Genomic DNA, 138067 nt, shown 5'->3' with positions numbered 1-138067 from the left:
AGAAATATTTTCAATCTCTCTGCTCCTGGAACAAAGATTTGTCATCCTAGGGCTCTTGAAGATGAGGAAACACCAAAGTTGGAGTCATATGTAAAGGGATTCGCCACAATAGACAATCTGGCTCTTGTAAATGTTGAGGGGTGAGCCCACTGTTTATTCTTGTTATTGTTGCCGGTCATTTTATTTGGTATCATTGTCCGCATTTGGCGTGTAACTTTTACTTATTTGTTCTTTTGCATTATTAGAACTGGGATGGCTGGTGTTCCCGGTACTGCGAGTGCTATATTTGGTGCAGTGAAGGATGTTGGGGCTAACGTAATTATGATATCTCAGGTATTTTCATCTTCTATTTTACTGTACTTTTCTTTTCTTTAAATGATATGTCATATCAAATACCTGTATGATGATTGAGGGAATTTGGTGTGGTGTAGGCTAGCAGCGAGCATTCTGTTTGCTTTGCTGTGCCTGAAAAGGAAGTAAAAGCAGTTGCTGAGGCTCTGACGGCTAGATTTAGTCAGGCTCTGGGTGCTGGACGTCTCTCTCAGGTGATTACAGTAACAATGCTATCATATTGAGTCAATTCAGGCATTTGCTTATTGAATGGTTTTGGCTGCTTTTCTGAGCGTGTAAGTACTTATACTATACAGCAAAATGTTGAGGCAGCGACTTGCTTGAATGCGCCGCATTTTGCATATAACTTTGTACTGCAGTAAATATGAAATTCATCTTATCACTTCCTCCTTAAAAGGAATCAAATTTCCAATGAAGCCATCTTTGAAATTGATTTTTACATCTGAGGCAGAGGTGGATTAGAAAATTTTCCATGGTCAACTTGTGTGCATTGAATCAAGTTCTTTTGGGGGTCCTACCTGCGTTGTTTTGATAAAATAAATTTGTCAAGCAATAACTGTAAAGCTTTTAGTGCTTGGTGTCATAAATGTCATCAAATTTAGGTAACACTTTACTGGCCATCTGATTTTCATCAATCATTTTGCAGGTTGCCGTGATTCCAAACTGTAGTATATTGGCAGCAGTTGGCCAGAAAATGGCTAGCACACCTGGCGTCAGTGCCACTCTTTTTAATGCACTAGCAAAGGTCAGGGGAAATACATGTCCTTTTCTGTTTTTATTGCGGCAATATTTAAGTTTTGTTAGCTTTTAAGGGTTACAAGTCATATTAATTCAATTACAGGCCAACATTAATGTTCGTGCAATAGCTCAAGGTTGTTCTGAGTATAATATCACCGTAGTCGTCAAGCGGGAGGATTGTATTAGAGCTTTAAGAGCTGTCCACTCAAGGTTTTATCTTTCACGGACCACAATTGCTATGGGTATAATTGGTCCTGGATTGATTGGTAGCACATTGCTCGAGCAGCTAAGAGATCAGGTGTGCCATCTAAATGAATTCATTTGTTTATTTTTGCTATTGGAGATCCAATAAGGTTTCTTTCTTGGTTGCTTTTTCCTTTTGTGTCATCGTCACTCTCATCTGCACTTATTATCTCGACCTTTCCTTTTATTCTGTCTTGAAGCTAAACAAATTGCAAAAACTGTTTGGCAGGCGGCAGTTCTGAAGGAAGAATTTAACATTGATTTGCGTGTTATGGGAATCACTGGCTCGAGGAGAATGCTTCTTAGTGATGTGTAAGTTGCTAGAATTGCTTCAATTCGAAAGAAATCATGTTCTGATGTCTTTTTTTTTTTAATCCAACAAAAAAATTATTTCCTCCTTTTTTCGTTCTCATATGACTGTTTCAGCCTACATTCTCTGCTTGCAGGGGCTTAGACTTATCCAATTGGAGAGAACTCTTATCTGAGAAAGGAGAAGCGGGTGACTTGGACAAGTTTGTTCAACATGTGCGGGGGAATGACTTCATTCCTAATACTGTCCTGGTAGATTGTACAGCAGACTCCACTGTTGCCAGTCATTACTATGATTGGTTGCGGAAGGGAATTCATGTGATTACTCCCAACAAAAGAGCAAATTCTGGTCCACTTGACCAAGTAAGATTCTTGAAATTATAAAGAAAAATTCATTTTTGGGACTATTTATTCAGCCTGGAGGGTTTTTCTCCTGTTTTTATCTTCACACCGAGTCACTGTAATAAGAATTTGTTATGGTAATTCTGCCATGACCAGTACTTGAAGTTGAGAGCTCTACAACGGCAATCCTATACGCATTACTTCTATGAGGCTACTGTTGGAGCTGGTCTCCCAATTATTAGTACCTTGCGAGGTCTCCTTGAGACTGGGGACAAGATTCTTAAGATTGAAGGCATATTCAGGTAATCTTCTCATCTCAAAGAACTGTTTCTCTCTTCCTTTTCTGTCCCCTCACCCTGCATATTGGAACTGAAAGCAAGAGCAACAAAATATCAAATATGTATAGTAAGCGCACTGATGTTTTTGCTAACAATGAGTCCAAATTTTATGTTTGATACTGTAGTGGCACGCTAAGCTATATATTCAACAACTTTGTCGGGAAGAGGCCTTTTAGCGAGGTGGTTGCAGAGGCAAAGGAGGCGGGATACACAGAGCCAGATCCTAGAGATGACTTGTCTGGAACTGATGTTGCCAGGAAGGTATTGATATAATTAAACAAAGCTCTATTCTTATCTGAACTATTATAGTCCTAATGGAATACAAGTACTGCATGAGTATTACATGTATAACTTATTCATGGTATCGCATTCTCTTCATCGGTGAGTGATAAATAAATGGCAAAGGGTGTTATTGCTGGTAAGAGCTTTTGGATTATGAAATAATTTGCAAGGAAATCATCTTTTTGCCTTTCCAGTTAGAGCTGCATGATGAGCTGTTAGTTAAGACATGAAAGGGTGCTGAAATTGGTGTGGTATCCTCCTCCTCTTTTTTTTTTTTTTTAAATTTTTAACATTTTAAATAAGTAGTGTATTCGTTTTGGGTTCCATGTGAGAAAAATATCAACTTGACCTCCAATTCCCGAGTTTTCAGTTAGATCTATCGACCACTCTTTGAATCTGCATCGATTTACAATCGTAGGCTGTAGCTAATTGAGCAGTATCTGTGGCGTTATGTTATTTTAGGTGATTATACTTGCCAGAGAATGTGGTTTGAAGCTGGAACTCGCCAACATCCCTGTCGAGAGCCTTGTTCCCGAGCGACTTAGAGTAAGTATAAGTTATTGGACATTGCTGATATATACATATATATAACGTTTATTATCATATGATCTTTTCTCCCCTGATTCATATGGGTTTGCCGATACTGATACTTTTTTTCTGTAGACATGCGCATCTGCTGAGGAGTTCATGCAGAAGCTACCCCAGTTTGACAAAGAAATGACTGCTAAACTACAGGAAGCTGAGGATGCGGGCCAAGTAAGAATCGATTTATTTGACATCTATCTATCTACACATAGAAAAAGCCGAATGATTTTAAGCTTGAGAATCAAATGTATCCTGGTTCACGTGAACTGCAAGATTTCCAAAAGAATCTTCAATACCTTTCTTCAATGATCTGCTGACAATAAATATTGTTGTACGCGGTGCAGGTATTGAGATATGTTGGGGTGGTTGATGTGGCGAATCGCAGAGGAGTCGTGGAGATGCAGAAGTACAGTAAAGATCACCCTTTCGCACAGCTCTCGGGCTCCGATAATATAATCGCTTTCACCACCAAGAGGTACAAGGAGCAGCCCTTAATAGTACGTGGGCCCGGTGCCGGTGCCCAAGTCACTGCTGGCGGGATATTCAGCGACATACTGCGGCTCGCCTCTTACCTTGGAGCCCCATCATAATTTTCGGTACCAGTACTTAAAAGTAGAAATATGGACTAATTGTGTGCGAGACTGAAACAACAGTCTTTCTGTCCTTGGATTCTGCAGGCTCTCGGGGAATTAGTTAGTTACGTTTCAATTAACTGTCTTCATGTCATGTCGTCTCTCTTTCACTTTCCTTGTCCCTATGGAACAGTTGGACTAGGGAAGAGGAAGCGGATTTTGCCATTTTGGAGGATGATGTAGAGTTGGGAGTCCATTCGAGATGAACCCAAGTGTAGCTTGAAGTTTCTCTTCATTCTGTAATTTGTCGTGGAATAAAATGATGGTCTGTTTGTTTCATGGGCATGATTGTCTTGGTTTGCTGGTTTTGTGAAGATGTACCTTGGTTTTGCCCGAATGAGAATGCCATAAACCCTATCATGGGTAGAAATTCGAACGGTTTTTATGTAAGTGTGTGAATTTGCGGTGACATTATGCTATGTTTGGGGGGAAAAAGCAGTCTTTGTAAAACCGCGGGAAAGGGAAAGCAATGAAGTAATCGAGGGAAGGGGGATGTACCATTGCACTACTATCTACCTCGGGCTCGAAATCTCCTGAGCTATTACAAGTGCAAATGGAACATCAGCAATTAATCGAAGGTAACATTCTGTCAGGTCAGATAGACCGGTTCTCGAGTTCCAGTTCCTGCAGTCTACATTCAGCCTCCATTACCCCGAGCCAAGCCCTTCCACCGTCCCAACCAGTCCTCCTGACAAGATAAGCAATCCAATCTAATCCCAGTGCAGGTAACGTCCTCGTATGTTTGGCAGCTTCAACGTTTTGCCACACTGAATAATACGGCTGGCAGCTTAGCCTTCCCCTCGGAGGAAGTCTTGTTTTACAGTTACCAGTCCAGATCTGAACGAGAGATCCTATGCAATCGTTGCGAGCCACCTATAGGCGATATCGAGGAGCTTGTTACTGTCATACAGGATGGCTACGTCGAAGGCAAAGGTGAGCTGTGAGAGGTGGCATCGTGAGTCATTCGGGATGGCATTGCTGCAATGATATTCCACAGTTCTCGGATTCGGTCGGGAGGCAGCTTCTTCGATATCATTAAACTTCGAGACCGGAAGTGCCATTGTTGGGAGGATTATACCTTCAATTCTCGTTCTTTTAAGTTCATCGAAAAAAGACGCATCGATATATCTGGGCTTTCATGGGCCGGTAATATTCGCGGGAAAATACAACCGGCGAGCTCCCACCGTATAAAATATCTTCTGGCCAAAACCGGCGTTCAGAACCTCAGTCAGAGCCCCCGTCAATGGCTTCCATTTCTGTCGCATCCTCCGTATCTCTTCCCCGCCTCTCTCATCCGCCTCTCCGGCCGGAATTCGACTGGAGCTCTCTTCCGCGCCCATCAAATTTCTCCCCTTTCTCTGGCAATGGACGGCCGCGTCTTGGGAACCCCAGAAGATTTCGAGCGAAATCTGCTGGACCTGATCAGCAACTGCCCAAACGGCGTTCTGAGAGCGCGGACGGTCCCTCTCCCTCCACCAGCTTCTTGTCCGTCCTCTGTCCTCTGCTCAGGCTCTTCTCCGTGCGTCCTTTTTCTGCTTCAAAGCTCGCTGCTTTTGCTCTTGCGCCTGTTTCACCGTTCGCGCTGTAGGAATTGTTGAAGCTGCGGATCTGTTGCTGCTGTTAAGGACACTTATATACTTCCTTTCCAGTAATCAGATTGTGCCTTCATCATGTTTTGCAGGGCGGGGATCCTTCTCGGGACCGGAATGAAGCTCTTGAGGTGTGACCCCTCTTGATATCTCCACTGCATAAGTTTGAATGAACATATTCTCTGTCTTGCTTAAGCCTGTGCTCCATTGCCATCTCCATGGTTCGGGTTGTGAAGCAAATATAGTATCATTGTTCGATGGCTGGTTTTGCCAAGTCTCCAAGAGAGGGTTTATCCTGCTTCACTGATGAGTGTTATTTGTCTATTCGTATGCATTGGTTCGATCATTGTTCTGTATTGTTAGGGAACTGAAGTACTTGATATTCATAATTGTTTCGTTGATAACTTGATCTGTCCAAGGAGGCTGTCTCATCTTCTGTTAATCTTCCCAAAAAAGTTACATACCTGACCTTGTGCAAATGTTTCCATCAAATGATAATTGATAGTAGGTGGCAACCTCTTCCTTGTCTACCTTGGCAAGACTGCCATGGGGATCACGATCAGTTTTAGCTTCTGAGCAAAACCAAGAAGCCACCATCTCTGGCCCTCTGATGCATTTGCAGATCTTTGAATTCGGTGAGCCTCTAATATGTATGATCTCGACCGTATTAAATGATCAAATATCTCATGATTTGTAATCTTGTTTTTCAACAGAGGCATGTCCCTTCTGTAGGAGGGTTCGTGAAGCTATGACAGAGCTAGATCTTTCTGTTGAGGTCAGCAAGAGATACACTGACTTGTTTTTATCATTTATGTACTTGTTGAATGGGATCTAAAAGGATGAAAATAGCTTGAGTCGAGACTCCACATAAAGAATTTCCTATATGAATTTTGTATTGACTAACACTTCAAATGATTTGAAATTACCCACACTCATACTTTCATACTTGTAGTCCTCGCTATTCGATTTGAGCTTACATAATTGTACTCACAGTAGGACCAATAATATTGTTAAATATATGGAAGTTAATAGATTAGGGACTTAAATGTAAATAGTCTTTACTTTCTATTCTTTGTGTAATTAACTCAGTGAAGTATATAAATAGAGGTGTGTGGCTGATTCGACAAACGATTCTCTCTCTCAATCTCTATGTTCTCAAATATTTTTCCAATTATGCAATAAAACATATACTAACTGATATGCTGTGCATATCAGTGCTTTCCAGTATAGAAAATATTTGATGGAATTAAAAATTCATATTTTGCTCTACCGAAAAAAAAATTCCATATTTTTCTGGGGGGGCATCTTGCATACTGATGCACTCCTGTGAAAGTGCAGATCTATCCTTGCCCAAAAGGCTCAGCAAGGCACAGAGCAATGGTTAGAGAGCTTGGTGGCAAAGAGCAGTTCGTACTCTTTCTTGTTATACTGCACAATTATTTCCTTCAAAAATATCCCTCCATTTTGCCAAGTTTCTCTAAAAGTACACGATATCTTTTGCAGGTTTCCATTCATGATTGACCCAAACGCTGGTATTTCAATGTACGAAAGCGGTAAGCAGTATATCTTGTTTCAGAATGGCTTACACCTTCTTGATTGCTGTAATGTCCATACAAATAATTTTATCCTTTGTCTAGAAAATATCATTAGCATGACAGTTGAGGGTGCCAACTTTTTTTCTTGTTTTTCCACCAAAAAAATGTTTCGTAATAATCAAGCACCACACTAGTAATTCTTTTTACCTTGTGAACCCATCAACTATATGTTCAGCGAGAACTTCAAGATTTTAATATTTATTTGAAATACTATGATATTGGGTTTCTGGTGCTTGATGGGTGCATCAGCAATCCCAAGTTGAGAATACATGATCTTTTTGCTTGTACAAAACCAGATTATATGATATTTGCTTCTTATATTGTTTGTGCAGGTGACATTGTCAAGTACCTGTTTGAGAAATATGGTAAAGGGAGAAGCCCCTCAAGTGGACTTTTGGAGAGGTATTGTAATCTCTGGGGGGCTACTAGTTAATATGAAGTATTTTTGGTATATAAATGAGATTTTAGAGGCAGTCAATAGAATGTCTCATTGACACACACACACACACACATATATTTACATATTAATATATTTTCAGTCTCTGTCATGTGGATACTCTACATCATTCAATTATGATTAAATTATCGCAGTAATAACATGTTCAAGAGGGTTGATACTGAATTTACTGGTGGAACAAGGATTTCCAGTCTAACTGGAAACCAACTGTGTTCATATATGTTACTGAAACATCTATTCCATAAATGGTTCAGCACATTGGTCACAGGATGGATGCCAACAGTTCTTCGGGCTGGAAGAGGGATGGCGTTATGGGAAAAGGCAAAACAAGATCCCCCACCAGAAAAGCTGGAGTTATTTTCATATGAAAACAATCCGGTAAGATGAGTTTACTGCAGAAGTCTTTTTACTACTGATCTTTAAGGAGGGAAATTCTATTTTGTTACCATGGGTCATTCATGAGATGGAACTTATGCCTACGATTGTCACAGAAAATGCCATTCTATTCCTGTGTTTTTCCATGAAGTTTTGCTTGTCGCAGTTCATATGTGTCGGTTTTGAGATGTTTTCCTTCCTGCAGTATATCATAAGATACTACCTAGTTTCCTTAGCCTCAAGTTGATCAAATGTTTTCCAATTCTCACTTTCTCTTGGTAGCTTGTTTCAGTATGCTCGAATTGTTCGTGAAGCACTCTGCGAGTTGGAGATTCCTTATATACTGCAGAATGTTGGAGAAGGGTCTCCACGGGAAAAGTTGCTTGTTGATATGTCAGGATCCAAAGAGGTTTGGCTTTTACTTACTATTGTCGCACCTTCCATCCCTTCTCGCGTCAGAATTGCCCACTAAAGCTTATTCCAAGAACTGTCGGATTTCACAACATCAAAAAATGAACTAAAATTTTTGTATATGTTACAGGTTCCGTTCATTGTTGATCCGAATACTGGAACTCGTACCGGTGACTACAAGAAGATACTCTCTTACTTGTTCCAGACATACGCTGTCCCCACCTCATAATAAATGGTTCGGGTGCATCGACCCTTGTCGACATCATTCCTTGAAAGACCAAGTTTTCAGAGTCATGCAGATAAGGTTCAATGGCTTGTTGAAATTCTTTACTTACCTCCGGAATTACTGACGAATATATACTTGATGACTGATGCGAAGTGACCTGCCCGTGCAGATTTAATAGGTCTCAAAGCATGCCAAAGGGCGAGGCACAGCCAGTTTTCTTGGCAATGAATAGATTCTCCTGAAGAGGCAAATATGTCATGCGGCTCCACTACCATTTGAAGAAATTCAGGTACCATATTATAAGGCGAAACATTAAAGTGGAACTTGACATGACTAATGATATTTTGAATATTTGACAAATCGATGAAGACTGCCTTGCTTTTTCTCTTCTCATCAACAATTTAAGGCTGTCTTCTTATGTTATCGGAACTTTCTCATGTCATGTGATCTTACGGAGCTCAAATTTTCTATTTGATTAATGACAAATTATATATTTGTGCGGGACCGTGCTCATGCTGATTGGTTCTCTTCTGAATTTTTGGGGTTTTTTATCCACGTGGCACTCATGCATGAATCTCTTTGTTTGACCGAAAAAGGTATTTACAGAGAGTAAAAGCCAATGTATAGATAATGCAGTAAACTATACAAGCAACGGAATATATAGATGACTGAGGTGGCCCTCTTCGTACCATATTTGTATGTGTATATATATATGGCTTATTACTTTGGCATGAATTGAACATTGAGTGAATATATTTACTATGCCAGCTTAATGTGGAAAAACCAAACTTGAACAAATTTAATATGCATAATGATTTACCGATACATACATATACATATATATATATATATATATAATTTTATTTCTTTAGAAAGAAAGTGAGGCGTGAGCCGCATGTTTACGGAGTCAAAAGGACCCTTATTCAAGTATAAGGATGTGTTCCATTACTCTGAAATTCACTGAAAGTATATCGTGTTCAAGATGAAACATATAGCCTTACAGGATTAGTAGATACCTGTAATTTCATTAAGGAAAAGAATAAAAAGAAAGAAAAGAAACCCTTCTTTCTGTGCGTTGAATTTGTTTTTCTGTTATTATTAAATCATGCCATAACCACTCCATTTCTTTGCTATTTCAAATTTTCAAGTTCTAGAACTTTAAAAAAATAAAAAAAAAAAATGATAGAGCCATCCTATCATTGAACCAGCCCAAGTTAAATAACATCAACTCCTCCAACTCCATCAAACGTCCCACGTTATATCTATAAAATATGACGATCATAATAATTAACAAATATGAACAGAGGGATTTCAACAACGACAGATCCACCAACCTTCTCACCAAAAACCACAGTAGCTTCTCTGTCAATGTCAATCCCCCTAGCCTTTGCTTCCTTCCTAAGAGCAACAAATTCAATCAACCCATAAGCTCCTCCCCTACTCATTTTGCTGTCTGAATCTCATTGGTCAAAATGTTTGGGTGGGCCTCACCCAATCCCCATGAGTTGGATGATGTAGAGATGTGATGCTGGACCTCACCTCTGTTACTGTAGTCCCGATCCCACCTGAAAATCTCCCTTCTCCCACTCATCAGCAAACTCAATTGCCCGTCTCCTTATTAGTCTCTGTTTTAGGAGAACAGGGGAAAACAGTTCTGTTTCTCTCTTATGCTGAGAAAAACAGAACCTCGAAGAAGAAGAAGAAGAAGAAGAACACATCCTCTCCTCCTCCTCCTCCTCCTCGTCCTCATCCGAAGTACTTAAGCAACACAAGAAATTACCAATACATATCATCTGCCCGAATTTTGAATCGGGAAAAAGAATGGGTCCTAGGACTCAATTCCCGGTGAACACAAAGGTGATCCTCCTCAGCTGCCTCTTCCTCTTCCTCCTCCTCCTCATCATCCGGACTAGCTTCCCTTCCAATTCCCAGCAAGTCTCGGTCCCTTCCCTCGTCTCAAACGCGTCGAGCAATGGCCCATCGGAGTCATCCTCCGATGGACAGAACCTTGCTTGCCCCACTCTTACTGCGGAGCCCACCTGCACCAAGACCCCGCCGTCCCTCGCCAATGCCCTGGTCCACTACGTGACCACGAACATCACTCCGCAGCAGACGTTCCCGGAGATCTCGGTCTCCCTCAGGGTCCTCCAGAGGAAGAGCCCCTGCAACTTTCTCGTATTTGGTCTCGGCCGCGACAGCCTAATGTGGGCTGCCCTCAACCACGGTGGCCGTACTGTGTTCCTTGAGGAGGACCGGGCCTGGATTGAGCAGATCACTGAGAAGCACCCGCACCTGGAGGCCTTCCACGTGGCCTACGACACCAGGGTCCACCAGGCCGACAAGCTGCTGAAGGCCGCTGATAGAGAGGACTGCAGGACCGTCACTGACCCGAGGTTCTCCAAGTGCGAACTCGCCCACAAGGGGTTCCCGAATGAGGTGTACGACGTGGAGTGGGACCTGATCATGGTGGATGCTCCCACGGGGTACCATGACGAAGCCCCCGGGAGGATGACTGCGATATACACGGCGGGGCTGATGGCGAGGAACCGGGAGACCGGGGAGACGGACGTGTTTGTTCACGATGTGGACAGGGTTGTGGAGGATAAGTTCTCTAAGGGTCTGCTCTGCGAGGGCTACCTGACGGAGCAGGAAGGGAGGATAAGGCACTTCACCGTCCCGAGCCACCGGGCTCGCCTCGGCAGGCCCTTCTGTCCTCCCTAAACCAACGGGATGGGGGATGCAGAGGTTTCTGTCCATTAATTCAGATTGTCATTCTCTTCCAGGATGATACTTTGTTTTTTTCTTCAGCATGACTGAGTACTCGGTTTATGAGGTTAAGGAAGCAAACGAAAAAAAAAAAAAAGGAGAGAGAAGAAAATGTTCTTGGTTTATTTTTCTCATGATGTCATTATTATTTTCCTCCTTGTCGTTTACGAGGTTTCGACTAGTAAAGGAATAGAGAGAGAAAATAAAAAGGGTACGCAGAATTCTAACTATTTGGAAAGTCTTGATTTCAGAAGATAGCTTGTATTATTGCATTATATATCTTTCTCATGTGATTAGAACTTTAGCCCCGAACGAGGCATATTGGAAGGAATTTCAGATTGAGGTTTTAATAATTGTCAGAGAGGCTAAGTCAATGATGTGTTGGGAAGAATGTGAGTTAAAGTGAGATTGAAGTCCTTATTAAAAAAAAAAGAAGAACAAATAGATAGAGACTTTAAAATCATTGTGTCCACCTGCTTAAGTAGTGGGTGCAATGTTGTTACATATTTTAATGTAACCATTTCATGTCGACTTATATTATTTGTTATCATTGTTATTATTATACATTTTGATCCTTCATTTGAACCTAATCGGCTCCATCTAGGACGTCCCCCTTTTAGACCTCTTAGCTTTCGCTTTTTTATTTTTAATAATAATGGCATTTCAGCTGGAATTTGTATTATATTTTTTTTTTCGGTGTGTACCCTGGTATTCAAAACCCAATAAGATCTGACTAACTCAGATGGGAGATCGAACATTAAAGGTTATTTTTCCTCCCAATAAGTGCACTTTCCGGGATTCGAACTTGTGTTCTCCTCCTTACGAGGGTGAACTGCGTATCACTCAACCAATACTTTTGTTGGTGAATTTATATTATATTTTTTACAAGACGCAATTGTTAGGTATAGTTGACAATAAAAGACAAGTGATCTCTTGGCACGGGGTAACCAAGACATGATAGAATGAATTATTCGGATCTTAATGTTGGCTAAGTAAACCTCCTGCATCGAGATGGACTACCCCATCTCATATCATATCTTTTCTAATTTCTCGTGCAAAAGAATGCGTGAATCTCAAATCATTCTTGATGTCAAAAATGGTTTTTGGCAATTTCTTTTCCTTTTTCTTTTGGAAATGAATTAGTAAGAAAGTTTTATTTCCTTTAGCAAGGGGAAGTTTTTTTTTTCTTCGACATACTTTTTGACTCCATGGAGAAAAACAAGGAAAGTGAGGTAATATTCTCCGGCCAAAAGACAAGGTCCAAATAAAGGTCTCCAATCCCGTGATCGTGGGACGAGATTGAGACCAAACTAATGATAGCATGCCTTTGATTGAGCCACTAATTGGCACATTAACGCAACCGAGAGTCTTAAATAACGAATACTGAATAAGTCTTTATTAGATACGTTCATGGATCGAACGGTCGGACCAGCAAAGGGTTCGTGGTCGACCTAAGTTTTCAATGCATAGCCAGATACCGTCGTTCGAACTCTTCTCCCTGGACCTGAACATCTTCATACTTTTGTTAGACCATACGGTTCAATTTGATTCCGAATCTCGATTCATTAAACAAGGAATTCGATTCACAAAAACACGGTCAAATCAAAAGGGATGGCTTTGAAACCTTGCTAAACTAGTAAGGGTTTAACTGTAAATATCCACAAATTGTGGGATCGCTTTGAAAAGTTCGCATCAGGATAGTGGGCCGATCCTGAAAGCCCAAGCCCAATAGCCCATGTCCAAACACCCGCGCGTTCGCCGAAGGAATAGGGAAATCCTAGCAACCAAACAGGCAGGGAAATGGCCGCCCGCGGACGATAGTCTATCTATCAGATAGATAACGAAGGATCAGAGAAGAAGAAGACGGCGAAACAAGTGAAGCAGGCAAGGGATGACGAAGCCGAAGAAGGAGCTACTGTCGTCGGCGCCGTGGCGGGGAGAAGATGACCAGTCGGAGAAATTCCGGGACGCGAAGCTCAAGGTGACGAGCCAGCCGGGTCAGACCCCTACTATGCACGTCCCTGGGAAGAAGACCAATAAATCCTCCTCCGACGACGATGAAGACGAGTACGCCCTCGACCCTGAGCTCCGGTACAGCTTCCAGCGCAACTACAAGGTTCGTAACCTTCTCCAACTCTCCCCGCAATTCTCCAATTCCGAGCGTTCTCGCTAACACTCGTGCTTCACCTCGAATTCCTCATTTGTCTAATCATTAACTGCTGAGCGAAGTGTATGCACACCTTTGTCTGGTTTTTCCGGTGTTAGGATATCGAGTGGTGGGGCTTGGAAGGGAATTCATGTGGTGCTCCATTAATTTCTGGAACCGCTTCCATGTCCTGTATCATTCGCGGTGCCTGTTGAAGTAGTACTGTTCCATAATTGGGGTGATGCAGTGGTTTGTTGCCATGTGTTCGATGGAATATTGGTTTGACAATGTCGGCCTGCCTAACTCTGTCGATAAGTTGGAATGCATAGCTAGTGAAAGTAATGCACCAAAGCTACAGTTTTTTAGGGAAAGCAAACATGTAGTGAACAAAGGAATTGGTGCTGTGATTCGTATTCTGATCGATCCGCATTACTCTGGTTGTTATTGATCTGAGAATGGTTAACTTTCGTAACATTTTGCCGGGTGCACTCTCTATTGCTGGTTCCGGAGTTGAAGGTATATTTTTTTGATGTAAAAAATATTTATCCACCTCTTAAGAGAGTACTTTTACTATTAGGAATGTCGTAGGAATAGTTGCTCGGGTTTATTGATCTTGTTAATAATCGAGAGCATCCCTTGGCTTTCAGATCAGGGCATTGTCGTTCCACTTTGAGCGCTTTGCTGTCGAAAGAACTTGCTTGATACTGCTGCTCAGCTGTTCAGGCTGTTTAATTTGACTTGTATCACTTGTACATCGGCCCGGGAATAGTGGGGAAATGTCTGCTGAAGCAGGGGATTTCAATCGAAATTTTTCTGCAAAAGCTGTGGTTTAATTTATTTCAATGTATTTACTCGTTTGCTTAATGCACCTGCAGTTTCTTCAACGGGTATTTAGCATTGACACCATTGTGAAACCTCTCCCGCCTGCAATGGCCTACAACGTGTCGCGAAACCTGAGCTTCTTCACTCGCATCTTTACACAGTTCTTCGGTGAGTATTTGTTCCTGAAATTTCTTATTAGTGTGGAAGGTAATCTTACTGGCATTTTGTCCTTGGAAATCGCTGTCGTGTGTGTATTTAACGACAGAACCTTGCACCTCTTAACAAACTGATCTGCTTTCTTTGCTGACAGATCCTGAAGGCATTGCCAATGCACAGAAATCACTTGGATTAGGTCAGGAAGAGAAAGCCCGTCGTGTGCGTTGAACTCTCAGCATATGTGGCAGAAAATCAAGTAGTTTAAATTTTCCATTTTCATGAGAATCATATCAATTTGTTTTTGAGATACCTCATCTGAGTACTTTGAGTTTACTTTGATCTTAATGTGTGTCTTTTGGTGCCATTGCTGCTGGATATCGAAAAGGATGAGATTTTCTGGACCTTCTGCTCCTGAAGCATATCCTTGAGTGGAGTACCCGAAACGACTGTCTCGAGACAGATGAAATTCAGGATCCTCAAAACTAATTGAAACAACAAATACAGATCCTAATAACTGACTAAAATGTGTTAACGTCGCATCCATTAACTATCTGAAAGCGCCTATGCTTTTATCATCATTTTGCGATGATTTAGTAGGCCTAATTGGCTTCAAGTTCAAAGAAAGACCAAGGACAATTAAGTGGCATATCCATGATCGTTCCGATGAGGATATTTACCGAGTTTGTCGAGTCCAATCTCACTACTCTGATAGGCAAACTCCCACAAATTCAGGGTGCAACCAAAACTATAAACAAAAACAAATTTGAGGTTTTTCTACACAGCTTTGATGTACAATGTCACAGATATCAATTGACGTGAAATAACTAAAGCATCTCTATCACACAACTTGCTAGAAGTATAATGTTCTATTCTCTAGAGCACCCTGTAAGTGAAAAAAGGGAAAAATGGAAACATCAAATGCTTTGTTCATTCAGGTGGTGAGCCTCCTCGCCAATACCCGCAATCGGTAATTCCACATTCGGATAGGAACTTCTGATAATCCATTTCAAGTTTCCTGTACCCACCAGAAATATCCTCAAAAGAAACCTCGGTCTGGTTATCTTCTGCAGAGTTCTGAAGGAAAATGTTTGAAAGACCAGTCAGACAACTTCATCTCTTTTCCATGCAAATATATACACTACAGCAAACCGTAGAAGCATAGGTAGGGCTTACATTGAAGTCTGTTGCTGACTCAATGTCCACAGTATCAGGTTCCTTAGGTTCGAGAAGTGCAGATTTCCATCTCATACTCCTAGAAGGGCCATCATGGTGTTGTTCTGGTTCGTGGGCATCATGGTGATTTTTCAAGGAGGGTCCAGTGGTTTTAGTGCAAAAGACGCCAATTACGCATCTGATGCAAAATGCTATAAGAGGGACCAGAACTAGAAAATAACCAGTGGCTTTAGCCTGATAAAATGAAATGATAAGCATGAATAGGTCACTAAACTGGCATCGCAAAGCTCCCGAAACAATAATAATTTGGTGCTACTCTACAGAAAAATAACTGCACAAATGAAATGGTTTTTTCCTTCACACAATTTTTATTTTTTTTGGGTGGTGTTTCTTGAACTTACATGTGGTAACTTTTGGGGGATCAGCAAGGTGAAGTTCTGCTGCTGCAATGAAAGTCCATTTATGGTATTCATTGCCCGCTTATGTATTTGCTGTGGATTGAGAGTGAAGTTGAGCAAACTACTTCTCTCTGTCTGACATGGATCAGCGCAGGAGTAAGTTGTAGTACAAATAATGGATGATGACAATATGCAGAGAGCAATGTTAGCTTGACAGAGGAAATCAAGAACATTCAAAACCAATCATTCAATTATGAAAAACCATGAGCCAAGCAACATTTCTGCTCTCTCTCTCTCTCTCCCTCTTTCTCTCCCATGAGGCATGCAGTTTTTGAGCGTCAAATGGAAAAATTCATTTTGACTGAACAACGACATTTCATATTCAAAGTGGCAGAATTCAGAGATGAGACCAAAATAATCCATAAAATAAGCAATATGCAAAGGTGAAAGTTGAACAGGTTTTGCCTACAGGTTATTGATATAGAAAGATGGAGAAAGAAGACTAGCAAATCATAAGGACAAACAAGAGCTTCCCATATAAATATTGTGCTGGAAAATGAAGAATCACTGATTATTCTCCTGATTGAGGGAACAACAGAAACTGCATCCTGGTAACTACTGACCTTCTGGGTGTAACGATGGTGAGCGGGAATTCTTAGGTGCTGTCCCTCATAAACAACATCGAGATCAACTATATCTCTATTAATAGTTGCTATCATATAGATAGGTACTCCATATTGCTTTGATATGGAAGATAATGTTTCACCCCTGCCAAACGAATGTAACAGCTTAGTTGGTATTACCCTTGAAAATAAAAAAAACATTGATCTCCTCTGAAATAATCAAGGAATCCAAACTAAAGCCAGATATTACTAACTCTGCAGATATTTCTATCTACATCTTCAAGAAAAAAAACAAGGCATACTTTATTTGGCTCAACTACCGACAACATTCAGAAGCTTCGTGTACAAACATACCGATGAACATTCATATATCAATCAATCGTTTCTTTCAATGAAAACAAGCCATTGATAGGAGCAGAGTTTACTCTTTGACCACATGAACTAGGGCATCTCTGCTCAACTCTCCAGCCTTCAGCATTTCTTTCACATGGAAACTCCATCTCTATCATCAAAGGAAGGAGAAAGAGATATTCTTAAGAAACGCCACAACAGAATCGACACCCCATTCGGTCATTCACGAGCAACTGATGCTGAAACGCAAATAGAAAGACCCGCGCTTTGTAAAAACATACCCCAGCAAGATTTCTTATCTGCTTCTTGACGGATCTCTGGTTCCTGAACAGAGACTTCAGAGAGAACCTGGCAAAGGGAAAACGAAGAATCAGACCCATCTCAGTAATGGGTATTGACCCAACTCAATCCTGGAACACTGCAGAGAGAGAATATTGGAAGGAAAACCTCTGAGGACGAGATGGGCATGGAAGATATGAAGGGTAGAGAGAGAAGGGATGTCCGAGGTTGTGATTCTGAGCAGCTCCCATCTCATCTCATGCTCGCTCTGTAGCTCTTTTCAGCTCAAGAACGCCATGAACTCCGTCTGTTTCTTTTCGTTTCTGTGGATAGTCCAATTCTTGGAAGGCGCCCATGAGAGTGCCCGAACGAAGACCCTCTTTGTCTTTTGCCTTGCCATGACTGGACTTCACTGTCACAGGGCGTCTTCAGACTCCAATCCTGATTCAAGAAACCGGACCAATAATTGCATCTTATGGGAGATTTTTATCAGCATTGGTTGGCTTAGATTTCTTGGTTCCATCCGCTAATTCAGCATCAAATTTACTAACAAGATTCACTTTTGTCTGGGACATGTTTTCAAGAACATGCTCTGTCACTCCTCCACACTAGTGTGAATTGTCTGTTTTGCCATTCAATGCCATAACAGACAATGGGGATTTACCGGTCTTGTCTTCTATGGCTTCTGCACACTCTTTCCAGCAGAGGAGCAAATGGAAGGGATCAAAACCTTCAAATTGAATTTGCCCAGAGAATCACAAGAAGTTTGTCTCATCACCGCCACTTTCTGTACCATGCAAACCACATGATCCCCAACTGCAAAAGGGGCAACTATTGGTTCTTCCACTCATCTCACTCTCACAATCATCTGATGATAAGAGATGATGGATGCCTCTTCTTTGAGGCTGCATTTATTGCCTATACATCCCGAGTACACTATAAATAGCTGAGCATTTGGTTGCCGGGTACAACAATAAATAGGCCAGGAATACATAAAGAAGGGCAAGCACAAGCAGTTCAATCAGGAGACGAAATGGCGGTTGTTTTCCGGTTGTCTGTCCTGCTGCAGCTGCTGCTGTGCTTCACTGCTAGAGGTTGCTCGCAGCCGCAGCAGCCTCAGGTTCCTTGTTTCTTCATATTCGGGGATTCCTTGGTGGACAACGGGAACAACAATAGGATGCTGACTCTCGCCCGGGCGAACTACAGGCCTTATGGGATCGACTTCCCATTGGGAGCAACCGGCCGGTTCACCAATGGTCGGACCTACGTCGATGCTCTTGGTAAAATATTAAAACTCATAATCTATCAGTCTATAATTGCAAAATGCGCGTTTATTGACTAAACCTGTTTTGCAGCTCAACTTCTGGGCTTTCCGAATTATATCCCACCCTATGCAAGAACGAGGGGTTCAGCATTATTGCGGGGGGTCAATTTCGCATCGGGAGCTTCTGGGATCCGAGACGAAACTGGAAACAATCTGGTACTTTGCCCTCCCATCTGAGCTTATCTGTGTATCCGCCACATAGTTCCAGAACCTACACAGGACAAGTCGAGTTATGAATATGTTAAACTGCGGTCTTATGAATCAGTCATTCTGATCATACTAGCCGTGTTGTGCAATCTCATCTGAAATGCAGGGAGGCCACACATCGATGAACCAGCAGGTGGAAAACTTCGGGGATGTGGTGCTTCAAATGAGGAGGTACTTTCGAGGAGACAATGCAACACTACACAGCTACTTGAGCAGGTGCATATTCTACGCTGGACTGGGAAGCAACGACTATCTCAACAACTACTTCATGCCTAACTTCTACACCACAAGCTCGGATTTCACGGCCAAAGCTTACGCTGCTGCCCTCCTGAAGGATTACACACGCCAGCTCACTGTAGATCTGCTGTTCTTTTTACTCTCTATATACTAGTCATCATCTTACAAAATGATCCTAATTTGACCTCGTTATATATGCAGCAAATGTACAACTACGGTGCACGAAAGGTGATTGTTTCAGCAGTCGGCCCTATCGGATGCATACCTTATCAGCTTGCACGGTACAACGGCAACAGTAGCCGGTGCAATGAAAAGATAAACGATGCAGTTGTCCTCTTCAATACCGAGCTTAGGAAGTTGGTTAGCTCTTTTAATAAAGGTCGGATACTGCCTGAAGCTAAGTTTGTCTATTTAGACTCATACACAAGCTCCAAAGATCTCTACCAGAACGGAGCATCTTATGGTATATTGCCTTCTCATTGCTGTGTACTTAAAAATTTAGCCATTACTTGCATCGAAATTTACGTATATGACTAAATACAGGGTTTGAAGTGATAGACAAGGGATGCTGCGGAGTGGGAAGGAACAACGGGCAGATAACTTGTCTTCCTCTTCAACAGCCTTGCGAAGATCGCACTAAGTACCTGTTCTGGGATGCCTTTCATCCTACCGAGGCAGCCAATATAATGTTTGCGAAGACTTCCTACAGTTCCAAAACGTACACTTATCCCATCAATATCCAACAGCTGGCCTCCTTATAATGTAGCGCTTGCTCGATTGATTCGAATGTTTCATTCGTTTGGTTGCCCAGCTCCAGCTCCTTGTAACTTCGATGGCCTGCCTTCGGATTTTTCCCTTTCTCTAGACCGGTGAAACAGTAATTGCCACTTGCTTGTTCTGAATAAAGTAACATAACGGTTCAAGAAATTAATATCTTCTTCTATCTTTCTATTCAAAACCGATGTTTGCTCTAGCCAAAAGAAGAATCTGATGTTTGTTTCTTCATACCCAAGTCAACTCATGCACGTTCTTACAATGCTTAATTCGTCGTTTTGAACTCTTTAATTCAGTCCAGTTAGCCGATCAACAAACATATATTCAGCCAAAAACTAACCGGAAGAGACAGACGAGTATCATGAGAACAAAACTAACCAAAATGAAGCTTCATATGTTAAACAGAGTCCGATTTTAATGGAAATCACGACAATGGGACACCGACAATCAGAGATTCACTAAAGTATTGTAATTGTAGCATGCAAAGACTTAGAGATTGGCGAGCTGTTCGATGTTCATGGGATAAACAACGCTGGTATCTCCATTGAAAGCCTTCCTCCCCATAAGAATGTTCACGGCTTCAGTCGGGTGGAATGCATCCCAGAACACGTACTGATCCCTGTTCGGGCATGGTGTTTGGAATGGCAGGCAAGTGATCTGCCCTCTGTTCCTCCCAATGCCACAGCAACCTCTATTCGCCACACTGAATCCTGCATTTAATCTCAACGGCAGATCACTTGGCGAAGATAAATAAAAAGGAAAATATGGAAGTTGTTGTCAAGGCTTGTCTTTGTAACACGCGTTAAGCATGTTATGTACGTACCATAAGATCTGGCATTCACGAGAAGATCCTCAAACATATGGGCAATGTCTATGTATATGATTCGAGCACCAGGAAGATTGGTGTTCAGGTTGCTCATCATCATCTTAACATTAGCGTTAAAGGGCTGGACAAGCCGGTTCACTTCGTCCGAGCACCGGCCATTGGTGCTCTGCGCCAAGATGCTAGGAATGCAGCCCATCAGCCCTATTCCTGCGAGCACGAACTTCCTCGCCCCGAGGTTGTACAAAGTCTGCATTATTGACATACGAGACAGTTAGTTGGTGTCAAACCCAGCGAAGCTATATGTAATATGTGGCTAGCCCATATTCGGAACTCCAGCTCGGCGGTACTCATTGGACGGTGATGATCAATCTTACAGTGAGCTGTCGTGTGTACTGCTGCACTAAGAGGTCGGCAAACTGCTGGCCATTGTACTGATTCCGGGTATTGTAGTTAGGCATGAGGTAGTTATTCAGGTAGTCATTGCTCCCCATTCCCACGAAGAATATGCACCTCGCAATTGAATTGGCCATGTCGTCTGCCCTGAGATTACCGGTGATTTGATCCAACGTGTTCTGGAAGTTCCTTATCTGCTCATTGAACGGAATGCGTCCCACCTGACGATCACCAGGCAGTTGAAGGACCAAAGGTCAGTAATATTAATTTCCTTAGCAAATATCAAGCAAACGCAGTCAATCGTCTAAGCCCATGGACTCCTTTGAAACCCAGGAGAAAAAAAAAAGAAAAAAAGAAGACAATCTTGTTGGGACTGCAATGCGCACCACATCCTATATTCCTAGATTTTTGTCCATAAGCCATTGAATGCCTCTTTGCTATTTCTTGGGAGTGCAAGAGGGTTGAATTCAATTCTGTCAATAAGAGTAGAATGGAGGTGATTCCCTCCCACCCACCCACACCCCCCCTCCCTTTCCTTTTTTCTCTCTTTCTCTTCGGTATTTATGATTGCATCAGAAACCACATGATGGTTGCTCAATAAGTTAGTGCCACAATCACTATGAATGGAGGTAACATTAAGTGTAATTTCCTTCCTATGTAACAATGAGGTCTGATCTCGGATTTATTAACTAAAAGATGAGGAACCGCTACCTTTATATATATAGAAACAAGAAAGAGGACGTGTATTTTTCTCCATTCTTATTGTACCATAAATTATTGAAGTAATTGTAGCTAAAAAAATCTTGGAAAACTTGTTTAGGAACCAATTATAACCCTGTTTGGCCCTCAAATATTAGCAACTTTCTCTTCAATGAGGACATCCATATCCTTTTTGCTAGAACAGGAAAGGGGGGAAACATAATTAACATGGACAGCTAATAGTTTTAAAAGATTGAAAAAAATAAATAAAAAGGAAGGAACAAAATATAAATGAAACTAGGAAAGGTCTCACGAAGTTTCGGCCGGTGATGTCGAGGATTCCAGCAGCAGCGGAAGCGTAGTTCGCTCCATGAAGCACTTGCTCCCTCGAAGCTTCCGAATAGGCCGGGATCAAGGGAAGTCCAAGCAGCTCCGCTGCAGGCGTCAGATTGATCATGGACAGTCAATATATATTTGCATTCTGACCACCACGACACAGCTACATTATAAAACTCCTTGACAAAGAGAGATGTTCTTTTCCCGAAATACTAGCAAGTCGGTCGAGTGGCTAAAGAGGAAAGCGTTGCATGCATAAAACTTTAATGTTTTCTCTTTTCTTTTTTCGATTATAAAGAAGGCGGATTTATGCTGAAGTACGTGTACCTATTTCATCAACCATGGTGTAGCCATTGGAGAAGCGGCCGGTGGGGCCGCCGTTGAAGTCGATGCCGTAGGGGAAGTAGTTGGCCTTGGCAAGGGAAGGGAGGTCGTTGTTGTTCCCGTTGTCGATGAGGGAGTCCCCGAACACGAACATGGCAGGAACCAATTCCCTCCGGCTCCTCTGAGCCCCAGCGACTCCTCCGCCGCCGAGAGAAGGCCCGATTGTAATGTTCACCACTTGCCCTGCCGCTTCACCAGTCAAGGCTGCAACCACCAATACCACCAGCAGCGCGAAGGAGGCCGCCATTGGAGAGTACTGAGCGAGAGTTATGAGAAGTGGTGGTGGGGGAGAATGGAGAGAAGGGCTTGAGGGAATTGATAGCTCATGAGACTGAGAGGTGTGAGTGAATATAATGAAGAGGGTAAATTAGAGTAATATGTTGAAGGAAAGGGGATGGAGGAGAAGGGGACGGTTGTTAGGAGGTAAGTAAATGCAGTCATCTGCTCTGTGCCTTCAGTGCAGTAAATACTCACTGCCATAGTGACTGGCAGGGTTGCATGCCCCATGTTGATGGATCTTTGTTTGCTTGCTGGGATAGAATTTTTTTACTGCATGCATTTACTTCTGCTCTCTACTCGGCCATTAGAAAAGAAGTGCCCGTATAACTAACATGCGTTGGTTCAAGTAGGAATATGAATGTGAATTCCCACCAACGTGACAGTCTTCTATTTTTTGAATTCCAAAACTGGCCTTCCTCTTCCACACACTTCTCAGCCACCTCCGCTGCCGCCACCCTTCCTCAGCCAACTCCCGCTGCCCTCTAGGGGCAACCTGGAAGGCATAGAGAAGCCGGAGAGGGCTTGTTTCGAGACCTCTTTGTGCTTTTGAGACCTCTTTGTGCTTTTGTGGCTACGGCAAAGGTTCATGGGCAACGGCTATGGATGTTGCTGCCACTTCTTCTGAGTTCACTGGGCTAGGGGTTTTTTTTGGAAGAAGAAAGATGGGAGAAATATTAAGGGAGGGTTATTTTAGGAATTTCATCTAATTTTTTTAATTTATTGTAAAAATAAATATTTTTAAAAATATATTATTTGTAATGTTGCTCAAACGTACCAAACACGGCAATGTACACATTCCCAGTAATTTAAAATGTGGAAATCTATGTGCTGATAATAGGGATCATATTACTAGTAAAGGATCGAATATCAAATAAGGTCTTAGATTTGAATCTACTTGTGAATAGAAAAAAATTCACGACGGATAGAGTTAATAATTAGTATGCCAATTGAGTAGTCGGTGCATGTAGGACTTTTGAATACCAAATGGTTGCATACTGGAGAGGAAAAAAAACAGTGCAGGTCCATGATATATATATATCTTTTAAGCTAACTGTTGGTTGGTATATAGATGGATGCATATATGGAGTACTTCCTTTCCTCTCTTGGTGGTCTTATGGGTTAGAACGTGGCTTGAAAGGCTGTGAGCGACGATGTATCAGTTATGCTCGGACCATCCTATGAAGGAATAACTAGTGATCTAGTGGGGAATTTCAAGATGCATTGATGGGTCATGTTCTCCAAATTCTAGTGCGCTATAACTTGCGTTGTATTAGATAAGTTTGCTATAGTAAAGATCTGGTTAGAATAATGATACTCACTGTGGCTTATGAAGATCTGGTTGAACACAGATATATTAGTAGCATGCAGCAGCCCAAACTGTGCGTTGACCTTTTCGTAGAGTGCCTGCTCTACGAGTTGACCCTTTGGTAGTAAAAAGGTCAAAGTACCCATGAACTAGCTACATGGCCGTCAACAGGAATTAGGAAACGATGGGCATGGGCATTGCGTGTCGTGTGTTCATAGACAATCTCTCTCTCTCTCTCTCTCTCTGTAATATATATATAAATTTGACAACGCAACAATAAATATGGTCATAAAAGTAAAAATTCTAATATCGTAGGGTTCAAAAGGTAAATCTATATCTAAGCATTTTTTATTAATTTGTGTAATTGTTAATCAATTTCCATTTAATTATTATAGGAAAGTACTAATGTCTATCCATCTATATATATAAAGTTGTATTCTTTATAATAAATGGAGTTAGAAAAGTAATTTTGTACATAATATAAGGTCATAAAGGTAAATGTCTAAAAATAAATAATTATAAATGTATACATAATTAAGAATAAATTAGTAAATGCATATAAATCATTAAGTATTTTAATAATTTTATTATATAAGCACATTCTTGTTTTAAAATATATAATCTCAAAATTTATTTATAAAAATAAAATTTCTTAAAATAAATATTTATAAAAATCTTTTTGACATAATTCGAAACTAAAAGAAAAATCTACTATATGCAATAAGTATATTTAAATCTTGAACACTTTTGAAATAGTAATAGATAAATCTATTTAAAAATTATTAAAAATAGATTATTTGCACTTCTCTTTTTTTTTTAAACAAAATACATGGAGGTCATCTATTATAATTTTTTAGAATTTCATATTTAAGAAAATTTAATATGTGATCTAAGTAATATCATTTTCTTCATCCATATTTCGTATTATAATTCATTTTTAATTATTCTGAATTTGTTATTATATGCATTAATATTTGAATGGTTTAAATTTAAGAATACATATAATTTAATGAAAATTTCAATTGTAACATCCAAATTTCAAAAAAACCATCTGAGAATCACTCTAAACAATAATCAGTGCATCGCATGGGCAAAAAAGCTAGTAATTATAATTTATATGTCTTCAAAACGAGTAATTCTACTTCTCCTAAAAGTATATAGGTAAATTATACCATACAACATGCAAATTATGATATCTCGTGAAAAAAAAAGTAAAAAAATCATATTGCACGATATAATTTACCCGATATATATATATATAAACAATGCCACTAAAATACTATACATATATATATTATTGAAAAGGTAAATTACAAAAAAAAACCCAAGTTTTGTAAAATGTCTCAATTTTGTCCTAATTTTGTTTTGTAACAAAAAAAACCATAAGTTTTCTAAAATGTCTCAAAAATGACCTCCGTTATAACTTCCGTCAATTTTTGCTGCTGATGGTGGGTCCCTTTAACAGTCCATGTAGGTCACACGTAGGCTAGTGGGTCCCTTTAATAGTCCATGTAGGTCACACGTAGGCAAAAAGTGACGGAAGTTATAACGGAGGTTATTTTTGAGACATTTTAGAAAACTTATGGTTTTTTTTGTTACAAAACAAAATTTAGGACAAAACTGAGACATTTTACAAAACTTGGGTTTTTTTTTTGTAATTTTCCCTTATTGAAATTACATCAATTTGTGTAAATAGTATATATACATTGTGAGAAATTATTTTTTCAATAATAGGGAAGGCCACGGTGTAGTATATCATAATAACAAAGACTAAGTAAACAGACATAGAAGTCCCACTGGCGATGATTAAACTCGAAATCTCATGGTTTTAGGTCGGCGACTATAGGGTGTGTTTGTTTTCAGAAAAAGCTAGTAATTATAATTTATATGTCTTCAAAACGAGTAATTCTACTTCTCCTAAAAGTATATAGGTAAATTGTACCATACAACATGCAAATTATGATATCTCGTGAAAAAAAAGTAAAAAAATCATATTGCACGATATAATTTACCCTATATATATATATATATATAAACAATGCCACTAAAATACTATACATATATATATTATTGAAATTACATCAATTTGTGTAAATAGTATATATACATTGTGAGAAATTATTTTTTCAATAATAGGGAAGGCCACGGTGTAGTATATCATAATAGCAAAGACTAAGTAAACAGATATAGAAGTCCCACTGGCGATGATTAAACTCGAAATCTCATGGTTTTAGGTCGGCGACTATAGGGTGTGTTTGTTTTCAGAAAAATATTCAACTCAATTCCACTTATCTTCAATTCAACATCACAATCATTACTTTTTTTAAAAAAAAAAATTAACCATTTAATTCAATTTTTAATAGGGTAAATTACAAAAAAAAATCCAAGTTTTGTAAAATGTCTCAATTTTGTCCTAAATTTTGTTTTGTAACAAAAAAACCATAAGTTTTTTAAAATGTTTCAAAAATGACCTTCGTTATAACTTCCGTCAATTTTTGCTGCTGATGGTGGGTCCCTTTAACAGTCCACGTAGGTCACACGTAGGCTAGTGGGTCCCTTTAACAGTCCACGTAGGTCACACGTAGGCAAAAATTGACGGAAGTTATAACGGAGGTCATTTTTGAGACATTTTAGAAAACTTATGGTTTTTTTTGTTACAAAACAAAATTTAGGACAAAACTGAGACATTTTACAAAATTTTGATTTTTTTTTGTAATTTGCCCTTTTTAATATTAAATTCTCTCAACTATTTATTACTTTTTCACAATTCAACAACACAATCATTATTTAATCATTATTTTCTCTCAATTATTTATTACTTTTTCACATTTTTTCTCATAATTCAACAATACAATCATTACAAACCAATTAAAACCAAAACTCAACTCAACTCAACTCTCAATCCAAACGCATTCTCATTGCCTCACAACATTAAGCCCCTTCTTCTACATTGTGAGATATTATATTGTTCGGAGGATAAATGAGTAAACTTTCTATATATTTGCCATAATTTCCTTTTTGTTAAATTTGGACAATACATGCATCAAATTTTCTCCCAGCCAAGGCGGGGCCTAATTTCTGTTACATATATGTTGTAGTAAAATTGTGAAAACCGATTCCAGGAGAAAGTATTTTATTTGGCCTTTATTATCTATATATGCTATGTGACGGGACGAACTGATAAGAAGATGTCTAATTGCACACGAGATCACGCGCCAATTAATCATGTCTCTGTTTGTCTCTTATTCCGCTATATGTTACGATAGAGTCATCGAATATCCTACTTCTTCGAGATGGAAGATCAGTCAAGAAGCGATCATAATGTATACGCGTATATGTATAAATATTTTATGAATTTCGACTTCCCAATGAGAAGTTTTGTGCTCCATAACTACCACACAATTTTCTTCAGTAATGAATAAATGTATTTCCTTCATATATCCAAATTTTATTTTTGGGGTGGCACAGAGAAAATGAGCCAATTGGCAATGCATGCATGAGACAGGTTGGCTGATCAGCCTATGGCCGCTCGGCAGTATAGTAAGTGCATTCACACTATATACGTGCATATGCACAGGGGACAGTTGAGAATTATGCAATTTGCAATCTCATTTATTACCTTGCCCCTCATAAATAATTAAATATTTTCCATATATATGTATTTTTGTATCAAAAAATTTGGGGAAAAAACAAAGCGGATTGGTGCATGATTAAACGCTTAATTTCTCTTAAATAAGGTTTTGGATTTCGAGTTTTGTGAATGGAAAAAAAATATTACTGAGAAAACTTTACTCTTTAATGGACCGATCCGATTCAAACTGATTAATCGGAGCCAATTAAATTTCTAGATATAAGGATCTACGTTGAATAAAAAAGTTTTGGGGGAAAAGAAGAGTGTTTAATTGCCTATGATGAGAGTACATGTAAATCATCTGGAGCTTTTCAAGGGCATTTATGTCTAAGCAATCAAGAATTTAGCAGTTCCAGCTGGAAATACTCGGAATAGAATCTCAAAATTAGTTAGGTCAAAATAATCATATCTTGTTAATACAAGTTAATGACAATTCTTGAGTTGTCCGCTTGGTATTACTTAGTCTTAACCAATTATGATTGTCAAAAGAGAAAAGATGGCGAATCTGAATGCCTAAATGAAAATATATTGACTTTATGAATAACTTCTTTATTCATGATCTGTGAAAATCTTCTCGATTCTTTGGACTTGTAACCTGTAGGAGCGACGAGTTTTGGAGAAGTCAGTAACTCATCCTTCTGGCTCATTACGTACTTAATTATCATTGTCCCGATATATTGAAGCTATATAATTAACAACTGCATTAACATTGTAAGCAGCAAATTCCCATAATATGACAACTGACAAGTATATAACAAGCTGGAACATAGAAATAATAGATAATAACAGTAAATGCGTGCATGCATTTACAGAATTTCAGTAACTTTATTCAAACCTCTTATAGCTAATAGCCATACTGCTATTGGAAGCACACACACAAACACCATCACCATGAAAACATCAAATTTGTCTCGCTACAAAGACAATTATAACAAACGACAACATTACTTATAATAATTATCAGCACACTCCTTGTAATGGAGCTCTAAAACCCACTATATATATATATATATAGAACATCATATCATATATATATATATATAGGGAAAAATAATTTCCTAATACTGAAATAATTCGTTCTGTATAGCAGTCAGCGGGTAAGTATAGTTAGTATAGTTAGTGGTCATTGGCGGAAAGTTAGTAGCCGCAGCATTCTCCTCTATCTGCGTCAAAAAAAAAACCAAAAATAAATAAATAAATAAACAAAAATATTAATATTTTGAACTAATGCAATTTTATTTTATTTATTATAATTAGGAAATAACATTTTTTTTTTGTTCCTTTTTACCTTATCCTGGAGGTACTTGTTTGCCGCTTTCAGTATCCCCTCCTTCAAATTCAAACACATAAATTTTTCAGATAAGTTCGTTCTCTCTGTTTTTTTTTTCTTTTCCCTTTTAATGCATGAAAAGAGCTCGTTTAATTAGAAAATTTCAATAGAAATGTCAGGGAAAAGGAAGGTAAACCTTGTTCCTCAACAGCTGGATTTCTTGAAACATGATATCCATCTGTATACGAAAAAAAAAAATATATATATATATATATATATAGATTGTCAGAATAAATAAGAAAATGGAAAAATCAATGTATATAAAAATATATAAGAGATGTTTACCCAATATATATACATATAAGAGATAATTCACCCAAATATATATATATATGAGGAGATAAATCATTAATATAGATAGATACAATCATTAATTGAGACGAGATATAATTTCATAGTACCTTAGTTGAGCGAATATGGTAGATCCAAATTTCAAGATGTTTCTCAAGAACATCTAGTTCATCAAGTGACATGGCCCCAGCCCCTGCCCCAAACATGTACCTGCATATGCGTGTATAATTGAACACGTTAATTAATCTTGCTATATTTATATACATGTATTTATACATTTTATCGGCAAGTTGGAACTAATACGTCCTACGACGAATCTTTCTGTTCACTTGAATTTTATTTATAAAGAGTGAATACTTGTTTTACCTGAGGCCCTTTTGGAGTACTTCGATCTCTTGCTTCAGTAGATTAATTTCATCTTTTGCATCCTGATTAAAACGCAAAAAAAAACCAGATAATGAAGAAATAAAACAAATTCATATTAGATTTCTTTTTCATTTCCTTATATTAGGTCATAAGCCTCTTATTGTAACCGAAAAAAAAAATTCATATTCATCAATACATGTTAACGCTCATCAAAGCCTGCTAATTCACGAATTAACTAGATGGTGATAAATCTACTTTGGTGCTTCTTACGACTTAATATGTCACAAAGCTCTGACTTGACAAAACACTTTTTAGGTGATGTCATTTCACCGCTGACACGAGAAGTGATTAGTTATAAATAAAGGTTTATCAATTGATAAAATTCTTTGTATTTCCTAGCAAAAGAAGATATTTCTCCAAATACCAAAGAAGTGTCTCTGAAAAATCACTCAGCTAACCAAATCACACGAAATCTTCTTCTTGTGGGCAAATTAGTAACAGATGGCTGCATTTTGTTTTTAATAAAGAGATCCATGGACTTAATATAGTGAAATAGAAATATTTTAAAAAAGGTATTGACGAGAATCGAATTTGAAACTTCTTAATACCTAGTCCACGATGTATTCCATTGTATACACTCCCTTTCTCAGATAGTTGTATTTATTATGTGCGTGTATATGTGTATGGACGTGCATGCCAAATCATACTCAGGTGATTCCATGCTTAGCATATAAATATATACAAAGACATACATATAGTGTGCAAAAAATGGAAGCATGCAAATGCATGCATATCATCATGGAGGACACGTATGGAATATATATGATTGCACGCCAATATTATGTCATTCTCCACATGGTCTATAATTTATACTAAAGAATATATTTATGGCAGTGGCTACAAGGGCTATGATATGATAATAGTGAAATTCCAGCTGCTTATTAAAAGAAAAACAACATACAAGAACATAAATGGAGAATCTAATGAACGGACCTAATAAGCCCATTACGTGTAATTTCCCATTGTATATATGTTCATCGGGTACGTGTCCTCATAAGCAGGAAATTAGTAATAATCTAATAATTATTAGTGGCAGATGGGGAATTTCGCAACTTGTCTAGTGGTCCGAGCTAAATTATAACAGTGTTCATTAAAAAATGATTAAATAAATTAATATTCGAGCAAATTAAATTAAGGCAACGAGAAAAATATGTAGGGGAGTACCGACGATGGAGCCCTCTGTTGGGAGGCAACATGGTCACTGGATGACGACTGAGCCGCCCCTTGGCCGGACAATGATGAATTCATGTACCGGTCGATGAGCCCCTGCATAGTCCTATCAACACACAAAAACCCTAATTAATCAATTAATTTCGACATATCATAACATTCCATCTCCCAAAGAAAGAGAAAATTAGGAGAAAATGAGACAGAACAGACTAAGTCCCATAAAATTTCGATCAATGATCATATAAACAAAACCCACCGTTCGGTTGCAAGAATAATATCTAAAATTGATATATGAGAGATCTGGCTCAAAACAGATAGTTGTATTGTTGAGTTGTCTATCCGATCCACGAATATCTACGAGAGTATATATGGGACCATGTTGAGAGGGAGAGACAGAGAGTGGCCGGACCCTTTGGTGGCGAGTTCATAGACTTTGCCGTGAGCAGAGAAGATGAGGACCCCGATGTCGGCATCGCAGAGCACAGAAAGCTCCTTGGCCTTCTTGAGGAGCCCAGCTCGGCGCTTGCAGAAGGTGACCTGGCGGTGCACCGGGTTCTCGATCTTCTTCATCTGAACCTTCCCACGAGCCATACTTGATCACGGTCGACGACTTACCAAATTAGTCCTTAATAATAGGTTTCTATGGTTGAAGGGGGAAGTGCTTTGAGTGTGCACACAACCTCCCACTAGTTTGAACTAGCTTCGAGGTTGCTGCAGAGAATGGCTTGGGTGCCTGAGAAGGGTTTTGGTCGAAAGACAAAGGTTGCCTTGTCTCATGAGATGGGACTAAGCCTTATATATGCACACAACTAGCCAGCTCCCCTCCTTCCTCCAATTAAGTTCCAAAATTAATACGAATGGATTCCCCAACCACAAGAATAAATGTTTGGCGCCTTATATAATATTGCCCCACTTTACACCTCCTTCCCATCTAGTATAAGTTTTCACTTTAATCAAGAAATAAAAAGAAAAAAATTAATATACATACACATATGTTAAAAAGTTTTCACTTTAGTGTATTGATGTACCTATCAATATTAATATATCCAATCTCCTTCCCTTCCCTCCCTCCCTCCCCGACTGTATACATTCTTTTCACTATAAGTTTGTGGGTGATTCGGTCGTACTGCTTCCGCGCCTCCCCACACACACGCGCAATCAGACAAATCCTCGCCATTGGCGACTCACACCATGCTCGCAGTCTAACTTCACAAGCCATTCATATATATGCAGTTTACCGATCGTCTGAGTGCCAATGATTTTAAATTAAATTCATATGAGACCATACATGAGTGTCGGCATATATACCCTGCATAAACGTGATGATTATTCTGAATCACACAGGGACAAGATCATGTCATGTCTTGATTAATACAAATTGAAACCCAAGTTAGATTATTTGATATATATGGGCATCTCTTAAGCCAATATTTGCTTTGATTGAGACCTAAGTTAGATACACGGGCACCTCTTAATCTGATAACCTAAGATTGCCAAAAGGTTAGGCGTTTGACTTTGACTTTGATTTGGCACGAGGCAATTGGTCAGTAACTAGCCGATAGGAAAATGTATAAAGCAGCCAATCCTAATGTCCCTGACCATCTCATCTCTAGTTATACTTGTTCTCCTGATCTTCCATGAACAAAAGGTTGGATTCTCCCCCACCACCCACAACACATAAATACTTAGTATCATCTATATCAAACCCCTTTCTTGGAAGAGACCCGCTGATATTATTGTATAATAATCACAAGATATCCTTAATTTAATAATGATTTGTCCATCTAGATCTACTCGTTCTTATTATAAATGGGCTACAAGTGAATTTCGCAACCCAACATGCACACCAAAAAGTCCATATATCAATAATTTGTCAACCGTATCAGATCACGTGGGTAGTCGTCCGACAGTATTAATATACATTATATGTGTGGGACATATCATGTCCTAGTCAGCATCCAACTTATTGTCTTTTCATGTGCGGCCCATCTCCTCATCAACCAATGAGCTGCCCCTTTTAAGTTTGCTTTTTCGCCCCCGATAACCTTTTTTCTTTGTCCCATGGCCTTCACGCCCCGCACCTCTCCCACTATTTCCTCGTTCTTTTCTCATATATATATATATATATATATATATATTATAATATGCCAGGGACTAGAAAATCGATCATATTTATCGGGTCGAGTCCACCTCCATATTCTCCGTTTTTATAATATTTTTCCACTCAAGAAATCCATATATGGATATATTTTATGTTATCTAACAATATTCTATTGATATTTTCGTGAGATGTTATATTATCTCTAATGATATATTTGATATATAGATTTATATGTTATTGGTAATCAAATATATTGTATAGATTATAATATCTCAATACCGATATCTCGAGACTCCTATAAATACCCTCTCCAGATATGGCTAAATCCTTAAACTCAATTCTTTATTCTTTCTCGTACACACTCTCATTTAAATATTAGAGAGGGAAATCGAGATTTTCTCTCAATTCTCCCCTTTTGTGGGTTGTTCGTGCAGTGTTTGTAGAAGCTTGAGGCTTGTGACTTGCACGTGTTCAAGACCCGATTTTTCACTACCCCAACATAATATAATATGTAACTACGTATACTTATATATATAGTTTATTTTTGGGCGGTTTATTTTTGAGAAAAAAATGTGGGAGATCTCACAAGAGACCGAGTATTAAAGGTTAATTCATCTTCCAATAAGTACGCTTTTTGAAACTCGAATTTATATTTTCCTCCTTACAGGAGTTAAAACTACTTATCACTCAACCAGTATTTGTAAGCAGGAATTATGGTTTCTTCAACAAGAAGTTATAGTTTATTTTTAGTTTTGTATGGTTCCTTCAAGTTTGCAGGAATTATGTTTTTGAAATTCTACATGCCAATGGGCATTATTTAATTATTTATTTATTCTATCAATAGTGATTGATTCAACGATTATTTCCATTAAACAAGGTCTTGGATTCGAGTATTGTGATTAGAGAAAATCCATACTGGAAGAGCTTTACATCATTAGTGGGTCGACCCGACTCAAACTGGGTTAGTATTTGGGGCACTTTGATTACTCTCACAAGAGATCGAGCATTAAAAGTTATTCTCTCATCCAACAAGTGCGTTTCACGGGAATGAATTTGTGTTCACCTCCTTACGGGATTTAAAATTGTTTACCACTCAACCAACACTGATAAGCTGGAATCATTGTTTCTACATCAAGGAGTTATAGTTTTGTTTCGCTTAGATTGCACGCTATACTTTTTGGCTGAGGCGTGGCGGTGTTAAGTTTTCCATGCATGCTAGGGCACTGTTCCAAGAGTATGAAGGGCGAAACCACCAGCTGTCCTCACCATGCTGGAGCGTAGAGTGCCACGGCCTCCGAGGTTCACAGGTCTAGTCGGCAGCTGGATTTTCGAGATAGTGATGGTGATGTCGGGTATTGATGATGATGAGCTCCAAACGATATCGCGACCACAAGGGTAAGGTCGCTTTGATCCTCCCAAGCGTGCGCGTGATTAAGTGGCCCGATACCTATCAATATTAGCTAGACAACAATTTTTTTTATTAATTTTAATAGGATTTGCCAATGTGGCACTTGGTGATTGGCTAAGTTGGGCCCAAAGAATTTTACAATGAAAAATTGTCCTAAAAACTTACAAAAATGAAAAAATGTAAAAAGAAATCAAAATCCTAAGGAGGCAATCCCAGGGATGAAGAGTGAAGGAGCTGGCGTTGGGGGTCTTGCCAACTGTTACTACTCCTTGATTGCCACTCCTTGGTTGAAGTCGCTGGCAGCAACAAGAGACGCCAATGAGGGAGGTGGGTGCATGCCAATGATGCTTCTGCCGTTAGCCCCTTCTTCCTCCGTTTCTCAAATATTTTTTTAAATTTTGGCATTGAGGCCACTACTACCCTTGTAGGGTTGTCAACGACCTCGATTGGAAGATGTGGCAATCAATAAGGTCCATCGCCGACCACCTCCCCTCCTCTTCCCGCTTAGGGTTTTGAACTTAGGTTTTATTTATTTTTTTGAATTTCAGAATATATTTCAGTAAAGAAATCTTTTGGGGTCATTTCACCAATTGCCGTAAGTCACGTGACACCATGAGATACACAATAACAAATCCAATAGGGAAACTGGCGATTCTATTCATGTGTGCGGGATCATTATCAGTAATAAAATTAGTATATAATAAAGAGGATAAATTTATTTACTATTATGGTTTCAATATTTTTATTAATTCTTTTATTTATCTTTCTAGTTTCTTCATTTTTCCAACTTTAAGAAATTGTGAGGAGGATGGAAATGCATCTTACCTCTAAATTCATGCTCCCATAAAAAAGGATATAGTGCAGTGACGTACGCCCTCGTCTGACAACTAAAAGGTTACAAGTTTAATACTCAGTGAAACTATTTGTGCCTCTTTATCAACTATTAAAATTTCTATTTTAATGTATTAGGCTCATTGACCTCCTTTACAATCGAAAAGAAAAAATTCATCCTCCATACATGATAATTCTGTGTGAACATCAATCCACCCTTCAGACCTAATTTAGTCCATTTCGCTGCCGGGGCAAGCGCGGATAGACCACAATCTGCAATCACCACAATATCCATGCACCCGCTTTTGATTGGTGTTGGTAATAATTAAAGAATGTGATACTCATGATTCATACTAAAAGAAATGTTACAAAAGCTGTGAAACTATACTAAGTTGCACCTTTTAGCCTAAAACATGATGGATCGGCGTACTGTGTAAACTTAATATGAAAAAGTGAGAGGAGGACAACCCATTCAACTCTAGCGGACACAATTTTATTCTTTTTTCTTTGATGAAATCAGTAACCTCCACGTAAGATGTCTTTGTTCACATAATCTATACAAATATATTAATTCATTAAGTCTAAATTGCTTGATATAGATTGATAAGGCTAAATATGTACATATAATCAATTATATACAGAGATTAAGGTTAAATATATATATATATATGTGTATATAGATTATATATATATATGTGTGTATATAGATTATGTATATATATAGATTAAGGCTAAATATGTATATATCTTAATCAATATATATAGAGATTAAGGCTAAATATATACATTAGTCTATATATATATAGATTATGACATTCATGTATTAATCGACATATAGATTGAGGCTATATATAATGTTTGATTAGATATATTTATTCAACATTGCTGCTGTATTTCTTCTCCTAATCAGTAATCTCCACGTGATTTTCACCCCAAAAAAAATGGAGATTGAGCATAACTACCTCTTTGGTATTGGCGATCATTATGAGTCAAAGGCATGAAGAAAATAGTGGAACTTTTCCATAATTTATGCGTGCATTAATGAGAAGATAAAATTAGAAAATCATTAGTTAGAAAAGAAAATTAGATAATTCAAAGTGGTTTTTATCTAAAATGGCCCATGATTTGTCCGTTTTGTCAAATCTATCCTATGTTTTTTTTTTTGTAAAATCTATCACATGGTTTACTTTTTGCATCAAATCTATTCCGGCGTTATCTTTTTCGTTAACATCTAACGACCGTGCTGACGTGGCACGTGGAGAGATAGTAGGCCACACTTACCACGTAGGCATCACGTCAGCACGGCCGTTAGATGTCGACGGAAAAGATAACTTCGGGATAGATTTGATACAAAAAGTAAATCATGTGATAGATTTGACAAAAAAACATATGATAGATTTAACAAAACGGACAAACCATGGACCATTTTAGGTAAATACCCCAATTTATTAATGCAGAAGGTTGGGTAACCACGAGCTAAGGAATAGCTCAAATGTGAAAGTTTCTAATTCAACGAATCAATCAGAGTGTGTTTGGATTCGCAACAATTTTCAACTCAACTCAACTCAACTCCACTTATCTTCAATTCAACATCACAATCATTAATTTTTTAAATATTTTTAACCATTCAATTCAATTTTTAATATTAAATTCTCTCAACTATTCATTACTTTTTCACAATTCAACAACACAATCATTACTTAATCATTATTTTCTCTCAATTATTTATTATTTTTTCACATTTTTTCTCATAATTCAACAATACAATCATTACAAACCAATTAAAATCAAAACTCAACTCAATTAATATATATTTTTAATTAAAACGAAAAAAATCGTGTCAATATTGATAAAATATATAAAATATAGATTTTTTCTTTCACCAAAAAAGAAAATTGAATTTCTTTTCTTTTCGATTAAGGGAAGTCAATGAGTTTATTATAGGAATATATAGGAAATCAAATGAAATAGATGAGCACATAAGTCTCGCTGATCAGTATTGAACTCAAGACTTCTTAATTTTGAGTTGACGTCACGTGTCACAACGTCAAGACTTTAAAAGGAATTTCTTTTACCCTAAACCCATAAGAAGGCATATATATATATATATATATATATATATAGAGCACCGATCTCTTCTCCTGCTCACATCTTAACTTTGAAGGAAGAATCCTATCAACTTAGTAGAAGTATTAGAAAAACAGTAAAGCAAATCCTGTCTTTGATCTCAGATCGTTGTAGAGCTACATCAAGAAGCTTACATTTTCGACACGTTCCACTTGTCTATGTGTAGGTCGCCACGTGGACGCATGAAATTTTCCTATGTGGTATAAAGGACTTTATTCCATAAAACTGTTGGGCGAAAATATTTAAAAAATAGAAATTGAAAATACTATTAGATGTGAAGTGGGTGGGAGGGTTCCTTGGGGCCCAAAAGAGAGAGACATCATTATTATAGTGAGAAATTCCACCCCAAGAGAATATTATTATAGAGAGATTTAGTTTTATTATATATCGTTTTTCTTTGGCTTAGTGGCTCTCCCCTTAGTGTAATTAGTGGTGCTCCATAATTTTTTTTTTATCGTTTGTGCGGTTTATCGGAAGAAGCACCATTGATTATCAATCTCATGATGACTAAGGTTTATAAATTTACAATAAATTTGTGAAATTGATTCCTCAAGTTAATTCACAGCTAATAACACATTAACTTCAAGTATCTATCCTTTTTTCTTGTGATTAAGCATCGAATTGACTAAGAAAAAACCAAGTGTTTTGACTCACATATAAAATTATCAACCTAATATGATTGGCCTGATAGTTAAAGGGTGTGACGATCAAAGAAAAATTTTAGGTTCAAATAACGCCATGAACGTCATGCAGAAGAATCTCTCTATTAGGTCACCTGCATGGTCGGTGGCCGGACTTACCTGTCCCGTGGACTTGGTGTTCACGTGGATCATAAAATTAGTCGGACGAAGTTTGAACACAATCGTCATCAATATATATATATATATATATATGTATGTATATATATCATCACTTCAGAGTTCCTTTTGAAGGTTTAGATCCGCATGCTTTTGAGCAAGAATATTGCTTTTAAAACCTAAAGTTAAAGCTTGGGCACGTAAATATGTATTCAGTTCAGTTCACTGAAGCCGTATAGGTATATAAGACTGTATTTTAATGTCCCATAATATCCGCCAAACTAGGAAGTAACGATGTCAATATGTCAAACACCAACTTACATGTGCTTCTTATGATATATACGCACTTGTGTCATGCATAATTTTACCGAACTGGACTGATTCATCAATAGCAAATAGTGATGCACGTAGCGGTCGTGTCATGTCTTGAAGATGAGAAACTAATCCAAAGGAAAACAAAGCATAATATGAATCTCGGATAAAGTTTTGGGAGATCGGGGGTGGAGATGCAGAAAGAATTGCAGATCTAGAAGAGAGGGGGCCAGGGAATCTTAATCTTTTTTTATAACATATTATTTATTTATGATGGAATTATTGAATTTTAGGTGAGGAAAGCCTCCATCAGTACTATTTAACTTTCGAAATAGTTAAGCCGACATGTGTTTATGTAATGCATATATGCTGCTTCCAGGCCTCATTCTCATTTAGGAACAGTTTAAGGTTTGACTTTGACCCAAAACCAACCAATCAAAGTGGGTCTCTATGATCTGTGTTTTGATTCGATGCCCCATTAGCTTTGCTGCTTTTTGTGAAAAAGTGAACTAGTTTCAATCATCATATTCATTATTTTCAGTACACCAACTTCTCTATTTTATCATATATTTGTCAAAAATATGGGGAGCAATTTGTCGAATCCCTTTTGGTTGGCAGTACGTTCTTTGTGATGGTGCAGTGACGGCGGAGCTCCGACGAGTGGAAGGAAGTTGAGGGAAGAGAGAGAAGTTACTTTTTGAAGTAGAAAAGTATTAGTTAATTTTTCATACGAGAAAGGCCCATAATATTTATAAAAGTTTCTTTCAAGAATTTTTTCCATATATGTCAGGTTTGGGGACAGTATAAACAGTAACCAATATGTGACATGCTACTGATAAACAAATAAATAAATATCAAATGAGACCAAAACGTTTGAAACCTTCTTTTGTTTGAGGCTAAAACGTTTATTTTTTTTTTATAATAAGGCAGTAGCATTTATTAAAATGTTTAAATAAGGCCTTTCATATTTGGGTTCAACTGATTGCGGGCACTCCAAATTTATTTGGTTCCTGTCTAATTTTTAATCGGCTTTCCTTGAAAATATACGGAAGTTTTCACGGACATTCATTTGTCAACTTTACAGTTCAGTTTCGTCAAATATCAATATTCTCCTAAAGAAGGAATTTTAATAGCTAATTGGCTTCCTAAATCTGGAATCGGTAAAGCTCAAGAATTTATAATTTAGATGTAGTTTTCATCTCTTATTTCTCTTTTGTGTTCTATTATGCTTTTCTTCATTTTCATGTGATGTTTCTCTACTACCTCCTCTGTATGCATCTTGTTGCATACTCTTTGATCTCCATGCGATTACTTTTTCTATTATTAATAGGACTCAATTGAATTATTAAAAGGAAGGCCCTTCATATTATTTTAAAGAAGAAGCAAACTTACGAAGGAAGAAAATGAGGGGGTAGGCCTGCTACCACCATCCCTGTCCAAGGTCGCCGGTGACCTCCAAGGTCTTCGACGATTTTAGAGTGGGAATCGTGATCCTGCTACAGCCTGTACCCTAACAGCTCTCGCATCTGGATAGGATGGGGTGGGTCATATACTGTGGCATCCACCATTCTTGTCCGAGGTCGTCGGTAGCTTGGGGGCTCACTGGCAATAGCCCCTACTCCTTACATTGAGATCCTCGAGGAGCAAACCTATGGGATCTCGATTTGTTGGGGTGGAGGCCTTTGTTGATGGCTACCATTCCGTCCAAAAGTCATCGATGGCGTAGGAGGTTGCTAGCTATGGGTGACAATATATGTCATGTCGCGTTTAACGGGTCGTCTCTAAACGGATTCGTGCTAGAAAGTTTTAAACCCGAACACGACACATTTAATAAACATGTTAAGATTTCCACACACGAATACGACACGTTTAATTATGAGTTGACACGGACACGATGCGTCTAACTCGTTTAACTAAGCGTATCTAAATATGTATATATACTTACTCACACGATATGACATTATTACCTTTATGTACATACTATACATACAAGATATGACATTATAAACTTTAATTACACATAACTACACGATTGACAAAATAAAAGCACCATAAACTGGTGATTTATATAAAAAAAAATTTAGATGATTTTAGTGTACTTTCTTCTATAAAATTGATACAATAGTGAAATAAATTTATTAACACGATAACATATAATATAAACTGGTCTAACCGTATCTAAACAGATTACAAGGATTGAACCTATTTAAACACGATTATTTATCGTGTCTAAAGAGATTTGACCTATTTAAACACAAAACATATTTAGCCTTAACTCAAACCCGCTTAACTCCTGTCAAATACTACCGGCCCTACTAGCGACCTCGGAGGAGGGTGGTGGTCGCCGCATGCGGTAGCCACACCCCCTCCATCCAACAGTCCCATGTTCTTTAAACTAAAAACAGAAACTTGGGTTGTTTTAATTTTTATAATTTCATAAATTATATTTTAATGCCTGAAATTTAATAATATGTAAAAAAAGAAAAACTCAAAATGCCTTAGTCAAACATTTTGACAAATGTTATCAGTGTTTTTTTAAGCAAAGATAAACGTTTGGCCTTAAAAGAAAAGGTGCCAAACGTTTTGGTCTCATTAACATTTTTATTTGTTTAGTTTGTTAAATACGAGTTACATATAGAACTTTCTTCGCTTTACATTTTGACTTGAGTTCCGGTCCACCATGCTTAATTCTCCTGGTCCATTAGTCTTATTTTAATTCTTGCTGTGACGATAACTTGATGTTTTGAAACTTCAGTTTCGAACCCATTTGTGAATTACCGAAAGAAAATTATCATCGCAAAGATCGTAAGACAGTTTTACGCCAGCAAAAGAAGTGTGAATTATAGAAATTTTTTTTTATATATAATGGACTCTAGAGGGAGATGTATAATAATTAGTCGTACATATATTGAATCATTCTAATTGTATATGTGTGTGTGTGAGTATTTGCTGGTCGCACTTCAGATATTTGAGAAATCAACGTATGTATACGGCTAATCCTTTTATAGATTTATTAATAAACTTATATATTCTTCTAATTAATTATTTTATCTATGTATTGCATTTTATTGATATACTAGGTATTATGCCCGCGTTTCGTCGCGGATCCAAAAACTGCAATTGAAACGTTTGTTACATACATGTAATTTAATAACTGCTTCTTATAATTGATAAAGAAAATTTTAATAAAATGGGGTCTCGAGTGTCCAGGATTCATGAAGAATAAACTACTCATTATAAAATAATTATCAATATTAATTATTTATATTTGATCTTATCATTATAAGTTAAAATATATTTTAAAAAATCAAATATAGAAAACGACCGACTAAATATAATATATATGGTGGTATCATTTTTGGTGCAACAGTCCACATTTTGTGGCTGGTCTATTTTTCGTTTTTTAGCTATAAAGATTTTATAAATTAGATGATCCCACAATATTTTATACGAAATCTAAACATCTATAAAATATTTCAACAATCTCAATTTTTTTGTGTACTCCAATACAAAGATGCAAAGTTATATATATATATATATATATATATGAGTGTATGCAATCTTTAAATGTGTTATATATATATATATATAGACTCGTTCAAATTTATAAACATTATATTTCATTGAAACTAAACTTAAATTTATGACTTTTTATCTATTGAAATTTTGTAATGTTTATCAATCCAATTTTTTTATTTTATTCTTTTTTATAAGAATTTATAATGAGGGATAAATTTTATTGCGGCACATGTTCAATATGAAATTTTAGTTGACAAATGGTGGAACTCATTACTCTTATATGTCCATGTTTTCCTCCTTAATTTTTCAATGTGAGTTTTAGCTTAATTCAACTTAGACATATTTATTCATGTTATCATTTATGATATCACTATTTTTTTTTTATATTTTGGAGTGTGTTTTATATGTGTTAAATAGATTGACTGTATGAGTATAAGCTTATAGTTTCATTCTTAAAAAGAGTGGTATGCATAAGATTTGAAATTTTACAAATAATATTAAGTAAAGGAGAATATGATATAGTTTAGGAAATAAAATGTTCACATTTTATTAATCTAAGAAAAATAAATAAAAAAATAAAATTAGTATTCATCATAGGGTGTTATACGAAAAAAATGGAGAAAAAGCATTGTAACACAAAAGACTATGTGTATAGTTTTTATAATTCCTTACTGAAGACAAGACTGTGAATGAAAATGAGTAATACAAATTGAAAGGAAAAAAATCATTGCCATTTCTAAAATAAATAAAATATGGGATATGCGTATAATTTTTTGAAAAAGATAAAATATATATAAAGGATAAAGTAAAGTCCACGGTGTCTATAGTGATCTGAAAAAAATTTGCAAAAGTTTGTACACGATATGGAAAAAAAAAACTTGACGTTATATTTACTTGAGAATGCTAGATATTTGTTTTCAAGGATGAAATTATTTGTATACATAGTAATAATAAAAGGAAAAAAAGGAAAAAAACTTGTATGCAAAAGAAATAAATCTAGAACAACAGTTAATAAAAAAAATTATGATTAACTGGTCCGATCATAACGATAAGGTCATTTAAACCAGGGTCAACGATGTTACTTGGTACCTTGCCCGGTTTAAAAACACTTGACGAAAGGAGAAAATTAAATAAAATATGAAATTTTAAAAATGGAAAAAAAAACCAAAACTTTCTTGTCCTAACCTAAAATTTGAAAAAAGGTAACTATATGTATCCTAATTCATCTAGTAGTTACGACGATATACATTTCTTTATTTTTCTACATAAAAATTGAGACAAATTACTTTTTTGGAAATAACTAGTCCGATTATATTGACATGATCATTTGGTCTTACAGGTTGACCAAGTAACTTGCTACCCCATTCGAGTCAAATTTTAAAAAAATTGAACAAAAGGAAAAATTTAGAAAATAACTAAAATCAACAAAAAGTGAAAATTAAAAAAGAAAAAAAAAACTGGGAGTGGGAAAAATTCCCCACTCGCCTGCCTGGCCCCATAATGGGGGTTCAGCTTTGTTAATCTTTGTTAATGTTAATTTGTTATACTTTTATGATACTTTTGAATTATAGGATTTATACATTTAATTATATATACTGGGAAAAATGAAAAGATAAAAACATTGGACAAAATGAAGAACTTAGATAAATATTTAAAACTTTAAAATAAAAGTGGAAATTAAAAAAGAAAAAAAGAAATTGGGACTAGGGAAAATGATTCCCACTCGCCACTGGTTCCATAATGCTTGAACTAGCTTTCAAATCTTTATTAATTTTCTTATACTTTTATTATACTTTTTGAATTGCAAGATTTATACATTTAATTATATATACTAGACAAAAGGAGAAATTTAGAAAATTAAAAATTAAAAACACTGGATATAATGAAAATTTTAGATAAAAATTAAGCTTTTTTTAAAAAAGTGAAAATTGAAAAAAAAAAACTGGGCCTGGGGTAAAATTCCCCACTCGCCCACTAGTCCCATAATTGGTGGGAGTAGGTTTCATATCTTTGTTAATTTTCTTATATTTTTATGATAATTTTTGGATTACATGATTTATACATTTAATTAAAACACTGCAAAAAAAATTAGAAAAGAAATTAAAATTTAAAAACTGTGAAAATTGGAAAAAAAAACTTGGGAGTGAGGAAAAATTCGCCACTCGTCCGCTAGTCCCATAATGGTGGGACCAACTTTCATATCTTTGTTATTTTCTTTTACTTTTATGGTACTCTTTGAATCACAAGATTTATATATGAGACTACTTTCTTGAGGAAATTCTCTTTATATCTTAACATTGTAGTGGAGAGGAAGAAACTCTACTTCTAAGATATCTTCGATATACAAAAGTTTATGTCTTCGTCAATTAAAATATACCTAAAATCTGTAATTAAGAATCATCAATTAATGCAAATAACCAAGGCTCCGGCTTCTGTTGTAGCTAAATAGACTATAACAACCAATACTTAAGCTTAATATTATATAATAACTTTGACGAATATCGTGAGATTCATATTATCTAAGTTTTATTTTCCCTTACTTTCATATAAGTTTTTTAATTGTATTGCTACTTGATGTTATAATTGTCAAATTACAGGTACATATTGAAGTTATTGGGCTATGCGAGGAAGCGAGAAAGCAAAACAAGTGAAGAGAAAAGAGGAAAAGAGCTTGCGGATCTTGGTTTTATCTTCTTGTGTCATTCTTGTGCAATTTGTAGTTTTTGTTTTTTTTTTGTTTTAATTACAAATTAAAGAAGATCATGTATTTAGTGTAAGAAAATAGAAATCTAAATAAAAGAACATATGTTGTCCAAGTAGTGAAAATCACAGATGAAACTTTTTATTTTTAGGTGAGAGCATGCATGTCATAGCACGATGCATCTATAACATTCATTTTCAATTCATGTTTACGTTTTACACGCTTTTGTTTTGTGCGTGTATATATATGTATCTATGTATGATTGCAGAAGCATATATCCAATACAATACGATATGGCATGCTCACATGTTAATGTATAGTTCGTACTAACAATATCTGTGCGAGACATTTGGACATGAAAATTAATGTTGGAGCCATGTTCAACACGTGTGTGCAATACAATATTTAAAGAAATTAGACACGATATGCATAATTAAGAGCTTAATTATATTCTCCGAGAGGTCCCAAGATAAGAGTTTTTGACCTATGAAAAGAAGAATCTCAACTTTTCGCGCGTTGGAATTTCAGTCAAACTATTTTCCCAGCTCGATTCTATTAAGCTAGGCCGCTTTCTCGTCCCATCCTATAGATTATTTTTTTCATTTTCCCTTCTTTTTTTTTATACAGCTCATAGATATAAAAAGGAAAATAAAGGGTCAGCACTACGACCGAGATCACTGGCGATCCTCAGAAATCATCGACGACATTTTCGGGTGTGATGGGGAACAACCAGGCCCTTGCTGCTTTTTCTTTAGAAATTTTTATTTATATTTTTTCCTCAAATGTATAACGTGATATCTCTTCACAAGTGCAGTAAGAATTTAATAATAAAATTGATATGAATTTGTTTGATATTTTAAAAAAATCAGATGATTTTATTTATTAAATTTTAAATATTTTAATTGTTTTTGCAAAATAAGTACACAGCATAATTTTACAAAATACAATTTATCTTTTTTTAATAGCGATCATTTATTTATTTTTAAATTTTTTATTTGTCTATGTCTTGTTTAGGTCGATTATTTGTCTTCGTTTATGGAGTAACTTCTTGGTTTTTGAAATGAATTACGAAAAAACTATAGTTCTATTTTACAAAATTCTTAATTTGAGCAAATAAGGATTCGAGCTTTACTTTAGAGCATACTCTATTTCTGGAAAACATATATTAACATATTTTGTATACGGTACGGTCTCTTCAATGCCTATTCTTAAAAAAAAAAATTAAAACAAATTGACACTACAATGTAAATAATTTATATATACTAAAGGAAACTTTTTATTATCAAATCATAAAAGTTAGGAGAAAGAAGTTTATACCAATAAATTTATAGACCGTTTGTTTAAGCTTACAGTTTACAAATGGATTGTATTGTATTGTACTTATACTATTGGTATAAGTTGGACCGATACCAACAGGTTTACCTTATATTATCGGAGAAATACAATGAAAATCCTATAAATTTGGACTTACGTGAATTTCAATCCTATAAGTTTCATTATTATTTTTTAGTCTTATAACGCTTGCTTTGTAAGATACTTTTTTTAGTCTTATAACGCTTGCTTTACACTATCAACTTTGTCCTACATGCCTATTAATTATCCACGTTGTAATTTTTTATTAGCAGAAAGTTTAAAATATTGAAATAAAATTAAAAATAAAAATAAAAAAGGAGGACACTCAGATACAGGGGAGCTTACAAACCTTTAATTGTGTGTCTATAAACCTTTAATTGATTAGCAATTAATCAGATAAAGGGGAGCTTGCAAACCTTTCCTTTCTTCCTCTCCGATCTCATGATCTGATGATGATCCGTTTCATTACTTTCAAGTACGTACGATCGACTTCTAACTTTTCTTAATTCCCATTTGCTTTTTCCTTTTCTATATCTTATGGGGATACAACTCAGTCTGACAATTCGTCGACATATATAATATTATAGCTAGGTTACTTATCAAAAAAATATTATAGCTAGGTTTGCAAACGTATATTGTGTAGTAGATCCAAGTTCCGATCCATCAAAGAAAAGTACATCCAAGTTCCGAGGTTGCATTTGTCTCACACCTTTGGAACGAAAAAGGGCTGCAATTTGGGTTCAGCTTTTACTTTTCACTATGCCTTTTGAAACCCTTGCTCCAGCATTATATACATAGGCTTCACATGCTACTAATTAACCTAAGAAAAGAAAATATATATATATATATATATATATATATATATATACATCTTAAAATGATATATGGATGTTTTAAAAAAGGTTTTGGTAGAAAATATGCAATCGCTCGCTTGCAATTGTCAGGCGTCTTTTAGGTCAGAAACGTTAGAAAGTGGGTTGTCGATCGATAGATTAAGCATTTGCTATCTATGTACGTTGTATTACAATCGATCACATAAGCAAATAAAATTTTTCAATCTAATTTCACGTATGATTTCGAATGAGATCGGCATCAACAATTTCATATGGGAGTGAACTATTATCCTTCAAAGAAAATAAATAAATATATATATATATATATATATATGATGAGAAAATCTAAGATTATCAAACGGCAACAATACATTTTTGGTCCTATAAATTTGACTTTCAGTCAATCTTGATCTTCTAACTTTTAAAAGTATCGAAACAGTCCTCTAAGTTTGCTCCGTAAGGCATTTTTGATCCTTTCCACGACCAAACAGCAACGGATACTAACGTGGATACCACACCAACATAGTTAAATAAGCCACCTAGCAATTTCTTATTGGCTAAAATTTAAAATTTAAAAGAAAATAATAAAAAAAGAATAGAATAATAAAAATTAAATTAAAAACAAGGGAAAAAAAAGAAAGAGACCTAGCCCCTTGTCGAGGCTGGGGTGCACGTCGCCAGGGGCGAAATCACGCCTGAGATCAACCTTGGATCTTAGCCGTGATTTCGAGGGTGGGGGCCTTGCCGACGCCCCCACCCCCAAGATGAGGTGGCTAGCTACCTTAGAGTTCGTCGACAACCTCATCTAGGGGAAGTGGGGGCGTTGGCGGGGCTTTCCCCCTGGCAACCCCCACCCCAGCCTCGATAAAGGGTTGGGTCTTTTTTTATTTTTTTTTATTTTATATTTTTAAGATTAAATATTTTATTAATTTTTCATTATTTTATTTTTATATTTTGATTTTTCTCTTAAATTTAAAATTCAAGCCATTAAGAAATTGCTGCGTGGCCTTTATTTAATGACGTTAGTGTTCACGTTAGCATCCGTTACCATCCAGTCACCGAATGGACCAAAATTGTCTTACAGAGCAAATGTATATGACTCATTCGGTACTTTTAAAACTTATAGAACCAAAAGTGACTGAAGACCAAACTTAAAAGATTAAAAATGTCTTTTTCCCATCATCAAAAGGTTAACATAATAGCGCATGCTTTCGTCTAATAATCAAGAGATTCCAAATTCGATACTCGTTATAGAACTACTCGTACCCCTTTATTAGCTATTAATATTTCTATTTGTACTATATTCATGGATCTCCTTTGTAATCGAAAAAAAATCTATGATTAGATGAGAAAGAGAACGCAGTACAATAATATATTATTCGCCTGATAAGCTAGAAGTTTCAAGTTCAATTATCAAGGTAAGACGATTGATATCGCTTCATTAGGTTTTCTATAAGAAGATTTATAATGTGTTTGGTATTAGAGTTGAGTTGAGTTGAGTTGAGTTGAGTTTTGATTTTAAATGGTTTGTAATGATTGTGTTATTAAATTATGAGAAAAAGTGTGAAAAAGTAATGAATAGTTGAGAGAATTTAGTATTAAAAATTGAATTGAATGGTTAAAAAAAATTTAAAAAAATTAAAAGTAATAATTGTGTTGTTAAATTGAAGATAAGTGGAGTTGAGTTGAGTTAAAAAAAATTTAAATCCAAACACACATTTAATGAAGCATGTAGGAAGTTCTATTGCTTAGAATTAAAATCAAAATCTCTTAAATTTTTTTGGTGAACCAAAATCTCTTAATTTCAAATCAAAAGTGAATCTCATTGCTCTAAACAATATTTTTCATAATTCATAAACGATGTTCAAACTTCAAAGGCACCCTTTTCTTTTCGAAAAGATCTATATATATGAAGGGGAACTCGGGACCTTCTCTCTTCCATTTCCATATATAGACTGATGGAATAAATTGGTCAGCTTCCCCTTTCGGTAAATTTGAAATTCCATGAAAGAGTTGAGACCATTTTTGGTAACATATAGGTATAGCTACGGTAGCTAGCCCAGAAGAGAAGACCTTTTCTATGTCAGAAACATTGGAAAGTAGGTTCTTAATCGATGAATCTAGCCTTTGCTATCTATGGACATTGAATTATAATCGATATCATATGAGTACATAAAATTTCCAATACAATTCCATGTGAGAAACTGAATGAGATCAAGATTAACAATTTCTTTTTCTTGTTTTATAATGAGGGATGTCAAGACTTCGCCCCACAAATTCCCATAGTCCACGTGATTATCCTTCTAGCTCCTGGATAGGTGAGTCAGGTCACAGGCCATGCAGGATGCCCAATATAGAGTATTTTTCTACTTAATTTCAAAAGTGACTTGAAATAGGCATTTCACTAAAAAAGTCACTCTCCTTAACCGTCAAACAAGCCCAAACAACAACAATTTCATATGGAAGTGGACTATTATCCTTCAAAGGGCGCAAAAGAAGAAAGGACAATATATAATGAGAAGATCTTAGATTTCATGAGAAAAGAGGTGTCGTGTAATAATGACACTAGCCTGATGATGTAGCAGTTTCAGATTCGATTATCATGATGAGCCTATTCATACTGCTTTATTATATTTTTAATTTTCTTGTACTAAGCTCATTTGTTTCCCAGTAACCAAAAGGAGGAGAAGGATCTATCATTAAGTGTCCGGGAGGATATATCTCATTTCATTATTCACACACATTTGATAACCCCATGGCTTCACACATTTGATAACCCCGTGGCTTGTATTCATTGAGTTGAGATAACATTAGAGTCTTCTGATCTTGAAGCGGTCAATAAGAAGAAAATTTTAAATGGTCTTACCTCATAGTGATGTGATGAGGAAGAATCAATAGAATTGCCTCAATTAAGAAAATTTATCAAAATTAATTGAGTGATTAGCACTTATTATTGAATTTATTACAATTTAATTGGTATTTCCTCACGTCACTTAGTAAGGTAGGCTCACCGAAGAACCTCTCGTAAATAACGGTCGTTTATTCTTGTAAAATCTGCAGGGGCGGTTATTATTGGACCTATAGTTTTTTTCGGTAGATTATTGGACCTATAGTTATCAATAAATATGATTGACCTCTTATAAAAAAAAACTGATTAACCCAATTCAAAGTTTCTGGTCATATATAAAGGGAGGTCCATGTTTTATGTCCAAGGTTTTAGCATGTAGGGTATATGGAAAGGGGAAATAAAATGGTACGGAAAACTCCATTCTTATTAATGGAATCCAGAGTTCATTAGTTTTAATTCAAAAATGAATTCAGAACCCCTTCATTCTAAGTTGAAAGAAAATCACGTTATAAGAAATAACAAACGCTTTTTTTAAAAAATAAAAGGGCGCCCCTTTCCTTTGAGAAAATCTATATATATATCTATGTGAAGGGGGATTTGGGGCGTCTCTCTTTAATTTCCATATATAGACCGATGGCTTAAATAGGTTAGCTTTCCCATTTATTATGTGAACTTGAATTTCCGCGAAAGAGTTGAGACCATATTTGGTTATAGGTAGCTACGTAGCTATTCCCAGAAGAGTAGACGACCTACGAAGAAGATTGATGGTCCACATCCATGCATGCATTATCGCATGAAATTAACTATCAACTTGTCATCCACCGAAAACTATCAACTTTGTCAACTTGCAATTCATCGAAAAAACTTATTGTCAACTTGCATGGACAATTTGTCCATTATCCATTTTCATAAAATTTTTACTGAATTTATAAATTATTAAGCTGATCCTCCAATCCAAAAACTCAAACTGATAAATTTTAATATCTAATTTCTAATAAATTCAGAACTAGACTTCCATTTCCGTAGTCGATACTTGTAACCAAGAGATGAATTTCTTCTTTCACCTCAGGGCAAGAGGGGGTGGGAGGGCGGGTTTGGGGCAGACAATTGATGATGAATGAGGCGCAATTTGGCTATTTTGAAATTGGACTTGACGTTCTGTGAGCTATATGGACTCGTAACTAGCTCTGATCACCCATTACCAAGAATTTAGCATACCACCATAGTTCATCACAAGCGGATCTATCATTCAATTGATATATGCACGTAATATACAAAATAATATAGAATGTGATATCATAGCTCTTGCTCAACTGATATATGCACGTAATATAAAGTATATCGAAAATGTGTTGCCACCTTAGAGAGATTAGTCGTTTGCTATACCAATCGCGAGTATCGTACGGTTTTCTGCTTTTAGAAGACCTGCTTAAATTTCAAGAAATAATTTGTCACTTCAAGTCTCAAAGCATAGTCCGAAGGGGGTAGGGGTTCCTCACCGGTCACTCACCCCCGATCAAGGTTGCTGGTGTGGTCTAAACCAGCCGAAGACCTTGATTGCGAGGCGCCCCCGGAGTGTGGGTGGCTATGGATCCATCCCCTGATTGAGGTCTAAGCAGGTCTGTTACCTCGATCAGGGGGTGGGTAGCCGGTAAGGGTACCTAGACCTCCCTCCATTTTGAGAGATACCAACAAAGCTGGTCAATGACTTCGATCAGGGGTGGGTGGCCAACGAGGGCGTCCCATTCCCCTTCTCCGATCCCATGCAGATTTTTCTTTTTTAATTTTATTTTATTATTTTATTTAATTGGTTTTCGGTCCACAAATAGCTACATGTGCAAGGGTCCCGCTAAAAATGCCGTCACATTAGCTTTTCATTCATTTTTTGACGGAATATAAATAGCATATCACACCATGAAAATTTTTTATTCTTTCATGCTGTATGACAAAATTGAATTGATTTATATTACAATTGTAATTTTCCCTTTTATTATACTAGGTCGATAGCTTGCACTTTGCGGTGGGAATTATTAAATATATACTTGATATCCTTGAGAGTAGAATTTAAAATGTTTTGATGGTAAAAGGATGAAAAGAAAATAAAAAATTAAAAAAAAAACAAGAAGCAAAGAAAAAGAAATTGAGGGTACAATGACTTGGGGGCATGGGGGATTCGAACCCTGGATATTATGCTTGTAAAAGCTAATAAATGCTTACCGCATATTTTTCTTGTCTTTTGATCCATGAATAATGAAAAAAAAAATAGGATTACATAAAAAGGTCAAAAATAATCACCTAGGATGTCCAGGGGATTCAAGCTCGGGCAACTGGTGGGAAATGACAAGGCTCTTACCAATCAAGCTACATTTTAAGTTGTGATCTTTCTTTCAAATAGAAATATATTTGTCATATTAGAACAAAAGGGAAAAAAAAAGGGCAAAAAAAAAACAGGTGACCTATGTATTAAAAAGTTCCTCACTCGCCCCATGGTCCAAATAGGGACCTGTAATCATTTCTTTATTTATATATATATATATAATTGTATATAAACAGTTCATTAATTAAAAATAAAAGAGACTTAATCAAATCAAGCTAAAAGAAAATTATATAATCATTTCATTACTCGATGATCTAATAATCAGATCTTTCAAATGATCACTTCATCTAATGTTAAATCGTCCATTCAGATAAGAGAAAGAGAGGAAAAATAAAAGGAAATGGATGGTCCTTCTTTCTCTCAATTTCCCTCCTATTTAGATAAGTTGAAATGCTCGCACTGAAATGATCGCTCGTAATTAATGGAGATTATTCTGTGATTGATATTCTTGCTTTGGCCATTGCTTCTCACCAAGAGCAATTGGATCAGCTCAAGCAGTGGATTCATGATTATTTTATGTCGATTTTGCAGTTTTTTATGCCAACTTCGCGTTCAATTTGCATGTAGAAATTATAATAAGTACATAAAGTGATTATAGAATTTCCGGCTCCTAATAACTTTCTCAAATACACGTCATTTGTTCTTCGACGGGTGCTCTTAACCCTCACCCTTTGTCCCCCTTAGAGAGGATTAAAAATTAAAAAATATTCAATTATTCCTATGATCTCTCAAATCAATCAAAACCAAACATGAAACATATATACGGCCTCATGGATAAGGGGCACATTTAAATTATGAGTACATAATATCTTATCGAGAATGGGAGAGGAAGATGATGTTGTTCTGAGCCTCATTTTTCATAATCACGCAAAGCCATGTCACGCTTTCATTCAATTAGATTCCACACTATAGATTAGAATTAAATATCCTTAATTAAGACAGAATTTGCTTCACTCAAATGAAGATGGAGATATCATATTAATTAAATTTATTTATATTATATTAATTAAGAGACGTCAAATCATGCAAAATATATACTCATTTAATCAGGCCGTGGTTATCCCTGAAAGAATCATCGGAACCCCAATTAAAAGCATCAATTTGAGTTGTTTCCATAGTTATTATCTTTCCCTTTTTCCGATTATTAGAGAGATTTAGACCGAGTAAAGGATAGAGAAATTCAGCAAGTACGAAAAATTTCACTGGCACGAGCAGAACCGGAACTTCTTGATATCGAGTGAGGATACATGCCGGTACACTTACACCCCGCCATCAAATTAATCTTCTTTCTCAATTATTATCTTCTTAACCCGAATTAATAACAAGTAACTTAAAAGAATATTTAAAGCAGAGAAAAATAGAATAACTAATCTGCCCACGGCCAATCAAATCCTAGAGATTCCCTGGAGGGGGACATACGCTTTATTCCAAAATTTTAATTAGTACATTACATTAAGCCGATGTTCCAACACAAAGTCCCCTGATGTCAAAAAAGGAGACTCCAATGGTTTTGCTGTTCGTTATGCTTTTCATATCAATTGACATGACTCTATGACTCTGCCCATGTCTATCCTCGAAGAGCTTTGTCCGGATGTGACGGGCAAATTTGTCCCGGTCTCTCGAGGAAAACGTCCCTTATTCTGGTATAAATATATTTATCGTATAATCAATTTTTCAGTGTTGTGATCTAGCGGAACTTGCAGAGGATTAGCAATTTATAAGCTTGATTTGATGGAGGGTCTTTTGGACATTCCACACACCCGAAGGATGCCGCTTCACTTGAACATTATATATTTACAAAAGATTCATAAAATGGTGTGCTATGAGGAATATTATCTATTAAGACGGAATTTCTTGCTTAATTAACAGAAATATATATATATATATAGGGTCATCACGTTCACAAGTTATGCCTGTAGAACTCCCAGTTATGAACATAATTGCTGATGAGAAACTCCCGTATTTTAACATTACAAGAAGCTAACTGCAGAACGTTTAAATCAATCAGACAATCTTTATTGCCAATATCGCACATCCCAAAGTCGTCACAAGTAGCAAGAAATCATACAAGTTTGACACATAGGAACCGTTTGATGGTTCTTGCCCAAAACCAGAACATTACAATCTCACCCTAAATACCTGCTCTCAAACAAACAATCGGCATACTCCATGCTTAGCTTCCCCTATGATTTTCCTAGATTGCACGGTGCCAACACTTTGCATTATGATAGCAGGCTTACCCAGCAGAGAAGTATAAATCATCGATCAGTGATCTGTGGAAACCTAAGCAGCGGTTTCAAGAAATGGGTAATCCGTATAACCGACCACAGGATCAGAGATGTAGAATGTATTTCGGTTATACTTGTTTAGAGGAGCATCCAGCTCGAATCTACGAGGCAGATCGGGATTGGCCAAGAATAACCGACCAAATGCAACTAGATCGGCTCGGTTCTCAGCCACAGCTTTGTTCCCATCCTCCCTATCGTAGCCCCCTGCAACAATGAAAGTGCCCATGAAGGCATTCCTCACTGGGACCAGGCTGTGCGGGCAGTCACACTTCTCACCGACTGTCTTCATCCTTGGCTCCACCATGTGGCAATAGAGAATCCCGTATTTGTTCAAAGCTTCAGCCATGTAAAGCCCCAGAGCTTTGGGGTTCGAGTCTCCTGATTCCATGTAATCCGCGAACGGAGAGAGCCGTATCCCAACCCTGTCTGGTCCGATCTCATCAGAAATGGCTTTGACGATCTCGAGGGCAAACCTGCATCGGTTCTCCAGAGAACCACCATACTGGTCGGTCCGGTCATTCACTTGGTCTTTCATGAACTGGTCTATTAAGTAGCCATGAGCCCCGTGAATCTCAACTCCATCAAAGCCTACAATGTCAAAGCCCAAAAATTTTTCCATGATTCAGCACATTCATCAGCAAATGGAAATGCTTTTCAGGCCCTGTAAGAATAATCTGCACTGTTCAGGACCTGTCAAAAATCTTCTCTTTGTTTCAGCCAGTTAGCCAAAAAAATAGTCCATCAGGCCCAAACAAGTTGAACCAATAGGCAGCAAGTTTTATTTTTTTAACTCCCGGGAAAAAAAAGGGGGTAGAATATTGATGAGTTCTTTCTTTGTACAAATAACACCCACAGAAAATTTCTCTTTTTTGGCTAAGCATTTCAAAACTGGTTTAAAGTAGTCGGTTCCGTATTATTAAGTCAATACTTTGATTACATTTATAAGACATATCTTACTGAACAATCATAGCAGAAGAGATTGTATTGATCAATTTCCATTTCTATAACAAGCTGAGTCCTGAGAAGGTAGAAAATTGGTATAGGCAGCATATTGACTGCTCAATATCGGTAATGCAGCAGCACAATTTCATGTATGCAGTGCCCTATAGAAAGAACAAATATTTGCTCTTGTTTCTAATATTCATTCTATTCCACTGAAGTGTGGACAACAATGAGACTATTCAAACTCATTCATGTCCAGACTGAGTGGATAACTGGAATGGTTGTTGAACTTCAAAAATGGGAAAGCACTCATCATGAAGTATTGAGAACCTTACCAGCTTCCATAGCATTCCTAGCAGCAAGTCTGAAATGGTTGACAATCTCGGGGATTTCATCTGTCCTTAAACGGCGTGGAGGTGAGCATTCAGCAACAGCGACACCATTAGCTCTAAGTTGAGGAGTCAATGGCTTCTCAGTGGAAGAGATCGGAGCCTGCCCATTTGGCTGGAAACCTACAATCAGAAATAGCAAGCGTAAGTAAAGAATCTCAATGGGTGCAAAGCACTGAACTGTTCGAGGCTCCTCAAGTTTAGTTAGCATTTGCTACTCATTCAGCTAACCTGAATTTGAAACCCTGCCCACATGCACAATCTGACAAAAGAAGATACCGCCTTTAGCATGAACGGCATCAACAATGGGTTTCCAGGCCTCAACTTGCTCTTTTGTCCAGACACCAGGCGTGTCAGGATACCTTTAAAATCAAGCCAATAAAAGAGTCAGGTCAAGAAACTATAAGCTCCACCTTGCGAAAAAGCTACTGAAGGAACCTGCATGCTGTATAGTTAATAGGAGAAGCAGTCGATGAAGTACAGTGAAAGAAGAAAAATACCCCTGAGCGGTATCAGACACCCCTGTGGCTTCAGAAATTAGAAGGCCCCCTTTTGAGGTCCTCTGCGAGTAATATAATATTGCATGCGGCTGAGGCACATTGTGGTAAGATCTTTGTCTAGTCAGCGGTGCCAAAACAACTCTGAGAAATTAGAAGGAACGAGAACCATTCAGTACAATGCAGCCATAATATTATGCTTGCCAACACCCAGATAGAAACTGATACGATCAAGAAGAATCTTATTGAAAATGGGCAAGGTTAGCTACCAATGTAGATGACAAACAAATATAGGAAGTTTGACACCAGTTGTATGCCGAGTTTCACCAGACAGATTAAATAGAATTCCATGATAATCTCAAATATACAAGAAATCAAATTGACGCTAGACTATAATTAAGCTATAATCTGATAGAAAAGACATGACACGCCATGGTCTCCTAGAGGAATGACATGTGTGCAACTGCCTTCGAGTAAAAGACTGTAGGAGAGTAGCATCTTCTGAATTATTCTTAACCTCTGGGGTCATTTCTTAACCTCTGGTTTATTTCTCACTTTATCAACTGATACACCCGCTAAGCGCCTTCGACACCCTGATGACAGGCTATATAACAGATAGCAATACAATTTCAAAAGAAGTGTGAGCTCAAGGGATCATAGCGGAACTTTCACACCAGGCATGTTTCCTAGGAGACATGTTTGGCACTCCAAGTGACCCAAGACTGTGATTTGAAATACTCCGAAGTTTCAAGTCTGCAGCCTCGTAGATATTTACCATTCAGTTCGGACCATGCACATTGCGGCATTCGGGATTGTCCCCTGTTGGGTCCACAGTCAATGCATATTCGGCACCGAACTATCCAAATCAATAACGACAAAATCGGGAAAAGCAAAATGACCATTTTTTTCTTGCATCTGTTACAACGATCACCTTTTCCATTCACTGGGAAGGATAAATAAGCATTAACTGGGCAGCTCAATATCAAAGAAACGAAGCTAGTGATGGCAATAAACAGCATTCCAAGCTCTTCACAGATGCGAGCTTCTAATTCATAAATGAACACAGAATCTGAGAGTATCTACTAAAACCCAGAAACCCAGAAGGAGGAAAGGTGGTGGAATGAAGTACCTATGGGAAAGATGGAATCTTCCCATCTTGTAGGGTGTGATGAGAGGGATGGAAGAGGCTTCGGCCGACATGTTAGCGTTTTTGCGGGAGAGGTTTCAACTTCACTGCTTCTATTCCAGATTTGGAGAGACAAGGAAATGATGGAGGAGGAAGATGCCCAACAATGGGAATATTTATAGGACATCGATGCCACTGCCGGATGGACCATAAAGGAGACAAACATGAAGGTTCCATTTTTGCATCAGTGGCGGCCGAGACAGAGGATGGAGGAGTTGTCGTGGAGGCCTGGAGGGTGGAGAGAAAGTGAGAAGCAACGCAACGGGGCGGATTCGCTGACCCCGACCATCTTTCTTTGACTTTTTTTATTTTATCTTTTCCAAACATTTAAAATATTTCATTTTCCTTAAAGCGGCGGATTACGCATGCAAAGACGTTTGTTCACTGTCAGCATCCGACCACCGACGTCATCAATTTCCCAATTTTGGCCCAAATTATGTAGTGGCCCCCTCCGGAGGAAATGGACAATTAGGTCTTGAAAGATGGGAAGCTTATTCGATCCCGTCCAACACAGTTCGAGAATCCAAATAGACATAGTCGACTGCAAAAATATAATACAGTTCGCTGCACTTTAAAATTCTTGGCTCCAGTTGATTGTGTTACATTTTATAGTCGACCGTATTTATTTGAATACTTCTCCGGACGGTCCCACCCAAAACTGAATAATTTCGTTGAAGTTTTACAATTTGGGCTCTCGCTGGCGGCTTATAGAGGAGGATTGTTGACATTATAGAGTAGGATTCTTCATTTTATTATTTTTTCCCTGCCTCATCTTCCACCAACGTGTTCCGATTTGTCTTCCTCATCTGGACCATAAGAGAGGTTGAGGTCCTTCCCCATAAACATCCATTAAGTTGGACAGGTCCCTAGCCGAAAACAGCTTCGTATTGGAGAGGGACCCATTTGAGTATATAGTCTTTTGAGCGGACGGGGCAAATCGGTCGAGGAAGCTCCCCTCCAACCACTGACCCCACAGACTCGGTCGCCAAAGGCCCCATTGGTCTCCAGCAACCAAGCCAGTGGGACTCGGAGAGGTGGCCGGCGGGAGCCCCCCATTCCTAGCTTCATCTTTTGTTTTAAGTTTTAATTTTTTTTTTATATATGAGATAGAGGGAAATTGAGGTCAAATGTAAATGTATGAAATTAGGGGTTCAGCTGATGAATATGCATGAAAACAAATAAAGGCGTAATTGATGCAAAAATCTTTCGAATTAACACCGCCAACGCCTAATATTAATGGAGGGACCTAATTGATATTTCAAAGACCCAATTGATGTAGTTAAGGACCTAATTAATATAAAAGAACCAAATTAATGTATAAAAAGAACTACATAATGTATACGGGATTTAATTGATGTATAAGGAAATTAACCGACGCGAATTTCTTCTATCGGGTATCTAGGAGATTTAAAAAGAAAAAGAAAAGAGGCAAGGACTCTTGATGATGCAAACTTCATCTTTCAAGGACCCAATTGTCCTAAGAAATTTTGCCCCTATAGGCCATAACCCAAAGAAGACGTCATTAAAGAGAGTATAATATAGTGGTACATATCCTTATTTGGTAATTAAGAGGTTTCCAATTTGATACTTAGTTGGACTATCCGTATCTTTTTATTTAAATTTCTATTTTATTATACAAAGCCTATAGATCTTCCTTAGAACCGAAAAATAAAAGGACGTTATTACATAAAATACATGTAACCAAAAAAAAACGCTTGGTTCTCTTTCGTGGATAGAGAAAAAGGAAATTGTTGAAAATGTGGCACGCTTTTAAATTAGTTCTTAATAATGGTGTTTAACTGTTTATATGGGTTGCTTGGATTCATAAATATCTAGTCAAAGGAAGATCCTTCAATTGAGGCAATTAATGATGCCTCTGGTTACTTATCGGGTTGAAACGTGGGAGAAAATCTCCTCCTAGTTCGATCCTTGGCTGGTTCCCAGTGGATCCCCTGATTGATTACTGTTCAAGAGGGTCTGATATGGTGAGTTGTGTTGAGGAGTGGGAAGTGGAAACGGCCTCGATCATTTGATCCACAGGCACTACTAATTCAAGCTACAGCGGGGTATATTCAAATCTGAAATCGAGATGAGTTGATCTAGATTCCTCACGAGAGTGGTTTGATCACACCAGCTAGTGCTTGGGAGCAGGGATGGACCAAGGGGAGGTCTGGATGTGCCAGCCGTTCCCTTAAAATTTTGACATTATATGAAAAATCAGTAATTTTTCTTTATCTTTTAACGAAATTACTTATATTCGCTCTTTCTAACTCGGCAAAATTACCTTTTTTTTTTTGCCTCCCCTAAGAACTCGCCCCACTCGATCAAAATCTTGGGTTCGTCCCAGCTTCGAGAGACTTAGGCCAAACCCAGCTAAGGTTCCTTGGAATGGGGACTGCATGTAAATTCTGCGGCATGTGAATTTTGTTGTCAAGTGAAGGAGTTTAGAAGACGCGTTCTTTCCCTGCACCGGTAATCGTATGATCAGGTTGTTCCTTTCAATAGAGTTTCCAAGCAGATGTAACGTCACATTTTTCATCCATATCATGTATAAACTTTATTCACTTTTTTTCTGAATACTATAAGGAGTTGACACCGTGCCTATTTTCTCTATTTGAGGATTCCTCAAATCGAGATCAGTTGATCTCGATTTAAAGGGTCGGATGCTGGGTGTTGTTATCTCCAAGCTTCTATAGACTAGTTACGTCTACCATATCTGGTTAGAAGGGAATATTAATAGGAGGCTATATCAGCACGAGATTTTCACCGTTGTCGCTATTGTTTGGAGGGCTGTTACTTGGATAGGTAGATCACTATGTACATTATTGATGGCCAATGCTAATGATTGCCTGCTGCTTGTGAATTATTGATCAGTTATCACTTTTCAATGAGGGATTTGAGTTTTTGAAAGAAAAACATAGCGTCATTTCATATTGAAGGAAGAATCTCCCCGTCAAGTGCAAAGAATTTGACTTATTTTAATTGAGAAGTGAGGATTTTGACCTAAGAAGCACCAAAATTTAATATATTTTAGTTGGAAAATGAAATTTTTGACTCAAGCAAATTGCCGCTTATCATTAACAAATGGCACATAAAAAAAAGTACCGGTTAAATGATCATAAATAAAAAAATTAACATTAACCACGTAACATCGTATGATCACTTTTTACTAATTGTTAAAGTTTTATTAATTATTCATCATGTCTCTGTGATATAGGATCATGTGAGAATTTCTTTTTTCCAATATATATACATACAGTAATTTTCTAATTTACATATATATTGAGACGGATTTTCATTTCTATCTTAATGATTAGCACTTTTTACATGGAAATTGTGAGATTTCCAAACGATCACAATCGTCTAATTTACAAAATTAATCTTATTAAATGCGGCGTGATTTATTTATCTATTTACTAAAACTCTCCTTCACGTTTGGGCTGGAATATCCGAATGCCCATCGCGTGGAATTTCGTTAAATAGTGGGCAAACGCACCAACATCTCAGCTCTGCTTAATCAGTCAAAGCTTGATGTCGATCATTTGCAGTCAATAATGGCTTTTCTTCCTCCTGAGAATAATGGTATTTTTGCAAGTTGGGCGGCTCGAGGTCCAGATATGTTTTGAGAAGCACATGCTTGGAAATTGATGTTAGAATTTACTTTATGTTCTTGCGAAGGTTATCACATAAAACTCTTCGGGTTTCACCACACCAACATCTCTTCCATTGCCGTCGTCGACTACCCGGAGCACCTTCGCCTGAGATGCCAATGGCATCGACCGGTTATATGTATGTACGTAATGACTTTTGAGATCGAACACAGCCAAACTCAACTAGTATGACTGACTTAGAATTAGAGGGAAAAGAGTCTCTTACAATTGAGTTGGTCCGATTTTCGTATAACTTGACACCGCTGTCAGGACTATGAAATATGAGGAAGGAGTACATTAATTTGTTGTAATTTCAACTGCACTGAGCGCCGAATTATATCCTCTTGTTCTCGATCGCCTTTCTTTCCCACGCTCATCCGGTTTTGTTTTTCAATAGAAATTTCATTTTCCCTTGCATACTCCTGCGAAATATTATAAATCATCAATGTGTGAGAGAACCAAAGAATGCAGCGGTTTAAATTAAGAAACAGTTAATCGATGCAACCAACCGAAGTATCAGATGTGTAGAATGCATTTCCCGGTTGTAGTTGTTCAGAGGTGCATCCTGCTCAAACCTCCGAAGGAGATCAGGAATAGGATTGCCCAAGAAGAACCGACTGAACACGACTAGATCGACTCAGTTCCTACTTCCTAGCCACGGGTGTTTATACCAATAAATTTATAGACCGTTTGTTTAAGCTTACAGTTTACAAATGGATTGTATTGTATTGTACTTATCCCATTGCTATAAGTTGGACCAATACCAACAGGTTTACCTTATATTATCGGAGAAATACAATGAAAATCCTATAAATTTGGACTTACGTGAATTTTAGTACTATAAGTTTCATTATTATTTTTTCAGTCTTATAATGCTTGCTTTGTAAGATACTTTTGGTCCTACTCGTAACCAGTTCGCGTCTCGGATCTAGTCACCTCCCCTCTCCGTTTTCAAAGAGAAAGAGCTGGAGTTGGGTATTCTCTTTTTTTCTTTTTTCTTTTTTAAATTCTGCCAATAAAATATTATCAAATGGACAACGGCCAGTTATGAAAATTTTGACTATGTGAAGTCCACATCAACAGCTCAATGGCCGGTGACAAATAGGATCAAAAGTGTTTGACGGAGCAAACATTGTAAGACTAAGAAATCCAAAGTGAAACTTACATCGCTAAAATTTAAAAAGTTCTAAACTTAGAGAATTTTCACAACCAAAATCTGTTAGGAAAGATATGTACCAGTACAACTAATGCTACCTGTCACTTGGTTAATGGTATAATCCAAACAAATCTATACTAATAATTTTCAAGGTTAGCAATAGTTGTACGAGTATAGATCTTTCCCAACAGATTTTGGTTGTTGATATAATCTTAAACATAAATTATAACAATAGTATAAGGTAAAAGTTGTATATTGTTGAAATAGGTCCAACTTATAAATATTAAGATATAATTAAGTAGTAAAGTGTAAACTTAAAACCAACTATTAAACATCCAACGGACCTACAAGGGATTTGGTCCGTATATCTTAGGATGCTAGGCTCGACCCTCTTATAAACTCATGATTATCTTTGTATGTTTTCAATGTGGTATTGAAGGAATCCTTAACACCCATCTTCACGCGCAGCGTGGATTTATAGCCGGGATGAGACCGGATGAAATGCGAAGTCAGCATGCTAGTAGAGTGATGCATAGCGTGAGTGCACAGATGCGAAGTGTCGCATAATCAACACACTGAATTGGGGGTCTGGGCTTAGCTCTGATACCATATTGAAAGCACATTTCCACTTCAAAGCTCATACTAATAAGTATTGGTATCCAAATCTCATATAAGTAATGGAATTTTGATTAATGTGGGATAAATATCCTAATACCCTCCCTCACATACAATGTGTGTTTATTTCTGCCTACACGTTGTCACGTGTCCTTAAACACCCGCTCTCAATAATTGGTTTCAAGCCGAGCTCATCTTCCGTGCTCGGGTAAGAGGTGACACTAACAAGAGACACACTCTTTGCTACACTTAGACATATTGGGCCAAGCATGGTGTGGTTACACACACGCACGTGAGCACGCATACACGTAATATGGGTTCTGATATCATATTAAACATCCAATGCGCCTATAAGGATTGGGCCCTTATGCATTCTAAAAACTCAAGCTGATAGGATGGGAGGCTCGACCCTCTTATAAACTCAGGATTATCTTTTTATATTTTCAATGTGAAATTAATATTCTCAACACCAACGTTCCTTAAATTTGGTGGTATAAGTCATTCATTTTGTAATGTGCTCTAATCTATAGATGTATTGCCAATGCAATCTTCAGTGCATACTTTTTTTTATGAACTTGGTATGTACTTTTTAATGTAATTTTCTTCGATCATAAAGGAGGCATATGTATAATACAAAAATTGAAAATAAAGTGAAATAAGGGGACATATCAGTTCCATTTGTCATAACTAAATCCAAGATGTCTTTTTTGAGAGGGCTGGACATAACAGGGACAATAACTGCAAAATCATATGAACAAAAAGGACAAAGAATTTTCAAAACTGAAATTGACTTTCTATACTCCGATTTCTTCTAGATTTGTTCTACATGGCTAAGAATACATCTGAATTCAAAGACCCTACACTACATCTTGGATTACCCATGAACTTTTCGTCTTCCAACAGCTAGCCTCCCTTAAACTGAGCTCATCTTTACCATCCTGATTAATCTCTTCAGTTTAAGGAAAATATCTGCCTTCAATGGCTTCGTGAACATGTCAGCAACTTAATCTTTAGATTTGCAAAACTCAAGCACAATCTCCCCGGATTTCACCCGATTTTTAATGAGTGATACATGATATCAATGTGCTTACTCCCATGAAAGGGTGGATTCTTTACTAAAGCAATTGATCACTGTTGGCTTCTTCTATAGTTACGTATATCTAAAACTAATTGTCTCTATAAACCTCTAATTGCTTAACAATTAATCAGATACAGGGGAGCTTACAAACCTTTCCTTTCGTCCTCTCCAAACTCATGATCTGATGATGATCCGTTTCATTACTTTCAAGGACGTACGATTGAGTTCTAACTGTTCGTAATTCCCATTTGCTATTTCCTTTTCTTTTATCTTGTGGGGATAAAACTTTTTTGACAATTCGTCGACATGACACATATAAAATGTTATAGCTAGGTTACTTATCAAAAAAATATTATAGCTAGGTTTGCAAACGTATATCGCGTAGTAGATCCAAGCTCCGATCTATCAAAGAAAAGTACATCCAAGTTCCGAGGTTGCATTTGTCACACACTTTTGGAACGAAAAAGGGCTGCAATTTGGGTTCAGCTTTTACTTTTCACTGTGCATTTTGAAACCCTTGCTCCGGCATTATATACACAGGCTCCACATGCTACTAATTAACCTGAGAAAAGAAAAAAAAAAAAGGTTATATATATATACACCTTAAAATGATGTATGAATTTTTTTAAAAAGATTTGGGTAGAAAATATGCAATCGCGGGCTTGCAATTGTCAAATATATATATATATATATACGTATATGTATATAGGCGTCTTTTAGATCAGAAACGTTAGAAAGTGGGTTGTCGATCGATAAATTAAGCATTTGCTGATATATGTATGTTGTATTATAATCTATCATATAAGCAAATAAAATTTTTCAATCTAATTTCACGTGCGACTCCGAATGAGATCAACATCAACAATTTCATATGGGAAACTATTATCCTTCAAAGAAAATAAATAAAATATATATATATATATATATGATGAGAAAATCTAAGATTATTAAACAGGAACAATACATTTTTGGTGTTATAAATTTGACCATCAGTCAATTTTAGTCCTCTAAGTTTTAAAAGTGCCAAATCAGTCCTTTACGTTTGCTTCGTAAGACACTTTTGGTCCTTTCCATGACCGAACAGCAACAGATACTAATGTGGACACCACACTAACATAGTTAAATAAGGCCACATGGCAATCTCTTATTGGCTAAAATTTAAAATCTAAAAGAAAATCAAAAAATAAGAATAGAATAATGAAAATTAAATTAAAAACAGGAAAAATAAAAAATAAAAAAAGAATTAAAGAGACTTAGCCCCTTGTCGAGGCTGAGTTGCACGTCACCGAGGGTGGAATCATGCCCAAGATCAACCTCAGATCTTTGCCGTGATTTTGGGGGTGGGGGCGTCCGGGGCCTTGCTGACGCCCCCACCTCCAAGATGAGGTGGCCAGCTACCTTAGAATTCGTTGGTGACCTCATCCAGGGGAAGTGGGGGCGTCAGCAGGGCCCCCACTCCTGTCGACACCTATCCTAGCCCCTTATCGGGGCTAGATCATTTTTTATTTTTTAATTTTCTGTTTTAAGATTAAATATTTTATTAATTTTTCATTATTTTATTTTATATTTTGATTTTTCCCTTAATTTTAAAGTTCAAGCCATTAAGAAATTGTTGCATGGCCTTTATTTAACGACAGTGTTTATGTCAGCATCCATTACCGTCTAGTCACCGAATGGACCAAAATTGCTTTACAGAGCAAATGTATATGACTCATGCGGCACTTTTAAAACTTAACCAAAAATGACTGAAGACCAAACTTATAAGATTAAAAATGTCTTTTTCCCCGTCATCAAAAGGTATGCTTTCGTCTAATAATCAAAAAGTTCCAGATTCGATACTCGTTGTAGGACTACTTGTACCCCTTTATTAGTTATTAAGATTTCTATTTGTACTACACTCATGGTTCTCTTTTATAACCAAAAAAAAAATCTATGATTAGATGAGAAAGACAATGCAATACAATAATATATTATTTGCATGATAAGTTAGAAATTCCAAGTTCAATTATCATGGTGAGACTACTGATATTGCTTCTTTATCTTTTTTATAAGAAGATTTAATGAAGCGTATAGGGAGCTCTATTGCTGAGAATTAAAAGCAAAATCTCTATTTTATTTGGTGAATTAAAATCTCTTAATTTCAGATGAAAAGTGAATCTCATTGCTCTAAACAATATTTTTCATAATTCATAAAACGATGTTCAAAGGCACCCTTTTCTTTTTGAAAAGATCTATATATATGAAGGGGAACTCGGGACCTTCTCTCTTCCATTTCTATATATAGACTGATGGCATAAATTGGTCAGCTTCCCCTTCTGTGAATTTGAAATTCCATGAAAGAGTTGAGACCAGTTTTGGTAAAATATATAGGTATAGTTACGGTAGCTACATTTTAAGTTGTGATTTTTCTTTCAAGAAAAGATGTCTTTGTCATGTTAGAACAGAAGGGGAAAAAAAAAACGCGACCTATGTATTAAAACGTACCTCACTCGCCCCATGGTCCAAATAGCGACTTGTAATCATTTCTTTATATATATATATATAATGGCATATAAACAGTTCATTAATTAAAAATAAAAGACAGTTAATCAAATCAAACTAAAAGGAAATTATATAATCACTTCATTACTTGATGATCTAACAATCAGATCTTTCAAATTGTCACTTCATCTAATCTTAAATCGTCCATTCAGATAGGAGAAAGAGAGGAAAAATAAAGAGAAATATATGGTCCTTCTTTTTCTCGATTTCGCTCCTATTTATATAAGTTGGAAAGCTCGCACTGAAATGATCGCTCTTAATTAATGGAGATTATTCTGTGATTAATATTCCTGCTTTGGCCATTGCTTCTCACGAAGAGCAATCGGATCAGCTCAAGCAGTGGATTCATGATTATTTTATGTCGATTTCACAGTTTTTTATGCCAACTTCACGTTCAATTTGCATGTAGAAATTATAATCAGTACAAAAAGTGATTATAGAATTTCCGAATCCTAATAACTTTCTCGAATACACGTCATTTGTTCTTCGACGGGCGCTCTTAACCCTCACCCTTTGTCCCTCTTAGATAGGATTAAAAATTAAAAAAGATTATATTATTCCTATGATCTCTCAAATCAATCAAAACCAAACATGAAACACATATACGGCTTCATGGATAAGGGGCAGATTTAAATTATAAATATATAATATCTAATCAAGAATATGAGAGGAAGATGATGTTTGTTCTGAGCCTCATTTTTCATAATCACGCAAAGCCATGTCATGCTTTCATTCAATTAGATTCCACGCTATAGATTAGAATTAGATATCCTTAATTAAGACAGAATTTGCTTCACACAAATGAAGATGGAGATATCATATTAATTAAATCTATTTAGATTAAATTAATTAAGAGACGTCAAATCATGCAAAATATATACTCATTTAATCAGGCTGTGGTTATCCATGAAAGAATCATCGGAACCCCAATTAAAAGCATCAATTTGGGTTGTTCCCATAGTTATTATCTTCCCTTTTTTTTCAATTATTAGAGAGATTCATACCTAGTAAATGATAGAGAAAATCAGCAGGTACGAAAAATTTCACCGGCGCGAGCAAAACCGAAACTTCTTGATATCGAGTGAGGATACATGCCGGTACACTTACACCCCGCCATCAAATTAATCTTACTTCTCAATTATTATCTTCTTAATCCGAATTAATAACAAGTAACTTAAAAGAATATTTAAAGAAGAGAAAAGTAGAATAACTAATCTGCCCACAGCCAATCAAATCCTAGAGATTCCCTGGAGGGAGACATACGCTTTATTCCAAAATTTTAATTAGTACATTACATTAAGCCGATGTTCCAACACAAAGTGCCCTGATGTAAATAAAGGAGACTCCAATGGTTTTGCTGTTCGTTATGCTTTTCATATCAATTGACATGACTCTATGACTCTGCCCCTGTCTATCCTCGAAGAGCTTTGTCCGGATGGGACAGGCAAATTTGTCCCGGTCTCTCCAGGAAATCGTCCCTTATTATGGTATAAATATAGTTGTCGTATAATCGATTTTTCAGTGTTGTGATCTAGCGTAATTTGCAGAGGATTAGCAATTTATAAGCTTGATTTGATGGAGGGTCTTTTGGACATTCCACACACCCGAAGGATGCCGCTTCACTCGAACATTATATATTTACAAAAGATTCATAAAATGGTGTGCTATGAGGAATATTATCTATTAAGACGGAATTTCTCGCTTAATTAACAGGAAAGAAAAAAAAAATCGGTTTACTCCATGGTTATGTCTGTAGAACTCCGGGTTATGAACATAATTGCTGATGAGAAACTCCCGTATTTTAACATTACAGAAAGCTAACTGCAGAACTTTTAAATCAATCAGACAATCTTTATTGCCAATATCGCACATCCCAAAGTCGTCACAAGTCGCAAGAAATCATACGAGTTTGACACATAGGAACCGCTGATGGTTCTTGCCAAACACCAGAACATTACAATCTCACCGTAAATACCTGCCCTTAAACAAACAATCGGCATACTCCTTGGTTAGCTTCCCCTATGATTTTCCTAGATTGCACAGTGCCAACACTTTTCATTTTGATAGCAGGCTTACCCAGAAAAGAAGTATAAATCATCGATCAGTGACATGTGGAAACCTACGCAGCGGTTTCAAGAAATGGGTAATCTGTATAACCGACCACAGGATCAGAGATGTAGAATGTATTTCGGTTATACTTGTTTAGAGGAGCATCCAGCTCGAATCTACGAGGCAGATCGGGATTGGCCAAGAATAACCGACCAAATGCAACTAGATCGGCTCGGTTCTCAGCCACAGCTTTGTTCCCATCCTCCCTATCATAGCCCCCCGCAACAATGAAAGTGCCCCCGAAGGCATTCCTCATTGGGACCAGGCTGTGCGGGCAGTCGCACTTCTCAGCGACTGTCTTCATCCTTGGCTCCACCATGTGGCAATACAGAATCCCGTACTTGTTCAAAGCTTCAGCCATGTAAAGACCCAGAGCTTTGGGGTTGGAGTCTCCTGATTCCATGTAATCCGCGAACGGAGAGAGCCGTATCCCAACCCTGTCTGGTCCGATCTCGTCAGAAACGACCTTGATGATCTCGAGGGCAAACCTGCATCGGTTCTCCAGAGAACCACCGTACTGGTCGGTCCGGTCATTCACTTGGTCTTTCATGAACTGGTCTATTAAGTAGCCATGAGCCCCGTGAATCTCAACTCCATCAAAGCCTACAATGTCAAAGCCCAAAATTTCATCCATGATTCAGCACATTGATCAGCAAATGGAAATGCTTTTCAGCCCCTTGTAAGAGTAATCTGCACTGTTCAGGACCTCTCAAAAATCTTCTCTTTGCTTCATCCAGTTAGCCCAAATAATAGTCCATCAGGCCCAAACAAGTTGAACCAATAGGCAGCAAGTTTTATTTTTTTAACTCCACGGGAAAAAAAAGGGGGTAGAATATTGATGAGTTCTTTCTTTGTACAAAAAACACCCACAGAAAATTTCTCTTTTTTGGCTAAGCATTTCAAAACTGGTTTAAAGTAGTCGGTTCCGTATCATTAAGTCAATACTTTGATTACATTTATAAGACATATCTTACTAAACAATCATAGCAGAAGAGATTGTATTGATCAATTTCCATTTCTATAACAAGCTGAGTCCTGAGAAGGTAGAAAATTGGTAATGCAGCAGCCTATAGAAAGAACAAATATTTGCTCTCCTTTCTAATATTCATTTTATTCCACTGAAGTTTGGACAACAATGAGACTATTCAAACTCATTCATGTCAAGTCTAAGTGGATAACTTGAACGGTTGTTGAACTTAAAAAAGGGAAAGCACTCATCATGAAGTATTGAGAACCTTACCAGCTTCCATAGCATTCCTAGCAGCAAGTCTGAAATGGTTGACAATCTCGGGGATTTCATCTGTCCTTAAACAGCGTGGAGGTGAGAATTCAGCAACATCAACACCATTAGCTCTAAGTTGAGGAGTCAATGGCTTGTCTGTGGAAGAGATTGGAGCCTGCCCATTTGGCTGGAAACCTACAATCGGAAATAGCAAGAGTAAGTAAAGAATCTCAATGGGTGCAAAGCACTGAACTGTTCGAGGTTCCTCAAGTTCAGTTAACATTTGCTACTCATTCAGCTAACCTGAATTCGAAACCCTGCCCACATGCCAGATCTGACAAAAGAATATACCGCCTTTAGCATGAACAGCATCAACAATGGGTTTCCAGGCCTCAACTTGCTCTTTTGTCCAGACACCAGGCGTGTCGGGATACCTTAAAAATCAAGCCAATAAAAGAGTGAGGTCAAGAAACTATAAGCTTCACCTTGAGAAAAAGCTATTGAAGAAACCTGCATGCCGTATAGTAAATATGAGAAGCAGTCGATGAAGTACAGTGAAAGAAGAAAAGTACCCCTGAGCGGTATCAGACACCCCTGTGGCTTCGGAAATGAGAAGGCCCCCTTTTGAGGTCCTCTGCGAGTAATATAATATTGCGTGCGGCTGAGGCACATTGTGGTAAGATCTTTGTCTAGTCAGCGGTGCCAAAACAACTCTGAGAAATTAGAAGAAACGAGAAACATTCAGTACAATGCACCCATAATATTATGCTTGCCAACACCCAGATAGAAACTGATACGATCAAGAAGAATCCTATTGAAAATGGGCAAGGTTAGCTACCAATGTAGATGACAAAAAAATATAGGAAGTTTGACACAAGTTGTATGCTGTGTTTCACCAGACAGATTAAATAGAATTCCATGATAATCTCAGAAATACAAGAAATCAAATTGACGCTAGACCATAATTAAGCTATAATCTGATAGAAAAGATATGACACGCCAGGTCTCCTAGAGGAATGACGTGTGCAACTGCCTACGAGTAAAAGACTGTAGGAGAGCTGCATCTTCTGAATCATTCTTAGCCTCTGGGGTCATTTCTTAGCATCTGGTTTATTTCTCACTTTATCAACTGATACACCCGCTAAGCACCTTCGACACCCTGATGACAAGCTATTTAACTAATAGCAATACAATTTCAAAGTGCGAGTTCAAGGGATCATAGCGGAACTTTCACACCAGGCTTGTTTCCTAGGAGACATGTTTACTCCAAGTGACCCAAGACAGTGATTTGACTATCCCCAAGTTTCAAGTCTGCAGCCTCATAGATATTTACCATACAGTTCAGACCATGCACATTGCGGCATTCGGGATTGTCCCCTGTTGGGTCCACAGTCAATGCATGTTCGGCACCGACCTATCCAAATCAATGACAAAAAAAATCGGGAAAAGCAAAAAGTGATCATTTTTTTCTTGCATCTATTACAACGATCACCTTTTCCATTCGCTGGGAAGGATAAATAAGCGTTAACTGGACAGCTCATTATCAGAGAAACGAAGCTGGTGATGGCAATAAACAGCATTCCAAGCTCTTCACAGATGCGAGCTTCTAATTCATAAATGAACACAGAATCCGAGAGTATCTACTAAAACCCAGAAGCCCAGAAGGAGGAAAGGTGGTTGAATGAAGTACCTGTGGGAAAGATCGAATCTTCCCATCTTGTAGGGTGTGATGAGACGGACAGAAGAGGCTTCGGCCGACATGTTAGCGTTTTTGCGGGGGATGTTTCAACTTCACTGCTTCTATTCCAGATTTGGAGAGACAAGGAAATGATGGAGGAGGAAGATGCCCAACAATGGGAATATTTATAGGACATTGACGCCACTGCCGGATGGACCATAAAGGAGCCGAACAAGAAGGTTCCATTTTTATGGCGGCCGAGACAGAGGATGGAGTAGTGGCCCTGGAGGGTGGAGAGAAAGTGAGAAGCAACACAACAGGGCGGATTCGCTGACCCGACCCTCTTTCTTTGACTCTTTTATTTTATCTTTTTCAAACATTTTAAATATTTTATTTTCGACCTTAGAGCGTCGGATTACGCATGCAAAGACGTTTGTTCACTGTCGGCATCTGACCACCGACGTCATCAATTTCCCAATTTTGGCCCAAATTATGCAGTGGCCCCCTCCGGAGGAAATGGGCAATTAGGTCTTGACAGATGGGAAGCTTATTCGATCCGGTCCAGTACAATTCGAGAATCTAAATAAACAGAGTCTATTGTAAAAGTGCAATACAATTGACTGCGCCCTAATAACCCGTTTGGTTTTACGATCGATTTTTAACTTTAACTTTTAAATCTATTCACTATATAATAAAAATCAACAATACAATTATTTTTTTTCTTTTTTTTCAATTTTTTTAATCATTTAATTCAATTTTTAATACTAATTCTCTCAACTATTCATTACTTTTTCACATTTTTTCTCATAATAACAATTATTACAACCTAATTAAAATCAAAATTCAATTATATTTAATTCTAAAACTAAACACACTAAAATTCTTGGCTCCAATTAATTATGTTGCGTTTTACAATCGACTATGTTCATTTAAATCCATCTCACTTGCTTGTTTCTTATAGAGTAAGATTGTTGATATTTGACAATTTGATTATTTGTTTTATTATTTTTTCCCTGCCTCATCTTCCACCAACGTGTTCCGATTTGTCTTCAGTCTTCATCATCTGGTCCATAAGGGAGGCTGAGGCCCCTCCTAAACATCCATTAAGCTGGACAGGTCCCTATCTGCAAACAACTTATTGGAGAGGGACCTATTTGAATAAATAGTCTTTTGACCATAAAAAGTATCTCCTTTTCAAATCGACCACATCCTAATATTTTATTTTTGAATTGACCCCAACTCTCTCTGTCTCTCTATTCTTATTCCTGTCGAAATGAGAGAAGGAAATTGAGGTCAAATGTAAATGTATGAAATTAGGGGTTCAGCTTATGAATATGCATGAAAAACAAATGAAAAGGTAATTGATGCAAAAATCTTTGGAATTAACACAGCCAACGCCTAATATCAATAGAGGGATCAAATTGATATTTCAAGAACCTAATTGATATAGTTAAGGACTAAATTGATGTATACATTGACCTAATTAATATAAAAGAACCAAATTATTGTATAAAAAGAACTACGTGATGTATACAGGATTTAATTGATGTATAAAGAACCCAACCAATGCAAATTTCTTTTGTCAGGTATCTAGGAGATTTAAAAAGAAAAGAAAAGAAAAAAAAAAAAAAAAAGAGGCAAGGACCCCAGATGATACAAACTCCATCTTGCAAGGACCCCATTGTCCTAAGAAATTTTGCCCCTACTGGCCATAACCCAAGGAAGACGTGATTAAAGAGAGTGTAATTCAATAATACATGGCTTTATTTGATAATTAAAAAGTTTTAGATTTGATATTCAGTATGATTATTCGTACCCCTTTATTTTAAGATTTTCATTTTATTATATTAGACTTATGAACCTCCCTTATAACCGGAAAAAAGAAGAAGACGTTATCATTAATTTTTTAGATCATTAAATAAAATACATGTAACCAACAAAAAAAAAAGCTTGGTTCTCTTTCGTAAATAGAGAAAAAGGGAAATTGTTGATAATGCGGGCCGTTTTTAAATTAATTTTATTAATAATGGTGTTTAACTGTTTATATGGGTTGCTTAGACTCATAAATATCTAGTCAAAGGAAGATCCTTCAATTGAGGCAATTAATGATGCCTCTGGTTACTTGTCGGGTTGAAACGTGGAAGAAAATCACCTTCAGGTTCGATCCTTGGTTGGCTCCCAGTTGATCCCCTGATTGATTACTGTTCAAGAGCACTGTGGTGTTTCGCAGTGTTCCTAAATCTGATATTGTGGTGAGGAGTGGGAAGGGGAAACGGCTTCGATCATTTGATCCAGAGGCACCACTAATTCAAGCTACAGAACATTCAAATCTGAAATCGAGATGAGTTGATCTAAATTCCTCCCAAGAGCGGTATGATCACAACAGCTAGTGCTTGGTAGCAGAGATGGACCAAGAGGAGGCATGAACAACCATCCTCTTAAAATTTTAACGTCATATGAAAAATTATTAATTTTTCTTTAATTTTTAATGAAATTATTTATATTCACTTCCATAATTCGGCAAAATTGCATTTCCTTTTGCCTCGCCTAAGAACTCGGCCCACTCTGATCAATATCCTGGGTCGTCCCTGCTTGAGACTTAGGCCAAACCCAGCTAAGGTTCCTTGGGATGGGGACTGCGTGTAAATTCTGTGGAATGTGAATTTTGTCATCAAGTGGAGGAGTTTAGAAAACATGCGTTCTTTCCCTGCACTGTTACTCGTATGTTCAGTTTAATCCTCTCAATAGAGTTTCCAAGTAAATATAACGTCCTATTTTTCATTCATATCATATATAAACTTTATTCACTTTTTTTTCTTGAACACTATAGGGAGTTTACACTGTGCGTATCCTCTATGTTTGAGGATGCTGGATGTTTTTATCTCCAAGCTACTATAGACTAGTTACGTCTACCATATCTGGCTAGATCGAATATTAACAAGAGGCTATATCAACGTGAGATTTCCACCGTTGTTGCTATTGTTTGAAGGGCTGTTACTTGGATATGTAGATCATTGTGTACATTTTCTGAGTTCTTAATAAAGTTTACTACTTATCCCAAAAAGAAAAAATTTATTGATGGCCAATGCTAATGACTGCCTGTTGCTTGTGAATTATTATTGATCAGTTATCACTTTTCAACGAGGGATCTGAGTTTTAAAAAGAAAAACATAGCGTCATTTCATAGTGAAGGAAGAACCTCACCGTCAAGTGTAAAGAATTTGACTTATTTTAACTGGAAAGTGAAAATTTTGACCTGAGAAGCACCAAAATTTAATATATTTTAGTTGGAATATGAAATTTTTTACTCAATTAAAATGCGGCTTATCATTACCAATTGCCATATAAACAAAAGTACCGGTTAAATGATCATAAATTAATTAATTAATTAACATCAACCACGTAACATCGTCTCATCACTTTTTACTGATTGTTAAAGTTTTATTAGTTGTTCATATCACTATGATATAGGATCATGTAAGAATTTCTTTTTCCCAATATATATACACATAGTAATTTTCTAATTTACATATATATTGAGACGGATTTCATTTCTATCTTATCGATTAGCGCTTTTCACATGGAAGTTGTGAGATTTCCAAATTATCACAATCGTCTAATTTAGAAAATTAATCGTATTAAATATGGCGTGATTTATTTATCTATTTACTAATACTCTCCTTTACGTTTGGGTTGGAATATCTGAATGCCCATTGCGTGGAATTTTATTAAATAGTGGGCAAATGTGTGCGCCGTATATGAAATCAGCTATATGATACCATGTGAAATTTTCTAATGCTCCGAACAGTCGAATCTAAAAAGTTAACCTAAAATCCTTAGGAGAGTTCTACTTCTTAGTGGGTCGGCTCTGCTCGAATTGGATTACTCGAAATCCGTTGTCTTCCGGATATCAGAATGCACAAAAAAAAATTAATTAATAAGATTAATTTAAAAGGTTAATTTAGTCGAACACGATAATTTATTTATTTATTTATTCACTGATAGAATTAGCTCAATAACATGGAGAGACAAGTTAGAGGGGCCCCATGTGTCTCTTTCTGATGGACGCTCATCAGATCATCTCAGCTCAGCTTAATCGGTCATTATTTGCAGTCAATAACGGCTTTTCTTCCTTCTAAGTAGGGGTGTGCACAGGTACTGAGTATACCCGGAACTGGTCGAAACCTTTATGTTATGGTAAGGTCCGAATAGCTCGTATTGAAAATAAGGTAGGGTTCGGATATTAAAATAAAGAATCGGTGAAAATAGATTTTGGTTTCAATTCCTGCATACATAGTACTCGAAAAAAAATGAAAGGTAAAGTTACTGATCTCTGAGCTGCTCCTTGCCCTCCTCTTCTTCTTTCCTTCCTCCTCTTTTCTCTCCCTCACCTCCGACGAGTCCACCGATAGCCTCTTCACCGCCCTTCTCCCCATAATCCGCCAATTCGCCTCCATCCATGAAGACGCCGCCTCCATCTTGCTCGCCTCAAGGAAGCGGAAGAGGGCCGCCCAGTTGCACGAACCCGATCTTGGGAGTCATGCCTTCCTCGCGAGGGGCGGAGATTTCTCGAACCCTAATCGGAGCCTCAACTAGTACATCAACTCTTTCAACATGATGGCCTCCACCTTCGAGTGGCTCTTTGGCCTGCTCGATTGTTGGGACCCCGTGGGCTCCTCGCTTAACCTCTCCACAGAGTTCCAGTTAGGAATCGAGCTCTTTTGATTGGCCACAGCCCACAGGTAGTAGCTACAATGACATTTCTTGGCTCTATAGACCGACCAGCAAGCACCAGGTACCCGGAACAAAAAAATAATAATTTACAGGTTTACCGAGTAGATTCTGGTTTCAGGATTCGACAGGGTAGAGTGCAGTTCTAAAATCTTGAAACCTGTCTCTTACTGGATAGGGTCCGGGTATCGTGAAAAAAATAGGGTATCCCAAACCGATCACCCTTACTCGTGAGAATAATGGTATTTTTGCAAGTTGGGCGGCTCGAGGTCTAGATATGTTTGGAGAAGCATATGCTCAGAAAATGATGTTCTTGGAAAATGATGTTCGAATTTACTTTATGTTCTTGCCAAGGTTATTACATAAAAATCTTCGGGTTTCACCGCACCAACATCTCTTCCATTGCCGTCATTGACAACCAGGAGCACCTTCGCCTGAGATGCCAACGGCAACAACCAGTTATATGTATGTACGTAATGGCTAGGGTTCAAACAAAGCCAAACTCAACTAGTATGACTGACTTAGAAGTAGAGGGAAAAGGCTCTCTTACAATTGAGTTGGTGCAATTTTCTTATAACTTGAGACCGCTGTCAGGACTATGAAATATGAGGAAGAAGTACATTAATTTGTAGTAATTTCAACTGCACTAAGAGCCGAATTATATCCTCTTGTTCTCGATCACCTTTCTTTCCCGTGCCCATCCGGTTCTGTTTTTCAATAGGAATTTCATTTTCCTTTGCATGCTCCTGCGACATATTATAAATCATCAATGTGTTTCAGAACCAAAGCATGCAGCAGTTTAAATTAAGAAACAGGTAATCGATGCAACCAACCAAAGGATCAGATGTGTAGAATGGCATTTCTCGGTTGTACTTGTTCAGAGGTGCATCCTGCTCGTACCTCTGAAGGAGATCAGGAATAGGATTGCCCAAGAAGAACCGACTGACCACGACTTGATCGAGCAGAGCCGTAACTCAAAGCCTGTCCAGTCCTATCTCATCTGACGATCTTGACATCAGTTCTCGAGGCTTCCAACAGCAAGGGGTCCCTAGTGCAACCGTCTTACAGGCAGAGGGAAAAGGCTCCCCGGCATTTCCTTTGGCGCAATTTTTCTGACAACTCGGGGTCATTGTTGAACCGCAGCCTGCGACTGCTGTATGATAATTTCAACTGCAGAGAAACCAAATCCCGAATAGAGAGGCGAAGCTCAAAGTTATACCGAAACAATCAAGATCAGCCCTGCTCGCCAAGCCCAAAGGCCGGTCAGAGCATGGGTTGATCCATCATCCATGTGCCCTATTAGGTTTGCTGCACCATCATGCAAACTTTCGAAATTCTATTTGCGATTCTGTTCGTTAATTCTACTGTTTCATTGGCCGGCCGTACAGAATTTACACATGAACTTATCAGCTGAGATTTCGATACGGATCCCCTCAACCCGTTTTTTCATTACCAGTGGAATATTCTTCACAATCTGACTAAACATAAAGCTAAATGATCTTATTTTGTTCCTCGGTTGAAAAGAGATGTCCTGAGCAATCGAAGAAGCACTTTGCTAGTCTCAATTAAGGTATTAGTTTTTGTTCTATCAGACAACAAAGATCGCAATTTTTTTTTTCACCTTGTTCAAATAAGAGTCGTACCCCCTCGAAATTCTTTATTTGGTTTCATAAATAAATTTTAACTTTAATTTTAATTTTACTACACTTAACTCCACTTATGTTTAATTCAACAACACAATTATTACTTTCGCTCAACTATTCATTACTTTTTTTTACACTTTTTTTCATAATTCAATAACATAATTATCATAACCCAATTAAAATCAAAACTCAATTTTACTTAACTCTAAAACCAAACACAGCATGTTTGATAGTTTTTGCAAGTTATATCAATCTTGCTATAATGCTCTTGGCATCTTCAAATGCGGTACCGATCCTTTTAAGCAATTAACCCGTTTTCAAACGATCTCTAATTCTTTTCCACGGAAAATTTACTATCTCCATTCACAGTTTCTGGTTTGAGTCTATGAAATATGTCCATCACTGCCACATAATCGTCATATTAATCAGAGATACAATCAATAAAAAGATAGACTCACTGCTCCAATTATTATCTCTTTTTTTTAGACCCTTTATGGGCCTACATACATATGAAAAAAGTCAAACGGCTCCTTTTAAGAAACGGCTAAACCGCTCTTTTAAAAAAATAATAATAATAATAAGGGGAGGGAGCAGCTTTTCTCATGAGCCGCGACGATTTGATTAATTTAATATTGTCTTCAAATGCCAGACTATAGTTCTCGTGCTTGAAGATCCTAACTTATATAACTAAGTACATAAGCATAACTATTGGCAGAATCTATATATATACAGCAAATGGCTAGACAAAAAAAATATTTAAAAAAAAGAAGAAACTGACTGTTTTTGAACTTATTGAAATCATGTTTTTAAAGTTCTACCTTTTCTTCTACCAAAAAAAAAAAGACTGGAGCCGATTTTGATCATCAATCTTACCTCACTTTTCCACTTTCATTATATACATATTTTTTTGTTCAACTTCGTTGTCAATGTTACGTATTTTTATTCCCGTGAATCCTTTTGTCTAATTTTACATCCGAACATTACTTTCACATCCAAAATATATTTTCAAAAATTAATTTTATTTAAAAACTAATAAAAAAACAATTAAGTGAAGATCAGAGAGGGAAAGGGAGAGGGGGAGGGAGCCAGCAGAGCCTCATTGGTGGCCATTCCTCCTCCTCTGAGATCGACGGCGGCCTCAAGGGTCATTGGTGACCGCGGAGGGTGAGGAGTGGCCGCCGACGAGGTCCTCTCCCCCAAGAATTAGGGGTTCCAAACCGAAATTGGGAACCCTATAATTTGGGGGTAGGGGTGGCCACCCCTTCCCCTTCGAGGTCGCCAGTGACCTCAACTAGAAATTGATTCTTGAGGGAGGAGCTCTCCCTCCGAGCTTGCAGGTGATGATAGAGGCCATCGACAATCTTGTCGGAGGAGGAATGGCCCCAACGAGGCTCCAGCCGACCCGCTCCCCCTCTCCTTTCCTCACTCCGATCCTCTTATTCACTTTTTAAAAAATATTATTAGCTTTCTCTAATTTTTAATAATATTAATTTTTTAAAAATATTTTTGGATAGAAATTGATTTTTTGGATGCAAAGTAGATGGAAGGACCAACAATATAAAATCCGTAATGTTGAGGATCAATTTGAAAAAAAAAATAGGATTAGGATGAAATGAAAAGGTGAAATAAGATTGAGGACCAAACATGAATTGTTTCAAAAAAAATTACTTTTTCCCTTTTTGTTTTCGGTGGGCATTCTCATATCCAACAATTAATAAACCCGACTAATTCAAATTAGCTAACTCCGTTCATTAAAATGTAAATTTCTTTCAATAATAAATATTTTCTATTATTAAAGAAAAAAGGCAAATCCAACTCGTAGTGGTTCTTACTTTTTTTTTTTCTATTTAAATCCCTTTCTTCAGGTTGCGAATGAAATGAGAAGGAGAAAGAAAAAAAAAATGGAAAACGAGGAGCAACCGCCATTTCTCTGTGTTGGTCGGTCGTTGGTTATTTTTTGCTCTCTGGTTATTTTTTGCTCTCTCCCACCAGACATTCAACTCTCCAATCTGTCATTCTCCTCGGAGCAAAGGTGGAGGACGAGCTTCTCCGCTCTTCCCAGCTTCAGTTTCTCTCCGGAACCTTTCAGAATTCCGATCCCCTTTGCGCCCTAACAGTCAAATTACTTCGTCCGTGTAAAAAAAGAAAAGAATTTTTTTTTTTATTGTCGCCACCGCAGTGCTCCGTCAGCTTCATGGGCTTGCATGTATCGTTGATGCGGTCGGCATCGTCTTGAGGACACTTCAATTTGACCGGAGCATATACCGATTCCTCCCTCAATTGAATGCCCCTTCTGCTTCCGAGGTAAATGTTGCTCTTTCTTGGCCGTACGGGTCCCAAGCTGGGAAGTCGAGTTCGATGATCTTATCGGTATAGCGGGCTGGTTTCCGGGTTGGTTAAAGTTGGGAGCTTTGATTTGATCAGCTGGGAATTTGATTACAATGGCGGATTCTGAGGCAAGTCATGGGACGTCAGACTTGGGGAGTGATGGGAAGAAGAGGGAAGGGGGAGAGGCTGCTGGTTCTAGTGGAATTGAAGAGACATCCCCTGATTTATTGAGGAACACGCCATCTAACATTGCGAGGTTGGAGGATGTTATTGAGCACAGTAAAGGTCGTCAGAAGTATCTCGCTCAGACCGGGAGTCCATCCGATGGTAGCGATGTCCGGTGGTACTTCTGCAAGGTCCCTTTGGCCGAGAATGGTGAGTTCGATTTTGAATTTCCTGTTCTGTAGAACTGGTAGTCTAAGGAAGAAGTAGAGCAGTACTTCATTTCTTGAATTGCACGACTCTTAGTCATTAGAATGCTGGTATTAGACTGTTTCGGTATTCTGTTTTAACATCTTGAGTTCTTTTGCACGGCATGATTGTTTGAGATTGGTGTTAGGTGTACAAATGAGATTGAGTTGTTAGATTTGAGCATTTGAGGTAATCGAGGTTATTTGGCCTCGCTCCTAATCACTTCTTCTGTTCCCTTACAGAATTAGCTGCTTCTGTTCCCCGCGCTGAGGTAGTTGGGAAGAGCGAATATTTCCGATTTGGTATGAGAGATTCTCTTGCAATAGAGGCATCTTTTTTGCAGGTTGTCCTTCTGAGCTCCAAAGTCTGTTAGTTGCAGTAATTTATCTGGGGTTTCCATGTTTAGAGAGATTATGAGAAGCTCTAGCTCTCTAAATTTTCAGTTTTCTTACATTTGAATCGGGAAGAGTATGTTGCAGCACTATCCTAAGAAAACATACAATTGTTTTTCAAAAATCAGCTCCAGTGTAATTGCATTTCGAATCTTGAGTTACACCTGCGAATTGCAACTCACAGAGAGAAGAAGAGTTGCTTTCGGAATGGTGGAAAGAGTTTGCAGAATGTAGCGATGGACCAAGAGCTCGTATTTCAGCTTCCAGTAGTAAAGGATCCGCTGCTAAAGCTGATGAACCAACTGAACTCTATGCAATTGCGGAGGAGAGAGTTGGTGTTCCTGTGAAGGGAGGCCTATACGAGGTAAAATCTTTGTTTCGCTTCATTTAGTTTCTTTCTTTTTCCCTTTCTTTCCACTTCAGTCATGTCTGTTTCGTTAAGTTGTTAGGTAGCATCTACCAACCAATTTGGCTGCTGGATCTTTTATGATTCACTGTCATAATGATGTAATTAGCCCGGAATTAGTTACTTGTATCGTGACTTTACCGTTGATCACTTTGAACCGAAAATATGTCATCTAGGACTGCAATTTTAGATAGGTGGGTGTGTGCGTGCATTGGGTACCTGTTTAACCATATGGAGTTGCTTTATCGAAGCATATATCTGATCTTTGATATTACAGGTTGACTTGATAAGAAGACATTGTTTTCCTGTTTATTGGCATGGCGAAAATCGCCGCGTCTTACGAGGACACTGGTTTGCTCGCAAAGGAGGTCTTGACTGGCTTCCACTCCGTGAAGATGTTGCTGAGCAGTTAGAATTTGCATATCGATGCCAGGTCAGCCACTTTTGTTGGATTTACATGACTGTTGTTTGAAATAAAAACAATTATCATATTTTTATAATTGTTTTACATTAGAATTGCCACTCATAGTCGTGGATGTTTTTCTATTTAGGTCTGGCATAGGAGAACATTCCAACCATCGGGATTATTTGCCGCTCGAGTGGATTTACAAGGCTCTACACCAGTATGGCATGGATTTATTTCAAAGGAAAAGGTCAATATTTTCTCCTAGGTTTATTCTCTTAACATTAAACTTCCTTTTGCTGCGACCCTCTTTCGCAGGGATTACATGCACTTTTCACTGGAGAAGACAATACCTGGGAGGCATGGCTCAATGTTGACTCCTCGGGTTTTTCCAGTGTCGTTGGCTTAAGTGGAAACGGCATTAAGCTCAGACGTGGCTATTCCCCATCCCAATCACCTAAACCAACACAGGTAATAAAAGGAAGTCAAGGAGACACATATGCTCAGAATTAACTTATTTGAAAATTTTAACTTTCTAGTCATTGATTGTTCTCGATGCCATTGTATTCGATCTTATTCCCCTAAATATCTTATCCCATGCTATAAGTATCTGTAGTTGCCATAGTTAATGAATTAAGTAGGCTTGTCAGTTTTGATTTGATGGTTGTAGTGCAAAATTTCACGCAAGAAATATATCGTAGATTATGAAATTTAATGATGCTTAAACAACAATTGCATTTAATTTAGGAAGAATTACGCCAACAGAAGGAGGAGGAAATGGATGATTACTGTTCCCAGGTATATACTCCTTTTACCATTTAACTGATTGGTCAGGTTCATGATGTTTCTTTTAGGATAGTTTTCAATTTTCTGGTACTTTACAGTTAATCCCTTTTCAAAATTTTGCTTTACTTGATCTCAGGTTCCCGTCAGGCATGTAGTATTCATGGTTCACGGTATCGGTCAAAGGTTGGAAAAATCAAACTTGGTGGATGATGTGACCAATTTTCGGCATATCACGGCAAGTCTAGCTGAACGGCACTTAACTTCATACCAATGTGGTGCTCAGAGAGTTCTCTTCATCCCCTGTCAGGTAAACAATGTTGGTACATCATTTGTCTTTGATTTTATATGTTAGCTCGCTAACTGCACAAACGTACGTATGTTTTCGAAATAAGTAACATATGTATGTCATTAGCTAATAATAATTGGTATGGCAGTGGAGGAGGGGTTTGAAGCTTAGTGGTGAAGCTGCAGTTGATGAAATTACTCTCGAGGGTGTTAGAGGTTTACGAGTCATGCTCAGTGCAACAGTTCATGATGTATTGTACTACATGAGCCCCATCTATTGTCAGGATATTATAGACTCGGTAATTACTGCCTCAGACTACTTTTTCTGTTTGATATCCTCATCTCTATATCTTTGATTTTGTAAGATCCAAACTGCAGTTACTCATGAATGAGAAATTTGTTATTCCAGGTTTCCAATCAATTGAATAGGCTATATTTGAAGTTCCTGAAAAGAAACCCCGGGTACGACGGAAAGGTATATAGCAACTTGAGCTGATGGATGGGTTTCAGTTTGTTAGTCATTTGTTATTATTACTGTTGCGTAATCGCTATTTGAACAAAATATAATGGCATGTTTTGTGCATATTTATGTGCAGGTTTCAATATATGGCCATTCTTTGGGGAGTGTCCTTTCATATGATATCCTTTGTCACCAAGATAATTTGTCATCCCCTTCCCCAATGGACCGAGTATATCAGCAACCAAAAGATCACATTGATTCAGCGGTGAATAATGAAAAGGCTCTTGCATGCTCATTGACCAATTCCGAAGGTAGAAATGTCCATGAAACAGAGCCTTCTGCTGATAGCGAGGAGAGTACGGTGGTAACCCCATCAGCATCCAGGGAAGAAAAAGAACCCGCAGAGTATTCTTCCTCTGTTGAACCTTCAACTTCAGGCTTGGATGACTCTTCTGTGATCCCAAGCAATCAGGTAAATGGAGACCTCTGTGATCCCATGGACATGCTATCTCGAGAGGGGAATGGGTTGCATGAAGCCACGAGCATGAGTTATACTGTCTCAGATGTTACTTCAGGAGCAGTGGCTGCCGAGGAGTCTGAAAAACCAAGAGAAAAAGAAAAGGAAATTGATTCACTGAAGAAAGAGGTAAAGAGATTCAGATTCAGCAGGGTCTGTGCTAATATTCACCGAAAAAATACTATCTGTCATCCCGTAATGCTTAAAGTCTATTAACTTACTATTGTCCACAGATCGAGCTACTGAAAGCAAAAGTTGCTGAACTTGAATCTCCCTCTCATGGAAGAGATACAGATGCAGTATCGCATCCAGGTATTGAGTGGTACAATTTAGTCCAATTTTCCGCTTCCCCCATGTCTTCTAAACTGTTGTTTGCCACTGGAACAGGAGCTAAAGAGAATTGTATGACCAACGAAAGTGGTACCAGTAAAAGTTATACCCCTCTTATTAAGTACACAAAGCTTGAATTCAAGGTAAAGAGCAGGAACACCATGGATCTTGTGATGCACAACAATACTCTCTTAGGCTAGTATATTGCTCTTGTTACTGAGGTAGACTCTGTTTCTTCTATTTTAGGTCGACACATTTTTTGCTGTTGGGTCACCACTTGGTGTCTTCCTTGCTCTTCGCAATATCCGCATCGGGATAGGTAATGCTTCTCTTCCATTTTTTTAATTGATTTTTTAGGACACCATAACAAGGTAAAAAAGGAAGTCACACAAAAGTTATTTACCATGACTGCAGCAGCATAAATGGTTTCTTACTTGTTCATGATTTCTGTAGGGAAAGGAAGGGATTATTGGGATGAAGAGAATATAATTGAAGAGATGCCTGCTTGCCGACAAATGTTCAACATATTCCACCCATTTGATCCTGTAGCATATAGGTTTGTCTCAACCTCCTCCTCTGCACCTGTCTGAAAATACCAAACTCGCATAATTATTTGAGCCACTCAAGAGAGGTTTCCTTCTATAGATATAATACAGTCTCTCCAACATCCGTTTAAATATTTACCTCTTTTTTTTTTCCTTGGAAGAAATGAACTGTATGCAACATATTTAAAGGATCTTCCAGAGGTTGCTCTTTATTATGAGTTGTTTCATATAATTTAACATATTCCTTTTTTTATCTTCAGAGTAGAACCACTTGTTTGCAAAGAGTACATTGGCAAGCGCCCAGTCATCATTCCTTACCATAAAGGTGGAAAGAGGTTGCACATTGGATTTCAGGTGGGACAGTCGATGGATAGATCACGGGCTTCTTTTGATTCTTTCTGCAAACATTTCTCGATCATATACTTACTTTATGTGATCAAATGCAGGAGTTCACCGAAGATTTAGCTGCCCGGTCTCAGGCAATAATGGACAACTTAAGCAATTTCAGGGTAGGTTATTTGGAAACGGGAAAAACCAAGCTTTCTTCCTTAATTATTTTTTGTTCTCAGAATGTTTTCATATTCAAGACAAAAATCTATGCTTGGGAAACACATTCTGTGAATTATGGATTACGTTTTCTTCTGACAGGCTAAGGTTCTCACAGTGTGCCAATCAAAAAACAGGGAGAGTCTAGAAGGTAATGTAATAGACATGAACAGGCAGAAAATCTCCTATTCTTCTTCCCGATTCGTAGCTGCTTATACATTTACATATTTATTTTTCCCTGTGGGGTTTCGAATCGAATTTGACTCTGTTGCATTGCTGCATTACAGCAGAAGCAGCACAAGATGGCGAGGATAAATATGAGAGATCATATGGTTCGCTAATGATAGAGCGACTTACTGGTAGCGAAGATGGACGAATTGATCATGTTCTTCAAGTACGTATCTGTAAATAAACATGCAATTCCCTACAGATCATACCTATCTATGACCTGTTACCCCGTAAGCATTTCTCATTTTGAAATCTATTTCGTGTTTTTGCAGGACAAGACATTTGAGCACCCTTATATATCTGCCATTGGGTCGCACACGTGAGTACTGATCATGAACATGTCGGACAACCTGTGTCTTTTTACTTCTCTATCTTACATTTATTTTCTCCTGAGCAGGAACTACTGGAGGGACTTCGATACAGCTCTGTTTATACTGAAACACCTGTACAGAGATATACCCGAGGATCCGAGCTGCCTCTTCCTTGAACCGCCTTCTGGTGCAGTCACACACAAGAACGGGGCTGGATGGTCAGATCGGAGAGGAGACGCTGCAGAGGAAGAGCTTCCTCTGACATTTTCTGACAAGGTCCTCGTGAGGAGTTTCTCTAGTAAAGCCAAGACATTCATGAAGAGCGCCAGCTTCCGTGCCTAAGGAGCTTCTGGGGCCGAACATTATACACCCACGTATATCTACTACAGATTTCTAGGAATTTCTCGTCAAGTTTACAACAGAAAGATCGTGATACAGGTTTTGTTTAGCTGGTGCTGTTTGTTATGCAAATAACTGTGTACATGGAAGTGTAGATTGTGCAGAACAAATGGACAATTTCCGCTTTCTCGGATTGTACAGCACACTCGGAAAGAATACCAAATGTTCAATGATTGTGTCATTTGCTTGAAATGAATATGTATTGAACATGTTCCTGACCAAGGGGTGTACCCGAGCCGAGCCTAGTAGTGCTGCTCTGCTCTGAAGCTCGAGGTTGATCTTGTATCATATTTAAGGATTATCGATGCTTGGAATCAAACTTAAGACTCAATTCGCCGCAATGATCTCAGACTTATAAGCTTTTGATAAGGTCCGGCTAAGACTCGAAGCAGTGACTTGTCTGAGCTCGATGCCGATCCGATGTTACGAGTCGAGCTCGAATGGTACCCGAATCAGGCCCCAACTAGCTTGTTTTACCTGTTCCATATTTTCCATCACCATGCGCAGTCAGCACTCTTCATGGAAGTAGTCTCGCCGTCAAGTCCGTTCCTTTCGGAAGATGCCGCCGCCGTTGTCACCGTCCATATCGTTCTGCAAGTCCCTCCACACATTCCGCCTCCAGGAACAAGTCCGGTTGCTGGCCGCGGGAGGCCGCCTCGAGGAAGCTCTGTCTCTCCTGTCCGCTTCCTCCGCCGCAGATCCGGGCAGTGGGCCCCCCATTGACGTGCAAACCTACGCCGCCCTCTTCCACTCATGCGCCGGCTTCAACTCCCTCCACCACGGCATTGCGTTCCACCGTCTCCTCCTGCAAAACTCCAACGATTCCGCGAAGCTCAACCTCTCCCCGCCCAACCACCGGCTCTTCCTCACCAACCACCTGATCAATATGTACGCCAAATGCGGTGACTTGACCTATGCCCGGACCCTGTTCGACGAAATGTCGCAGCGAAACCATGTCTCCTGGACAGCCCTCATATCTGGGTATGCTCAACATGGCTGTGGGGACGATTGTTTTCTCCTCTTCTCTGCGATGCTGGGCCACTTCCGCCCTAACGAGTTCGCATTCACGAGTGTGCTCAGTTCGTGCAATGACAATAGTAATGGTAAACAATGTGGCAAGCAGGTACATGCCCTGGCCCTGAAATTCTCCATAGATGCTTCTGTTTACGTTGCCAATGCTCTCATCTCTATGTATAGCAAGGTCAGTGGCTGTGGGGCTGAGAAGGCTTGGACCGTTTTCAGGGCCATGGAATTCCGCAATCTTATCACTTGGAACTCCATGATTGCAGGGTTTCAGCTCCAGGGACTCGGAAGCTTCGCTATTCAGCTCTTCACTGAGATGCGCCGAACCCCAGTCGGGTTTGACCGCGCCACTCTTGTTAGCCTCTTCTCTTCCTTGTCTTCTGGGGCCATTGGTGAAGGAACCCGTACGGTTGGTTTCGGCCTCAAGTATTGCTGTCAGTTGCACTCTCTTGCCATTAGATCAGGTTTGATCTCGGAAATTGAAGTGATCACTGCATTAGTGAAGGCCTACTCTGACCTCCGGGGAGAGATTGCTGACTGTTACAGGCTCTTCTTGGAGACAGACTCACATTCTCAACGGGATGTAGTTTTCTGGACTGGCATTATAACAGCTTTTGCAGAACGGGAACCTGGGGAATCCCTCTTCCTATTTCGGGAGCTCCATCGGAAGGGTGATGTAGCTCCTGATAGGTATACTCTCTCGAGTGTCGTGAAAGCCTGTGGTGGTCTCATCAGTGAGAGGCATGCCTTGTCTGTACATTCCCAAGTGATAAAACATGGACTTGATAGAGATACAGTGGTCGCAAACTCGTTAATCCATGCATATGCAAGATGTAGCTCCGTGTCTCTTGCTAAGCAAGTTTTTGAGGGCATGGAAATGGAATCTCGTGATTTGGTTTCCTGGAATTCAATGCTTAAGGCCCATGCTCTTCATGGGCAAGGACAAGAGGCATTGCGGCTCTCCACAGAGATGAGCGTCCCACCTGATTCTGCCACCTTTGTTGCTCTCCTCTCAGCATGTAGTCATTCCGGCCTTGTGGAAGATGGGATTAGAATATTTGACATCATGTTGAGAGATTACAGGATCACTCCTCAGCTAGATCACTATGCATGCATGGTAGACATCCTCGGGAGAGCCGGTCGAGTTCTTGAGGCTCAGAAGTTGATAAATCAGATGCCTATGGAGCCTGATTCCGTGGTCTGGAGTGCATTTCTGGGTGCTTGCAGGAAACATGGAGTGGTACAACTAGCTGCGCTAGCTGCTGCCAACTTGAAAGAGTTGGAACCTGAACGCTCATTAGGCTATGTACAGATCTCGAACATCTATTGCTCAGGGGGAAGATTTAACGAAGCTGGTCTAGTTCGAAAGGAAATGAGATGGTCCGGAGTTAGGAAGGAACCTGGGTTAAGCTGGGTTGAGATTGGGAGTCAGATTCACGAATTTGCCTCGGGGGGGAATAGGCATCCCCAGAAAGAGTTGATACGTTCTGAGCTTGAGCAATTCATTGGGCAACTGAAGGAGTTGGGTTACGTGCCCGAAACAAGCTTGGCTCTTCATGACATTGAAGAGGAGCAGAAGGAGGAGCAATTGTACCACCACAGCGAGAAGTTGGCGTTGGTGTTTGCAATAATGAATGGAGAACGGAGATTTTGGAAGGCGATAAAGATTATGAAGAACATCAGAATCTGTGTGGACTGCCACAACTTCATGAAACTAGCATCAGGTTTGCTAGGTAAGGAAATTGTGGTACGAGATTCGAACCGGTTCCATCATTTCAATAATCGGGTTTGCTCTTGTAATGACTATTGGTAATTGAACTGAAAATTTTTAACTCGAGGATATGTGATATAATGTTCATGGAGAATGTCCGTTAGATCAATCTAATGCACCAATGGCCTGATGTACCCTTTCTAATTCAGCCCATGACCGTTGGAAAATCATCTGTCAGCAAGACAATATCGTAAAAAAGAATGGTCTCTCCGTGAAATGAGCTGAGTCGAAATATAGATCATTTTCAACACACCTTATATGTACATGGCGTATAAAAGGAGCATATGGAATGTTCAGGAAGCTGAAGATGTGCTGCTGAAACTAAGGCCGATACCTGTTGCCCAGAATCAGGCTGAAGGACTAGCTTGTAAAGTTAATCTTCAGGATAAAAATACGAGCAAAGTGAGCAACGATCATAACTTTGCTTTATTGAATGATGAGAAAGCATCTTCACTTTACATGAGTGGGTAAAATTGCGTCTCCAATGTTTACAGTTTCATCTGTATGGCTATCCATTGAAGAAAGGTGTCTACTCGATGTCTTTCACTGCATCCTGCCATCACAAAACAAATAGAGAGAATGGAATACAATAAGCATATCCAAAGGACAAAATGAGGACAAAACAATCAGTCGACTATAAATGGAATGATGGCAAGATGGATTATATGACGAGCTTTCATCTAATATGTAGATTTTTGGCTATATGCAACTGCAAAAAAAATTCCAAGCACAATTTTTTTTGTAATAGAACTAAATACCTTAGCAAGTCGTGTCACATAGGCAGCGGCTAATGCTGTGGCTAACAGTCCAAGTCCAAGGGTCAATAGGCCGTTTCCTCCTGTTAAACCGAATTCGGATTCATCTTGCTGCAAAATTTTAGATGGTCAAGCAATTAAAACCGCCCTCTCAAACACTATTAGCCAGTTGCATTCCTTTCTATTCTATCATATGGAAGTGGCCATTAAATACAAAATGATGCGGGCAGCATCCCTAATATCCAATCGTGACACCAACGTCTAGTCCATATAAATTTCCCCATGCCATTTGACGAAAAATATAAGGGGTGCATGCTTTCTGTAATGTTTGCAATCTCACATATCTAAAGTATTCATCATTCTTGGCAGAAAATCCATTCGAAGACTATCCACATAATAGTGACAACGGAGTAAGAAGAAAGAAACAACCAACTTACAATGATTGCTCGACCAAATGCACCGGCACTAACGTATGCCCATGTTCCTGGGAGCATACCTAACCAACTGCAGCAAATGTGACGATTTGGATGAGTCCCAGAACTAAAGCCCAATCTTAAGACATGGTATAGTAAGGTGACATGGCATTTATTATGGCAACACAACTTCATAACCGTGAAAAAGAAAAAATGTACAATGCATGCACATATCTTGTAGTATTTGATAAGGAAAGAAAAGGGAGAGACTCGGTACCTCCCTAATACGTAAGGAACAAACTTGACAGATGTCAGCCCGTACAAATAATTGCCGAGAGAAAATGGAAGTAGAGGGCTCAGACGAAGAAGAGTTACAACCCCGAAGCCATTCTCTCCTATTGCTTTGTCAATCGCGAGAAACTTTTTGTTGCCTTCAACTAATTTAAGAATGCGCTCCCTAGCGAAATATCTGGCAATTAGAAAGGCCACACTTGCAGCCACCTGGTATGCAAAGAGGAAAGAAAACAACAGTTTTATAAAACAAGACATTCGCCATGTTAATTACTGCCTCGTACATACTGAACAAGTAACTCACCGTTCCGCTGATGGAGACAATGATTGTGCCTATAACAGAGCCAAAAAGAAGACCAGCTGACATTGTTAAGGGAATTGCAGGAATCGCAAGGACCTAGGAGAAGATGGATCACTGTAAGTTTCTCTAAACCAAGAGTGTAAATACATACAGTTGCATTCATGAAATGTAACAAAGGTGAAACAATCTATTCAAGATCATCACATGAAAAGAGGAACATTATAGTGGGAAATCATGGAAATGAACATATAAGAGAACTCTTCTCAACATCTAGGCGCTTTACGAAAGCCTTTTACTATAGAGCATTTAGGCGAAAACAAAATTTTGAACTTTTTAGCGAAATGTATTTACGAATACAATAAGATACCAAATATTGTATAATCCATCAACACAAAAAAGCAGCTATAGAGCTTTTTAGTTTTCTCTGCACGAAATGATAGTGTCATTAGCTAAGGAAGTTGAATTTGAAAAAACGAAGAAAAAAGGAAGAGTATTGGTAGAGATGTCAGAAACGTTTTTGTTCAAGATTCACATGAAAAGGAACAGCCGCTTATTTATTCCCATCAATGACCTTCACCAGGTCCCCAAACACAGATAAAGCTTAAAAAGGAAACAGTAATTACATTTTACATCTCAAGCATCTCAGGAGGGAGTGGGAGCATATTTTTCATACTCATAAGGGTCAGCACATTGGTCATGGAATCTGTTTAGGCTTATCAAACAATATTAACAAAGCAAATTCAATGAATGGCCAAAAAGATGTAAAACGCAATTGTGAAGATCAAGCCAGAGTACAGTATCAATACTTCCAGGCCAGCATAAACAGCGACAAATAAAGCATATCCAGCGGGGCCATAACCTGCACATGGAAAGAACAGTTTAAAATCAGTAACTATGCACGAAGAAAGGACTGGAAACGACGACTTCATCTTAGCATAAAGAAACTTAAATCAAACAATAATAAATTCAGAGACCATCCATAGCTGCATAAGGAAGCCATTGATTGAGCTCGAACAGAATATGTTATGTCTAAACAGAGGTATCAAACAGGTATGCTATAATCCATCCGTTCCTACTTCATGAGCATCCGTAGCTCAACGAAACATCGGGTTACGGAGGCCATGGCTTCCCGTGCGAGGGACGAAAGCCAACTTGAGATGACAATATAGATAGCAAACTTCTTTCTTTCAGAATTAGCTTTCTATAGGACAATAATTTGCCGGGAAAAGAAAAAAGACATTATTAAGAAGCTTATCCAATCCCCTGCATCTCCAGAACATCAAATCGGAGTCGAAACATCGCCACCTTTACGACGGGATCTCCTCCGTCCTCACCTTATCTCGAAATAGCAATGCGTCCGGACCCAAAATCACAACACCAATCATAGAAAAACCATAACAAGAGCATTACTTGCATACTCAGCATACGGCCCCTCAAATTCCAACAGATTTGAGATTGAAATTAGGAGAAGAGGAGGAGGAAAGGAACCACCTTCAATGACAGTGGAGAACTGATTCAAGAAAGCATTAATCTGGTCCTTGTAGATATACCCAACAGCGCCGAGCCCACCCACGACGCCAATCAAGAGCACCCCGGCAAGAAGGGTACCCTTGACAGCGTTCTCGCCTTCCAATCCGCCAGCGTCCTCCTCGCCCTCGAGCTTACCGCTGTCATCGCCGCCGTCGCCCTTGGAGCCGAAGAACCACTTGAGGCTCTGAGGGGCGGTGGTCTTCTGGAGGGTCTGCTGCTTCCTGGACTGCTTGAGGGAGGAGCATGGCTTGAGGAAGTGGAAGCGCTTGTTGGGTCTGAAGCTGAAGAGAAATGAAGGGGAGGAGTAGCGGTAGAAGCTGTATATCAATGGGGAAGACGAAGAGGAAGAGGAAGAGGAAGGCCGGGAAGGAGGAGTCGTCAATAGCGGTGGTCTCAGCCGGAGAGCGTGCATTGTTGGGGTGAGAGGCTGAGAGAGGAAGAAGAGAGGCCTCAAGCACTCATCTGTTGTGTAACAGAGAGCGCCATGCCATCATGTCTTACTGAGTTTCTGGCCAGGGTGGAAGCTTGACTGTGTCCGATAAGGAGGGGCTTTGCTATTGTCCCCGCGCTTGTCTCTCCCAGTTCCGCGAACTCCCCTTTCCTTTAACGACACGTGTGTATCTGTCTGTCCATACACTGAGGATGTCCTCCTACCTGTGACAGCAGGAGGTCCCAGTTGTGACTGCCTCGCCCCTTCTTGATTACGGTTCAAAGTACAAACGGTGGCACGCATTCAGCCCATGCATATACCTCGGAAAGCAGTTGTGGGAAGCAGTACCCACATAATCTACCATTTATTGACGAAGGTATTATCTAACTTCTCCATTTATCTAATTTCCTAAATGAACTGAGCTGGGTTGGGCTTTGAATTACATTCTAAACTCTCCCATTAGTCCCAGTAAGTCCATCTCAACCCGACATTTTCGTGCCTCACTTAATTTTCTCAAAGTGCACCCTCATATCCGAAAGTCTTATGGCTCACGAGTAATCGGTCGAGACGGGACGGGTCACTAAGAGGTAAAGTTCTCCCGACATGGACTTTCGGCGTACATCACTTAATTTGCAGTTGGGTTTTTCATTAAATCCAAAATTCAAAATATTGAGTCAACACACTCACACTATCCCTCGAAGTCATGGGACTAGTAGGTAAGCCACTCAAACCATGCCGTTTGAATTAAAATGACCTCTCTTTGGATTAATACAATCCAAAGATTCGTTTAATTCACGATTGCCTAAAATCGGCGTATGATCGACATATTTTTAAAATACAATTAAATTTTCAAAAATGGACAACGAGATCATTACCAACCATTGGTCGAACGACGTCTTTCGACCCGCAGCAATGTACAAGGTTCGGGCCTAGTAAAAGTAAGATGTTATCATTTTATACCATCATCCTCTTCTCTCTTATTTTATTAAATATATTTACTTATTAAATAATGATCCTAACGTAGCACCATAGAAGTTTCACGTTTACATACACGAGGAGTACCCAAATTTTGTTTGCTTTTATAAATAGATATTCTCTGCCTTAGAAAAAAACTTAATTTCTTTTAATTCTTTTTTGGTGAAAAAAGTTCTATAATTTTTCATTTTCATATTAATCCTTCTTTGGTTATATCCTTTAGTTGATGGAATGATAAGTAGATCAAATTAGAGTTGTAATCTAACTTGATAAATTAACTTTTTTTTTTTCAGGAATTAAACGCACTTTTCCGCTGACCTATAAGAGAAGTTGAAATTTACCCCCTGACCTTCAAATTTTTACTGAGTACCCCCAAGCTTGCTAGAAAATAAGTAAGGTGTCCCCTCAATCAAATTCTGACCAAAATTTCAACCAAGAGAGTAAAGAAAGTGCATTGTTTTCGGATTAAAATTGTTTGTGAATGTTTAATACGTCTTCCTTATGTTCAAGATTAAATTTGGAGAGTCCATATGGTGAGGGATCATCATCAATTCCGAAGATCCGTAAGACCATAAAATTTGAAGTTACTTGGTAACGTAGCCTATTAATCTGAACATAAACACTGAGGGGTAACCTTGCTTATTAATCTAAAAAATAATTATATATATTCTTGGTTTCGATCCAATCCCAAAAAAAAAAATTAAAATTTTCATTCTAAATATACTAGATAATTACTCAAACTGCCCATTTTGACCCGGGGGCCGTTTGTAGTGTATAAATATGCACACATCAATTATCTTTTGATGTCATTTATGAAGGTGACGTGAAATCTAAGAATATATGTTAATTTTAAGTGATATGGTGTAATATGTATTAAAAAAAAAAAGAAGAAGAGCATATTCTCTCTCTTTCTCTCTCTCTCTCTCTCTTCACTTCACAGTTGAGTCGATCAAACCCATCGCTCTCATCCTTTTTCTCGACAAATCCGTTACCGGTACTATACAATCCTCTCCCCCATTATCACCGAAGATCCCGACCCCATCCTCTTCTCCCTTCCTCTCGCACCACCCCTGAATTCTTTCCTATCATCATACATTTCCCAACGAGAAGTCGACTTGCCTCTTCAGAAGTCAAACCCCGATCCTTCTTCACCCGTAGAGGGACGCCGCCCGAGCTCGATTCAGCTCCAAAGCTGCTTCCTTTCCGGTGCGAATGATGGATCTCTGTTCTCTCAACGTCAAGAACGCCGGCGGCACCCCTTGCCTCCTCAGGAATCACTACCGCGAGGCTCCGGTGGTCGGGTTGCGGTTCTTCGAGATCAGTGTTCTCGGGAGGCGTTGCAGGCCTTCTCCAGCCGCCCATGGTGGTGTGGGTCACCGTCGGTCCCTCCTCGTCCGGGCTCTCGCGAAGAAGAACCCCTCCAATTCCCCCTCTCCCGGTACGTGAATTGCCGCAACACATCCTTCGCAGTAGTTTAATTGGCTGCTGCTCGCAGAAACCTCTTCGTGGGTGATTCGATTGCGACATTCCCCCATGCCCTTTGGGAATTTATCCCCCGACGTGATCGTAAAGTTTGACCGACCCTTTTCATTTTCCTAGCTCCTGTTTGGTCGTCGAGAAATAGCTAAGTCGACGACAGAGGTAGCTTGCATGATGAATTAATTATCAGGAGTCGCTTGTCAGGATTAATGTGGTGATGATAATACAGCCGTTATTAGTGTTAAAAAACGCCTGTGGTTCCAATGACCACCTGTGTCAGTTTATTTGTCTCATCCAGCAGATGTTTGGGCTTAATTCACTTGCTTCTCTGCAACTTTTGGCTTGAGGGTTATTGTTGAGTTGGACGGAGCTGAGTTTTTTATTTTTATATTTTGGTGAACTGAGCGACCTGCTGGGGCAGAATGCTGTATAATGTATAAACTAGCTTTTGAAAGGAGTGGTTTTTGTCATTTCTGAAAACTGCAAGTAGGTCATTGAATCGAAGAGAACTTGCGACTTTGTGCAGAGAATGGTGATCGGTCAACTCCAGAAGGTGATGGTTTGAGAGGGAGTAATTCTGCTGACAGCAACAAACCGAACGACCCTGCTGCCCAGAAGTCTCATCTGAACCTCGACTGGAGAGAGTTCCGGGCGAATCTATTTCGAAGGGAGCAGGTGACATTACTTGTTCCCTTGGCTTGAAAATTGATAGCATGCCATTTGTGTGAGTACTTAAATTTATTGTTCAATGCGAGTGCGAACGACTGGGTGGTGTTTAAAGTCTCTCTGAGCTGTTTTCTTCGTACCTCTTCCTCTGTTAGCTAATCAATGCACTGGGAGACTATGAGATACCTTAAAATGAAAGTTCAGTTTGTTGATGTTAGATACATTTGTAAACCTGTTCATTAACCATTTTGACTAAATGAGATGCCTTTTGACAGTCTTAAATTACTTTAAGCTTTAGGCAGACGAGTACTGTGTGTAAAAAGATTTCAACATGTATCTCCACGATGCTTGTCATTTTGATAGCTATGTAGTTAACTCTAAGAGATTATTCACTGACAGACAGAGAAGGTAGAAGCTGATGCCCATAGCCAAGAAGGAGCCAATCATGAGCCCAAACCTCTTGGCGCCAAATGGGCCCACCCTATTCCAGTGCCTGAGACAGGCTGTGTTCTCGTTGCCACTGAGAAGCTTGATGGTGTTCTCACCTTTGAGAGGACTGTTGTTCTTCTCCTCAGAGCCGGGACTCGACACCCACAAGAAGGCCCATTTGGAGTGGTCATCAACCGCCCGCTTCACAAGAAGATCAAGGACATGAATCCAACTAATCACGACCTTGCCACCTATTTTGCTAACTGTTCTCTGTACTTTGGTGGGCCTCTAGAGGCGAGCATGTTCTTGCTGAAGAATAATGGGGAGAAGTCGAAATCGAAGCGTCCTGGGTTTGAGGAGGTGATCCCTGGGCTAAGTTTTGGTGCGAGGAACAGCTTGGACGAGGCTGCTGCAATGGTGAGGAAGGGACTACTGAAGCCTCAGGACTTCAGATTCTTCATGGGCTATGCAGGATGGCAGTTTGATCAGCTGAGGGAAGAGATAGAATCCAATTACTGGTACGTTGCTGCATGCAGCTCAGACCTCATCTGCGGTGGCTCGTCGAACTCTTCATCAGGTCTGTGGGAGGAGATCTTGCAGCTAATGGGCGGACCTTACTCCGAACTGAGCCGAAAGCCAAAGCAAGACATGTAGATATAACCTCATTCCGATGGTTAAAATAAAGAGAACAATTTTATATCCAATCTCGAGCTTGAGATCGACCTATTGTGGAATCCTTGTGAAGCCAAATGTACAGTAGTATCTCAATCTGAGTATAGTTTAGGTCCTGCTGTTATTCCCTTCTCCATTTCTACTTAGAGCCTGTAAGTTGCTGAACTCCACACTTATTATTTATCTTCCATTTCATAGAAATGTCTGCTCCAATTTTTTTTTTTTTTTTTAGTACTCCATAGTAGTTTGTCTTCCTTAAGCAAAACACTCTGTTCCTACGTATAGCAGCCATCGAAGACAGACCCCCTGCTGAGAGCTACAATCAACTTGTTTCCTTCCTTATAATTGGTTATTAAAGAAGATAAAGATATGAGCAAAACACCCTCTTCCATTATATGCACACAAATTTCCATCAATGTACAGAGTAAACTCGTATAACATATTAGAGCCTAAAATATTCTTCCCACCTTAGGAACAAGCTTTGTATGTTGCCCAACATCGTACTATACCCCCGTTATATATAAAAGCACCTATACTCGGGTTTGCAGTACTTTCTGCAACAATCGACCAGTTTATCATTGGGCTTGTTATATGCAGCATTTTCTTCGGCAGGTGGGAGAAAGCTGTAGTCCTAGGAGTACCCTTTTCCTTTTTTCACACGGATTAAAAGAAAGACTCCCCTGTACAATAGCAGAACTATGACTGTTCGTTTCTAATGATAACCGTTGATTTTACTTGTCCTGTTCTTGTCGAGACGAGCGTTGCGAACAGCTTGCTGGATCTGTCTCTCGTGTTCTTTCAACATGTCCTCCATGTTCCCTCCCGGAGGCACGAGTGGGCCTGAGTAATGGATCCTATTCTTCTTCGGGATGTAACCCTGAACAGCATTTTTTGAGAGAAGCAATTTGAGTTCGAAGCCGATAGGAAGAAATGAATATAGTTGGCTAGGAATAGTTATTTACCGAAGCTGATGAATCTTTGCTAGAACTGCTTTCATCCTTATGAGAACCGTTTAAGAGGTCTACTGTGGGCTGGGGCTTGAACGATGTTTGGGTTTTAAGCTCTGCATTGCGCCTTGCAGAGCTAACCTTATTTGTCCATGTAGAAGAATCGGCTGCACTGGGGTGGATCATGGAGCTAGAATGGGTGAAACCGTCTGGTCTCACTCCCCTTGGAGGTTCGATTGGGAAACCAGACCCACTATCCTCCTGATCGTGGTACTTGTGGCTCACGGTTTTTGAGTTCGACTGTCCCTGCAATAATAATAGCATCGCGCATGCTCAAATGAATAAAGACGGAAGTAAGGAATTTCAGAAATGCGTGTGTTCACGTCTTCTCAATATACCTGCAAAGTGATCTCCCCGTGAGCATTAAATTCCGGCGTCGGAACTGCCTTGGTGTCTCTTAAACCCCTCCTGACCGATTCAGGTCCCCGTCCTTTGACCGACTCTGCTTTTCTTCTACAATTTCAGATCACACACTTTCCAAGTTAAACTTTTCAAAAATCCCATGCTTATTGAAAAACAAGCTACTGTAAACTCCAGCAGTATCTTTTCAAGATACTGCCAGTAGTTTGCATATGAAAGAATGCAATATACAGGAGCTGTATTTACCGTTTTGCTTCCTCGTCGCGTATCTTGGCATCGAATTCTTTGCTTGGAGGAAACTTCGGTAAACTTGATGGATCACAGGCAAAGGGTTTGGTTGTGAAGAACTAAAAAGAAACAGTTAAATAATTAGAGATGGATGTAGTATTCTGATGAGATGCATATACTCAAGTGCATACGCATATATAGACATACAAACATAAGTACATTCATGATAGAAAGGACTTCGTGTAGAGTTCTTACATCGCTTCCAAGTGCAGAAGCAGCGGAACCTCGGTCCTTTGGTTCCAAGGAAAGCAGCCTCTCGATCAGAGACAAAGCTGTAGAAGGTACATCTTTGAACTTATCAGCAACGTGACGTTTATACTGGACTTGAGGTTTGAAGCTAGTTGTACGAGGCAATCTCGTTTTCCGCCAGTAATCTTCAGAAGGCGAGCCGCAAAGCTTCAAAATCTTGTGCAGCTGCTCCACCTGAGGATGCATGTATTCAGACTGATTAATTAGCAGTCAAGTTTCAGGTAGAAGTAATTAGTTGGTTGTGTTTCATTTTAATACGAGTTTTTTAGCATTTGTGCAAGTTCTTCGCCGGTCTTGTAAGTTGTAACAGATAGTTTCAATGATCTCCTGAAAATCAAATTCAGTCTAATAGACATGCAACGTGCTAGTCTGTTAATTAATATAGAAGGACCAACCTCGGTTCTTCCGGGCAGAATGGGTTCCCCAGCAAATAGTTCGGCAAGAATGCAGCCTGCGCTCCATAAATCAACACCAACTCCATACTTTGTAGCACCGAGCAGAAGCTCAGGTGCCCTGTACCATAAGGTGACGACCCGACTGGTCAGTGGCTGCTGTTGATAAAAGTTGGCAAGACCCCAGTCACCGATCTTGAGAACTCCATCCCCACTTATGAGAAGATTAGAACCCTTGATGTCTCTATGCAAAATTCCTTGGCTATGACAGTGTTCGAGCCCCCTGAACAATTGTTGCATATAACACTTGATCTGCAATCCCAAACATGGGTACAAATTTGCATCAGATTATTCACCAAGGCTAAGCACTTTTATCATCATGCACATGGAACCCTTCTCGGAAGTCAGATCAGAAGAAACCAATTCATGTGGAAAAATAGTAAAGTTGCAAAAACTACTATTTCCCGTTTGTGGAAAGCATCAAACGAAATTAAAATATTTTGAAATTGAGATTGATGATGCATTTACCGGCAGACGCCAAGAGGGTATCAGTTATACTTGAAGATACCGCCATTACTAAATTTGTAACTTCCAACTCTATCAAGTACTATGATGGGATCATAAGTTCTCGATCATTACCACTACCAACAATATATCTGCATGATGTATAACAACGATAAAATTCTGTAGAAGCAATGAGTAAATGAGATGATACCTGCGACTCACTCAACTTGATGCCAGGCCTTGCTAAAATGCCAGCAAGATCGTGGTCCATGTACTCGAAGATCAGGTACAAGCTGCCTGAGATCCTTGAAGTGACTAGACCCTCAAGCTGTATGATGTTTGGGTGATCTAGTTTGCGTAGAATGTGAATTTCCCTCGCCATGAATCGGACACTTTCTGGGTCCATAGTACTAAACCTAACTTTTTTCATGGCAACGATTTTGCCTGTTTCGAGGTCGTGAGCTTTGTAGACACAACTATAAGTTCCTCGCCCAATCTGCACATGAGAGGTACACCAAAATCATTTTTCCTAAAGGGTTACATTTATGTTTACCTTGAACTTGTTTCTTAAACAACATAAGCAGACAATCATCTAGATTTCGTCAGAAGAAAAACTGTTCGCAAGAAGGGCGATAATCAACTTCCCATGATTCATAGCAAAACCAATCTTGGTACAAGCAAACAATGAGAGATTGGATACCGACTCTATCAATCTTGACAAAGGATGCAAACAATGAAGGGACATATATAGCTTCCACGAATACGTGTATATGTATACATATAAGCTGCAAGACAAACTAACCACTTTCAACTTCTTAAACGACTCGGCGCGTCGAGGAACCAGTCCTTGGATGGCCTCCGCAGCCACGGAAGTGAGCCAAGTGGGCCAGCCAGCGGCTATCTCCTCTCCCTCGATGCTATTGGGCAAGCTCGCAATCCTAGACATCTGAAGATGTTGCTGCCCTCCATTCTGTCCCGTGTCCACCACTATCGGCCCTCTCTGATGGTGAACACTCCCAGGCCTCTCAGCAGCGGCATCGCCCTTCTTCCCTCTGCTACTGTTGTGGGACGAAGGGTTGTGGACTGACCCGGCATTGGCCTGTGAGGCCACCTTCTGCAGACGCCGACACGACCCATCTTGGCCGCCTCTTCCGAGCTCCAATTCAATCTCCTCCCTCTTCGACGGGGCGACCAATTGAACAGAGGATTTGCTCGGATCAGCCTCCTTGACGGTCGTATCTTCTTCGATCTTCTCATCGACTACGGCCTCTTTGGAACATAAGCAGCCCATGATCTCACCTCAAGTCCTCGAAAGCTCCAAGTATTCGTGGGGTAATCGGTCGCAGGCAGGTTCTCATTAATCATAGATTGGGTTTTATTTCTGCTTTCTTTCTGGGAACCTCAGAATTTCGTCAAAAAATTTCAATCAGTTCCCGCAATCAGCAGACCGTGTCCTCGCAAAATCCGAATGCGGGCACTCCTGATTTCAGCTAAAGAATCGTTTCAGCTCGGCATCCGAAATCGATAAACAACCCGAGTCTTCCCCTGAATCAGAGAATATTTGCTCTTGGCAGGAAAAGCCAAATCCTTTAACCTATGGAACAGTACAGCAATGAAAACCCAGACCAGAAATCCCAATCAATGAACAAAAACCTTCGTAAGGATAATCGGAAAAGAATGTTCCGTTCTTCTGATACAGGAATTTCCGGCCGGAGTTTCACACGTTTCCGGCTAATCCCAGAAAGGAAAAAAAAAACAAAAAACACTCAAAGGATTTGTCAAAAAAAGAAAATGAAGGTGGTCACTTTCTGTTCTTTGTAGAGTGTGAGAGAAAAGAAAGGACAGACATTAAAAATCCAAAACAAGAGTAGTAAGAAAACTGATAATGGGGTGTTGAGGGCCAATCTCTGTTGCAGAGTCTAGAGAGAGAGAGGAGAGAGAAACGGGAAGAGAGCCTTAAAACGCGAGGGGCCGAAGGTGTTGGGGGAGAGGACAGGGTGGCGGGCGGGTCTGCTCTCTCTTCTTCTCTATCCTATTGGTTCTAACAGATTCCAGAATCTGTTCTTCCTCTGTTTCCCTCTCTCTCTCTCTCTCTCTCTCTCCACTGTCTCTGTCTGTGTCGTTGTGGGTAGAGAGAGAAAACAGAGAGGGAGTTGAGTTGAGAGCTCGGGGCCTCCATGGCTGCAATTTCTTTACATACAAAAATGTTTTTTTTTTTTTTTGGGTGTTGGGGTTCTCTCATTCTTCTTTCTCCTCTCCCGGCAGCAGTCGACAGGGAAGTGGAAGGGCGGCAACGTGCGCGGCAGTTCGCGCGGGGGAGGAAGACGTATATCGGTCTCGCCACGTGGCATCACGTCAAGCTCCCTAATTTTCAAATAGAAAATCTCGAGCTTTCTTTCTTTCTTTTTTGCCCCTTTAGGAAAAACAAAATTTGTGAAATGTAAAGTATATATTTCAAATTGAAAAAAAAAAAAGATGAAAAAGATAATGAAAGTGTCTTGTTTTGTCAAGTACAGAAAAACAAACAATCTAAGATAATTATTTTAGGAAACTAAATTAGTTATCAGGATACTTATAAGTTATATGTATTCTATGAGAGATAATCATTTCCTCTTTGATATTATAACTAAAATTATGACCTACAATGCAAATTGTTAATTTCATTTCGATTAATATATGGCAGCACTTGAAGATATAATCAGAGATAATTATATTAGGAAATAAAAAATCAATAGAGGAAACAATTACTTGGTATAATTATCTTGAGAAAATAATTCATTCTGTTTTGATAATCACCATAATTAAGTCTTATTGTAAAAATTGTCAATTTCAATTTGATGCGGTGTATAAATATAAACTACTATTACATGGAAAACCATAAAAGGTTAAATAATTATATCTATTCACATGTTTATTCGATATAGTATATACTACATATCCAAGAAACTATATAATGAAATAATTCATATTAAGAAATCTGATATTTATTGTATCATTAGAATATGGAGGAACGTTTGGAGATAAGTATAAAATCAAATTAAATATTATTGTTTCTCAATATGAAAATAAATGAAAACTGATACAAAAGGTAATTGTCAAAAACATAAATAAAATTAAAATCTAACTTGTCCACGAAAAAAATAATTTAAATTTTTTTAAAAAAATTCCTGAACTCTAAAGAAAAAGTATCATCATCTTACAAAGGAAAATTGGTGATAACTATGCAGTAAATTTCTTAGTGAAAAATAAAAATAAATTGTTTTGCAAATCTATAAAGTCTAACAAATAAAATAATGGAAAACATCTAAAGCACTCACCAATTAAGTATCGTACTGTTAAATATAAATAAGAAAAAGTATAGCATAATTATGAATCTTTGAATGAAATTTAAAAGGTAAAGAGAATCACAATGAAAAAATTTCGATAGATACAAATTTAAATGCACTACAGGATAATAAGAAAGCTTCAGAAAAAATTTGCCTCTTCATATTGCAAAAATGAAAATAAAAGGGAGATTATATAAATATAACCGACGGGGAAGCCTCCAAATACAGTAAAATGAAACATTTAATATTGAAAATACTATAAGAACATGGACATAATCCAAATGAGAATATATGCACTATGTATTCCTTAAATAAAATAATACACTAGATAAACTAATTAAGAAAACGACTAAGATACATCACCCAATATGGATTGGTTCAATATATATATTGATGTAGAGATATCTATTGACATTTCTCTAGTTTTAGAATATCTTGAATATCTTGATATATATCATTAATGCTTATGAGTATTTATAAATATTTGTATCCCCTTAAATAAAATAATATATTAGATAGACTAAGATAACGAATAAGATATATTAACCAACATGGGATGGTTAAATATATATATATATTGATATTATATAAAAGTATATTGTGATACTATGTTAAGAATATATTAGGTAATATATTACATATAGAGATATACATCGACATTCTTTAGATTATCTCGAATATCTCGATATATATTGTAATTAGTGCTTATAAGTATTTGCAAACATTGACATGCCTTTTTGAATCATGTGGACTGTCCAATATTTTTAATTGTAATAAAATTATATTACCTGAACATTTATACCTTATTTAAATTATTTCGAATATTAGCTAGTTTACATAATTAAAAAGGTTTACATATTTAGGTTGATAGGATAAAAATTTATTACCGTTTAAATTATTTAGAATATCAGTTTACATAATGGAATATTTACATATTTAGATTGATAACATGGCAACCCGAGGTGTCATTAAATAGTGAGGGGGCAACATGAAAAAACATGATTTTTATTTTTGATGGTACGGCTACTTGTCTGAAAGGCCAACAAAAAGGTTTAGTCATTATATATATAGATTGATATATAGATGTAGATTGTCCCATATAATACGATTATCATATTATTTGAGCGAGTATCACTTGCTTATCACCGGGGTAGCACAGAAAAAAAATAAATTTTCTACAACATATAGCACTAGTATTTTGACACCCTTTCACACATTGAAGGTAAAATTCGTGTCAAATTTGACACCGTAAAGGAAACCCATGCAAGGTAATATCAAGTTTTCAAAAATATACTAGACAAGATGTTCGTAGTTGGCCACCATCTTCATTGTTCGATGTACCGTCAAATTTTTTTACTGTCGAAGTTATGCTATATGGCGACAAAAAATTGCATCCTAGATGGTGATATTAAAACAAACTTTGCAACTATTCACCCAAAAGAAAAAAAAAACATTTGTTATTAATATCAGTAAATTCAAGCAGTTTAATACTTATTTTTCTTAAATAATATCTTAAATTCGAGTATTGTGAATGGAAAAAATTCATGTTATGAAAGTTTTACTTCTTTAGTGGGCCGACCTAACTCGAACTGAATTAGTCGGTACTCATTGAATTTTTAGATATCAAAAAACAAACCTTGTTATTTTGTACAAATAAGGTGACAATGCAATGGTGGATTTTTTTTTTTTGGAAAAGACGATTAGTGTTTAGAGACTCGAACTTGGAAACATCTTTTAAATTAGGGCTAATAACAAAAAAAATTCCAAATATTTCACATTTTAACGATTTTATTACAAACTTTTTTTCTATAACTGATTAAATTTCAAAATATTTTTTTGATAATAATGTTAGAACACCGTCAATTTCTCATTTAATTTTAATCGAAATTACTGATGTGTAAATGATGGTGTCACATGCCTCATGGTGATTGACCGAGTGGGTCCCACATTTAAAAAAATAAAAAATTGAAAATTTATAAAAATAATAAAAAAGAAAAAAAAGCCTAAAGTGAGGGAAAGGAGAAGTGGTCGGCGGCGAGGGCCACCACCCCTAATTGGGTCACCGGCAACCTCTATTGTCAATGTCGCCGACAACCCCAATTAGGGGGGGTGGTGGCCGGCGTCGAGGCCCCCACCGTCGGCCAACTCCCTTTCTCCTCATTGTCGGCCAGCTATCTTTTTTTTGTTATTTTTTTAATTTTCAGAATTTTTTATTTTTAAAAAAATGTGGGACTCACCCGGCTAATCACCATGAGTCATGTGGCACCGTCATGTACACGTCAGCAATTCCGGTTAAAATTAACGGAGATATTGACGATATGCTAACATTTTATCAAATCGTTAGTTCATGATTTAATTGATTAAAGAAAAGATTCGTGTTAAAATCATTAAAATGTAAAAGTTTGAATTTTTTTTAGTAATTAACCCTTAAAATTACGACAATACCATGCAAGTACTGCGCATTTTCCACATCTTATTACATAACGTACAGTATATCATAGTGACATAATGTCACCATATAATAATCCATGATATCAATCATTTCTTCTTTTTTTTTTGCTTGATATCAATCATACAATAGTATGTTTGGATTTAGAATTTTTTTAACTCAATTGAAATTTACTTATCTTTAATTTAACAATACAATTATTTTTTAAAAAAAATTTAACCATTCAATTCGAATTTTAATATTAAATTCCTTCAACTTCATTGTTTTTTTTTCCACAATTCAATAACATAGTCATTACTTGATCATTACTTTATCTCAATTATTCATTACTTTTTCATATTTTTCTCATAATTCAATAACACAATCATTACATATCAATTAAAATAAAAAGTCAACTCAACTCAACTCTAATACCAAACACAATTTCGTCGTCCAATGATAATAAATATAGTCATTAAGTAACCGCAAGAGCTAATACTCACAGCAATTTTTATAATATATATTGCTGTAGTGAGTAAGAGAAGAAAAGGAAACAACACAGTGGAAAATTGCATTGGTGAGTATCGAATTTAAAAGTCTCAATTTCTGAAAAAATTTGTACCGCTTCACTAACTTATGCATACACATGAAATCTTACAAAAAATATTTCAATGAAGCCTATATATAATACATTATCCTACACTTCTTATACTATTAAATCCAGATTTTGTAACTATCTCTTCATATGTTGGGTGATTACAAAAACTGAAAATGACCTTATTCTTAATTTAAATAAATATAATACAATTTGGCATGAAAAAGAGAAGTTAAAAAGAAAATATTCGGCGAGTATTACATTGTCACGTGGTTATGTAAGACCCAATCAATAATCGACCTATATAAAGGTGGAGAAACTTTATGGACTATTACTACATTTTTTACACGGATCAATTGTATAGCCACGTATAATACTCATTGGATATTTTTTCAAAAATTAAAGAGTGATATTATTCATTTAGTATTAGTCTTCCCTCTTTCTTTCCTCTTATGTGTCCATTTAATATTACCCTATTATATATTTTCCAAAAAAATTTATTATCTTAATTTTTTTTCCTCTTCCCAATCAATTCAGCCGTAATCCTTTTGGAAAAAGGAAAATCATTATATTTGCCGGGTGAAACGTGTAAGTAGAGTGTAGTGTCTTTCATGAGAACAAAAGCGATGGATAAAAAACATCCCGAAACAATATGAGAGATTAGAATTTCTTGACTTAGAGTTTGAAGTTAACATATAACTTTTTGGAAAAGAAAACGTTGAAGGGTGGACTTGAATTGGATAGAAAATAGTTATATTCTATTGATACGAGTTAATTTAAACGGTTTGACGCTTATTATCTTTAAATAAAATTTTAAATTCGAATTTTGTGAGTGAAAAAAATTCATACTAAAAGAGTTTCGTATCCTTAGTGCACTGACCAAGGCCTTTCTTAATATCAAGATAAATGCTTTGCTATTAAGAAAGCAAAATCTATGCTTAATGCAAGACAATGTTTGATCAAACCGGACCCACAACCGGGTCGGCGTCGGGTCGTTCTGGGTCGCGACGCTGTCTCTCTCGGCGGGTGTCACGCCCTCCTGCTGCAACCTTGTCCTGTTCGCTCGGACGCCCGCTTGAATCACTGGGCAGAAGCAGAAGAGATGAATGAAGAAGGAAGAACCGAGTGCTCATGTGTTGTCCTTTTTCTCCTTAATCCACCATGCAATACCTTCCAAAAGAGCCCCTACATTCGTCACAACGCCAGCTCCCCTCCCTCTCCACGCGTTCGCCAGCCCCCTTTGCATCAAATGCAGAGCTCTGCAGCTGCATCACTCTGTTCCTCCTCTCTTATCTATCAAAGCTCGCAACTTTTTCTCTCCCGCTCTCATCATCGTGTCCTTTATACAAAAGGGGGGCAAGACCCACAATTTCGTGATCGTTAGTTCCTTCTCCGGGCGGCCCGAGGCGAAGGGTTGTGGTTGATTTTGGGGGTGGAGGGGAGGAGAGAGGAAATGGACTTGCTGAACTCGTTCATGAACTGGGCGGTGCCGCCGGCGAGCTTGGTGATGCTGGCCTTCGCCTGGCCGGCGCTGAGCCTCATCAACGCATGCGAGTGGCTGTACAACACCTTCTACAGTGAAGACATGGAGGATAAAGTCGTTATCATTACTGGGGCTTCTTCCGGCATTGGAGAGGTAAGATTTCCTCCGAAGCATGTCAACATCAAGTTTCTTGATGGGTCTTTGACTTCTGTAAGCAGTAGTGCGTGTAGCAACTATGTAGGAAAATGAGATGGAAGATCTTACAGTTTGATCAGCTGGTAGAGAGGAAAAAAAACAGGACAAAGATGTTGGTACTCCTAGCTGTTGCTGTCAAAGGAGGTCGTTAGAAGGTTAGGGGGTTATTTTTGGAAAAGCCTGTGACTTTATAACTGCGGCAACTGAGAGTGGTTTATCCTCTTCTGTCTCCTCTCGTTCTCTCTCCCTTTCGCAATAATCTGTAAAGAGAACATATAAAGATCTTTTTCCTAATATTCTTGTTTGGCCCATTTAATTATAAAGAGAACAAATGGGTTCCTGTTCAAAGAAAAGAAAGATAGAAGGGTGGAAGCTCTGTCAAATTGATTATGGTGGACGAGGGAATGGGGAAGCCGTCAAATTGTCAATAGAAGTGTTCCCAACGAGTTTTTATCGGTTATGTAACATTTGGGCAGTATCTCTTAATCCACAGTATCTCTTAATCCACTTATAATGAAATCTCTTGCCTAGACCTGGTGTAAAATGATTCCTTTTCCGTGTTCAGTCAAAAAAGTTGATAATTTTCTTTTTTCTTCCAAGATAAACGGTGATGGTAATAAAGTACATGCCGATTAGTTGTGTTGACTAGCTTTGTAAAGGAACTTTTTGCTAGACAGTGATGCGATTGTGATAAAATTTTGTTAATAAGTTGATGCTGGTCATTTTCCATAATATCAGCAAATTGCATACGAGTATGCCAAGAGGAGAGCGAACCTCGTGCTGGTAGCACGGAGAGAGTTCAGGCTCATAGGAATCAGTGAGAATGCAAGAATGTTGGGTGCAAAGCATGTTCTTATTATCGCTGCAGATGTCGTGAAGGAAGAAGATTGTCGGAGATTCATCAATGAGACCATAAACTTACATGGCCGCGGTAAGCCTTGTTAAGTTATGTGGTAAATATCAGCCGAATTGGAATTTGTTGCCTCAAATCTTCTGTATAATTAACCTTCTATCACAAGTAGCTCCCCTGAAAAGTACATTTGTCTTCATTGCTAGTGATTTTGTAATTCTTGTTGATTGGGTGATCATCCTGTCTCATCTAGTTTGGGCAATCTCTGGACAATTGCTTGTAGGCTAGAATAGTAATAGTAACATATGCTCGAATGCTAGGCTATTGCTTTGATTGTTGAGAGTGCCATTTAATCGAGAAGATTTACTTATTATGATTTACTATTGCTATTTGATCAAAATACTGCAGTGGACCATTTGGTAAATACAGCCAGTCTTGGACATACCTTCTATTTCGAGGAAGTTATGGATACTTCTGTTTTTCCCCATTTGATGGTACTGAACTCCAAACTCTGAGCTGGAGAGATGAGGAGAAAATATTTTTCAGTATTTCATTTTTATAGTTGCTTTTCCATCAGCTGAGAAAGTTACCTTCAGTGAGATCTTTGAACTGTTGCATTTCAGGACATAAACTTCTGGGGAAATGTTTATCCAACATATGTTGCCCTTCCTTATTTGCAACAGAGCAATGGGAAAATCATTGTGAATGCTTCTGTAGAGAGCTGGTTACCTCTTCCGAGGATGAGTTTGTATTCTGTGAGTATGCAGCGCTCATATACATCTACCGCGATTAATTTTTCTTCTGGTTTTTGAATGAAAATTTTTTCCCTATTTTTGGTTGACTTTTATAGAGTTCATTCGGTTAGTTTCATTAGCTCACACTCTAGAACATCATTTTTTATATGATCATTGTGCTCACACTGCAGTTGACAAATAGTAATATCCTGTTGTTCATTTGAGTATAAATGCATGCAATGAAATTATAAATTTAACTAGGTTCCACTTTTGTTTTGTTCCCTTTCAAGTATTAATTTCCGAGAATTTTTGTTCCTCTCACTCCTCTTCACAAGGGATTGATAATCTTTACTCTTTCTATTTTCTTCTGTGATCAGGCGGCAAAGGCAGCACTTGTGAACTTCTATGAGACTTTGAGGTTTGAACTTAAAGATGAGGTTGGAATAACCGTAGCAACACACGGTTGGATTGGGAGCGAGATGACCCGGGGCAAGTTCATGCTAGAGGAGGGTGCAGAGATGCAATGGAAAGAAGAAAGAGAAGTGAGTCTCAACCTTTATGATATTGTACTACATTGTATTCTTTGTGACTTCTCTGCTTCTTATTCGAAAAGGTGATCTTTGCTGTGCAAAAAACCATTAACTTGAATCATTAATACCGAGCTATGCTGTGAGATTTGCATCTGAACTGGGCCAAACGGTTTGGTCAGCAGGCACCAAGCAGTCCAATTATGAAAAAAATAACAGAAAAACAGTGAAGCTATTGAACTAGCTGGTCAAAATTAGATTGCACAATGAACTAAACTATTCATCCTTTAAATCAGCCCCTCTTTCTTATTAATTCACATTTTTACGTACTGTTTATACTTTTTTGACAATCTAAATGCACCCGTTGTATCCTGGTTGAGCCCACAGCCTACTTGTTCAGTCCAGTTCTGAGAAAAGCGCTTGCAGGTACACGTGAGTGGAGGACCCGTGGAAGAGTTTGCAAAGATGATAGTCGCGGGTGCATGCAGGGGAGACGCGTATGTGAACTACCCGAGCTGGTATGACACGTTCCTCCTGTTCAGAGTCTTTGCACCAAACGTCCTCCGATGGACGTTCAGGATCCTCCTCGCAACACATGGAGCGAGAAGGACCTCATTCATCGGGACAGGAAGGCCAGTCTGGGAAGGTGGCAGCAGTGGGAGGCAGTTGCTGGAGGGCACCTCTCCAAGGAGGCTACTAGCGGCTCCGGTTACCATCTCTCAGATGAACCAGCTGCAGAAAGTAGAGTAAGGGAAGGCATAAACAGATGAGGAGAATGGTTTTCGGTGTACAGGTGGTATGTTTTGATGTCGCATTTAATTTTTCGGAGATTCTGTGGCGGGCCGATGACAACAATAATGTAAGTTAGATTGCTGTGTATGTTAGGTACCATTAAAAAGACCGTGATGTGCATGTTTGTAGTCAGCTGCTTCAATAAATGGCCCCTTCGCCATATGGACGCCTCTATGTCCATGCCACCGACATATATAGAACTTACCCTCCGTCAACCTATGGTCGGACGGAAAAAAACACTCGATGTAAATTTCCCTTCCATCCCCTTCTCTCCATATCCCTTACATCCAAGCAATATTATTTCTAGTTTAACTCAATTTAGCATCATCTATATATGTATATGTACATGTACACAACTAGAGTCAGCTATAGTTATAGTCTTCAACTGAAATGCTGAGATGACCCTCTCCTCCTTCTCCTCCTCCTCCTCCTCCTCCTGTAGAGTAATACTGATGGCTATGATCTCTTTCTTCTGAAGTCCTGAAACCTTCATCCCCGCTATTCCCAAAACTGCTGTTCCTGCTGTAATTCCCGGACCTCGATCCTTCTTCAGCCACCCTCTGCGATATGAACTGGGCATCGATCGCCATGCCGGCATCAGAGGCAGCCTTCTGGACAGATCCCGGAGACAGGTCCCCCCTCAGGCCAGGGGGCAGGAGCGATGGGAAGTTGAGCTTGTCGAGGGAAGTTGGCTGGCGGAGGCAGTAGTAGGCAATGTCGTGAGCCATAGCAGCGCCCTCAGGGGTGGAGTAGGAGCCTAGCCAGAGCCGCTCCTGTGTACCGGGGACACGAATCTCCGACACCCACTTGCCCCACTTCCTGCAGCGGACTCCGCTGTACTTCCTGTGGGGTGCGCCGGGGCTCTCCTCTGAGCTGCTCATCGTGTGATGTCTTCGGGTGATGGCGGGTGGGGGGGGACGGAGTCTCGAAAGGGAGGGATCGAATTCGGAATCTCTGCTGGTGAGGAAGAAGGGGACATGGGGAGCGGTTATATAGGTTGAAGATGGGTGAAAGTCAGAGGGGAGGGAATGAACCTCAGTTGAGGATTGTGGGAATTGAGAGGGAAAAGGTCGGATTGTTTATCGAGTCAAAATTTTCAAAGGTCAAAGCAGTTCGATTCATGTTCAGTTGGAACATTGATGACTGGACGGTGCTTTTTTTAATGTTTCTTTTTAAAAAAATTATTGATTGTTTTTTTTGGGGTTTCTGACTGAGGTTGTTGTCAAAGCCCCACGTGCTGGTGGAATTAATACGGACAGCAATAAACGAAGAGAAGATGTCGCCTTTTGGAACGAGTCAGCAGACGGCCTAGTGGGTGGTTTATCGGCAGCCTCTCTAAATGGAGAATATGCCGACACCACCCCCCCCAATAAACACCCCAACCCATGCCCGAGCCTCATCGGCCCAATCGCATTATATGTTACTTTACGGCGATGCTCAGCTTGCGCCCGAGTTAGTAGAGCATTCGGTTCTTTCTGATAAGACGAGAGCAAGAGAGCTTTTATTGGTCCAGTGTTTAGAATGTGTAAGTCGACTTCTCGGATTGCGATACATAAACAACAGGTTGACCGGGGGGGGGGGGGGGGGGGGGGGGGGGGTGGTGAATGCCGTCCCTTAAGATTAGATTATGGATTGAGGTGATTTTGGTTCTAAAGCAATTGTTTGACCTAACTTCAAGGCTGATTAGGTGGTATCTCAGTTATGCGTTGATATCTCAAGTTTAACGGTAAAAGATTCAATTGAGAAAATGTCCTCTCTTTGTTATCGAATTCATATATAATAGTACTCCGACGATGGGATGGGTTTATGGATAGTGATATTTCATGAAATTTCATTGAGATGGCGGTGACAATTCCGGTGCATAGCACAACTAGTATCAGATGTTACGATGGTATCCGAACCCACATAATCAAGTCCTGTGACAATTGTTCCGTTGGTGGGACCCAAACCCCTTTTATCCATTCGAAAAAGATGTCCTTAACTTCAACTTGTGTTGTAAGACTAATGAGGTGGGCAATGTCAACTCCCTTGACTGGTTAAAGAGAAGAAAGCAAATCCAAATAAATAAATTATATCCTAGAAAACAGCGGCGTATCTGACGGGAAGAAAGATTATTTTGCCAAAAACGTGCGAGTATCATGCGACTCAGCAAGTTGCTGCGCAACTAGTAAAGAAAATCGCATGCCGGGTTATCCCGTCTCTCTAATGAACGGTCCTGATAAACAACATGGCGCTGCCAGATGAGAAGGAATCACAGCTCATCCAACGACGACCCGTCCCTCGGGAACCATTCTTAAGCAGGAAGTGAAAATATCCCGAATCATCGTCATATATCCCTCATGTGGCGTAGCAGTGAAGTCAAATTTAATCGATTCCACTTCGCCATCTCGAGGATTTACTTGGAATATTTTGACCAGCGACACACGAGAGGTGAAGAACAAATCAAAATCGAAACTCTCAACGTATGCAAAAAAGTGCACTGTTGTTTTGTTCTTGTTCATTAAAGTAATGATTTTACGTTACCCCAAAAAAATGTTTGATTTTCTTGTCTGTAACCATTAAGCTAAGCTCATCGCTGACCTCATCATTCGTCCTTTCAAGTCTTTAGCCGTTGGTTTACGGGTGGTTAAAGCAAAAATAGAATGAGCAAATATTCGGGTAAGAGAGCGCGAAAACCCAACTGTTCTTCGATACCGCAACACCGAGTATTACAGAATTGTTGGAAAAAGAACATACTTGGTCGAGGCTATCATGCGGGTCAGATTGTATAAACTACTACTTCGCATCATTCCTAACACATACTTTTGAGGGAAGAGAAGAGGACTCCAAAGATGCAAATTGCAGGACGTATTATGTTTCAGTTCACCCTTCACACGAATCAATGGATGAACTTTGCTGACGATGGACTGTTTGCATTTACTTGAAAGCATTTGAGGCAGCGTACAGGAAGTCGAGGAACCCCGTTCCTTTGAGAAGGCCTTTCCCGGTCAAGAGTTCGAAGTCTAACAGCAGAAGGAAGCCGATCACTGCTGCTTTGCCATTGATCAGTTCATTCTTCCCGGTGAAACCGAATCCCTCTTGGTCCTCATCAACCACCATTCTCACCTTCAATCCCAAATAAAGGAATCCGGGTGTCAGAAAAGAGTCTCGAGACATGATAATCTACACCGTGCTAGTTGGCAATTAGTGCGAATGTCCATGATTCAATCATAGCCACGAAATGGTCCATATCATTTGGACCATTAAATATGGTTGGTCGAGCAGTCAAAGGAGGGAAACAGCGTGCAGCAACACGCCTTATGTTCGACTCAATGTGCCGCTATACAACATCATCTTGCCACCTACATGGGCTTCTAAGAGACCTGGACCTTCTTTTTTTTCTTTTTCTTTTTTCCTTCCCTCTTATTTGAAGACCTGGACTTGTTTGCACGGGCTTGCGGGGTATTGATGGCCTCAAAGGAGTCGCTCATTCTCAAGTATAAGACAATAATAGATCATATGGACAGATGAGAAATTAGCTTACCTCATCCACATTGACATCAGCTGCGGTGAGACCAGGCTGAGCTTTCCCACTGAAGACAATCTCTGTGGATGCATCCGATCTCACACTCCCTCTCATGTTGATGTAGATATTTTCTTCGTCGGTTTTCACGGGATAAATGTACAGCGACCGCAGGGCCGGGGTCAGGACTCGTAGTACGGGATTTTTCGGGTACCATTCCTTTATCGCACCAGTCATGAGTTCGAACGTGCTATCAGTCGTCGGGCAAACAATACAGCCATCCTGCAAGTAACAGGAGCGAACACAGCATCCTTAGGATTGTTTCCAAGTAACCTTTTAAGAGGGGACCTTAAGAGACAACGAAGTACGCCAGAAATGATAAAACGAGAACGGTGAATCACACGGATGAGCTTCCTACCACTCTAATATTTACTAAACTAGTGAAACTATCTCACAAGATCTTCCCAAGAGAAAAAATTTGATCTCATGGAGTTGTTGTGAAAAACAACACTGCCCGGCATTGCCTATGAAGTGAGAACCAATTTTTCCATACCGATGCCATTTCAGTCATGTTTCTAATCCATGGGATTTATGTCTGAACTCATTCAGTGGACACACAAATGGAACTAGAGACAGAGAGCTGACATATACATCGTTAAAGTGAAGACATTGATGTCCCTAAATTAGCTGAACTGAAGCATTCTCGGAGCCCAAAACAAGACAAGTGCAGAGGACAGGCTGAGCTTCTAAGCAAGCAAAGAATGGTGATTTACCTGAGTGAGCTTGGCATTGAGCAGACCTTCGCTGTAAGCGCCCTCAGCAGGGGACCTGTTCTCGATGGCGAAGACCTGGTCCTTGTACCACAGCAGCAGTATCGTCTCCCCATCCTGTATAATTACACGCCTCTCCCCCTTGGGAAGCGCGGACAAGGGCACCACCGGGACCCAGTTCTCGCCGGCGACGCCGCTGCCTCTGCGGCCGCCCCCCGGTGAAGAAGACGAGGACGACGAGGAAGGCTCGTCCTCCGCCACGGAAACCTCAGCTGCCTTGCACGTCAACCGTTTCCGGGCATTTACTGACGCAGCAGAGGAGAAATGGTAGCTGAGGGAGCTGAAATGGGAACTGGGTCGGCGAGAGGTGGAGGTGGGAGTGTGGCAGGGGCCGAAGAAATGCGAGCGCCGGCGGAAAGAAGATGCAGGGGCCAGAGGCGGCGAGGCTGAAGATGCGGTGGCCATGAAGGTTTGTCAGATGGGGGGAAGGGCGGATAGAGAAAGAGAGTAGTTTGTGCGTCTCTGTACTGGGGGAGAGGGGGAGGGGGGGGGGGGGGGGGGGGGGGGGGGGGGGGGGGTGGTTGGGGGGGGGACATGGGCGTCCATAGCCACAAGTTTTTCTTAGGTGGAGGGCGATGGATCGTGGTGATCAGAGGATGGAGGGAGACGAGCCATGAACGGCAGTGCAAGCTAAAACGAACGTGCATGCGCCGGGCGTATGTGAGCCCGAGGGTGCAAGGTGGGAAAACAGGGGGTGCAGGCCCCGGTACTTACTTTTTTTTTTTCACGGTAGTCGAATTCTACAGATTTTAAAATTTTGGGATCGAAACCTATTATATTGAAACCTAAACTTACTCGAAATCTGTATTATATTATAGATTTCAATGTCATGTTGAAATCTGTAAATTTTTTTTGTCTCACTAAATAAAATTAAAAATGTCACATTCTAATCACAAGTCATGCAAAATATAATGTCGACATAAATTTAAATTTTTTAAAATTAGTGAATATATTTTTTAAATATAGAAATATCTCAATATAATTATATATATAATGGGAGAAATTATTATCCGGTCACGAATATCGGTTTCAATTCTAGTTCTTGGTACCCAATATGCAAGAACCTCGAAATCGAAATCGATTTTCACCGGTTTCATATTTTAATTACTAGATTCCGCCTATTTTCAATACAAGTTATTTGGACCTTATCTTAAGGAGTAGATTCAGATCTATTTTGGGAATATCCAAAATCGGTGCACACCCTGGAGAATGGAGACGGATGGCCACTCAGGTCATGTTATTCTGGGCCTCCGAGGATCCGGCCATTGTGCTGCGTCCAAAGTTATTTATTTATTTATTTTCCCTCTCGACAAGATTACAAGAGCAAAAAATGGGACAGATCCATCCCAGCAGATAAGTCTTATCCATTTGAAGTAATCTCATAATTCTTAATCTCAACCTCCTACAGTAATTCAATATGGACTCTAGCGAAAATTGAGAAAGGATTTCTCGATCTAGTCCATAATTCATATCGAATTCTACTTCTTTGTGAAATTTACAGGACAACACAATGGAATCGTGCAGTAAGGGATTTTAGGACGATACATGGCGTATGGTGCAGGAACTCTTCATAGAGCAATCCCAAACAGCTATGACCAGGAACCCAAAAACCAAAGCACAATCTACCTAAATTCTCTAAAGGCAGAGGAGGGAGATGTCGTCCAATAATTCAACATGGACTCCAGCGAAAACTGGGAAAGGAAATTCTCGATCTAGTCCATAATTCATATCGAATTCTACTTCTTTGTGAAATTCAGAGGACAGCACAAGGGAATAGTGGAGTATGGGATTTAGGCCGATACACGGCGCATGGTGCAGGAACTCTTCATAAAGCAATTCCAAACAGATATGATCAGGAACCCCAAAACCAAACCACAATCTACCTAATCCTCTAAAGGCAGGAAGGAGACGTCATATGGCATCACCCTCGAGAGCGGCCAGAGGGAGACAAAAAACCTGCAGCACAAGGCTCAGGCTTAACGAAATAATATCGTACCGGGCATGTTAAGCTACCGAGCCAGTCTTAAATTTATCAGGTTTCAATGGTATTTTTCCTCTCATATTGCTTGAAGTGGTGGTTACGGCAGAATGATTGCAACTCGCTGATTGAGCTATCGGATGACACGGCCCTATTGTTTGAGGTAACATAGCGAAAGCACCTTATCCACAGCCCTGATTGCTTCTTTTCTCTGTTGTACTAAACAAAAACCCGGAAAAATAAAAGCGGAAACAATGAACGGGCAACACCAGGACTTGACAACCGCGAAGATGTTCCATACAGCCCGTCCAGCAAAAATAGAATGTCAGGACAAGCGAATGGAATAATGTAGCATCATGCCATGCGAGGCGACAAGGAATGACTTGAATGTCCCACAAAACTCAGCGGCTTTAACATGAGGCCTTTGGCTGTAGTGTGATGCTAATTGCTGGCACATTTGAAACAAACAACCAACTATTGAACCTCTGCAATGTTTGTATTCTCTTGATAAAATCAGCGGTTACTTTATGAGGTCTCATACAGATTTATAGGCACAAAAGAATTGGCAGGAAAAGAAGAGATGCACGAACACTGGTATAATAAAATATGACAAAATCCTAGGCATTATGTATGAGCTAATGATAAGTCGAACCTGAGAGCTGCTGGCGAGAGCTAAAGAAGATGCTTTTGTTGGAATAAACCTGTTCTTTAAGCTCTGAGTGTCTGGAAAGAAGATGAGAGTATTCTGAAGAGGCCATCAGGGTTATCGGCATGAACCTGGCAGGAATGAAGGGATTAGGTTGACTTTAAGAGAAGCAATCGGGGTAAATATCTTTGCAACAAACATTAAGAAGACGGGAAGTATGAGATAAATGCTTGAGAGGGAGTACCCAATGCCCAGCATCTTCGAGGACATGCATCTCGACTGCACCCCCCTCATCAGGGGCCAACTGCTCAGCAGCACGTATCCGCTGGATATCTTCAAGGGCCCATCTGTGGAGGCTTCTCTCTGCTTTCAGGAAGTTCACGTGTACGCCTCCGGGGACATCCTCGACAATTCTCCTGCAATATATTAGAATAACTCGTGAACGAGTGGTAGAGAGAGGTTCAGACCTTCGTTACAGCAGAAAGGATGTTTGCTCCCTTCGAAGCTAATAAGCAAATCTCAGATCAACAAATGCTTCATTTTTCCAAGAGAACAATATAAACTTGATACAATAAGGCATGCATCTTTCAGAGAGAGAGAGGAAAGTTCCCACAGGTGACGAGTTTCATCTTATCAAGGAAATTGGATATAAAAGTGACTTCCATTAATTAGGGCATGTGAATAGTAGCAAGTTCAGAATATATACCACAAGTTTGTCTCCTCGTATGATTGGTACATCTCGGCAATTCCCTCTAAATCAAATACCCATGAGAAGCTTGTTGGTGAACCAGGAGGGCCTGTTTGTTGAAGATTAGTTACCACCCACTGAAATAAACAACAAACATAACTGCATCAATGTTTGGATAATATGTCATAGCTAAATACAAAAAAAGAGAAAAAAACAAAAAAACAAAAAAACAAAAAAACAAAAGAGGATATAAGTGCCTTAAATTGAAGATGCTATAGTAGTCCTTTTAGAAGATTCCTTACACTACCCATGACCTAAGTACAATTTCAACTAATTTTTTTTTCTCATAATTCAGTGCATGATTGCATATATATCAATGTTTGACCAGAATGCACTTTAGTATTAGATAAAACACCATAGCACATAGTAACATCAGCATATTGATAAAATAACTTCAACACAACTACTTGCTTATGACCTTATGAATGGTTGGACATAGTTATCCTGGCAAGAGCAAACTATGTTCAAGCAGTCAAATCTAAGATATTTACACAGAAAAGAGCTTACTACCAACATACTATAAAAAAGTATTCCAAAGTATATCTCCAAAAAGTACCTGGGCCACGTCTTTAGAAAATCCTTCTCGGATGAGAGCACTTGCAATCTTACGCTTAGAGGCAACCTTCCTTGAAAGACAAAACCTTAATTGTAGTCATGCCATGAGGAAAAAGAAAAAAAACAGAGTGCCAGTCCCCTAAGACCCCCAAAAAAAAAAGAAAAAAGAAAAAAGAAAGGGTTCAATCAGGTCTGGCGAGAGCACCCCATGATTGTCTCCTCATCCCCAGCCCCGAATGACTCCTGTCTTTTACTTACTTATTTATTCATTTGCCTTGGTTTTTAGTTCATTTAGTGACAGTCCTACAGGAGTTTGTTTTCCATACCGTAGCCAAGTTAAAATAATTCGTTTTCGTAATATCGTCCCAAACACTGGAAAAGAAACTACTTTTCCAGAATCACTTTCCTCGCAAATGATTTTCCCCCGAAAAACCATTTATGCCAAACAAGCCGAAGTAAACTTAAAAGGCTGAAATGCTTCGACGTTAAATTTACTTAGAAGGGTGATGAAACATATGGAGCAAATACTGCATTTCAACTAAATCAACTAATCTTTACCAAGTCTTTTGCATTGCCTAAAGTGCAAAAATAAAATTGGTTAGGATCTCATACTGACCTCCTTTGGCAGTGCACCAAGGAAAGAAATCAGCTCAGCAGGATGGTCATCTCTATGTCCACCAGGTCGAACTTTTCCAGGTGTAGAATCCAAGACCCAAACCTATAAAACAGAAGACAATGAAAGGCAAGGAATGAAAACAAACGTAATCTTCGTAGGCAATTATTAGCAATCAGGCCAACTCTAATTCCATTACAAAGTTTGAAATTACGCTTTGAAAACATAATCGGACAGCACACTTACTCTCACAGGACGTGCAAGAGGTTTTGCAGCTTGGTCAACCATGCTCAATGCAACTGCATGAATCATAACAGAAGTCATATTATTTTAGATCCCAATAACATTTATAGTTTGCTAACCCAACTAAATTTACCTTTTCCTCCAAAACTGTGACCAACGAGGACTCGGGGTGTTAATCTAAGCTGTGCAACCTGCTCCATCAGAGAACATGAAAGAATGAATCAAAAAATGAAAACGGTGAATTTGTAAGTCAAATGCACTATGTCCACCCAACCACTGCACATAAAGCACGTGTCACTGGAGGAAAAACTGAGTGCAAGTATATGCTAGTGAGGGTTCAAGAATAACGCACAAGCTTCAGGACATCAAGTGCAGTCGAAGAAACAGTATGAGGGCCTCGTTTTTTCATTGATGCGGAATCACCATGGCATCTGAGGTCAACTAAGAGAAACTGCATAAAATACAACAAAATTTTAATGAACATAGGTAGCAATTCGCGGGTTCAAAGCTTCACTTCATTTGCTAAAGCAAGTCCAATGAAAACTGGATTGAAATAATCATGAGAAAATTTCGAAAACAACTAATTTTACCTTCAATTCACCTGTTGTGCTGCGAGTACAACAAATCTCAGACGTCCAGTTTCATAAGTAACTCACTAATTTGTGATAGATATTATTTACCCAACACCACCTTTTTAGCCAGTCAGAACAGTTACACATTTTTAGCTTACAAACTACCAATATGAACTTGGATCTGAAAAATATACCATAAAAAATCAAATTACATCCAATAATCAATTGATTGTCAACTTCCTCCAATTTAGCGTTTTGTAGCGCGAGGATTAAACAATCTGCATATGAAAAAATAGATTCACATTGCATACCTGCCAAGCAGGAAATTCTTGAGCTAATCTTCTAGCAAAACTTCCTGAAATCAACAAACCACAGTTAAAACAATCATTTCTTAATGAAGCCATCAAGTAAATCAATTTTCTTATAAAAAAATAACCACAGGAAATGTGTGTATTATATAGCCCTTTTTTCTCCCCCTATTGATACAACATATCATCCGCATCATCTTTTAACAAAAGAGGGAAATACAGACAGCCTATAGAAATTGCTACTTGATTGTGAAAAGACGCAATAGACAAATATGAGATTATATAATCCTTTTTTCCTAATGATACAACAGATATCATCCGCATCATCTTTAATATAAGATGAAAATACATATAGCCTAAAAAAATTGCTACTTGATTGTGAAAAGAATCAATAGACAAATATGAGATTATAGGGTTTCTCCCAGGGCCTTTGTTACTACAGTTAGCAAATCAAAATCAGGGGCAAACTACTCAAGATAAGGAAAGAAAATTTTTCATGCCAAAATAGTAATGATATTTTATAACTTAATTAAGAACTAAAATAATTCTTTATTTCCTAAAATTTTGACATTTTGTAATATCAATATCTTTCCATCATATCTATAATAATTTATTTGATTTTCTATATGATCATGACAATGCTGCCTCACAAGCAAGCAACACGCCCAAAACCATACTATCTTTTGATATAATGGAATTGCAAAAATAGTATAACTTTCACATACTTGTCATATAAGTCATGAGTAAAACAATAAGCATTGACATAGATCATAATAATGAGGAACAAAAAGAGCATAGATACATATATCAAACTAATCTTCCACTACTACGACAAAGTTGCTGGTATCAGTAGATATACCAATAAATTGCTCAATTAGGAACTTCTGATCAGTGGTACCTACCCCAGTTCTTCCTGCTGCCTAATATTCCGTGGAGAAGGACAGCTGTAGGAGTTTCAGGTACTGACTTGTCTATAGTAGAACTCCATCGAACCTGCACAATTCTGTACATAAGTTCTCGCAACAATAAAAAGAGGATGAAGATATAACGGAAGTATTGGCATCAGTTGAATATCTAATCTCCCAAAATAATCGCTAGCAAAGCAGATAAATCTCCTTTTTAACTTATTCAGCAGGCTTCATCAAAAGATGCACAAGTGACACAGAGAATATAGAATAGATCTCCAGAAAATAACATGGCTCAAATAGCAGACCTTTAATTCTGACATCAATCAATTTTATTAAATTCAATCATGAAATAATCATGATAGTCCTTTAAACTGGCTGACAAGTAAAAGCTATGCTTTCCAGTGTACAAAAACAACAAGATCAGCTCGGATGAAGTGAAATTTTGTCTCAAAGTTTCTTTTACTTATTCATTGATCTGTAATGTCTACCTCTAAACAGATATATCAACTCTTTTTCTTTATTGATCATTTCTTTAGCACAGAAAGTTAGCAGGTCCTTCATCAAGAACCTTTGGATCACAATTTCAGAAAATTTGACTGAAAAATGCAATGCAGAAATTACTATGAACTTCTCAACTCTCTGCACAAGTGTTTTTATTTATCTAGAAAACATAAGGTCTACAATTACTGGTATACTGATTAAGATTTGACACCACTTTGTTAAGAAGATACAATCAGAAGTGCATTAATATAGCCATATGTAATTGTTAAATCAAGAAAGCATACGACTTACAAGAGAGCCTTGCACGAGGTCGTACGCCTGCAAAGAGAAACAATGAAAGTCAAACAATTTGACGAAACTGAAGACATCGAATGTCTTATCCTTTTCCTTCCTCCATTCGGGACATCACACTCGATTTAAATATACGAGCCACATAAAAAATATGCGTAAACTTCTGTGAACCACAAAGACAAAATGACCTTAAAGTGAGATTATAAATCGATGACGTACCAACACCCCGGGAGGCTTGGCCACTCCTCTGCTTAGAACCGTCCTCTCATCCACCAAAGCCATGCGAATACCCGACCATTTAGATGCCTTATTCAAGTCTCGAAACGACAACCGCGATTTACAAAATCTGTCATCCTGCAAAAGGTAGACGAGACTAACTAAGCAAAGCCCCCAGCAGAGACTCTGAGCAGTATATATTGTCAAAAGAATGACAGCCGAAGATCAGCTTGACACTAGTAAGCTACTACAGCTAATTACACCACATAAAACAGCCACCATGGTAGCACTGCTCCTGTTTGTTTGGTTTGCTCGGCGAATAAGGGACTGTTCATTCCCAATCTCCAAGTTTGTATCCAGGCTCCAGCTTAAATTCCATAGCATTTATTGGTAGAACAGTATGCAAGGCAAAGAATGAACAGGTGCTGAAGCTTTATTTGCTGAGCAATGAATCCTCTTACCTGAACGGGAGTGGAGATCCTTGAAGTAGCAGTCCAGCTGGAACCGAGCTTGCCGAATCTGGTCTCCGAGAAACGAGCGGCTCCGTCGCACGCGTGGAAGTTGGAGATCACCGACATTGCAGCCCAATTCAAGGAATGCCGGTCGGGGACCGAGCAGGCTCCAACTCCAGGACGCAGCGCTGGAGAGAATGAGGAGATTCTCTGGATTGACGGACGAAACAGTGGGGGGCGGGAGAGAGACAATGGGAGGCGGAGACGCCGAAGCAGAGCCCTGAAACGGTGGCTCCTTCCCTCTCTCTCTCTCTCTCTCTCTGGTTCGAAAAGGAAAGACGTTGTTTTCGTTGAGTGGTCTTGTTGGTCGTTCAGCTGTGGCCGAAAGAGACGCTCCGCTGTCATCCAGTAAAATGACGCAAATGCCCCCCAGGTTCCCGCGTCCACCGTCCAACTCACGAGGCCCATTCAACAGCCCAAAGCGACCAGGCCCAAAGCCCATCCCCCCACTTCGTCGGTCCCTCCTGCTCTTCCGTCTCCCTCTCCCTCTCCCTCTCTCTAACGGCATCACTGCTCATCACCCACCTGCACGGCTGCAGAGCCTCCCTACCTCGCCGCCTCTATCCGACGATTCCTCGTCCTGCAGAAGAAACCGCCATTCTTGCTGGAAGCTCCATATATCTGCTATAGATGGGGGTTTGGCTCTCGCCTGAACTGAATTGAACTCTCTAGCTCATTCAGCGCCTTGAATGAACTGATGAATCTGTTCGTAAGCTTCACGCACCCTGCTTCTGCTTCCCGACGCAAAGCTTGAAACTTGAGCCTGCCTTCACGTTGACTGTTGATTTTACCTTTTGGCAGAAAGCTGCTCAATAATTAGCTGATGTTTTTGATGTTGAAGTCATGTCCATTAGTGTAGCATTCGGTATCAGTTAGGAACAGGATTAACCGGTGCTGAATGAACTGTCTTGTGTTTCTAGGAGGTTGTCGAATATCGGGAATGGTGAAGTTGTTATCTCCTGCTTAGTTCCTCCTTTTTTGCTTGCAGGCAAGTGACTAGGAATACATCATCAGACTGTGAGAGTGCACATTTGCTCTCTCCGTGGTTCAGTCTTTCAAGCAGAAGCAACTGCAGTGATGCTTATGATGTCATCAGACTCATGGTATTCTTCCACAGTTTATGCCGTCTCCGACTCTGCTTGTACTGAATGGCCTTTGCTGGAAGAGAATCGTAAAGACCATACCTAGGAAATGGAAACAGATTGGAAGCGCAGCAGAATTTTTGAACAGTGAACCGCTAAAGTCCCTGGAAAATGCCGCGGGAACTCTTGCTGCTAATGAGGAATCTATGGTAGAGTCTTTTCTCCGTTCTCTGAAAGACTTTGCAGGTCGAGGCAATGTATTCGATGCGTTTAGAACCTTCTCCCAGGTCCAGCTCCAGGCATCTTCTCCTGGCATCCCTGATGCTGTCCTGCATTCCATCTCTTCTCTTTTACTCGCTTGCACAAACTTTGAGTTCCTCGCACAGGGCAAACAGCTTCATGCTCATGCTATTTCACTGGGCGTGGAACAGCACCCTATTCTGGCACCGAGGCTTGTTAGATTTTATTCAGCATTCAATCTCCTGGTCGATGCACACACTTCCGCCAGGAACTCGAATATTTTACATCCATTACCTTGGAATTTGCTCATCTCTTCATACGTTAGAAATGAATCATATGAAGAGGTTATATCTGTTTATAAAGATATGTTGAGCAAGGGGATCAGACCGGATAATTTTACATATCCATCTGTTCTCAAAGCCTGCGGGGAGAAGATGGAAGTAGATTTAGGAAGAGGGATTCATGGAACGATTGAAGCTAGCCCATCAAGGCTGGACTTATTTGTGCAAAATTCGTTGATATCCATGTATGGGAAGCTTGGGCAAGTAGTTGCCGCACGTCACATGTTTGACCAAATGGCAGAGAGGGATGCTATTTCATGGAATTCAATGGTTTGTGTTTATGCCTCAAAAGGCATGTGGAAGCAAGCGTTTGAGCTCTTTGACCATATGTTGGCGGAGGGTACAGAAATGAATATTATAATATGGAATACTATTGCTGGAGGGTGTTTGCAGGTGGGCAATTACAAAAGAGCACTCGAGTTAGTATCTCAAATAAGAACACAGGGCAGCCATTTGGATTCTGTTGCATTGATTATCTGTCTTGGAGCATGTTCTCATTTAGGGAACCTTCGACTGGGGAAAGAAATCCATGGTTATGCGATTCGCCATCATTATCACGGGTTAATTAATGTCAGAAACGCAATGATTACTATGTATTCAAGGTGCAAGCACCTCCGGCATGCCTATACTTTGTTTGAGTCAACAGAATCAAAGAGTATAATTACTTGGAATTCAATGCTCTCTGGCTATTGCCACATGGATCAATCTGAGGAAGCCTCTTCTCTATTTAGAAAAATGTTATTATCAGGAGTGGAACCTAATTACATTACAATTGCAAGCATTCTTCCCCTTTGTGCTCGTGTGGCGAACTTGCAGCATGGAAAGGAGTTCCATTGCTATTTGATGAGACGTGACTCGTTCGATGACTATCTGTTACTGTGGAATGCTCTTGTGGACATGTATGCACGATCTGGCAAGGTTTTCCAAGCTAGAAGAGTATTTGATATGATGACTTTGAGGGATGAGGTGACGTATACTTCGTTGATTTCTGGATATGGGATCCTAGGGGAGGGACTCGTTGCATTAACACTATTTGAAGAGATGCTTAGCTGTGGCATAAAACCAGATCATGTAACTATGGTTGCAGTTCTATCAGCTTGTAGTCATTCGGGTCTAGTAGTGCAAGGCGAGAAGTTATTTCAGAAGATGCAGAGTCTTTATGATTTAACTCCACGTTTAGAGCACTATGCCTGTATGGTTGATCTGTTTGGGAGGGCTGGTTTGTTATACAAAGCAAAACAGGCTATTGTAGGAATGCCTTATAGGCCAACTGCTGCTATGTGGGCCACTCTGCTTGGAGCCTGTCAGATCTACAGAAATAAAGTAATCGGGGAATGGGCTGCAGGGAAACTCCTTGAAATGCGGCCTGAAAATTCGGGTTACTATGTTCTGATAGCCAACATGTATGCTGCTGCTGATAGCTGGGGCAAGCTAAAGAAAGTGAGGACTTTAATGAGGGACTTGGGAGTTAAAAAGGCTCCGGGATGTGCTTGGATTAATACAGGCAATGGTTTTCAATCCTTTCTGGTGGAAGATACATCGAATCCTCAAGGACCTGAGATTTATTCCTTGTTGGAACAACTGTCCGATGAAATGAAAGATGACGGTTATGCTACTATTGAGGAAGGTAATAATCAGAATTTAGTGAATTTGGCTCCTCGGATTGAGAGTGTGAACTTTAGTATAAAAAAAACTTTAAAAGATCATATTCCTGTAAAATGGGTTGTGAAAAATAATAATTTTCTTTTCTTTGAGATTCCATCATATATATTGATTATGAGCTTACATTCTTTGTGTGTTCCAATGACAGAGGTATCAATGGCTTGCTGAGGAATCAGTGACCACTATATTTATGGTGCCCTTCAGAAGTGTGCTCTTCTGCTATGGCTGAGGCCGTTTATTGTAATGCAAGAGCCTTATATGGGTTTTTGAGGTGAGTGAGGAGTATTTGCAGGTACACTAGCAATGATCGATGAAGCTTCTTTTTTGCCCCAATAATAGTTCTTTTTTGCAGGACAAAGTTAAAACTCCAGTTTGTTTTTGCCCTAGTATCTTATGCTTTTCAATTGATCTCTTATTCTTCCATCTTTTATTGGACAAGGTTATTTACTTGTTGTTTTGTGTTTAAGCTGGATGTTATTGACCAAGAATGCGAAAGAGAACAATCATAAGTCGTGCTATGTCTGTCGTTAGGAAAATGAGTGCCTATTGTACGATCTGTCTGTTTATAATTATATTTGCTTCTTAAGTCCATCTTCTTCTTGTGTTTTAAGTCATTTGCTCATATTGATAGATTGTATTGTGCAAGATAAAACACGGGGTAATGGTAAAAGAATAAATTTTGTGGGGAATGTGCAGTATATAGTCGCTACTGAATACTCCAATTATATTCCCTCCTTATGACTCACAATTACTACTATGTTCTGCAATTGAGGTAAATTGACTTTTATATGAAGTTTGGTATTGTAATTTATGATGATTTAGAGCTTGCTCCCCTGACGATGGTGTTCAAACATTGGTTTTAGTCGACAGAACACAAAATGGCAAAACTGCCCCAGAAGCACTATCCATGGGAGAAAGGCTTTCAAGTCGAGAGGAAGCAGGATATTCGGGAGTCCTTGAAGATGCCAATGTCTATGGACAGAATTCCCTTTGAAATTTTCTGTGTCTCAGCATCGGGCATATAGAGCGACCATCCTCAAACATGTATCTGCACAGGTGCATCTCCCCTCTTTTTATCACTTGGAAGCCAGCTGAAATGATTTCTCCTCTCAATACTAATTCAAGTATTTCATCATTTTCAGCAGAGGCCAGAAGACCTGCATCTTTATTACTTGAGTAATAAGAGCCCCATCACATGCCTAAGTTCTAGTAGCAGAAGAGGTAGTGTCTCTTGTGTGGGTTTACTCTAAATCAAGGACCAAGGACCTGGCCCTTTTATTGCATCTGTTACTTAAAATCAAGGACCAAAGACCCTGCCCGTTGTTGTATCTGTTACTTAAAATCAAGGACCGAGGACGCTGCCCAGTTATTGCATCTCTTTTACTAAGAAACTCTTTCGGTGCCATGATCATTTGGTTAGTGCCTGTACCATAAGCCACTGTACTCTATTATTTGATTGGTGTTTATACGAAAGCCACAGATATCCTGTTTCACACTTTATTTGAACAAAGCCATGAAAAACGCTACAAGCGTAGGCTATCTGAACACATCTTTCTTTCTGCACGAGAAGCCTTCGCCTATAATCTTTCTTCTAGCTGAGGAAACTGCTGCAGCAGCCAAGTTACCCCCCTGATAGCAGCCTGGCGAACCAAGAAAAAAGATTCAGAAGAAGATCCGATGATACCAAATATTCATGATGTTGACCACCTATTTTAATCTCTGCTGGTGATCATAGGATAACCCCTTGGGATGACATCAATATCAACTTACCAAGGCAGCTTCCCCGGGTTTGATTGCCGGTTCAACACTGTCTCGCCCATATCTGTGTTTTTTCAAAAGGAAAGTGAGCTCTCAGCATCGCAAGCATATGTTACAGGTTTCTTGTAGTTTCCTGGGGTAGATTTCTCTTTAGTAAACTACATGGAGATGTTAATAGAATTCAAAATGATGACCGTCGGTATTTTACAGCAAACTCGCGAAGGATATTCAGTAGCATGATGCGAAAGTGTAATGGTTTCAATAACTTAATAAATGAAGATCATTTCCTAGTTTACTGCACTTTTTTAGTCATGCGAAAGATAGTACTCACGTAATCTGTTGCTTGCCCTGAATGATCTGTAGCCGGTAAAAGCTGCATCCTTTGCTGAAAGGAAAGGGCTTTCCCTTCCATTCTGATGAGAATTCGAGTAAACGAAGTCAGAAGCAGGACACTGATTAACGAAGCAGAGGTACATATCAAACATGGAATCATCAAACAAAGGTACCTTGGTTATTGAATAACATGGAATGGATAATCGAAAATTGACAGGGGTTATTGGGGTGCAATGTCTACCTAAATGCCAGGTAACTCCAACTGCCGAGGAATCCTCAGCTGAAATATCGTCAATCACAAATTGAAGATCTGCGGATATGGCGTCGATGAACTTCCGGAAGAAATCTAGTATCGCCTGCACATGGAGCCTGATTCATACTCATACAATAAAGATAGGAAAATCCTAACCCGAAGTAGAATATTGTTCAGGATGCAAGCCGGAGGGTGACTATGAATCAAATATAAAACTTTTGGGGGGCAAAATACAATTCGTGTTTGGTTTCGCTTCACCTTACGGCCGACAAAGGGCTGGGGAAAGATGAGGTCCTCGTAGACGCAATCATCGGCGATGAGGCCTTCGACGGAGGAGAGGTCGCGGCCGTTGATTCCCCTGTAGAAGCTCCTGACGACTTCTTCCGCTGAACACTGCTCGGCCTCCGGCGGCGGAGCGACAACCGCCGTCTGATTGTCCGGCGACGAGGAAGAAACTGCAGCTGCCGCCGGCGGGAACCGTCTGATACTTCTCAAAGCGATTCTACTAAGGCGTGCAGCAGCAGCAGCGACAGGGAGCGGACAGGGAGAAGGAAGCCGCCGGAGAGGCTGAGTGGGCGATGGTATGAGTGATGAGGGGAGAGCTGAGCTCCGAGCAGAGCTCTTCATTACTTCGGTCGCCATTAACGGTCACTGAGAATCTTTAACCGAGAAATGGCAAAAATTGGAAATTTCTGCGGCTTCCGAGAATTTAGGAGAATTTCTATAAGCTGCGAGCCACAAAAAATGTCATATTCTCGAATTATGCCACGGCTGCCCCGCCCGTGGTACGAACAGTCCAAGCTACTCGCGAATTCTCGGACTTCATCGACCGGCCCGAAGGATACATCAACTATATTTTTTGCGTTTAGCTTGATCCGTGCACTTCAGCGGAGCACGAGCTCGATACCAAAAGGTTATTTAAAAAATATTGGGAGTCTTCAACTTAAGTTTCTAACCCGAGTTCAAGCCGAGCCGACCTGATGTCACATTTTTATCGAGCTTCAGTCCGGTCCAAGCTCATTTTAGAGTTGAACGGAATCGATTTTCGAGCTTTAGAAACTCGCCTGGAACGATGTCTAGTGAAAACTCCAGATGCTCGATGGAGCTAGAATTGAGTAGTGATCTCAACTTTAGCAAGTTGAGTTGACCTTGCGATTGACTTCACTCAGCTGAACTCAACCTTAATTTCCTGAAATGCGCACGTGCACCCCCAGTTGCTATTGAAATGACATGAAAAACATGCCTAACGTTTTCTACTGGATCTGTCAGGTGATTGTTAATCGTTAACAAATTATATAGATTCTTTCAATAATTTTTGTGAAAAAGTAGATGTTCGGTCGAGTCCAAACCGAGCTATTAGGATGCATGTATTTTTTTTAAATAACTTTTTGTGAGATTATAAGGTGCTCTCAACTATCAAATTGACTATAGCAGAAGGTGCATCCATGAGTTCCGATCCGAACCAATCAAATAGCTAGTATTGCTCCTGAGGATGACCGCTTAAAGGAAAGAATGGAGGCCTTTTGGCAATAACAATTAACATTCATGTTTTCCGATACAATTAAATTAACCGTCATTGACGACAGTTGATTAATTTTCATCAACATTAAACTTTTTCTTAAATCGTGAAATGAACAATTATCACCGGCTTCATTTGTTGGATTAACACGCAACCAAACCTTTCATCATACAAATCTTCTACACATTCTCTATAATTGATCAACAGCGTGCTTCTGACATTCCAGTTAAGTATGACTCTTTAGGTGCCCCTTAGATTATTAGGGTTGGGTTATTCCATGTTAAATAAGAGGAGAATGTGTTATATGTAACGGGTATATCACGTGACACTATATTATCATATACATAATAAATTTAATTTTTTTCAACATCATCTTCTTTTTTTTTGCGAAAATTAAGAGAAATTGATGAACAATTGTTGACTTGTGACATTACTACGTGTTATACCCATTGCATATAGACTTTCTTAGACAAGAGGGAGTTGATCCGATAATCTTGGGCTTCACTTAACATACCTAAGCACTCCGAAGTTCCCCTACTTTCGGCGGTCGGATTGCCCAATGGAAAGTCCTGGTCGCGTACATGTTTGTTCTTTTTACCCTGTCGGACAAGATATGTCGTCGTCATCGGATAATCGAGCATGTGGTTAAAAAAGAAAAGAAAAAGAAAAGAAAAGAAATCAATTAAAAGTGAATCACCGGCTTAGAAGAGAGGGCTGGCCCCACAAGGTCCCCGAGGTCGAAGTTGGTAATAACGAGTCGGTCATTCGTGGTTTTGACTACAAAACCTTGAGAAATCTTGACATTTGAGGACCATCATTTCGTCCTTTTGCTTGGTCAAATGGGACATTTTTCCATTTGTATGGGTCCCTTCATGTATGGAAACTAGCTGTTATCCTCAGCTCCCCCATTTTGTCTGCTGGATCAATTAAGAACTCGAGTGTGAATTAGACCATGTGAATCAATTTATAATACTACTCTGGATGCTCGACATTTTGCACGGCCTACCACCGTCGATGAGTCAAACCAAACCTTATCCTCTCCAAACTAGTCGAGAAAAACGTCGGCGTCTATATGTACTATTTGGGATTAATATTATGGACGGGAAGATTCCGAAACCGGGGGGACATTTTCTTTTCCACACGGAGGGTTGAGGGCGGTGGCGTCGAGTCAAGGATCCAATACTAAATTAAGGATGAGAATGTCTTGTTGGATCCAGGAGATGTGGGGGAACCTTTTGGGATCTTTGAGGTCGTCTCTATCAGTTAAGATTATAAACTTTTTTAATTAAATCCTAATTATCCCCAATTAAAAGTACTTAATGATGCCAACATGTCGGTGCGCAAAAAGTTTTCCTGCTTCATTCAGTGAACCCCCATAGAAGTGCCATCTACCTATATATATTGCCTTAAGAAATTTCATTAATTAAATGGCCTAGAAGTATATATTTATATATATATATATATATATATATATATATAAGCAAGAACATCGTAGGTCAATCTAGATGGCATCGGAATACTTCATTGCTAAATGAAATTTTCTCTCTTTTTTATATTTTAAAAAATAAATTTTTAAATTTTTAAAACATATAGATATAGATTTGTCCGTGACCGATCATTATTTTCTCAATCTTTGAGATTTCTTTTTGAAATGATTTTTAAAATATAAATATAGATTTGTGGGACCAATAGTTATTTTCTCGATTTATTAGATTTTTATTTTAGAAAACGAATTTCTAACTTTTAAATTTTAAATTTTTTAAGACATAAATATAGATTTGAATTAATATAGTTCATTCATTTTTTGAAGTAATATAATTTGTATTTTTATTTCATAAGATTTATTATCTATATATAAGTAAACCACACATAAGGTCATATTTTCTTTTAAAAAATAAATATCATAGTTTTTATAGATGCCATATTTGCTTTTGAAAAACAAATTAGGCCATATATTTATAGTTATGGATCATATTTGCTTTCAAAAAATATACCATATTTTTTTTATTGATGTTCTTTATAATACATTATAAATAGGACCTATCACACATAAATTGTGACGATTCGGCTATAAAAAATACTGCTATCACTAAATGCGAGCTCTCAAAAAGTACATTTACTATTAGACGTAAAAATATGCTGTTAATTTTTTTAAAACTTCTAATGCACGTCTCAAATATGAAAATAGAGATCTACCTATCTCCATTTTTTTAATCTTTTTTGCACTAATTCGCGAGTTTTTTGAGTAAATTATTAGTCTTTGTCATCTCCTTGTATTCCGCTTGCTACCGAATGCATATAAGTTACTCATTACTGATGGTTTTTGAAGATAAGTTGTTTAAATTATTTTTTGAGTGTTGATTAATAGTTCGTCAATTTTATATTACTTTTTCATTTTCATCTTGTTGTGCTTAGAATTTTTCATTTTCACGTTTTATCTTGTGCAATGCATGAATATCACCACTAATATATATAAAAATCTCTATTTGACAGGGCTTCTTCCTATACCTATGAATTCCATTGGACCCAGAAATGATACATTGGAAGAATCTTTTGGGTCTTCCAATATCAATAGGTTGATTGTTTCGCTCCTCTATCTTCCAAAAGGAAAAAAGATCTCTGAGAGCTGTTTCCTGGATCCGAAAGAGAGTACTTGGGTTCTCCCAATAACTAAAAGTGTATCATGCCTGAATCTAACTGGGGTTCGCGGTGGTGGAGTAACTGGATCGGAAAAAGGAGGGATTCTAGTTGTAAGATATCTAATGATGATATATCGATTCGATCCGAGCTCTTGGAATTGGAATAAGTTCGGCAGCGGATCACGAAATCTTGGCGATCTTCTCTATCTAATGAATGGAGAGTCCGCTTTGAAATCGTCCACCCTGCACCCACCCTCCGAGTATATGCTTCAACAGGAATCACACAAGGGTAGATTGATACAATATAAACCTCTGGTAAAATGCCCGCCCGTAACCCAGCAGATAAAGTACATGACATAGTCCGTTTTAGGGATTGGCGACTTACCCATTCACGTCTTATTCTTATTTATATCTATATTTTGGAATTTAGCCATCTTCCATAAAGGAGCCGAATGAAACCAAAGTTTCATGTTCGGTTTTGAATTAGAGACGTTAAAAATGATGAATCAACGTCGACTATAACCCTTAGCCTTCCAAGCTAACGATGCGGGTTCGATTCCCGCTACCCTCTATATTAGAATCTATTTAATAGAAATATTCTATTATATATTATTAATCATTGAATTGAATAAGCAATTCCCACCCATATAATATACAAATATTGATCTCAATTAATTTTATTATCATTATGTATCCTTCATGTAATTTTTTTATATGTTTCACCGGTTGGATTCATTGAACACCATATATTCATAAATACACGCACCCACAGACACACACATATCAAAATATCTGCCTTACTAAAATCCAAATTAAGCTTCTGATGAAGAATATCTTATAGAAAAAGATACTATGTGGGTCTTACAAGTATCTAAAAGGAAAAGGGTAAGAAAGAAAGGGTCTCGACGCGGAAATCCATACGTACATAATATGCTTTCCACCGAAGTCTTTTAAACGAAAGTTATTAATTTGGTTTTGTGGATCACTTAATTAATAATTAAAGATAGGATGCCTATTTTCTCACAGAGAGTAGATTTGTCACTTAAATCCACTTGAAAGAATTAATTATTCTCAGCAGAACCACAAAGTGCTTTCAATTTGAATTAGCTAAATTTAATCTTCACTAGTGCATTTTTTCTTTTGTTTTGACCACAGCGTGTTTTTAGTGAGTTTTAAATCAAAATATTATAGGCAGGCGAGGTCTTCATACACGAAGCACACTGCCAAACACCCCACACCTTGTAATTGACTGCAAAGTAGCAAGAATTGTGCAGTCTTGATCAAGTTATACTAGGATTTTTGAATCCTTCAAGAAAGGTGTATTTTTTTTTCTGCAAATTTATATAATATTTGATTCTATTTTATTGCAAAATTGTCTACAGTTGTTAACTTTTGTACATTCTCTCCTTCGTGGATACGTAATATTCGAGTGAATCATAAACTCTGACTAGGCTTTTTCATTCCGTAGATAGCTACGAGAAATGGATCTTTAAGCTTTTCTTCTTCCACTTTGGTCTTGAGAAGTGGACCTTCCTTATTGGACTATGACTAGGGCCCACCGATCAGGGGGTTTGGTCTTTCTAACTTTAATCATGTTTTTTTGGCTTTTGTTTGTGTGATCTGCCTCCGGTGGTTGGTGAAAACAAAAATGGAATATCTGAGGATATTGACGATGTCTTTGGGCGTAGGTTTAAAACCCCAATAGAAGAAAATTGTTCCAACTAATTAGTATCTTCCCTCGGAACTACGTACTACTACATTTTGTTTTCGGTAATAAAGAAGATGACATAGGTCTAATACAATAATAGAAGATAAAGTTAAATAAAGGGGTACGTAAATCTCATTAATGAGAATTGAATTCAAAACCTCTTGATTTCAAATCAACGTTTCATGTCACTACACTAAGATTCATTCTTCCATAGTATTTCGTTTTAATTTGCGAAACAGTGCTATTACATCATTGTCAATCGATATAACAAAAATATATCGATATGTTAATTTTTTTTGTTTTCATAGAGGAGATGGTGATCGAGATTGTTGATTTCCGATTAGCTTATTAATGCAGATTCTAAACCTCGACTCAATGATATACTTCTATACACGTGCCGCAATTATTTATGATGCCAACCCCAACCCCAACCCCAACAAGGAATGGCATCGACTCTGATGGCTATGGACTGAGAGAGTTACGACGTTGCTTCCGACATAAATTCAAGAACCGGTCGTGTAAGTCCCATGAAAGGTTAATATTCTAAACGAGTATTACATCAGAAAATGGCATGTTTGACTATTTATAAGGCCAAGTGGAAGCTATAATACATGTGTCTTCTGGAGATAAATTTAGATCTCATGCGTAAACAAGAACGCAAAAGAGGCATATCACCATCACAGATGTATATACACATTCGTTATGCCAATGGATTTATCTTGTGGGGCCCAATGTTGCTCTCGCCACATAATAAGAAACCGCGTCCCTAAACAGGGATAATACCCGTATTATATCTCCTTGGATCAATATGCAAGCACAAGGTCTTTTTCCACAACACTGCTTATCCAATGTATATATGTATGTATACTCAGAGAAAAACATATATATTTTCAAGTTCAATATTCCACATCGATGCTTGTTTTCATGAGGATATGTATATACAACATCTAATTTGATCCGATTCGAGAATCACGCTTGCAAAGTCCCTCATATATCATTCCGATTTAAAGTAACTATCTAACCGTCCAAGCACTACATTTTTTTTCGGTGTACAAATATCTACATTATTTTTATACCCATTGAATAAGCATCTGAGTAAGAAAGCACCATGCCATTCGACGTAAAACACCATAGAGTAATACTGCAGTTAGAAATTCAAGGAGAAAAGTACTGACAAATCATGTAATTTCAAGAAAAAAAATTACGTCTGTGTATAGAATAGTACATGGGTCGATATCATCTACGTACTTATTAATTTTTCCTTTGTACGAAAAATTTACATATATATGTAAAACACATATTAATTAACATGCATGGCCACCATATAGTCTCATATATTGTAAAATGTCGATCGATCTTCTTCATGATATCAAATATATATTACCAACATCCTGAAACTACGAGGAAGCTCACTCTCACTCCCTCTCGTCTGCTACAGCCTCCGCGTTTCAACTGAACATTAGACACAATCAAACTTCCATAACCACTCATCCACCCCATCTCTATATATACACACACACACACACTCGACATTAGCTGTCCTATACACTTAACAACAACGACAGCAACAACAACTCTTGATGATCAATCTCTTCTAGCTCCCAATTAATCCTACACTTTTAATTAGTTTCTTAACCTGATAATTACAATTAATTACATGGAGGAAGAGCAGCCTGGTGTTGGAGGCGGAGTAAGCCCCTCCGGGTCGTCCAGCGGCATCAGCTCGTGCTACCGGGGGGTCAGGAAGCGGAAATGGGGCAAGTGGGTATCGGAGATCCGTGAACCCGGGAAGAAGAACCGGATATGGCTGGGCAGCTTCGAGACACCTGAGATGGCTGCCGCTGCGTACGACGTGGCCGCATTGCACTTCCGGGGCCGTGATGCCCGCCTCAACTTCCCCGAGCTCGCTCACGCCCTCCCTCGCCCTGTAAGCTCCGACCCGGATGACATCCGAGCTGCCGCCCACGAGGCATCTCTTCGGCTCCGTCCAGGCCGTACGTCCACGGTTGCAATTGCGGCGGAGGGCGCTGGAGTTGTCGACAGCACCTCCTCGCCCAGTCCGATGACGGTGCGGCTTTCGCCGAGCCAGATTCAGGCGATCAACGACTCGCCGCTGGACTCGCCGAAGATGTGGATGCAAATGCCCGAGGATTTCATGATCAATGAGCCTCCCGATTTTGGCACTTATGGTGGAGAGGTTGATGAAGAATATGGAGTCTGGCAAAACGACTCTCTTTGGGACCCTTGACGTTCAAATTCTTATCCTTTCATTTTCTTTTTATTTCAAAAACTAATTATTGATTAAAAAAAAGGAATTATTGACTACTGATTAAAACCGGTTTTAGAAGGAAAAAGGAAATTACCAACTCATTTTGTTTTTGCTGAAAAGCTAATGGAATATTTTGGCTCCACACTTGCCCAGTGGGTCCTCAATGTGATGTATGGCTGCCAGAAATCTCCACGTAAACCTCCAAAAAGTTTTTTTGGGTGGAAAAGCCGTTTTAATTTTTTTTTAATCAACTCTATCGTTCTACGGCATATTCAGAGAAACAGATTGGCAGTGTATTTTTCGGTGTGACATAAAAAAATGCTTGAATTATATTTAGAATGGTTTTTATTAATTAATAACGAATAAAGCTTTTCTTTTTTCCTTCTTTTTTCCTGGTGGAAACGAATAAAAGCTTGACAATTGCTGATTAATCAATTGAACACGGTCTGATCAAATTTGTTTTACGAGTGGCGCGTGATAGCTAATTATAATTAATAATTTGTTTGTGCCCTCATGGTTTTCAGTGGCAGGGAACCGTTCCCCGATGATCATAAAGAGATTAAGGCGATTGGGCCTAATCATCTATCCAATAATAATTCACTTTACTGACATGCCATGACAATTCATTCTGTTTGGGCTCAAAGTGATCAGTGAAGTTCTCAAAGTCCGATGTTGTAATATTCTCTTGCCTGGACTTTAAATAAAAGCAGGTGGGGGAGAGAGAGAATAATTGTGCGTGTGGTTTGTGTTCGTGTGGGCGTTAGCGGGTCCATCTCTGTACTAAAATAAAATTAGTGTGCGTGTGTGTGTACTTCTCAATTGGTCATGATATATATACATTGTGGTGTGAAAAGACATTTCGATCGTGATGCACACCATTGAGCTTGTTTGTTCCTGCAGTACAATTGTATCATGGAATCGGATATATATGCGTATATGTGTAGTTGATTGGATAAGTTTAACACGAGCTAACGATACCTGGCTAGTTGATTGAGAACGATATATCCATCCATCACGTTCCTATAAAACTATTGGCCAAGAAGTGCTCGAGCGTGATGAAGTTAGCTAGTGCTCACTCCATCTCAAGCTTCCCGTCCACATTCCGTTCGATCTTGGGCTCGACCTTGGCCTGTGTCCTTCTTGCATATGTAAACACTTGGAGAAAGATCCATAGTCCCGAGGTCGGGTCATGGATTGACTAAGGAAGAGGAAAGTACAAGGGAACATTTGATCACATCTTACAAGTTGATGTGAAAAAAGAATCTGAGGATTGCATCTTTGACTACGGATCTTCCT

General features: G+C 38.7%; 22 protein-coding genes across 28 annotated transcripts in view; 11 read left to right on the top strand and 11 right to left on the bottom strand.

Moving 5' to 3' along the window:
* Positions 1–4119, top strand: part of LOC116203799 (bifunctional aspartokinase/homoserine dehydrogenase 1, chloroplastic-like) — a 6052-nt gene extending 1933 nt beyond the window's left edge. The window contains exons 5-16 of the mRNA XM_031535734.1: positions 1–140; positions 246–333; positions 432–545; positions 998–1096; positions 1193–1387; positions 1562–1644; positions 1779–2004; positions 2140–2285; positions 2447–2582; positions 3066–3149; positions 3267–3359; positions 3533–4119. The exon at positions 1–140 is cut by the window's left edge and continues 75 nt beyond it. Of these exons, the coding sequence (XP_031391594.1) occupies positions 1–140; positions 246–333; positions 432–545; positions 998–1096; positions 1193–1387; positions 1562–1644; positions 1779–2004; positions 2140–2285; positions 2447–2582; positions 3066–3149; positions 3267–3359; positions 3533–3778 (1650 nt within the window). The 3' untranslated portion in view covers positions 3779–4119. The remainder of the gene's footprint in view (positions 141–245; positions 334–431; positions 546–997; positions 1097–1192; positions 1388–1561; positions 1645–1778; positions 2005–2139; positions 2286–2446; positions 2583–3065; positions 3150–3266; positions 3360–3532) is intronic.
* A 678-nt stretch (positions 4120–4797) lies between these two features.
* Positions 4798–8986, top strand: LOC116203802. The gene is made up of 11 exons (XM_031535738.1): positions 4798–5339; positions 5502–5540; positions 5918–6044; positions 6123–6184; positions 6748–6815; positions 6913–6962; positions 7337–7406; positions 7716–7839; positions 8129–8245; positions 8378–8551; positions 8643–8986. The coding sequence occupies exons 1-10, from the start codon at positions 5064–5066 to the stop codon at positions 8474–8476; spliced, it is 1032 nt and encodes a 343-aa protein (XP_031391598.1). The 5' UTR covers positions 4798–5063; the 3' UTR covers positions 8477–8551; positions 8643–8986.
* Positions 8987–9501: 515 nt separating this feature from the next.
* On the top strand, positions 9502–11518 carry LOC116203803 (glucuronoxylan 4-O-methyltransferase 3-like). The gene has a single exon (XM_031535739.1). It carries the CDS (start codon positions 10295–10297, stop codon positions 11192–11194), a length of 900 nt encoding a protein of 299 aa, XP_031391599.1. The 5' UTR covers positions 9502–10294; the 3' UTR covers positions 11195–11518.
* Positions 11519–13034: 1516 nt separating this feature from the next.
* Positions 13035–14764, top strand: LOC116203806. Its single transcript, XM_031535742.1, has 3 exons — positions 13035–13355; positions 14261–14375; positions 14518–14764. Exons 1-3 carry the CDS (start codon positions 13131–13133, stop codon positions 14589–14591), a joined length of 414 nt encoding a protein of 137 aa, XP_031391602.1. The 5' UTR covers positions 13035–13130; the 3' UTR covers positions 14592–14764.
* A 326-nt stretch (positions 14765–15090) lies between these two features.
* On the bottom strand, positions 15091–17630 carry LOC116203804. The gene is made up of 7 exons (XM_031535740.1): positions 17356–17630; positions 17190–17256; positions 16983–17059; positions 16558–16702; positions 15938–16069; positions 15537–15770; positions 15091–15437 (listed from the first exon to the last, which is right to left on the bottom strand). The coding sequence occupies exons 1-7, from the start codon at positions 17436–17438 to the stop codon at positions 15291–15293; spliced, it is 885 nt and encodes a 294-aa protein (XP_031391600.1). The 5' UTR covers positions 17439–17630; the 3' UTR covers positions 15091–15290.
* Positions 17631–17679: 49 nt separating this feature from the next.
* LOC116203801 (GDSL esterase/lipase At1g33811) lies at positions 17680–19882 on the top strand. 2 transcript variants are annotated; one of them, XM_031535737.1, is made up of 5 exons: positions 17680–18467; positions 18543–18667; positions 18825–19073; positions 19157–19334; positions 19499–19882. In XM_031535737.1, exons 1-5 carry the CDS (start codon positions 18221–18223, stop codon positions 19714–19716), a joined length of 1017 nt encoding a protein of 338 aa, XP_031391597.1. In that variant the 5' UTR covers positions 17680–18220; the 3' UTR covers positions 19717–19882. The 2 variants fall into 2 exon arrangements, with proteins under 2 accessions (XP_031391597.1, XP_031391596.1); XM_031535736.1 differs by having other exon boundaries at positions 17683–18467; positions 19157–19418.
* A 204-nt stretch (positions 19883–20086) lies between these two features.
* LOC116203800 (GDSL esterase/lipase At1g71691-like) lies at positions 20087–22748 on the bottom strand. The gene is made up of 5 exons (XM_031535735.1): positions 22311–22748; positions 21961–22082; positions 20930–21169; positions 20553–20802; positions 20087–20439 (listed from the first exon to the last, which is right to left on the bottom strand). Exons 1-5 carry the CDS (start codon positions 22612–22614, stop codon positions 20219–20221), a joined length of 1137 nt encoding a protein of 378 aa, XP_031391595.1. The 5' UTR covers positions 22615–22748; the 3' UTR covers positions 20087–20218.
* Positions 22749–28335: 5587 nt separating this feature from the next.
* LOC116203805 (agamous-like MADS-box protein AGL12) lies at positions 28336–31592 on the bottom strand. Its single transcript, XM_031535741.1, has 7 exons — positions 31210–31592; positions 30795–30906; positions 29571–29632; positions 29315–29414; positions 29050–29091; positions 28872–28913; positions 28336–28746 (listed from the first exon to the last, which is right to left on the bottom strand). Exons 1-7 carry the CDS (start codon positions 31389–31391, stop codon positions 28642–28644), a joined length of 645 nt encoding a protein of 214 aa, XP_031391601.1. The 5' UTR covers positions 31392–31592; the 3' UTR covers positions 28336–28641.
* A 22409-nt stretch (positions 31593–54001) lies between these two features.
* On the bottom strand, positions 54002–57566 carry LOC116202761 (12-oxophytodienoate reductase 2-like). The gene is made up of 5 exons (XM_031534371.1): positions 57253–57566; positions 56127–56267; positions 55858–55988; positions 55573–55749; positions 54002–54883 (listed from the first exon to the last, which is right to left on the bottom strand). The coding sequence occupies exons 1-5, from the start codon at positions 57321–57323 to the stop codon at positions 54291–54293; spliced, it is 1113 nt and encodes a 370-aa protein (XP_031390231.1). The 5' UTR covers positions 57324–57566; the 3' UTR covers positions 54002–54290.
* Positions 57567–68177: 10611 nt separating this feature from the next.
* On the bottom strand, positions 68178–71700 carry LOC116202317 (12-oxophytodienoate reductase 2-like). Its single transcript, XM_031533840.1, has 5 exons — positions 71371–71700; positions 70253–70393; positions 69984–70114; positions 69699–69875; positions 68178–69061 (listed from the first exon to the last, which is right to left on the bottom strand). Exons 1-5 carry the CDS (start codon positions 71439–71441, stop codon positions 68469–68471), a joined length of 1113 nt encoding a protein of 370 aa, XP_031389700.1. The 5' UTR covers positions 71442–71700; the 3' UTR covers positions 68178–68468.
* Positions 71701–79646: 7946 nt separating this feature from the next.
* On the top strand, positions 79647–86288 carry LOC116203967 (phospholipase SGR2). Of its 3 annotated transcripts, none has more exons than XM_031535964.1 (21): positions 79647–80036; positions 80157–80435; positions 80714–80814; positions 81048–81227; positions 81547–81702; positions 81821–81892; positions 81991–82143; positions 82420–82470; positions 82595–82765; positions 82893–83042; positions 83153–83218; positions 83340–83849; positions 83954–84193; positions 84297–84369; positions 84504–84606; positions 84856–84949; positions 85042–85104; positions 85244–85292; positions 85429–85535; positions 85642–85688; positions 85767–86288. In XM_031535964.1, the coding sequence occupies exons 2-21, from the start codon at positions 80174–80176 to the stop codon at positions 86020–86022; spliced, it is 2904 nt and encodes a 967-aa protein (XP_031391824.1). In that variant the 5' UTR covers positions 79647–80036; positions 80157–80173; the 3' UTR covers positions 86023–86288. The 3 variants fall into 3 exon arrangements, with proteins under 3 accessions (XP_031391824.1, XP_031391825.1, XP_031391826.1); XM_031535966.1 differs by having other exon boundaries at positions 79651–80435; positions 83954–84032; positions 84108–84193; XM_031535965.1 differs by having other exon boundaries at positions 79647–80435; positions 85432–85535.
* Positions 86289–86430: 142 nt separating this feature from the next.
* Positions 86431–89016, top strand: LOC116203968 (pentatricopeptide repeat-containing protein At1g71420). The gene has a single exon (XM_031535967.1). The coding sequence runs from the start codon at positions 86639–86641 to the stop codon at positions 88913–88915; it is 2277 nt and encodes a 758-aa protein (XP_031391827.1). The 5' UTR covers positions 86431–86638; the 3' UTR covers positions 88916–89016.
* Positions 89017–89265: 249 nt separating this feature from the next.
* LOC116203971 (TVP38/TMEM64 family membrane protein slr0305) lies at positions 89266–92670 on the bottom strand. The gene is made up of 7 exons (XM_031535970.1): positions 92125–92670; positions 91440–91492; positions 90637–90729; positions 90319–90542; positions 90066–90132; positions 89632–89739; positions 89266–89426 (listed from the first exon to the last, which is right to left on the bottom strand). Exons 1-7 carry the CDS (start codon positions 92573–92575, stop codon positions 89403–89405), a joined length of 1020 nt encoding a protein of 339 aa, XP_031391830.1. The 5' UTR covers positions 92576–92670; the 3' UTR covers positions 89266–89402.
* Positions 92671–94499: 1829 nt separating this feature from the next.
* On the top strand, positions 94500–97015 carry LOC116203970. Its single transcript, XM_031535969.1, has 3 exons — positions 94500–95006; positions 95574–95722; positions 96113–97015. Exons 1-3 carry the CDS (start codon positions 94781–94783, stop codon positions 96794–96796), a joined length of 1059 nt encoding a protein of 352 aa, XP_031391829.1. The 5' UTR covers positions 94500–94780; the 3' UTR covers positions 96797–97015.
* Positions 97016–97184: 169 nt separating this feature from the next.
* On the bottom strand, positions 97185–101901 carry LOC116203969 (probable serine/threonine-protein kinase At1g09600). The gene is made up of 8 exons (XM_031535968.1): positions 100417–101901; positions 99826–100110; positions 99114–99422; positions 98665–98892; positions 98428–98528; positions 98160–98274; positions 97777–98067; positions 97185–97691 (listed from the first exon to the last, which is right to left on the bottom strand). The coding sequence occupies exons 1-8, from the start codon at positions 100903–100905 to the stop codon at positions 97527–97529; spliced, it is 1983 nt and encodes a 660-aa protein (XP_031391828.1). The 5' UTR covers positions 100906–101901; the 3' UTR covers positions 97185–97526.
* A 5339-nt stretch (positions 101902–107240) lies between these two features.
* Positions 107241–110704, top strand: LOC116205148 (11-beta-hydroxysteroid dehydrogenase-like 5). Its single transcript, XM_031537648.1, has 6 exons — positions 107241–107599; positions 108380–108572; positions 108900–108985; positions 109115–109246; positions 109603–109767; positions 110179–110704. Exons 1-6 carry the CDS (start codon positions 107417–107419, stop codon positions 110500–110502), a joined length of 1083 nt encoding a protein of 360 aa, XP_031393508.1. The 5' UTR covers positions 107241–107416; the 3' UTR covers positions 110503–110704.
* On the bottom strand, positions 110601–111615 carry LOC116205152 (ethylene-responsive transcription factor ERF020). Its single transcript, XM_031537651.1, has one exon. It carries the CDS (start codon positions 111423–111425, stop codon positions 110907–110909), a length of 519 nt encoding a protein of 172 aa, XP_031393511.1. The 5' UTR covers positions 111426–111615; the 3' UTR covers positions 110601–110906.
* Positions 111616–113187: 1572 nt separating this feature from the next.
* On the bottom strand, positions 113188–115360 carry LOC116205149. The gene is made up of 3 exons (XM_031537649.1): positions 114820–115360; positions 114068–114328; positions 113188–113649 (listed from the first exon to the last, which is right to left on the bottom strand). Exons 1-3 carry the CDS (start codon positions 115279–115281, stop codon positions 113461–113463), a joined length of 912 nt encoding a protein of 303 aa, XP_031393509.1. The 5' UTR covers positions 115282–115360; the 3' UTR covers positions 113188–113460.
* Positions 115361–117129: 1769 nt separating this feature from the next.
* On the bottom strand, positions 117130–123258 carry LOC116205147 (protein ABHD11). Its single transcript, XM_031537647.1, has 13 exons — positions 122917–123258; positions 122459–122593; positions 122240–122266; positions 121442–121532; positions 120543–120586; positions 120012–120110; positions 119793–119850; positions 119663–119715; positions 119420–119521; positions 118805–118870; positions 118207–118325; positions 117745–117916; positions 117130–117631 (listed from the first exon to the last, which is right to left on the bottom strand). Exons 1-13 carry the CDS (start codon positions 123031–123033, stop codon positions 117563–117565), a joined length of 1152 nt encoding a protein of 383 aa, XP_031393507.1. The 5' UTR covers positions 123034–123258; the 3' UTR covers positions 117130–117562.
* Positions 123259–123435: 177 nt separating this feature from the next.
* Positions 123436–127787, top strand: LOC116205146 (pentatricopeptide repeat-containing protein At1g71490). 4 transcript variants are annotated; one of them, XM_031537644.1, is made up of 5 exons: positions 123436–123676; positions 123956–126257; positions 126441–126563; positions 127156–127348; positions 127435–127787. In XM_031537644.1, exons 2-3 carry the CDS (start codon positions 124088–124090, stop codon positions 126458–126460), a joined length of 2190 nt encoding a protein of 729 aa, XP_031393504.1. In that variant the 5' UTR covers positions 123436–123676; positions 123956–124087; the 3' UTR covers positions 126461–126563; positions 127156–127348; positions 127435–127787. The 4 variants fall into 4 exon arrangements, with proteins under 4 accessions (XP_031393504.1, XP_031393505.1, XP_031393506.1 ...); XM_031537645.1 differs by having other exon boundaries at positions 123436–123672; positions 126441–127348; XM_031537646.1 differs by having other exon boundaries at positions 126441–127348; positions 127438–127787.
* Positions 127730–129497, bottom strand: LOC116205151. The gene is made up of 5 exons (XM_031537650.1): positions 128895–129497; positions 128625–128739; positions 128382–128463; positions 128063–128114; positions 127730–127932 (listed from the first exon to the last, which is right to left on the bottom strand). The coding sequence occupies exons 1-5, from the start codon at positions 129276–129278 to the stop codon at positions 127870–127872; spliced, it is 696 nt and encodes a 231-aa protein (XP_031393510.1). The 5' UTR covers positions 129279–129497; the 3' UTR covers positions 127730–127869.
* A 6453-nt stretch (positions 129498–135950) lies between these two features.
* On the top strand, positions 135951–137656 carry LOC116202697 (ethylene-responsive transcription factor ERF021-like). The gene has a single exon (XM_031534299.1). It carries the CDS (start codon positions 136160–136162, stop codon positions 136748–136750), a length of 591 nt encoding a protein of 196 aa, XP_031390159.1. The 5' UTR covers positions 135951–136159; the 3' UTR covers positions 136751–137656.
* The last annotated feature ends 411 nt before the right edge of the window (positions 137657–138067 follow it).

Source organism: Punica granatum, chromosome 4, assembly GCF_007655135.1.
Source record: "Punica granatum isolate Tunisia-2019 chromosome 4, ASM765513v2, whole genome shotgun sequence".
NCBI lineage: Eukaryota > Viridiplantae > Streptophyta > Magnoliopsida > Myrtales > Lythraceae > Punica > Punica granatum.
Note: the sequence above shows the minus strand (reverse complement) of the source record. Positions and strands in the feature narration are given on the sequence as shown.

Bases quoted from the DNA above. Each gene is read 5' to 3' on its own strand.
- LOC116203802 (XM_031535738.1), top strand. From the start codon at position 5,064: ATGGCTTCCATTTCTGTCGCATCCTCCGTATCTCTTCCCCGCCTCTCT. The intron at 5,340-5,501 runs GTGCGTCCTTTT...CATGTTTTGCAG, and splicing joins CTCTGCTCAGGCTCTTCTCC to GGCGGGGATCCTTCTCGGGA. The intron at 8,246-8,377 runs GTTTGGCTTTTA...TATATGTTACAG, and splicing joins ATATGTCAGGATCCAAAGAG to GTTCCGTTCATTGTTGATCC.
- LOC116203803 (XM_031535739.1), top strand. From the start codon at position 10,295: ATGGGTCCTAGGACTCAATTCCCGGTGAACACAAAGGTGATCCTCCTC.
- LOC116203806 (XM_031535742.1), top strand. From the start codon at position 13,131: ATGACGAAGCCGAAGAAGGAGCTACTGTCGTCGGCGCCGTGGCGGGGA. The intron at 13,356-14,260 runs GTTCGTAACCTT...ATGCACCTGCAG, and splicing joins GCTTCCAGCGCAACTACAAG to TTTCTTCAACGGGTATTTAG. The intron at 14,376-14,517 runs GTGAGTATTTGT...CTTTGCTGACAG, and splicing joins CATCTTTACACAGTTCTTCG to ATCCTGAAGGCATTGCCAAT.
- LOC116203804 (XM_031535740.1), bottom strand. From the start codon at position 17,438: ATGGGAGCTGCTCAGAATCACAACCTCGGACATCCCTTCTCTCTCTAC. The intron at 17,060-17,189 runs GTATGTTTTTAC...CTTTGATGATAG, and splicing joins AGATAAGAAATCTTGCTGGG to AGATGGAGTTTCCATGTGAA. The intron at 15,438-15,536 runs GTAAGCCCTACC...ATTTTCCTTCAG, and splicing joins AGTCAGCAACAGACTTCAAT to AACTCTGCAGAAGATAACCA.
- LOC116203801 (XM_031535736.1), top strand. From the start codon at position 18,221: ATGGCGGTTGTTTTCCGGTTGTCTGTCCTGCTGCAGCTGCTGCTGTGC. The intron at 18,468-18,542 runs GTAAAATATTAA...CCTGTTTTGCAG, and splicing joins GACCTACGTCGATGCTCTTG to CTCAACTTCTGGGCTTTCCG. The intron at 19,074-19,156 runs GTAGATCTGCTG...TTATATATGCAG, and splicing joins ATTACACACGCCAGCTCACT to CAAATGTACAACTACGGTGC.
- LOC116203800 (XM_031535735.1), bottom strand. From the start codon at position 22,614: ATGGCGGCCTCCTTCGCGCTGCTGGTGGTATTGGTGGTTGCAGCCTTG. The intron at 22,083-22,310 runs GTACACGTACTT...TGACGCCTGCAG, and splicing joins CACCATGGTTGATGAAATAG to CGGAGCTGCTTGGACTTCCC. The intron at 20,803-20,929 runs GTAAGATTGATC...TCAATAATGCAG, and splicing joins AGTACACACGACAGCTCACT to ACTTTGTACAACCTCGGGGC.
- LOC116203805 (XM_031535741.1), bottom strand. From the start codon at position 31,391: ATGGCTCGTGGGAAGGTTCAGATGAAGAAGATCGAGAACCCGGTGCAC. The intron at 30,907-31,209 runs GTCCGGCCACTC...GTGTGTTGATAG, and splicing joins TATGAACTCGCCACCAAAGG to GACTATGCAGGGGCTCATCG. The intron at 28,747-28,871 runs GTAAAAAGGAAC...TTTTTGACGCAG, and splicing joins ACAAGTACCTCCAGGATAAG to ATAGAGGAGAATGCTGCGGC.
- LOC116202761 (XM_031534371.1), bottom strand. From the start codon at position 57,323: ATGTCGGCCGAAGCCTCTTCCATCCCTCTCATCACACCCTACAAGATG. The intron at 56,268-57,252 runs GTACTTCATTCC...CTAATTTCTCAG, and splicing joins AGATTCCATCTTTCCCATAG to AGTTGTTTTGGCACCGCTGA. The intron at 54,884-55,572 runs GTAAGGTTCTCA...TTGACATTGTAG, and splicing joins TAGGAATGCTATGGAAGCTG to GCTTTGATGGAGTTGAGATT.
- LOC116202317 (XM_031533840.1), bottom strand. From the start codon at position 71,441: ATGTCGGCCGAAGCCTCTTCTGTCCGTCTCATCACACCCTACAAGATG. The intron at 70,115-70,252 runs GTACTTTTCTTC...TTGATTTTTAAG, and splicing joins GTGTCTGATACCGCTCAGGG to GTATCCCGACACGCCTGGTG. The intron at 69,062-69,698 runs GTAAGGTTCTCA...TTGACATTGTAG, and splicing joins TAGGAATGCTATGGAAGCTG to GCTTTGATGGAGTTGAGATT.
- LOC116203967 (XM_031535964.1), top strand. From the start codon at position 80,174: ATGGCGGATTCTGAGGCAAGTCATGGGACGTCAGACTTGGGGAGTGAT. The intron at 81,703-81,820 runs GTCAGCCACTTT...TTTTCTATTTAG, and splicing joins AATTTGCATATCGATGCCAG to GTCTGGCATAGGAGAACATT. The intron at 84,370-84,503 runs GTAATGCTTCTC...TGATTTCTGTAG, and splicing joins CAATATCCGCATCGGGATAG to GGAAAGGAAGGGATTATTGG.
- LOC116203968 (XM_031535967.1), top strand. From the start codon at position 86,639: ATGCCGCCGCCGTTGTCACCGTCCATATCGTTCTGCAAGTCCCTCCAC.
- LOC116203971 (XM_031535970.1), bottom strand. From the start codon at position 92,575: ATGCACGCTCTCCGGCTGAGACCACCGCTATTGACGACTCCTCCTTCC. The intron at 90,730-91,439 runs GTATTGATACTG...ATCTTCTCCTAG, and splicing joins CTGTTTATGCTGGCCTGGAA to GTCCTTGCGATTCCTGCAAT. The intron at 89,427-89,631 runs GTATTTAGTTCT...TTGTGATGGCAG, and splicing joins ATGTGACACGACTTGCTAAG to GATGCAGTGAAAGACATCGA.
- LOC116203970 (XM_031535969.1), top strand. From the start codon at position 94,781: ATGATGGATCTCTGTTCTCTCAACGTCAAGAACGCCGGCGGCACCCCT. The intron at 95,007-95,573 runs GTACGTGAATTG...GACTTTGTGCAG, and splicing joins CTCCAATTCCCCCTCTCCCG to AGAATGGTGATCGGTCAACT. The intron at 95,723-96,112 runs GTGACATTACTT...ATTCACTGACAG, and splicing joins ATCTATTTCGAAGGGAGCAG to ACAGAGAAGGTAGAAGCTGA.
- LOC116203969 (XM_031535968.1), bottom strand. From the start codon at position 100,905: ATGGGCTGCTTATGTTCCAAAGAGGCCGTAGTCGATGAGAAGATCGAA. The intron at 98,529-98,664 runs GTAAGAACTCTA...GTTTCTTTTTAG, and splicing joins CTTCTGCACTTGGAAGCGAT to TTCTTCACAACCAAACCCTT. The intron at 98,068-98,159 runs GTATATTGAGAA...TTATTATTGCAG, and splicing joins ACGGGGAGATCACTTTGCAG to GGACAGTCGAACTCAAAAAC.
- LOC116205148 (XM_031537648.1), top strand. From the start codon at position 107,417: ATGGACTTGCTGAACTCGTTCATGAACTGGGCGGTGCCGCCGGCGAGC. The intron at 108,573-108,899 runs GTAAGCCTTGTT...AAAATACTGCAG, and splicing joins CATAAACTTACATGGCCGCG to TGGACCATTTGGTAAATACA. The intron at 109,247-109,602 runs GTGAGTATGCAG...TTCTGTGATCAG, and splicing joins CGAGGATGAGTTTGTATTCT to GCGGCAAAGGCAGCACTTGT.
- LOC116205152 (XM_031537651.1), bottom strand. From the start codon at position 111,425: ATGAGCAGCTCAGAGGAGAGCCCCGGCGCACCCCACAGGAAGTACAGC.
- LOC116205149 (XM_031537649.1), bottom strand. From the start codon at position 115,281: ATGGCCACCGCATCTTCAGCCTCGCCGCCTCTGGCCCCTGCATCTTCT. The intron at 114,329-114,819 runs GTAAATCACCAT...TGTTACTTGCAG, and splicing joins TCAATGCCAAGCTCACTCAG to GATGGCTGTATTGTTTGCCC. The intron at 113,650-114,067 runs GTAAGCTAATTT...TTGGGATTGAAG, and splicing joins CTGATGTCAATGTGGATGAG to GTGAGAATGGTGGTTGATGA.
- LOC116205147 (XM_031537647.1), bottom strand. From the start codon at position 123,033: ATGTCGGTGATCTCCAACTTCCACGCGTGCGACGGAGCCGCTCGTTTC. The intron at 122,267-122,458 runs GTACGTCATCGA...TTCTCTTTGCAG, and splicing joins CCAAGCCTCCCGGGGTGTTG to GCGTACGACCTCGTGCAAGG. The intron at 119,522-119,662 runs GTAAGTGTGCTG...TCTGTTTTATAG, and splicing joins CTCTTGCACGTCCTGTGAGA to GTTTGGGTCTTGGATTCTAC.
- LOC116205146 (XM_031537645.1), top strand. From the start codon at position 124,088: ATGCCGTCTCCGACTCTGCTTGTACTGAATGGCCTTTGCTGGAAGAGA. The intron at 126,258-126,440 runs GTAATAATCAGA...TTCCAATGACAG, and splicing joins TTATGCTACTATTGAGGAAG to AGGTATCAATGGCTTGCTGA.
- LOC116205151 (XM_031537650.1), bottom strand. From the start codon at position 129,278: ATGGCGACCGAAGTAATGAAGAGCTCTGCTCGGAGCTCAGCTCTCCCC. The intron at 128,464-128,624 runs GTAGACATTGCA...AATTCTCATCAG, and splicing joins TGGAGTTACCTGGCATTTAG to AATGGAAGGGAAAGCCCTTT. The intron at 128,115-128,381 runs GTGAGTACTATC...GAAAAAACACAG, and splicing joins CAGGGCAAGCAACAGATTAC to ATATGGGCGAGACAGTGTTG.
- LOC116202697 (XM_031534299.1), top strand. From the start codon at position 136,160: ATGGAGGAAGAGCAGCCTGGTGTTGGAGGCGGAGTAAGCCCCTCCGGG.